At 44.5% G+C, this 143,066-nt stretch overlaps 6 protein-coding genes across 24 annotated transcripts in view; 4 read left to right on the top strand and 2 right to left on the bottom strand.

Annotated features, from left to right (window-relative positions):
* Positions 1-53,724, top strand: part of sema4d (sema domain, immunoglobulin domain (Ig), transmembrane domain (TM) and short cytoplasmic domain, (semaphorin) 4D) — a 74,976-nt gene extending 21,252 nt beyond the window's left edge. For 4 of the 16 annotated variants that reach the window (XM_036936870.2, XM_036936873.2, XM_036936872.2 and 1 more), the window contains exons 3-21: positions 11,512-11,583; positions 27,183-27,319; positions 31,677-31,822; positions 31,913-31,975; positions 32,123-32,221; positions 32,623-32,716; positions 32,943-33,059; positions 34,857-35,008; positions 36,416-36,591; positions 38,074-38,230; positions 38,387-38,609; positions 38,842-38,957; positions 43,913-44,085; positions 44,243-44,289; positions 44,550-44,933; positions 48,577-48,774; positions 50,218-50,442; positions 51,082-51,173; positions 52,667-53,724. In XM_036936870.2, coding sequence (XP_036792765.2) covers positions 27,223-27,319; positions 31,677-31,822; positions 31,913-31,975; positions 32,123-32,221; positions 32,623-32,716; positions 32,943-33,059; positions 34,857-35,008; positions 36,416-36,591; positions 38,074-38,230; positions 38,387-38,609; positions 38,842-38,957; positions 43,913-44,085; positions 44,243-44,289; positions 44,550-44,933; positions 48,577-48,774; positions 50,218-50,442; positions 51,082-51,173; positions 52,667-52,696 — 2,589 coding nt within the window. In that variant the 5' untranslated portion in view covers positions 11,512-11,583; positions 27,183-27,222 and the 3' untranslated portion in view covers positions 52,697-53,724. Of the gene's footprint in view, positions 1-11,511; positions 11,584-27,182; positions 27,320-31,676; positions 31,823-31,912; positions 31,976-32,122; positions 32,222-32,622; positions 32,717-32,942; positions 33,060-34,856; positions 35,009-36,415; positions 36,592-38,073; positions 38,231-38,386; positions 38,610-38,841; positions 38,958-43,912; positions 44,086-44,242; positions 44,290-44,549; positions 45,898-48,576; positions 48,775-50,217; positions 50,443-51,081; positions 51,174-52,666 lie in introns of those variants that run through there. The other 12 variants (XM_090191448.1, XM_090191450.1, XM_090191451.1 and 9 more) reach the window with 5 other exon arrangements.
* Positions 53,725-55,182: 1,458 nt separating this feature from the next.
* Positions 55,183-57,728, top strand: rad1 (RAD1 homolog (S. pombe)). Of its 2 annotated transcripts, none has more exons than XM_090191443.1 (6): positions 55,183-55,302; positions 55,710-55,911; positions 56,008-56,116; positions 56,354-56,612; positions 56,872-56,970; positions 57,204-57,728. In XM_090191443.1, exons 2-6 carry the CDS (start codon positions 55,717-55,719, stop codon positions 57,379-57,381), a joined length of 840 nt encoding a protein of 279 aa, XP_090047569.1. In that variant the 5' UTR covers positions 55,183-55,302; positions 55,710-55,716; the 3' UTR covers positions 57,382-57,728. The 2 variants fall into 2 exon arrangements, with proteins under 2 accessions (XP_090047569.1, XP_021478292.1); XM_021622617.3 differs by lacking the exon at positions 55,183-55,302 and adding an exon at positions 55,426-55,519.
* A 144-nt stretch (positions 57,729-57,872) lies between these two features.
* brix1 (biogenesis of ribosomes BRX1) lies at positions 57,873-62,919 on the top strand. The gene is made up of 9 exons (XM_021622614.3): positions 57,873-58,122; positions 58,290-58,401; positions 60,040-60,154; positions 60,544-60,593; positions 60,937-61,010; positions 61,237-61,287; positions 61,423-61,524; positions 61,709-61,837; positions 62,138-62,919. Exons 1-9 carry the CDS (start codon positions 57,979-57,981, stop codon positions 62,378-62,380), a joined length of 1,020 nt encoding a protein of 339 aa, XP_021478289.1. The 5' UTR covers positions 57,873-57,978; the 3' UTR covers positions 62,381-62,919.
* A 6,895-nt stretch (positions 62,920-69,814) lies between these two features.
* Positions 69,815-81,352, top strand: dnajc21 (DnaJ heat shock protein family (Hsp40) member C21). The gene is made up of 12 exons (XM_036936861.2): positions 69,815-70,405; positions 70,706-70,799; positions 71,190-71,313; positions 71,679-71,807; positions 72,607-72,735; positions 73,128-73,300; positions 73,814-73,950; positions 74,240-74,333; positions 74,542-74,688; positions 79,177-79,497; positions 79,732-79,822; positions 80,174-81,352. Exons 1-12 carry the CDS (start codon positions 70,309-70,311, stop codon positions 80,330-80,332), a joined length of 1,695 nt encoding a protein of 564 aa, XP_036792756.2. The 5' UTR covers positions 69,815-70,308; the 3' UTR covers positions 80,333-81,352.
* Positions 81,353-81,597: 245 nt separating this feature from the next.
* Positions 81,598-125,209, bottom strand: agxt2 (alanine--glyoxylate aminotransferase 2). 3 transcript variants are annotated; one of them, XM_090191440.1, is made up of 14 exons: positions 124,905-125,209; positions 118,363-118,451; positions 117,359-117,549; positions 117,051-117,174; positions 116,723-116,817; positions 116,378-116,471; positions 114,578-114,671; positions 112,606-112,706; positions 111,767-111,859; positions 111,415-111,547; positions 87,171-87,259; positions 85,482-85,631; positions 84,725-84,823; positions 81,598-82,466 (listed from the first exon to the last, which is right to left on the bottom strand). In XM_090191440.1, the coding sequence occupies exons 1-14, from the start codon at positions 125,002-125,004 to the stop codon at positions 82,362-82,364; spliced, it is 1,557 nt and encodes a 518-aa protein (XP_090047566.1). In that variant the 5' UTR covers positions 125,005-125,209; the 3' UTR covers positions 81,598-82,361. The 3 variants fall into 3 exon arrangements, with proteins under 3 accessions (XP_090047566.1, XP_090047568.1, XP_090047567.1); XM_090191442.1 differs by having other exon boundaries at positions 82,121-82,466; positions 84,705-84,823; XM_090191441.1 differs by lacking the exons at positions 81,598-82,466; positions 84,725-84,823; positions 85,482-85,631; positions 87,171-87,259 and adding an exon at positions 89,594-89,893.
* Positions 125,210-131,428: 6,219 nt separating this feature from the next.
* prlra (prolactin receptor a) lies at positions 131,429-140,532 on the bottom strand (the record flags this gene model as incomplete). Its single annotated transcript, NM_001124599.1, is given in 9 exon segments — positions 131,429-132,500; positions 132,598-132,667; positions 132,790-132,886; positions 133,137-133,278; positions 134,710-134,876; positions 137,385-137,554; positions 139,237-139,369; positions 140,435-140,503; positions 140,505-140,532. Coding segments are annotated over 8 exon segments (1,919 nt in total), but the record flags the coding sequence as incomplete, so codon positions are not given.
* Between the last annotated feature and the right edge of the window lie 2,534 nt (positions 140,533-143,066).

Below are 143,066 nucleotides of genomic sequence, written 5' to 3'. Positions count from 1 at the left end.
GTCTCCTGTAGTCCACGATCAGGGCCTTCATTTTGTTGATGTTGAAGGAGTGGTGATTTACCTGGCAACACTCCACCAGGGCCCTCACCTCCTCCCTGTAGGCTGTCTCAGCATGGTTGGTAATCAGGCCTACCACTGTTGTGTCGTCAGCAAACTTGAAACAGGGACTTCACCCATGACTACTTCAAAATGACAGAAGTGAGTGCTATGGGGCGATTTTTAGTAATTTAGTTCAGTTACCTATTCTTTCTTAGGTACAGGAACAAGGGTGGACATCTTGAAGCAAGTGGGAACTGGGATAGGGAGAGAATGAATATGCGGCTTGTTTCAAGAAGCTAGGCATCTGTCGCACGTCACTACTTCACAGGAGAGGCATTTTAACATTTTTTTAATGTGTTGTGGGGCAGAAATGCCTTCTGGAACTTTCATTTGCCGTAATAACAAATGTGTGTGCTGTCTGTAAATGCAAATAAAATGTAAAGTTTCTGGTTGGTTTAGGTACGGAAAATGTCAGGAACCTTCCTGCTCTAGGCATGATTAGCTGAGATAATGGATGGGCTTGTTATGCTGAGAGATGAGTTTCGGCTTGGTCTGCCATATAGCACGCTTCTGTCTATAACATGAACTGCTCAGTATGTGTAGATAATCCTGGCTATTGCAACCTTTTTGAGAGATACAACGTAAGTACATCACTGGGGCCAAGCTTCCTGACATCCAGGACCTATATACTAGGAGGTGGTGTCAGAGGAAGGTCCAAAACATGGTCAAAGACTCCAGTCACCCTAGTCAGACCGCTCTCTCTGCTATCGCACTGCCAGTGGTACCGGAGTGCCAAGTGTAGGTCCAAAAGGCTTCTGAACCTCTTCTACCCCCAAGCCATAAGACTGCTGAACAATTAATCAAATGGCCACTGGACCATTTAAATGGACCCCCCCCCTTGTTTTTACACTGTTGCAACTCGCTGTTTATTATCTAGACTAACCTGTACCCTGCTCATTGATTTGGTACCGGTACCCCCTGTATATAGCCTAGTTATTATGTCATTTTACTTTATATAGTAAATTATTTTCTTAACTCTATTTCTTGAACTGCATTGTTGGTTAAGGGCTTGTAAGCATTTCACGGGAAAGTCTACTGCGCCTGTTGTATTCGGAGAGTGTGAGAAATACAATTTGATTTGAGGCCATGGAGAATCGAAAAATTGTTGATACTGCTCCCAACAACATTTCTGCCCTGAATTTAATTGTCGACAAAGATCAGTGGGGAAAAGTTGTAATGCACTACTTTCTGCACACAGCCAGTGTGACCCGGAGTGACTTGACACAACTGGCCAAACAAGCTGTAGCTGCACTACATGACCAAAATAATATGGACACCTGCTCGTCAACCATCTAATTCCAGAATCATGGGTGTCAATATGGCGTTGGTCCCCCCCCCCCCCCCCAAATCATCCACTCTTCTAGGATGGCTTTCCCACTAGATGTTGGAACATTGCTGTGGGAACTTGCTTCCGTTCAGCCACAAGCGCATTAGTGAGATCCAAGCACTGATGTCGAGTGACTAGGCCTGGCTCACAGTCAGCGTTCCAATTCATCCCAAAGGTGTTTGAGGTCAGGGCAGGCCTGTTAAGTTCTTCCACACCGATCTTGGACCCCGCTATGTGCTCGAGAATTGTCATGCCGAAACAGGAAAGGGCCTTCCCCAAACTGTTACCACAAAATTGGAAGCACAGAGTTGTCAATGTTATTGTATGCTGTAGTGTTAAGATTTCCCTTCACTGGAGCTAAGGGGCCTAGCCCGAACATGGAAAAACAGCCCCAGACCATTATTCTTCCTCAACCAAACATTACAGTTGGCCCTATGCATTGGGCCAGGTTGCGTTCTCCTGGCATCAGCCGAACCCAGAGACCGTCGGAATGCCATATGGTGAAAAGTGATTCGGAATCCACTAATTTGAAGAGATCCACATACACATACACAAAAGTATCTATAGTGTAGCTACAAACCAAACGGAAAAGACGCTGCCGTGAAGCGTTCGTCCATGTGTAAGAATCTATCTACTTATTCAGTAGCTTGACCGGGTCTGTTGGCACCACTGTCAAAAATCCAGATTGAGATAAATTGCCTGCATTGATGCCATACAGGTAAATAGTGCGGTAAGTTTTACTTTACTGGAGCAATGCAGTGTGCACAGAGTCAGCGATGCCGTTCTCAATGGTTACAGCTGTGATCAGCACACACACACACACACACACACACACACACACACACACACACACACTCACGCAGCACCCCGACAGAAAGAAGTTAACCCCTTCAAGGCTAGGGTATGTAGAGTTGGACTGGTTTCATCCACAGGCCCTAGATTGATACCATTCCTCTGCATCAGTGGTAGGCTTACAGCACACAGTTTAATTTTGAAAGTTTGAATACATGTAGAATCATAGAAAATATTGCTGAAAACCAACAGATCATTTTGGTACTGAGGCAGATCCTTAAAAAAAAAAAAACTAGCTAAGCCTTTACCAGCCTGTTTTTGTATAACAATTTAAGACTGCCTGTATTTCTACATGTGTGCAGAATGAAAACTTTGGTTTTGAGTTCAGTAAGTAAGTGATGAGTTTGTTGACAAGCTGTCCAACAGATCAAAGGTTTCTTAGCAACCAGCGTTGGGGGTGACGGAGGCCCCAGATTTAGTAGTTCATTGTTCTGCCTGTGCTGGTCAGTGTTGTAGCACAATTGTTCGTTTGGAAGAATGATAAATGTTCCTGCCAAAAGGAAGGGAAAAGAAAAGTGGGAGAGTGTCCCCCGTCAGTGGTCTGGGAACAAAGACCCCCTCAACATGGGACTACTTAAGATTCATGCAGCTCTGATCAGCGCTGTTGCTGCTGAACCCCCCCCCCCCCCCCCCCATCCCAACACATCCCATCTCATTTTTATCTGGCATGCTTTCCAGCAGCAAACAATTACATCAGCTGACATCCCAGTAAGTATGTGAAATCTGATGGAAGGCAACTCCCCAACTATTAACAGTCCAGTAGCTAGAGGCCTTTGTAGGAAGATGGAGCGTCTTGATTAGTTTGTCTTGAGGAAACTAAATTCTATTACTTCCAGCATGACAGTCATTTTTTTGTTCTAATAAAATGTGAATCTTGTATAAATATATGACTCTACCACAGTATTAGAATAACCTTGAGTTCCAAGTAAACAACCTACCCCATTTGGAAAAATTCCATGTGCACATTGTTAGTCGAGAGATTAGTCACATCTTAAACTGGTTGTGGAAGCTGTTTTTTAAAACGATCTGCTTCAAGTATTCCCAGATTGTAAATAAAGCCTTGCTGTTATGCACCATTCCCTCTGTTGTGATGTTTCTAAAGCTAGATTTGGCTTGTAGACAGGGATTATTTCTGTTGAAACCCAAACCTTTGTAATCCACCCCAGTGCACAGTGCAGATCAGAAACCAATAGTCCTCTGGGTACACCTCTTTGCTGATTGTGAGCAGTGGGATTTCACCCAGTAATTTTGTTTTGTTGTTTTACTCAAGTGTTGGTTGGCTGCATTGCACCGATGGGGACAGAATCTAGGACAGAAACGCTTACGTAGATTACTCCAAATGTAGTTTACACAGCAAGGACTAGCTAGTTGCATGCGAGTACACATATTTAAAACCTGATGGACCAGTCCTCTACCCAGCAAGGCCTAATCACCAAACAGTCAGATAAAAAACATCTGCTGATCCAAAGTTGAACTCCTAAACTAGTCTGTATTACATTGGGACAAAGCCTTTTCAATCTCTGTGAGCAAGGTTATCCAGCTCTTCGAAGCTGCCAAGAGCAGAGGCATCTGATGGGAGGAGAGTGGGAACTCAGTCGGTTTACTCTTTAAAGCCTCAGACACACCAAGAATTTTGACTGCTGTGGTTTGCGCTTTCAGTTTCACGCGAATGCTGCCATCATTCCATGGTTTCTGGTTTGGGAATGTTTTAATAGTTGCTATGGGAACGACATCATCAATGCACTTTCTAATGAACTCGCTCACCGACTCAGCGTATTCGTCAATGTTGTTGTTGGACGCAATGCGGAACATATCCCAATCCACGTGATCGAAGCAGTCCACGCTTCAAGACTGCTTCGATCCACGTGGTTTGGGATATGTTCCGCATTGCGTCCAACAACAGTTCGTACATTTGAAGTCGGAAGTTTACATACACCTGAGCCAAATACATTTAAACTCAGTTTTTCACAATTCCTGACATTTAATCCTAGTAACACAATTCCCTGTCTTAGGTCAGTTACGATCACCACTTTATTTTAAGAATGTGAAAGGTCAGAATAATAGTAGTATTTTATTTCTTTCGTCACATTCCCAGTGGGTCAGAAGTTTACATACACTCAATTAGTATTTGGTAGCATTGCCTTTAAATGGTTTCACTTGGGTCAAATGTTTCGGGTAGTCTTCCACAAGCTTCACACAATAAGTTGAGTCAGGTTTGTAGGCCTCCTTGCTCGCACATGCTTTTTCAGTTCTGCCCACAAATGTTCTATCAGATTGAGGTCAGGGCTTTGTGATGGCCACTCCAATACCTTGACTTTGTTGTCCTTAACCTCTTGAACCTCTGGGGGCAGTATTTCATTTTTGACTCGCTGTGAGCGTTGGCTCAGGAAGTCCAACAGCCACAAAACCAGCCCCCCAATGCTCACAGAGAGTCAAAATAGGCTTGTGGAGGTCTACAATTTATTTTGAGGTCTTGGCTGATTTCTTTAGATTTTTCCCATGATGTCAAGCAAAGGGGCACTGAATTTGAAGGTAGGCCTTGAAATACTTCCACAGGTACACCACCAATTGACTCAAATTATGTCAATTAGCCTATCAGAAGCTTCTAAAGCTTCTAAATGACATCATTTTCTGGAATTTTCCAAGCTGTATAAAGGCACAGTCAAAGGCACAGTCAACTTGTATGTACTTAGTGTATGACCCACTGGCAAGGGGCACTGAATTTGAAGGTAGGCCTTGAAATACTTCCACAAGTAGTGAATTACAAGTGAAATCATCTGTCTGTAAACAATTGTTGGAAAAATTACTTGTCGCGCACAAAGTAGATTTGCCAAAACTGTATTTTAACACGAAATTTGTTTGAAAAATGAGTTTTAATGACTTCAACCATGTTGACAGGGCTGTCAGGGGAGTGTGGATGGCCCTGGCCAAAAGTAGTAGGGTGCCATTTGGGACTGAACCTTAAGCATGAGAGCACAGATGAGAATGTGGAGCAGGCCGGGGTGGGGGGGGGGGGGGGGTATTGGTGGTATCTTTACTGGAAAGGCCACATGGCCAGGTGGCGTTCCCCACCTCTACGACTTTTGTGTTTGGAAAGGGTGTTTTCAGCTATAGCTGAAGTCTGTGCCCCATTTTGTTGATTGAGAATATGAACAGGTTTCAGGTGTTGCAATTAAGTGTTTACTGTCATTCAACGAGAGAGGAGAGCAGCTAGGGCTGCAGTTTTATTTATTAGGCAAGTCAGTTAAGAACAAATTCTTATTTTCAATGACTGCCTAGTCACCTAGTGGGTTAACTGCCTGTTCAGGGGCAGAACGACAGATTTGTACCATGTCAGCTCGGGGGTTTGAACTTGCAACCTTTCGGTTACTAGTCCAACGCTCTAACCACTAGGCTACCCTGCCGCCCCAGTGCATTAGTATTAGCATTGGTTCATGCACTTTTTTCACTTTAAGTACTGCACCAAACATCTTAGCTCGAGTGCGCAACTAAGACCTTCTTGATTTACCTTAGATTAATTCAGACTATTTTGAGGAAATGTTACTGGCTATGTTGCTCTAAGGACAAACAGTAATATTGTTGTTTTTTTACTCGTTTTTCAGCCGAAGTCCTTTTGCTTCGCCTAGCCGAGTTCTGCTAGGAGTAAACCTATGAGGACGCCAACTCGCCCACAGCCTCTCTCTCTCCCCACCCCCCCCCCCCTTTCCTCTTCTCTATCAATCCCCATTCTCTCTCCGTGGCTTGTACCCGCCCCTCTTTTCTCTTTCTCCCCTCCCCCACTCTTCAGCATGTTGACAGGGCTGTCAGGGGAGTGTGGATGTTGGTAGGATGTGTCCCAAATGGCCCTGGTCAAAAGTAGTAGGGAATAGGGTGCCATTTGGGACTGAACCTTAAGCATGAGAGCACAGATGAGAATGTGGAGCAGGCCGGGGTGGGGGGGGGGGTATTGGTGATATCTTTACTGGAAAGGCCACATGGCCAGGGAATGTGTGGCGTTCCCCAGTCGGTCTCAGCTAGTCCACCATGCGTGTGAAGTGTATTCATATCAGTGTCAGGGGAAAGTCAGATATAGAGAAAGAAGCCAAGGCTCAGGAGTTGGGCACCAGCCTGCTGCTGTCTGAGATGCTTCGTGGTTTGTCTGAGTGTGACTGGTAGTTAATATGCCCATGTGTTCCACCTGCTTCCTCTCTCTCTCTCTCTTATAGGGCAGGCTCAGAGATTCATCAAGGCATAGACTGACTATATCTGCAGACTATATCCATCAGACTACCTACAGAAGATCTGAACTTTACTTCCCTATTTATTTAACCTTTTATTTAACTAGGCAAGTCAGTTAATAGGGCTGCAATCCCATTAATGGGATGATATGACAACAGCCAGTGAAAGTGCAGGGGAAATCTCATAATTTAAAATTCCTCAAACACACATGTACCTTATACCGTTTTAGAGGTAATCTTGTTGTTAATCTCACCACAGTGTCCGATTTCAAATAGGCTTTACAGCGAAAGCACCACAAGCGATTGTGTATGGCCACCACCAACTCACAGAAAAATTCAGCAATTTTTCCAGACAAAGAGAGGAGTCACAAAAAGCACACATAGAGAGAAAATGAATCACTAACCTTTGATGATCTTCATCAGATGACACTCATGGGACTTCATGTTACACAATACATGTATGTTTTGTTTGATAAAGTTGATATTTATATACATTAGCGTGTTACGTTCACTAGATCCAAAAACATCCGGTGATATTGCAGAGAGCCACATCATTTTACAGAAATACTCATTATAAATGTCAATAAATACAATTGTTAGACATGGAAATATGGATATACCTCTCCTTAATGCAACCGCTGTGTCAGATTTCAAAACAATTTACGGAAAAAGCATACCATGCAATAATCTGAGACATCGCCCAGAAAATAAATACAATTATCCGCCATGTTGGAGTCAACAGAAATCACATGATAAATATTCCCTTACCTCTGACGATCTTCATCAGAATGCACTCCCAGGAATCCTAGTTCCACAATAAATGCTTGATTTGTTCGATAATGTCCATTTTATTTATGTCCAAGTAGCTACTTTTGTTAGTGCGTTTAGTACACAAATCCAAACGCTCGTGCTGGTCCATCCGAACGTCGGACGAAAACTTCAAAACGTTATATTACAGGTTGAAGAAATTTGTCAAACTAAGTATAGAATCGATCTTTAGGATGTTATCATAAATCTTCAATAAAGTTCCAACCGGAGAATTCCTATGTCTGTAGAGAAGCCATAGAACGCAGTTCGCTATCATGTGAAATGCGCGTGACCAGGACCTGGCTCTCTGCCAGAACACTGACTCAAAGAGCTCCCATCCGGCTCCACAACACAGTAGAAGCCTCATTCAAGTTTCTAGACGGTTGACATCTAGTGGAAGCTCTAGGAAGTGCAACTTCATCCGTATCCCACTGTGTATTCAATAGGGGCGGGGTTGAAAACCGACAAACCTCAGATTTCCCACTTCCTGTTTGGATTTCTTCTCAGGTTTCTGCCTGCCATATGAGTTATGTTATACTCACAGACATCATTCAAACAGTTTTAGAAACTCCAGAGTGTTTTCTATCCAATACTAATAATATGCATATATTAGCAACTGGGACTGAGGAGCAGGCCGTTGACTCTGGGCACCTTTCATCCAAGCTACTCAATACTGCCCCTGCAGCCATAAGAAGTTAACACATTTTTATTTACAATGCCGGCCTACCAAAAGGCCTCCTGCAGGGACGTGGGCTGGGATTAAAAATAAAAAAGAATCTAAAAATATAGGACAGAACACGCATCACGACAAGACACCGACACTACATAAAGAGAGACCTAAGACAACATAGCATGGCAGCATCATATGACAACATGGTAGCAACACAACATGACGACAACATGGTAGCAATAAAACATGGTAGAAGCACAAAACATGGTACAAAGATTATTGGGCACATACAACAGCACAAAGGCCAAGAAGGTAGAGACAACAATACCTCACACAAAGCAGCCACAACTGTCAGTGTCCGTGATTTGAGTCTTTGAGTGAAGAGATGGAGATAAAACTGTCCAGTTCGAGTGTTTGTTGCAGCTCGTTCCAGTCGCTAGCTGCAGCAAACTGAAAAGACGAGCGACCCAGAGATGTGGGTGTGCTTTGAGTACCTTTAACAGAATGTGACTGGCAGAACGGGTGTTGTATGTGGAGGGTGAGGGCTGCAGTAGATATCTCAGATGGGGAGCGAGGCCTAAGAGATTTTTATAAATACGCATCAACCAGTGGGTCTTGCGACGGCTATACAGAGATGACCAGTTTACAAAGGAGTATAGAGTGCAGTGATGTGTCCTATAAGGAGCGTTCGACTTGAAATCAGGTGTCACGGCCCAGTGATTTCTATCACATTTCTATCACTGTTTGCCATACGTTTGTTGTGAAGTAGGCCATTTGTTAAAAGTGAAATGGCGCCTCTTATTCAGCATCACTCATCAATTAGAGATGTGGACCCCGTGACACCCTGACTTCCTCTGTGACACCAGGGCGGGGCAGGGGTCTATGTGTCCGTGGCACTGGTCAGTCAACGCTCAATTGAGATGTTTGGAGCCGGTGCCACGTTTTGCGGGAGTCAAGTGAAGCTTGTTTCCTCAGTATGTAGAGGGGGATGTGACCCCTAACCTATAGCTCATCAATTTGGTGCCATGTCATCTCCTCACAAACTATCAATGATGTGATCATGGGGTTGAGGGAGTGGGACACAGTACAGGGCGATACCTTATTTGGGGTGTTGCTGTCTTTGTTGTGACGGTTTGCTAAGGCCACAGGAAGGAAGGAAGGAAGGAAGGAAGGAAGGATATTCAAGGTATTGGTGTAAATAACCCAAATAAGTCACAACGCTCTTGAAACCAAGATAATGTGTAAGTGATGACTGTTTTAACTGAGACTTGAGTTTAGATTTAAAAACATTGTCAAAGTTCAGTGGCGGATGCATACTCTACGCGAATTTGAATATACACTGACAGAACTTTGAATCGCAAAGGAATTCCCCAGTAGCCTCTCTGCAATGCATTGTGTGCAATATAGGCTATTTGAAATGGACAGGACATTGTCCATTGTCCTCCATTTTTAAAGCCATAAAAATTGTATGTTTTTATTATATACATTTTATTCTATTGTTTTTATGCGCCCAATTCTCTGCATGACTTGATACATTGTCCTTTTTGTTTTGTACAGTAACTCATCCAACAAAGGCTAATTAATTCAATGTTTGGGTTCAATTCTGTGACCTGATTTCAATTGTCTGGAAGATTGTATCTTATCATGGGATAATGATCCCGGTTGCATTGCCAGGGGGCTGAGGGTCATGCAGTACAATGGAAACCCTTCTTCTTTGAGTTTCATCTCATCATATTTCTTTTATATAGACCTTTAAAAAAACTGGCATTACCATTTAAATCTTTTTTTTATTTTTTATTTTACCTTTACTTAACTAGGCAAGTCAGTTAAGAACAAATTCTTATTTTCAATGACGGCCTAGTGGGTTAACTGCCTGTTCAGGGGCAGAACGACAGATTTGTACCTTGTCAGCTCGGGGGTTTGAACTTACAACCTTCCGGCTACTAGTCCAACGCTACCCTGCCGCCCCAAGTTTCCTTGTCATTTTTTAAATATATTTTTCTATTCATGAGATTAACACCCACTTGCCAAAATATATGAATGTGTTCAGAGTGTGAGGTCCAAAGAGGGTAATCTAATGTGGCTGTGTCTAGCTTCATGTCTAGCTTCATGTTTACACCTGAGCATTTTGTGCTTTAGAATCTAAACCATCAAAGGTTAAATCAATAGGCGAGCCCATATTTTTTTTTTTTTTTTTTGTGAGACAGGTTTTAATGATATATTTTGAGTTGAGTGCAGCGAGGCAGGGCTTAGCTCCTGTTCTCTTGAAAGGGGGGGAAAATGCATTCACTCTTTTGAAGTGCTTTAATTTTGCGTATAGGGGATTGGGAAGCATACACAGGGAAAGTGTTGTGAGTGGAGGTTTCACCATCTGTCTGTAGAAATGAGTTCTACGTTCTTTCGTCTTCTTTTATTAATTCTGCTTCAATTGCAGCCAGAAAGAAACATTTTTAAGATGTTGTGTGAATTATTTATTTGTTTGCACCTATTTCAGAGAATACATTTTTATTCATCAAACTATTGTAGAACTTTCTTTGAAGCACATTCAGAATATTCTTTGTTTTCAAAATGGTAATGCATGCCACTGACATTGCTGTGCCATGGGAAAATATTTACATCACATCTGTGATTTGATTTGACAAACTAATGGCTGTAATATGTTAAAGCATCAAACTTTCCCAGGAGATGTATATCTTTTTTTATTGTTTATTATTTTAGTACTGTTTATGTTCTTCGAGCGTTATAATATGTTCTCCTACACAACCAATTAGGTAGCCATAAGAGACTATACCATTAAAGATGCTGTCATGGGGGTTAGAGGGATCTCAGTATATTCTCAGGCTCTGAATAGAGCTTCCCCTGGCTGCTAATCACACAAAGCCTACAGCTGGTGGGAGTTGTAGGAAGAGATGCACACTGATTGACATTTTCCCCTCAGACTCTTGTAAGGGTGGATAATGTTATTACTCTAATGTAAAGATTCAGAACTGACAGGCCAAGTCCGTCCTTTCTAGTCTGTAGTGTTCTGTCCGTCCTATCCTATCCTATACAAAGATGATCTTTATTTCGTATGGTTATTAGCTTGGTTCCAGATCTGTTTTGTACGGTCTTTCCAATGCCTATAGTCTGTCATGCCAAACACAAACTGATCTGGGACCAGGCTATATGATTTATATATTTAGTAATGAAAAGTCATTAAAACTACATACACAGCAGGCAACCAACATGTAATTTCACAGAAGTATTATATGTTTCCCTGAATCCTCTCAATGTCGTACAGTCTGTTACTGTGTTTTGAGTTAATGATCAAACTACTCTGCAGTGTATTGTGTTATGGATTGTTTTTTTTTTCCATATGCTGTCTGTTATTGTGTGTGTGTGTGTGTGTGTGTGGTATATTTATTACTCTACATGTTCTGGGGTGACAGTGGATGTATTGTACAGTCTTCCCATCTCTTCTATCCTGACAGGCTTCTTCACATCACTTGGAGATATCTACAGTACCGCATCATCATAACTGTCTTCTCTCTCTCCTATAGCTTGAGAATTGTGTAATTCTCTCAAAGAAGGAGCCTCTCGTCTAGTAGAGCCGACTCGTTGAGGAGCCACAGGTCAGGACAAAAACCTTGTGTGGGCTTGCATGCTGCAACACCAAATGCTGCATGCTTCTCAAGCCTCCAAATGCTGCACAGCTTCTCTCTTATGGTCCGCATGATCTGAAAAACACCTGGGTGATTTTTATAGCTCCTCCCCTTTTTACTTTGGAATTGCTTATTTTTGTTATTCTATTTTATCTATCCTCATAATCAAGTTATTGTTTCTTTATCTTTTGTCCCAATGAGTTAATTAAGATGTATTTCCTCCCAAACCGCCTCTAAAGCTTTGACCCCCTCTTCCTTGGGAGCTTCCATGGGACCCCCCCCCCCCCCCCCCCTCCTTTATGTTGCTTGAAATGGGCTTGATGTGTCTGTCCGCTCTCCTGTGGTGTAACTTGTGTTTATCACCTGTTGATTTCTGACTTGTTTTCTCTTGATTTCGATTATTTTCACATGTGACGTTTCTGCAATGGTGTGTTTTTTTTTCTTCAGCGTTTTGTGTTTTTAAAGTATTTGGCTCAATTGGACCCTGACCTCCATAAGCAGGACTACGCCGCCTACCTAGAAAGTGGCTGATGTAACAGGGGACTCGGAGACCTAAAGATGTTTGCTTAGCTTAGCAGTAGCCCTTTCCACTTGAAAATGGCAGATTGTGTCATTGATAAGCAAACAATGAATAGTTTGGCCATCCTGGAGCCTGATCTTCCTGCACCTTTGTCACTGGGGGTGCCTGTGTCTGCGGCAGCGGTGCCCACTACTACGATTTCGACCTCGGCAACCTTCCGTTCCTGTTCTGGATCAATCGGGGCTTCTCCATCTGTCGGGAGCAACGTGCTCAAGTTATCCTGCCTCTTGCCTGTCAAAAGAGGGTTCTCCGAAGCGTGGGAATAGGCAGATTTCCTCATCCTTCTCGCTAGCTGAGATTTTGGGCGGCTCCATGGTAAGAAATGTGACCGTTCTTGGTGCAAAAATGTCCTGTCCCGGAGCTGGAGTAAATGACATTACTAAGCTGCTCCCGAATGTACTACACCAGGACATGGACATCAATGCTATCGTAGTCCATGTGGGTTTTAATGACATTATAAAGGGCAGCTCTGAACAGTTGAAACTCGATTTTTAAAGAGCTGATTGACTCTCTGCTAGACACTAATAAAATACCCATAATATCTGGTCCTTGTGCCCTCTCTGAATCGTGTCATTGAACACTTTAGCAGGATTTTTTTTTCTCTTCACAACTGGCTACGTGAATTTTGCAGCTCAATGGGTGTAACTTTTTGTTGACTATTTCGATACCTTTTTTTTCTCGATACCTTTTTTGAAACAAAACATGTTTTATAAGGAGGATGGGATCCACCCAAATCACTTGGTTTCCTGGATCCTTTCACTGCATTATAAGGCTGCGTTGAGAAAATGACTTATCAATGACCCAAGCCCAGCTCAGCTCAGTTAATCCCTACCATTGTGTTGCTGAGTCATCATAATGCTTCAGAATATGTATATTACACCAGGGGCGTTGGTAGACACAATGTAAGTAACCCAATTTACGTCCCTCTATCTGCCCTGAATGCCTCTGCTGATCCTACAGCCATTGTATGCATTAGTCATGTGCCAATGAAGCAAATGTACACTGTTAGCACTGATGCGGTGTGCCCTGGTAGGAAGTCCACTGTGTGCAGCTCACCCTGTACTAACATAAATAACATGAGCATATCTACTTCTGCGAAGCTTCCCAGTAAAGCAATGAAAACAAGTAAGCATCCCAGAAGAAAAGTGCCCAAAATAGCCCACGTTAACATATGTTACTGAAGAAACAAAGTTCATGAAATCTAGTAACAAATGACATGCTAATGGTGGTGTTGCTGTTTTATATTCAGAACCACAGATCTCATGTTAAATACTGTTGAAGTAATATGGCTACAGGTTCATCTGCCCCACCTAAAACCCATTCTGGTGGGAAGCTGCTATAGACCACCAACTGCTAAGTCCGCACAACCGATTGGCAAACATATTGCAAATTGAGAAATATGCCTAAAAAATTGGAAACCACAATATGAAACAAACCTGAATGATAGTAATAGGCTTTGGAGCACCTTAAATTACATTTTTTTGGGGGGAAAAAAGGCAAACTCCATTGAATCAGATGGCTCATTCATCACGAAACAAACTGATATTACCAGCTACTTCATTGGGAAGATTAGCAAACTTAAGCATTACATGCCAGCAACAAACACTGACACAGCACATCCAAGTATATCTGACTTAATTATGAAAGATGCACATTGTAATTTTAAATTCATAAAGTGAGTGTGGAAGAGGTGAAAAAATTGTCTATCAGCAATGACAAGCCACTGGGGTCAGACAACTTGGATGTAAAAATTACTGAGGATATTAGGGGACGAAATTGCCACTCCCTATTTGCCATATTTTCAATGTAATACTTCTAGAAAGTTATGCCCCTGAATGTAGGGTTTAACTGCCTTCCTCAAGGGCAGCCTAGCCAGCACACGACAGTTACAATATAGCTAGTGTAACCGATGTGAAATGGCTAGCTAGTTAGCGGTGGTGCGCGCTAATAGTGTTTCAATCGGTGACGTCACTCGCTTTGAGACCTTGAAGTAGTGGTTCCCTTTGCTCTGCAAGGGCCGCGGCTTTTGTGGAGCGACGGGTAACAATGCTTCGAGGGTGACTGTTGACGTGTGCAGAGCGTCCCTGGTTCGCGCCCAGGTCGGGGCGAGGGGACGGACGTAAAGTTACACTAGCAGCCTACCCAGCACGCTACAGTTGTAGTATAGCTAACAGCCTAGCCAGCACACTACAGTTACACTATAGCTAGCAGCCTAGCCAGCATGCTACAGTTGCACTATAGCTAGCAGCCTAGCCAGCATGCTACAGTTACACTATAGCTAGCAGCCTAGTCAGCACGCTACAGTTGCAGTATAGCTAGCAGCCTAGCCAGCACGCTACAGTTGCAGTATAGCTAGCAGCCTACCCAGCACGCTACAGTTGCAGTATAGCTAGCAGCCTACCCAGCATGCTACAGTTACACTATAGCTAACAGCCTAGCCAGCACGCTACAGTTGTAGTATAGCTAGCAGCCTACCCAGCATGCTACAGTTACACTATAGCTAACAGCCAAGCCAGCATGCTACAGTTACACTATAGCTAACAGCCAAGCCAGCATGCTACAGTTGCAGTATAGCTAGCGGCCTAGCCAGCATGCTACAGTTGCAGTATAGCTAGCAGCCTACCCAGCACGCTACAGTTGTAGTATAGCTAGCAGCCTACCCAGCACGCTACAGTTGCAGTATAGCTAGCAGCCTACCCAGCATGCTACAGTTACACTATAGCTAACAGCCTAGCCAGCACGCTACAGTTGTAGTATAGCTAGCAGCCTAGCCAGCATGCTACAGTTGCAGTATAGCTAACAGCCTAGCCAGCATGCTACAGTTGCAGTATAGCTACCCAGCACACTACAGTTGCAGTATAGCTAGCAGCCTAGCCAGCACACTACAGTTACAGTATTCTTTGAGCGTTCCTCAGTACACCATAGATTGCCAAGTTAGATTGGCAGTGTGAGTCGGAGGAATGTTTTTGTTTTATTTGTCTTCCTTGAAAGTGGGGAAATTAGTATTTCCCCCCCATGTGAGCCAAGTTCAGGAGGACAGGCTGGAAGTGTTCTGAGAGCAGTGGGTGCTGGTAGTTTCACAGCAGAGGACTCCTAAGGAGGTTTTGTCTCTGGGAAACTAAATCAGACCATGAAATCAGTTGCTAAAGATGAGGAAAAGAGGGTGTTAAAGAGCCTGGACCCAGTGGTGCAGCTCAGTGAGGGGGACACTAGGCCTTAAGGGTTTTAACCAGGGCCATTTTTAGTGACATTACATGTTAAATATGGCGAAAATGGTGACACAGGTGAAGATGCTATAGAAAGAGGCTCCTTTTTTTTATTTAAATTGTTTTTTAACTAGGCAAGTAGGTTAAGAACAAATTCTTGTTTTCAATGACTGCCTAGTGGGTTAACTGCCTTGTTCAGGGGCAGAACGACAGATTTGAACCTTGTCAGCGCGGGGATTCGATCTTGCAACCTTTTTGGTTACTAGTCCAACGATCTAACCACTAGGATACCTGCCACTCCTTGGGCATCCACAGGTAAACAATGAGTAATTTAAAAGGTGGAATAATATGTAGTTAGCTGAAATCTACAGTGCAGGCAATATCATTTTCACAATAGGCATCAAAACAGCCAATATTGTTCTAATTCTGATGTGATCTATTTTTGTATATTAGCCAACAGTACTTGGGCATTTCTGCATTCTGGTGTTAGAGAAAGTCAGATGTGGAATTATTCAATGACTAGCTATTAACGTGTCTCAACCTCCTAATAGCAACACATCCTGCAGTGTGTGATTTATCTATGAACCAGACGGGGGAGATCTGATGAAGACCGTCTCCAAGACACACAGTACACGTGGCGAGCAGTGGGAGTGAGGACAGTGCCTGGTTCTGCCTGGGATCTGAAAGCAATGTTGTCCACCAAGGTTACCGCAGATCCCCCTCTCTCCCGAGTGACGCAGCGGTCTAAAGCGCTGTATCTCAGTGCTAGAAGCATTTGATGCCAGGCTGTATCACAACCGGCCGTGTTTGGGAGTCCCATAGGGCAGGGCGCACATTTGGCCCAGCGTCACCCGGGTTAGGGTTAGGCCGTGGTCGGCCGTCACTGTAAATAGGAATTTGTTCTTAACTGACTTGCACAGTTAAATAACTCTCCCTGCCTCTCCCCTGCTCCCTTCCTTTACCCTCTCTTCCTCTCCCCACCCTCCTTCCCTGGCCCTCCTTCCTCTCTCCCTCCTTCCCTGGCCCTCCTTCCTCTCTCCCTCCTTCCCTGGCCCTCCTTCCTCTCTCCCTCCTTCCCTGGCCCTCCTTCCTCTCTCCCTCCTTCCCTGGCCCTCCTTCCTCTCTCCCTCCTTCCCTGGCCCTCCTTCCTCTCTCCCTCCTTCCCTGGCCCTCCTTCCTCTCTCCCTCCTTCCCTGGCTTCGGCCCACACTCTCTGGACACCTGCCCTTAGCTATCACAACCAGGAGCAGCACAAGGTCTCAGGGCTGCCTCTGCTCTTTCACAGCTCCTAAAATAGTCCCTGGTCCCGGACAGAGTATGCCCTGAGCTCTGTTACAGATTACATTAGTCTCTAAGAAAATACACCTAGGACTAGCCAATGGGGTATTCTATGAATGCTAGCTAGTGACCTACCGATAATTACTCAAGCACCAACTAATACTGTTTTTGCCTCCTTTTTTTAAAATTATTTTTTGGGGGGATTTCTCCTCTCTGAATCGCACTCCGGTCTCAGTTCAATAAGAGACCATGCATTAGTGGTGCTGTTAAGGGGCTTTTCTGAGGTACCATTTTTAAAGCCCATTTTAGATTTTCGCTGTGGTGAAGTGCCAGGCGGTACTGCACAGGAAGTAAGAACTTTAGCTGAGTGGAACACTGAGTCAAACTGCAGGCCGAGATCTACCGCTCAGATACTTTTTACTTGACTTAAAAATAAAAAAACACAGGCCTATGCGGCATTAACCAATTAACAGTTCTGTAGCAACGAGGTGTGTGCAGTAAACTATAGGGCCAATTACATTCACTGCATATTGGCTATGCTTGAATTACCCTGCCAATGTTCTTGACCATTTTGAAATTATATTTATTTAAGAAAAATGGATATAGGATCACACTAGTAATAGATCATTTGTTGTTGTCTTGAGGGACAGTTGAGTGAGCATGCACCAATTCGTTGCTACTTCCATGATCAACGAAAGTGAAATATTCCTTGACTAAAAGTTTAATTTTTTTTATTTGTTTTTAAAGACAACGCAAATAATATTGTGCTTATTAAAACACTTTGCTACTCATTCACTGCAGCTGCAGTGCTGGTTGTAGAATGAGTGGAAGTAGGGATAACGCACATATTATGGCTTATAAAATTGTTGAACAAGGCTGAATAACTTAAATGTGAATTTAGTCATAATAGCAACTTATTTGCTGTATTCGTTGTCTCTCGAGTCATGGTTTTGAAATCTTAGTATCAACCTTGATGTGCGTTGGAGACTTCTTTTTGCAGCCTATGGTACGAGGAAACTGCAGACACGGTGAGCTGTCTGATTGACCAGCGGTAGGCCTATAAGTGCATTTGATTTTCTCTCTGGGCCTGCCGGGTCGGAAGAGTTCCACCTTTATACACATGAAGTGGTTCAAAATGGGTACAATTTGCCTTCCCCGTGCTAGCACAATTTTTAAAAAATTATATAAATAAAAATAGGAACCCAAGGCTTTTTTTTTTTTGCTTTACAGAAATGTTGGTGATCGACTAGGAATGCCATTGACCACTGCTTTATTTTTACATTTTTATTTAATCTTTATTTATACAGGGTTTTTTCTCATTGAGATAATCTCTTTTCCAAGAGTGACCAGGTCCAATAGCAGCAGGGGGAACTAAGTTTCAAATTGTGCACTAGCTACCACTCTTTTCTTATTGGTACCTCTGAGGTTGTGAAGAACCCTGTGAAAGCACCCTGTGAAGGACAGACCAGTCGTTGGCGTTAACAGGGATCAGGATGGCGCTCCACGTGGTGGGGAGAATGCTCTGAATAGCAACAGGCGGTCACACTGGGTGTGAACTGTACCATGTTGCTGTGATGGTCATAGACAACACACATCTGTCTCGCTGTAGAAGGTCCCTAGAGCCATAAATACAAGGAAGGGAAATGGAATGGTTACCCCCTCTAAGTTCCTTTTTCTAGGTGACCAACCGTGTTCATACAAACCTTGTCGTTGTAATTTAGCTGTAGCAGATGGTGATATAAAGTTTGTTCTTTTCATCTTTTAAGATGGTGGTACATGGTAATTACATTTTTACAATTTAGCGTTTCTCTCTTGACCGGGAGCCACGGTTAACCAAACTAGCAGGAGCTGCTTTTTTTTTTCTTTACACACACACACCGCTACTTCAACTGTTTGTTTATGGTCTTTGTTTAATCTTCCGACAGCCCATGTGACCTGGTAAAGGGTGTGTTGTTTTGAAAAAGCACTCCATCACCATCTAAATATACCCTTTTACAAGGACTGACCCTTAATTTCCCTTTAGTGTGGTCGCTGTAGGTTGACTAACAGGCTCAGCATGGATCCTGAAGCCAGTTATTATGAGGGATAGTTTTTATGTCCATAGCGTAGCATAGTGTTCTTTTCTGTGCTCAGCGAGCGACTCCCTTCAGTCATATGTGATTTAACTTAAAAGTTCTACTCATTAAATCAAAGTTTATTGATCGCTTACACAGATTTGACGATGTTATCACGGGTGCAGTGAAATGGTTGTTTTCTAGCTCCAACAATGCAGTAATATCTAGCAATACATGATAAATAATATACACAAATGTAAAAAGCTCTCCCTCCGTCCGCTCTCCCCAACCTCTCTTCTTCCCTCTCTCCTTTTCTTTCTGGTCCTGACCCACTCTCTCTGGGCAACTGTCCTTGGCTATCACAACAAGCAATATCAGAATATCAGGCCAGAATATAAACATACTTTCTCTCATGTATTTACCCACTTTACAAGAGTATATACTCTAGTCAAGACTCATGCTATATAACTACTGCTGTACACACCTATTCATATAGGAGGTCGGCTAGTGGTGACAGTTTTAACAGTCTGATGACCTGGAGATAGCTGCTTTTCAGTCTCTCGTGTCCCAGCTTTGATGCACCTGTACAGTCTCCTCCTAGATTGTAGCCGGGTGAACAGGCTGTGTGGAGGCTCGGGTAGCTGAGGTTCTTGATGATCTTCTTGGCCTTCCTGTGACACCGGGTGCTGTAGATTTCCTGGAGGGCTGACAGTTGATATGAGTCAGTTTATAATTGTTATTTTTTTTATTCAAACAATCAATGCTATATTAAATGTCCAAAAGGCTTTCTCATAACACAGGCCTACATTGTCTGGCTAATGACGTTTCATTGAGGGCATCCACATCCAGTCTTAAGTATAATGTCCTGTCACAGTATGGTTGGTCACATCTGTAGCCAAACCGATGCTCAGCCTTATATTTATAGTGGAGGAGACATCTGTCAGGCAGCGTCACAGAAATGCGGTGGTCTCAGTGTTTTTGTTACAGGCCTACATGATGCAGAGAAGGTCGTCACTGCTTTTACAGCTTTGAAATGCAGACGCTGCTGCGACGTTGGAAAGGTTGATCTATCTGGAAACATATGGTGTTTCTCCTTGGCTTGAGGTGTGTTCGTTTCTGTAGGGAATGTCTCGTTCACCCTCCTGGGCAGTCTGGTAAAGCTCATGGATCTGGAGGGCACGTTGGTCCATTTTTGTTAACGAACAGAAAACGACAATGTATTGATTTGATAGTGATGTGCGGTGTACAAAACAGCAGTGGAACTGACATGTCCTGTATCAGCTTGGACAAACTGTTCTTGTCTATAACTCGCAGGACACCCTCACCGCAAACCAGAGTATCTGAAGGACATGAAGTGGATGAACCATCCTGAAAGAAGATACTGAGCCACTCAAGAAGAGGAGGAGAACGAAATAGATTGTTGGGGGCTGTCAATGGGAACTGAACGGCAGGAAGGGCAGCAGATTTTGGCAGGATGGCGCTGGGAGGACCAGGAGAGTGCATCCACATTGATGTTGTCAGATCAATGAGTTATCACAGCAAGTGCCAACAGGCCGGGGTGCTGAGGGCCGGGGGAGAGGAAGGCTGGCAGAGAGAGGGCCTGAAAGGCTGGGAGGCATTGGCAGGCGCTGAATGTCCAGGCTGAGGCAGGCAGACCCATCGACCTGCCAGTTTTCTGTGACCCCGCTAGCACTGCATAGAGCACCAGAGCAGGTGTCAAACTCACTATGTGTCCAAAGAAGCTGAGTTCAGGATAGACAAAGGGCTCCAAGAGACATGGCAGCATGGATACAGTTTTTAAAGAGGCATGCCAGTAGGCCTATGGCTGCAGTTTTAAATATCTCTCTTGTCTGTGTGACTGGTGCAGTGCCAACTTGTTCCCCTCTTCTTGTATTGTAATAGATTAGTACTGAACTACGAATGGTTGACGTGTTAAATCTCCTTCTCTCGGGTTAATCATCTTTAGTTGCCTTTTGGCTGTGTTCTAATAACCCAGGCATTTAGATGGGCAATGCTGGGAAGAGAACTAGGTTAGTGTGGAGTGGTGAACGTGGACATCCTCCACCTTCTGGGGTGTTTTGTGTCCATTCATTGTTCAGTTACTGTATGACGATGACGCACATAGGGAGATTCAGTGCCCTCCCTGTCTTTCGAAAACAATAGGTCTTTCTGTCTTTGACCCCTTTTAATGTCCTAGGCTGTGAGTGACTGGCTAGGGTGGAATTTGGGACTCATTCTGATTCTATGGATTACTTGATTTTAGCGTTCCTAGATGTTATGGTGTGGATCTGTAATTCTCCCCAGGACATGTATTTTCAATGACATCGGATCAATGAGTTTTCCTAGCTGTTGTCGACCTGAAACTGATTTCCAATATGTGTGGTGTTTTTATGATCCCTCCTCGGGCGAACCGCTAATTACTACGTCATCTCTGTAATGGTAGCAGAACTGTGTCAGTAGGTTAGGCCAGGGGTTGGATAGTTAGTTAATTGGTTCCCTTTTCATTGTTTGTTCTGTCACACTTGGTGGCATGTCAAATAACAAAGACTTACTGCGATACTAAAAACTCAAAATGTAAGCTATAGGTTTTGTAAAACTGTGGGGATAGTCTTATTTTCTAATGCCATGCGTTGTCCGAGTCTTTCACTCTACACCTAGAGAAAGCAAAAGCTATTCTACTTCATGATGCCTTCGGATGTCTCCTCCCCCCTTCTTGCTTCAGACTATGGCCTACAATTATATTAAAACATTGCTTATGATGATCACATGCTGAAATTATGGAGTTATTTTGGCAGCAACTGGTATCCATATGGTTCTACTAAGTTGTATTGAATTCCTGCCCAGGCTTCTTCTCCATTGTATTTTTCATCTTGGCACTTCTCCTTTTAGTTAATCAGAAAGCATAACTTTTTCCGTCTGTGAGAAGGAAGCAGGTTTTAAGAATAATTACCACCTTTAGCTTGCTAGGAAATGTGATTAGCATCTATACACCCACATCACATGAACCTGTCCCAGGCCTTCAGCCTACTGGTATTAGGGCAGCTTCTCTTCACCTGGGCCTGCTCAGGCTGGGAAACCAGAATTACCTGCTCTTGAGCTGGTGTCACTTTTCCTTTGTAAAAGGATTGAATGGCTTTTCCCCCATCTCCCTTGTGAGCCCCTGCTTAGAGAATGGCGCTGCAATGGATAGCTGCAGTTCCATTGTTTTCATGGCCCTGATCTGAACTTTTTGGGCATAATGTTTCCGACATTGTTGAAAAGAGCTTCTGGACATCAGAACAGCGATCACTAACCTCAATTTGGATCAAAGTTTTTACTTCAAAAAGTTGTAGGCTCAGGATACTGCTCACGACAGACCAGGCCTCGGAAAAGATTGCAAGACGTGCCAACATGCAGACACCTTGACGAATGTACAGGACCGGTCAAAAGTGTGGACACACCTACTCATTCAAGGTTTTTTCTTTATTTTTACTATTTTCTACATTGTAGAATAATAGTGGAGACATCAAAACTATGAAAAAAAACACATATGGAATCATGTAGTAACCAAGAAAGTGTTAAACAAATCAAAATATATTTGAGATTCTTCAAAGTAGCCACTCTTGGCATTCTCTCCACCAGCTTCATGAGGTAGTCACCTGGAAAACAGGTTGGCTTTGTTAAAAGTTAATTTGTGGAATTTCTTTTCTTGATGCATTTGAGCCAATCAGTAGTGTTGTGACAAGGTAGGGGTGGTATACAGAAGATGGCTGTATTTGGTTAAAAAAACAAAGTCCATATTCTGGCAAGAACAGCTCAAATAAGCAAAGCGAAATGACAGTGCATCATTACTTTAAAACATGAAGATTAGTCAATCAGGAAAAGTGCAGTTGCAAAAATCATCAAGCACTATGATGAAACTGGCTCTCGTGAGTACCGCCCCAGGAAAGGAAGACCCAGGGTCACCCCTGCTGCAGAAGATAACTGCATTAGTGTTAACTGCACCTCAGAAAGTGTAGTGCAAATAAATGCTTGAGTTCATTTAACATACATCTCAACATCAACTGTTCAGAGGAGACTGTATGAATCAGGCCTTCGTGGTCGAACTGCTGCAAAGAAACCACTACTAAAGGACACCAACAATAAGAAGAGACTTGCTTGGGCCAAGAAATACTGGCAATAGACGTTAAACCGGTGGAAATCTGTCCTTTGGTCTGATTGATCCAAGTTTGAGATTTTTTGTTCCAACTGCTGTGTCTTTGTCAGACAGAGTACGTTATTGGATGATCTCCGCATGTGTGGTTCCCATCATGAAGCATGGAGGTGGGATGGTGTGTGGGTGCTTTTTCTGGTGACACTGATTTATTTAGAATTCAAGGCACACTTAACCAGCATTGCTACCATAGCATTCTGCAGTGATAAGCCATCCCATCTGGTTTGAACTTTGTCCCACTGTCATTTAGTTTTTCAAGGGGACAAACACACACCTCCAGGCTGTGTAAGGGCTACTTGACCAAGAAGGAGAGTGATGGAGTGCTGCATCAGATGACCTGGCCTCCACAATCACCCGACCTCAACCCAATTGAGATGGTTTGGGATGAGTTGGACCGCAGTGAAGGAAAAGCAGCCAACAAGTGTTCAGCACTTGGTTACTACATGATTCCATATGTGTTTTCATAGTTTGTCATGTCTTCACTACTATTCTACAATGCAGAAAATTGTAAAAAATAAACGCTTGAGCAGGTGGCAACTTTTTACTGCTACTATAAAGTTGAGACAGACAAGGTACTAAACAATTAGAGCAGGCAGGAATGATTTTCCACTTCTTTTTGAGCCAGAAGCAAGAAGGAAATGCAGAAGCAAGCCCCCCCCCCCCCCCCCCCGTTGGTGCAGGAAATGCAGAAGCAAGCCCCCCGGTGGTGCAGGAGAAGGCAGAGCTACCTGAACTGGAGAAGCCGAGCAGGATCATGCCCCCACTTGTGGAGAATCTGATCTGTTTACATCACACCATTGTGATTGGTGGATTGCTGCTCACCACTGCCAGCACTCGGTCTGCATGGCTAGTGGCTAACGTTAGCCAGCTCGAGCTAGCTAACACAGAGCAGATTCTCCATATGAGGTTGAGAAATGTCGTGTTTTAGCAGATATCCGGAAATAAGTTAATTAAATATGTCTTAAAAACGTTTTAAACTGTTTGTAGTTATAGGCAAACAGATCGTGACGACAACTGTCTTTGACTACACTGCTGTTACTTAGGTGAATAAAAACTCATGCATCCTACCCTTTTAAATCTGAATAACATTTACAAAGGTACAAGCAACTGATTTGAATCTTCCATGCAGCCACATTAGGAATAATTTATTTTGATTTGATAATGTCCTATTACAGTATGTTATTGCCTCCATAGTTTAGGTGCAAACTATTTGACTAAGATAGAGTATTATAATCTTACAACTAGGATAGAATAAGCACATTTAGGTTAGAGATGTATTTTCATATTTCAGTTAGGCTTTAAGGGCTCAAATATTTCACAGGTTTATGAGCTTTTCTCTGGTTTGAGCTGACTCGGTTTGACCTAGAAATAAATAGGCCTACTGTTTTGGGAGAAAAGAAATGTAATTGAAAAGCATCGATGACAAGTCAGACATTGTCGCTGTATCTGACAAATATTTTACATAATGTAACGGGCAACTCAAGCTAGGTTGACACGCATCAACATTTTCTGCATTTAAAAAAAAATAATGCAGTTCCTGGTTTGACCTAATTATCCTTTTGGGGTTTTATGGGTGTTCTAATCCAGTTGGATGATAGACAGAGAACCCTGATTCTGTCAGAGGTGTTTGCCAGTTGCACCATCCAGGGCGTTCCTTCCTCTCTCTGCCTGAGGGATAGTTGGGGAAATAGGAAGGCCTTCCAAAGTCATAGATATATGGGTTGTTGTATGATCTTATTGTCTTTGTCAACATACAAAAAGCTTTGTAATTGGTTTCTTATCAGATCCGTCAGTGGTGGTGTCGGGAAACTGACGTTTAATGGCAGAGTAACATAATGCTGCTGTGAATTAGTGCATAGAAATGACAGTAAAATCGGCTTACATGTTTTATATAATCTGCAATGCTGCTGGGAAGGTTGTCATGTAAAGCCCTTTGGGGAAGAGAAGAGATCCGCCTTTCAAAAAAAAAAAAAAAGGATGAATAAAAGGTTAGTGTGCCCTAATGAACATGACCCAGCCTAAGAGGAGCAGAGCATGGCTGTCATGTTAAATGAAGAGCACATGGTCCCCCTCTCTCTGTCAGACTGAGCGACTCCCATCAAGTTAGTTCAGGGCCCTGTCATCACATGCTCTCCCTCCCGCACCCTACCTGAACTCAACGCCCGCGGTCTTGTACTTTGTATTACACAAACACAGGCTACACAGCTGTTGTCATTAGAGGCTGGTCCTTTGATAGCAGGTCTGTCATTTTACATAGTTGATGTGAGTTGAGAGATGCTGTGAAATGTCTTGGGTTGGCAATGTGAAATAGTGTGAATGTGGTGTTCTGTTTGAGAGGAGTAACAGTTACTTGAGCTATAAGAAAAAGCACATGTATAGTAGCTGTTCTAGTGTGCTCTTGTGACAGTCACACACCCCCTCAGGTCAACAGCACCCCCACTGGCCAACAGCACCCCCTCGGGCCTCGGAGTATTACAATATATTTACTGATGACAAAGTGCCACACTTGGTTGTGATTTTGAGTACATTATACAGGAATCGGTTCCGCTGTCGTCATGTGTACATGCGTAAACAAGTCCAAGGGTTCTCAGAATGTCTGTTTATGTATCTATCCACAGACGCTGAGTGTTGACTGTATCAGTCACAGGGCCACAAACTACAAGGTTATAATGTTTTTTTTTAACGTGCTCTATCATTTGTTTTGTGTGTGGCAGTTTCTTTTGTGCATGTGTCTAGTTAACAAGTGAGCTAAAAAGAGGATGATGCGGTCGTAGAAGCCATCTCTGAAAGGAAGTGGGATTACTGTGTTAACGGCTGTCTCTCTGCTGCTGATTAAAACACTGCTCAAAAAAATAAAGGGAACACTTAAACAACACAAGGTAACTCCAAGTCAATCTCACTTCTGTGAAATCAAACTGTCCACTTAGGAAGCAACACTGATTGACAATAAATTTCACATGCTGTTGTGCAAATGGAATAGACAACAGGTGGAAATTATAGGCATTTAGCAAGACGCCCCCAATAAAGGAGTGGTTCTGCAGGTGGTGACCACAGACCACTTCTCAGTTCCTATGCTTCCTGGCTGATGTTTTGGTCACTTTTGAATGCTGGCGGTGCTTTCACTCTAGTGGTAGCATGAGACGGAGTCTACAACCCACACAAGTGACTCAGGTAGTGCAGCTCATCCAGGATGGCACATCAATGCGAGCTGTGGCAAGAAGGTTTGCTGTGTCTGTCAGCTTAGTGTCCAGAGCATGGAGGCGCTACCAGGAGACAGGCCAGTACATCAGGAGACTTGGAGGAGGCCGTAGCAGGGCAACAACCCAGCAGCAGGACCGCTACCTCCGCCTTTGTGCAAGGAGGAGCACTGCCAGAGCCCTGCAAAATGACCTCCAGCAGGCCACAAATGTGCATGTGTCTGCTCAAACGGTCAGAAACAGACTCCATGAGGGTGGTATGAGGGCCCGACGTCCACAGGTGGGGGTTGTGCTTACAGCCCAACACCGTGCAGGACGTTTGGCATTTGCCAGAGAACACCAAGATTGGCAAGTTCGCCACTGGCACCCTGTGCTCTTCACAGATGAAAGCAGGTTCACACTGAGCACGTGACAGAGTCTGGAGACGCCGTGGAGAACGTTCTGCTGCCTGCAACATCCTCCAGCATGACTGGTTTGGCGGTGGGTCAGTCATGGTGTGGGGTGGCATTTCTTTGGGGGGCCGCACAGCCCTCCATGTGCTTGCCAGAGGTAGCCTGACTGCCATTAGGTACCAAGATGAGATCCTCAGACCCCTTGTGAGACCAAATGCTGTTGCGGTTGGCCCTGGGTTCCTCCTAATGCAAGACAATGCTAGACCTCATGTGGCTGGAGTGTGTCAGCAGTTCCTGCAAGAGGAAGGCATTGATGCTATGGACTGGCCCGACCGTTCCCCAGACCTGAATCCAATTGAGCACATCTGGGACATCATGTCTCGCTCCATCCACCAACGCCACGTTGCACCACAGACTGTCCAGGAGTTGGCGGATGCTTTAGTCCGGGTCTGGGAGGAGAGCCCTCAGGAGACCATCCGCCACCTCATCAATAAGAATATTTCATTCATTCAGATCTAGGATGTGTTATTTTAGTGTTCCCTCTATTTTTTTTGAGCAGTGTATATCTGTGTGTCTGAGCAGAAGATTACCAGTCTTTAGTCTGTTTACCTACCTCCTTTAGAAGAGACCTGTGTATTAAATCAACGTTCTTGTGTTTTGTTGTCATCAGAGGAAACTTCACGGTTCCGAAGCTGCTCCCGGAATCCAACATGGTGTTCGGAGTTCTAGGTGTGTTCTTGGGTCTACTCCTTGAGGTTTCTACACACGGACCCCACAGCATTCCCCGGACCTCCTGGAAACACGAAGGTATGATAAAATGATCAGCACTTTCCCTCACAGACACTCACGCTGCAGCAGACCTGGGTCAAGTATTCTCAAATACTTTAGGACGCTAGATTAAGTTTTCCCGGTACAATAGAACCAATGGACTCCTAGAGAAATGATTTACTGGATAGATGGTGGTAGGTAATTTTCTTCTAAAAGTCTCAAACATTCACCATTTTAAAAACATCAGTCTCCATTGAGTCTCTTCTCAGCCTTTCATGCTGTGTTTCTTGAAGGGGGGAGGAAGTTGAGTAACCGTTTTGTATGCTGCTATTGACATAAATAGCTCCAGTAATCAAATCGCATTTTATTTATCACATGCTTCGTAAACAACTGGAGTAAACTAACCGTGAAATGCTTCCTGACGGGTCCTTTTCCAACAGCGCAGAGTTAAAAATACAAAATAAAATGGTGATACGAGGAATAACAACAACGAGTAAAAATAACGTGGCTATATATACAGGAAGTACCAGGTAATACCATGGCTATATATACAGGAAGTACCAGGTAATACCATGGCTATATACAGGAAGTACCAGGTAATACCATGGCTATATATACAGGAAGTACCAGGTAATACCATGGCTATATATACAGGAAGTACCAGGTAATCACATGGCTATATATACAGGAAGTACCAGGTAATACCATGGCTATATATACAGGAAGTACCAGGTAATACCATGGCTATATATAGGAAGTACCAGGTAATACCATGGCTATATATACAGGAAGTACCAGGTAATGACATGGCTATATATACAGGAAGTACCAGGTAATGACGTGGCTATATACAGGAAGTACCAGGTAATACCATGGCTATATATACAGGAAGTACCAGATAATACCATGGCTATATACAGGAAGTACCAGGTAATGACATGGCTATATATATGCAGGTAATGACGTGGCTATATATATGCAGGTAATGACGTGGCTATATATATGCAGGTAATGACGTGGCTATATATATATGCAGGTAATGACGTGGCTATATATATATATGCAGGTAATGACGTGGCTATATATATATGCAGGTAATGACGTGGCTATATATATATGCAGGTAATGACGTGGCTATATATATATGCAGGTAATGACGTGGCTATATATATATGCAGGTAATGACGTGGCTATATATATATGCAGGTAATGACGTGGCTATATATATATGCAGGTAATGACGTGGCTATATATATATGCAGGTAATGACGTGGCTATATATATATGCAGGTAATGACGTGGCTATATATATATGCAGGTAATGACGTGGCTATATGTATATGCAGGTAATGATGTGGCTATATGTATATGCAGGTAATGACGTGGCTATATGTATATGCAGGTAATGATGTGGCTATATGTATATGCAGGTAATGATGTGGCTATATGTATATGCAGGTAATGACGTGGCTATATGTATATGCAGGTAATTATGTGGCTATATGTATATGCAGGTAATGATGTGGCTATATGTATATGCAGGTAATGATGTGGCTATATGTATATGCAGGTAATGACGTGGCTATATATATATGCAGGTGATGACGTGGCTATATATATATATATATATATATATATATATATATATATATATATATATATATATATATATATATATATGCAGGTAATGACGTGGCTATATATATATATATATATATATATATATATATATACATACATACATACATACATACATACATACATACATACATACATACATACATACATACATACATACATACATACATACATACATACATACATACATACATACATACATACATACATACATACATGTAATGACGTGGCTATATGTACATGTAATGACGTGGCTATATGTACAGGTAATGACGTGGCTATATGTACAGGTAATGACGTGGCTATATGTGCAGGTAATGACGTGGCTATATGTGCAGGTAATGACGTGGCTATATGTACAGGTAATGACGTGGCTATATGTGCAGGTAATGACGTGGCTATATGTACAGGTAATGACGTGGCTATATAATATATGCAGGTAATGACGTGGCTATATAATATATGCAGGTAATGACGTGGCTATATGTGCAGGTAATGACGTGGCTATATGTGCAGGTAATGACGTGGCTATATAATATATGCAGGTAATGACGTGGCTATATAATATATGCAGGTAATGACGTGGCTATATGTGCAGGTAATGACGTGGCTATATAATATATGCAGGTAATGACGTGGCTATATGTGCAGGTAATGACGTGGCTATATAATATATGCAGGTAATGACGTGGCTATATAATATATGCAGGTAATGACGTGGCTATATGTGCAGGTAATGACGTGGCTATATGTGCAGGTAATGACGTGGCTATATGTGCAGGTAATGACGTGGCTATATGTGCAGGTAATGACGTGGCTATATGTGCAGGTAATGACGTGGCTATATGTACAGGTAATGACGTGGCTATATGTACAGGTAATGACGTGGCTATATGTACAGGTAATGACGTGGCTATATGTACAGGTAATGACGTGGCTATATGTACAGGTAATGACGTGGCTATATGTACAGGTAATGACGTGGCTATATGTACAGGTAATGACGTGGCTATATGTACAGGTAATGACGTGGCTATATGTACAGGTAATGACGTGGCTATATGTACAGGTAATGACGTGGCTATATGTACAGGTAATGACGTGGCTATATGTACAGGTAATGACGTGGCTATATGTACAGGTAATGACGTGGCTATATGTACAGGTAATGACGTGGCTATATGTACAGGTAATGACGTGGCTATATGTGCAGGTAATGACGTGGCTATATGTGCAGGTAATGACGTGGCTATATGTGCAGGTAATGACGTGGCTATATGTGCAGGTAATGACGTGGCTATATGTGCAGGTAATGACGTGGCTATATGTGCAGGTAATGACGTGGCTATATGTACAGGTAATGACGTGGCTATATGTACAGGTAATGACGTGGCTATATGTACAGGTAATGACGTGGCTATATGTACAGGTAATGACGTGGCTATATGTACAGGTAATGACGTGGCTATATGTACAGGTAATGACGTGGCTATATGTACAGGTAATGACGTGGCTATATGTACAGGTAATGACGTGGCTATATGTACAGGTAATGACGTGGCTATATGTACAGGTAATGACGTGGCTATATGTACAGGTAATGACGTGGCTATATGTACAGGTAATGACGTGGCTATATGTACAGGTAATGACGTGGCTATATGTGCAGGTAATGACGTGGCTATATGTGCAGGTAATGACGTGGCTATATGTGCAGGTAATGACGTGGCTATATGTGCAGGTAATGACGTGGCTATATGTGCAGGTAATGACGTGGCTATATGTACAGGTAATGACGTGGCTATATGTACAGGTAATGACGTGGCTATATGTACAGGTAATGACGTGGCTATATGTACAGGTAATGACGTGGCTATATGTACAGGTAATGACGTGGCTATATGTGCAGGTAATGACGTGGCTATATGTACAGGTAATGACGTGGCTATATGTACAGGTAATGACGTGGCTATATGTGCAGGTAATGACGTGGCTATATGTGCAGGTAATGACGTGGCTATATATACAGTTGCCGTACCAAGTGGTGATTTAGCCAGTCAAGATGCTCTCGATGATGCAGCTGTATAACATTTTGAGGATCTGAGTGCCCATGATGATACATCTTTTCAGCATCTTCAAGGGGAAGAGGTGCTGTCGTTCCCGCCTTCACTAATGTGTCGGTGTGTTTGGATCATGATAGATCTATAGTGATGTGGACACCGAGGAACTTGAAGCTCTTGAATAACTAATTATGTCATGGGTCAATGCAATAAATTGATACTCACTCCGAACAAAATGGATCCCTTCCCTCCAGCCAGTCAGTGTTGTCTTTCAGCGTCTGAGAGAGGGTTTCTGCCCGGGCAGGTGGCTGGAAACCTGTGCCCTCTCACACCTGTTGTTGGTGCTGCCAGACACTCTACCTAATGCAAACTACTGCCAGCTTCCCCGTCAATCACCACACTCACACAAAGCATTCTGAGTAGCCATAGTGATAGGCACTCGCAGAGATGCACAAAAGGAGACTGGTTTATATCCCCTAAACATATCTAGACTGGACTGGCCCATTATTATGTCTGAGAGGAACACTAGACCTATGCATCCTGCACTGTGGAAATTGTAGATAAGCAATAAGGAAGTCATGAGTTGCTTTTTTTCAGTAACTTTGGGGAAATTGCTTGACTTGACCTTTAACCTGGACTCAGTCATGGGTGTTGGCATTGGACAATGTTTAAAATATGTGTGTCTTGTTTATCAACAGAGCTCAAGTTGGTGGAGTTTTCTGAGCCCGGCATCTTCAACTATTCCACTCTGTTGTTGAGTGAGGATAAGGATGTGCTGTACGTGGGAGCGAGGGAGGCCATCTTTGAACTCCGCATGACCAATGTGTCAATCAAGAACAACAAGGTACAGAAAAGTTGTATCATTTCAAAAGGTCTCAACTTTACAGTTTGCCTTTTTTTTAATAATTGTTCTATTTGAATGGTTCCCCTGTAGGTTCAATGGAAGGTGCCGGAAAGCCACATGACGATGTGCATTGTAAAAGGAAAATCTAAAGAGGTACATCTGCTTATTCCATCAAACGCCTGACTTCAGATCTGTTGTGAAAGGAAGCCATGTCTCGGCTCTCCAGCATCTCCATTTTGTTTTTATTTGGGCTATCTCTGTCAGCCGGGTGTAAATGTGTCTTTGTGATGTGTTTTACAGACAGACTGTCTAAACTACATCCGGGTGTTACAAGTGTTGGACGACAAGCGACTGTATGTCTGTGGGACACATGCCTTTCAGCCTGTCTGTCACTACCTAGTAAGTGGATTACGTTTACGTGGTAGTCATTTAGTTGATACTCTCTTAGCCAGAGCGACTTACAGGAGCAATGCCTTGCTCAAGGGAACATCGATATATATATACGAAAGGTCACTAGTTCAAATCCCCGGATTGACCAGGTGCATATATACATATGCATATGCACCTGGTCAATCCGGGGATTTGAACTAGCGACCTTTCGTCCCAAAGCTCTTAACCGCTAGGCTACCTGCCGCCTCTGGATCACTGGTGACAGTCGCCTCTTTATTTTACATTGTATTTTATTTTGAGGTAAAAATGAAAGGAATTTAATCGATTTTAGTATCTTTTAATGTCCACACCATGTCGAAGTTCAACTTTTACTTCACAGTAAGTAGGAATCATTACTGTGCTCTCATCAGTCCCTAAAGGATTTCAGTCTGGAGGGTCCAGCGGAGGATGGAAGAGGGAAATGTTCCTTTGACCCATCTCAGAGCTTCACAACGGTCATGGTTGGTAAGTAGGCCCAGATTACATCGGTGGTAGGCCCAGATTACATCGGTGGTAGGCCCAGATTACATCAACTGCTTTTTTGGTACACAGCCCTAAATACATCATTATCCTGATTGTACTATTTTGAGGTATTTAGGCCTGAAAAACAACCGAACCTGGTTTAAGAGGGAATAAAAATAAAAAAAATATTTATTATACCTCTTATGTGTTTTCTTTTCTGTCTTTTTAGATGGAGAACTTTACTCTGGAACGTCCTATAACTTCTTAGGAAGTGAGCCGATCATCTCCAGATATTCTCTTTCACAGAGTCTGTTGCGGACAGAGTATTCAACATCTTGGCTGAACGGTAAGATACCTGCTCCTCTCCAAATAAGGAATTGACCGTATCAGTGTTACTACACTTAAACCCTTTACACTCGTACCCGTATATACGGGTTGAAAATGGCAGGTTTGGACACTGATAAGCACCCAAATTGGAACGCAGTGGCTGTACAGTAACATGCAATAAATTAGGTCAGAGTTCAGGCTCTGCACTTCACAGCGCTGTATGGGGTTTTGACTGAAATCCATTCAGCACTGCACGCAACAATAAGTTGCCCTCATTCAGTAATTTTTGCACATTTTTGGTTGTCTGAGTGAGAGAAAAGCTGTAAATGAAGAGGACTCTGTATTTTAGAAAGATGAGACATTGAGGATTATAATAAATACTGCTTTGACGTCATACAAGCAACTCAAACACCTGTAAGTCCAAATGTGCACTTTACATTTCCATGTTAATATACAGTGTCAACGTTTATGATCACTGTTTGATATACAGTTAGAAGATGACATGGCGTCAGACCCTGGGTTGTTCTGAACAGAACGAGCCTCTTTGTTTGTCTATTGTGAAGAACATTGACCGTTGAACACGCACACCTGAATGCACCCGTGACTCGTTTCTATCCACGCCAAAATTACAAATCGGACTCTCTGAATTGCCTCGTTGCCTAAAAGATAGTATTTTATAACTTAGCTAGTCATGTTGGCAATAGAACAAGCTTTCAAATGATGCCCATCTGACCCAGATTTAGATTTATAATGGGTCGTTTTTGGATTGCGTTAAACAACAGTAATTGTGTGAAGGTGGGGACGCGGAGTTGTTCCAAACTACTACATGTGTGCTATTGTCAGTTCCTCGACGGCATAGCTAGGAGAGCAAAAACGTACAGTTGAAGACTCTTCTTTGAGTCTTAAAAGTGCATTGAAAGCACATTTTGGAGAGGTGTGTGTGTGTGTGTGGCCACTTGGAGACACCAGTTAGTCCTCTCACTCAAAACCTTGTCATTTATTTGGTCTTATGTTGCACCTACCCCACATTTTCCAGGAATATTCTGATCATGTTACTGAATGTATCCAGAGTATTTTCAGAGTCTGTTATCCACAAATGCAGCTGAAAGTACAGGAAATGTAAAATGCCCATAAAATCAACATCGTAATGTTTGGATTCAGTCTTGTCAGGTGAACTGTTGTCCTCAACTTTGGTCTAATAATTTTCCCATAATCTCCAAACGGTTCCCTTTTCAATTGCTAACATGGTTATGCATGTGCTTTTCATATTTCTTCTGTAAGAGACATTTCTGTTTAGCCCTGCCCATATAGGCCAATTCCCACCAGTGTAAAGGGTTTTAAGGAGCTTACATCAAAGATCCTCTAAAGTAACAGCTGATCAACCTTCAAGTTTTCCTGACTCACAATATACAGACAAATATACAGACAAATCTGGAGGCGAAAGAAACGAACACCTGTTTAGGAGAGGTGCTGGCTAGTGGAGTAGAACACCTGTTTATGAGAGGTGCTGGCTAGTGGAGTAAAACACCTGTTTAGGAGAGGTGCTGGCTAGTGGAGTAAAACACCTGTTTAGGAGAGGTGCTGGCTAGTGGAGTAAAACACCTGTTTTAGGAGAGGTGCTGGCTAGTGGAGTAAAACACCTGTTTAGGAGAGGTTCTGGCTAGCGGAGTAGAACACCTGTTTAGGAGAGGTGCTGGCTAGGGGAGTAGAACACCTGTTTAGGAGAGGTGCTGGCTAGTGGAGTAGAACACTTTTTCAATATGCAGAGAAACCATTTATTTACCACTGACCATGAATATCTCTCTCGACCCCATAGAACCCAGTTTTGTTTTTGCTGATGTCATCAGAGAGGGGAAGAACAGTGCAGATGGCGAGGACGATAAGATCTACTACTTCTTCACTGAGGTGTCTGTGGAGTACGAGTTCTTTGGCAAGCTGCTCATCCCCAGGATAGCACGCGTCTGTAAGGTCAGGACACGTCAGCGGAACGGCTAACCATCTGCCACTGGCACTACCACGCCGTTCTCTGCCTCATCGCCCTCCCTCTCGCTCCCTCCCTCCCTCTCGCTCCCTCCCTCCTCTCGCTCCCTCTCACCTCTCGCTCCCTTTCCCTCCCCCTCTCTCTCGCCCTTTCCCTCCCCCTCTCTCTCGCCCTTTCCCTCCCCCTCTCTCTCGCCCTTTCCCTCCCCCTCTCTCTCGCCCTTTCCCTCCCCCTCTCTCTCGCCCTTTCCCTCCCCCTCTCTCTCGCCCTTTCCCTCCCCCTCTCTCTCGCCCTTTCCCTCCCCCTCTCTCTCGCCCTTTCCCTCCCCCTCTCTCTCGCCCTTTCCCTCCCCCTCTCTCTCGCCCTTTCCCTCTCACCTCTCGCCCTTTCCCTCTCACCTCTCGCCCTTTCCCTCTCACCTCTCGCCCTTTCCCTCTCACCTCTCGCCCTTTCCCTCTCACCTCTCGCTCCCTCTCACCTCTCGCCCTTTCCCTCTCACCTCTCGCTCCCTCTCACCTCTCGCTCCCTCTCACCTCTCGCTCCCTCTCACCTCTCGCCCTCCCTCTCGCTCTCCCTCTCGCCCTCCCTCTCGCCCTCCCTCGCCCTCCCTCGCCCTCCCTCGCCCTCCCTCGCCCTCCCTCGCCCTCTCCCTCGCCCCCCTCTCCCTCGCCCTCTCTCTCGCCCCCCTCTCGCCCCTCTCTCGCCCCTCTCTCGCCCCTCTCTCGCCCCTCTCTCGCCCCTCTCTCGCCCCTCTCTCGCCCCTCTCTCGCCCCTCTCTCGCCCCTCTCTCGCCCCTCTCTCGCCCCTCTCTCGCCCCTCTCTCGCCCCTCTCTCGCCCCTCTCTCGCCCCTCTCTCGCCCCTCTCTCGCCTTCTCTCGCCTTCTCTCGCCCTTTCTCTCGCCCTTTCCCTCGCCCTTTTTCTCCCTTTCTCTCGCCCTTTTTCTCCCTTTCTCTCGCCCTTTTTCTCCCTTTCTCTCGCCCTTTTTCTCCCTTTCTCTCGCCCTTTTTCTCCCTTTCTCTCGCCCTTTTTCTCCCTTTCTCTCGCCCTTTTTCTCCCTTTCTCTCGCCCTTTTTCTCCCTTTCTCTCGCCCTTTTTCTCCCTTTCTCTCGCCCTTTTTCTCCCTTTCCCTCGCCCTTTCCCTCGCCCTTTCCCTCGCCCTTTCTCTCGCCCTTTCTCTCGCCCCTCTCGCCCTTTCTCTCCCCCCTCTCTCTCTTTCCTACTCTTTTGCTTCTTCCTACCACAGTACAGTTTGTTCACTGAGTCCGGTTTCAACTGCCTGTGGGTTCAATTCCTGCAGGGATCAATTATACATACATTTTATTTGGATGAATGTGTCTGCTAAGTGTCATGTTGTTGTTATTATTATATATAAATGTGCCTCATCTCTCTGCAGGGTGATCTGGGGGGCCAACGGACGCTACAGAAGAAATGGACCAGTTTCCTGAAGGCCAAGCTGGTGTGTTCCATGCCAGAGCTCAACTTCGTGTTCAACGTGGTTAATGACGTGTTCATACTGAAGACTGCTGACTGGAGAGAGACTGTCATCTACGGAGTGTTCACATCCCAGTGGTGAGTTGGGATTCTCAGTCAGGACAGTGTAATAACTCAAACTCCATTTTATTCACATGCTACATTTACTTCAGAAAGTTTTCACCTCTAGACTTATTCTAATTTTTTTGTGTTGCAGCCTTGAATTCAAAATGGATTCAAAAACGATCTCAAATCAACTACACACAACACCCTATAATGACGAAATGAAATGTTTTTTTTTATAATTTATTGATAATGAAATGCTGAAACATCTCATTTGCATAAGTATTCAAACCCCTGAGTCAATACTTTGTAGAAGCTAAGAGCTTTCCATACCTGGATTGTGCAACATTTGCTCATTTTTTGTTGTTGCTCATTGCTAGACAACCACGTTCAGGTGTTGTCATAGATTTTCCAGATTTAAGTCAAAACTGTAACTCGGCCACTCAGGAACATTCACTGTCTTATTGGGAAGTCACTCCAGTGTAGATTTGGTCTTGTGATTTAGGTTATTGTCCTGCTGAATTGTGAATTCCTCTCCCAGTGTCTGTTGGAAAGCAGACTGAACCAGGTTTTCCTTTAGGATTTTGCATGTGCTTAGCTCTATTCAGTCTATTTTTATCCTGAAAAACTCCCCAGTCTTTAACAATTACAAGCTTACCCCTAACATGATACAGCCACCACTATGCTTGAAAATATGGAGATTGATACTCAGTAATGTGTTGGATTTGCCCCAAACATAACACTTTGTATTCAGGACAAATAGTTAATTTCTTTGCCACATTTTTTGCAGTATTACTTTAGTGCCTTGTTGTAAACAGGATGCATGTTTTGGGAATATTTTTTATTCTGTACAGGCTTCCTTTTCACTCTGTCAATTAGTTACAACAATTAATGGCTGTGATAGGAGAAAACAGGATGGATCAACAACAGTGTAGTTCCTCAACAAAACTAACCTGTTTAAAAGTCATGATTGGAATCATGGTGACATTTCCTGAGTGGTTTCATTCCTCTCCGGCAACAGTTAGGAACGGCTGTCCCCGACCGACTAAAAAAAAATATATATAATAATCTTGGTAGATCAAGAGGAGTAGTCAGTTCTTTCGAACAATCGATTGATCTAAATTTATTAACCTGTATTTTTCCATATATAATATTATTATTATTATTATTGTTATTGTTATATATTATTATTATTACTATTATACTTATTTACTAAAGGAATTTCAGATGTTCATTTTAATTAGTTTGAAAACATTATTTTTTTTACATTCCACTAACATTATGGGGTATTGTATGTAGGCCAGTGACAACATATTATTATTATAAATCCATTTTAAATTCAGGCAGTAACACAACAAAATGGGGAAAAAGTCAAGGGGTGTGAATACCTTCTGAAGGCTCTGTCATTTTACCACGGTGTTAATAGGTATCGGAGCGACCACATCTCACCATGGCAGTGGTGACACCCACTTGTGGAAGGGTGTTCTGTGACATTGTCTTTGTCTCTTTCTTGTCCAGGGGAAACGTAGGCCTGTCTGCAGTGTGTGCCTACGACATGTTGTCAGTAGAAAATGTGTTCTCCAAGGGGAAATACATGCAGAAAGCCACAGTGGAACAGTCTCACACCAAGTGGGTGAGGTACAACGGGATCACCCCCACCCCTCGCCCAGGAGCTGTAAGTGTTGCTTGCTGAAATCACCTTCTAAACATGTCTACATCTTATTTTGTAGTTGTGTTTAATCATACCTTGGATTGAATTGTCACATTTGGACCGGATTAGAGTGTTGTATCCTTCATAGCATCATCCCCTCTCACTCCTATCCATCTGTAGTGCATCAACAACCGCCACCGTCTCCAGAACATCAGCAGCTCTCTCCACCTGCCTGACAAGACCCTGCAGTTTGTTAAGGACCATCCCTTACTGGAAGACCCTGTCCTTCCCATCGGCAACGGGCCCAAACTCATCACCAAGGACGTCAGCTACACCCAGATCGCTGTGGAGAGGGTGCAGGCGTTGGACAACAACGTATATGACGTCATATTTACTGGGACCGGTAGGCGCCAACGGTTCTCAGGGGAGCTGGCTGAGGTTCAGAGGACAGTGTTGTGTGGGAGTTATAGGGTCAATTCCATTTTAATTTGGTTAATAATTAAAATGTTCCTCGTTGTTGTGAAAGGTGTTTGTATTTGGTGGGATTATGATCAACTCTCAGCTCCTGATTAAGACAAAAGGGGCGTCTTTCGGTCCTTGATATGGCGTTGACGTTTCCCCCTCTAACCCTTTAGATAAAGGACTTCTGCATAAATCGGTGGTGTATGACGGGCTGGTCCATACAGTGGAAGAGATTCAGCTTCTCCACAAATCTGAGCCTATCAAGACCTTGCTTCTGTCATCACAAGGGGTAAGTCAAAGAGAAATATGGAAGGAGACTCTCACATCCGTGTCTCACGGAAAGTGAGTTCTCCTCTCCTGTGATGACACTTAAACTGAGGAAGACATCGAAACGTCAGTCGCCAGTTCGCATCATGTACAATGGAGCAAAAAGGAGCAATAATAAATACGTCTCTTTCAAGTTCCTTTTCAACGTTTTTCTTGTTCAGCCATTTCCAATAAAACTAAAGATATTGAATACCCAAAGACAAGCTAAGCTTTATTTCTCAATTTGAGAAGTCTACCTACCCACTAACTTTGGCCCTCGATTTGGATTTCATGTCCGTGTAAAACTGTTCAACTCGAGAGTAGAGAAATGGGGAAGTTACCGACCAGAGACGACAAGTCTGCGCCGATGTTAAAACCACAACTTCTCTGTGAAAGAATAATGAGCATTGTTTGCTCTCTACGGGCCAGACTTACACGGCATTTAAGCATTTTTACAGACACTGTAAAAAATAAATAAATGTGTTGACTTTCTTTAGTGTGTCTGTAACGTCTTGGAATTTGAGGTTACTGTAGTTGGCGCGTATCAGACTCAAAAGAAACACGTGGCTTTTCTCTGCAACTTCACTACCGTTACACACTTCTCTATTATCAGTAGCATTTCATTCTTATTATTCAAGTTATTACCTATAAATATTAGTCTAGTATACAAATGAAGACTTGTAAGATTGGAGAGGAATTCTGAAAGAATACAGATTTTAAACTATTCACACCAAGTCCGTTTGTTTTTGCCCCCACTTTTCCTAACAATTCACATAACTTCCCCAACACTGCTTTAAACAAATAAATATAATAATATTTAACCTTTTTATTTAACTAAGGCAGTCAGTTAAGAACAAATTATTATTTACAATGATAAGGCATAAGGCCTCCTGTGCAGACCCCCCCCATCTAAATACAATATAAATAGTCACTGGATATTAGCGGGAACTGGAACACGCTGTCGTACAAGTCAATCCAGAGCATCCCAAAAAATGTTTCTTTTTTTATATTTTTATTGAACTAGGCAAGTCAGTTAAGAACAAATTCTTATTTTCAATGACGGCCTAGGAACAGTGGGTTAACTGCCTGTTCAGGGGCAGAATGACAGATGTCACCTTGTCAGGGTTTGAACTTGCAACCTTCCGGTTACTAGTCGAACGCTCTAACCACTAGGCTACCCTGCCGTCCCATGCTCAATGGGGGACATGTCTGGTGAATATGCCGGCCATGGAAGAACTGTGACATCTCCAGCTTCCAGGAATTGTGTACAAATCCTTGTTCATTATCATGCTGAAGCATGAGGTGATGGCGACGGATGAATGGCACGACAGTGGGCCTCAGGATCTCGTCACGGTATCTCTGTGCATTCAAATTGCCATCGTGTTCATTGTCCTTAGCTAATGCCTGCCCCATACCATAACCCTACTGCCACCATGGGGCACTCTGTTCACAACGTTGATGTCAGCAAACCACTCGCCCACACGACACCATACACGTGGTCTGAAGTTGAGAGGCCGGTTGGCCGTACTGCCAAATTCTCTAAAACGACGTTGGAGACGGCTTATGGTAGAGAAATGAACATTCAGTTCTCTGGCAACAGCTCTGTTGGACATTCCTGCAGTCAGCATGCCAATTGCACGCTCCCTCAACTTGAGACATCTGTGGCGTTGTGTGACAGAACTGCACATTTTAGAGTGGCCTTTTATTGTCCCCGGCACAAGGTGCACCTGTGTAATTATCATGCTGTTGAATCAGCTTCTTGATATGCCACACCTGTCAGGTGGATGGATTATCTTGGCGAAGGAGAAATGCTTGCTAACAGGGATGTAAACAACATTTGAGAGAAATAAGATTTTTACGCATATGGAACATTTCTGGGGTCTTTTTATTTCAGCTCATGAAACACGGGACCAACACTTTACGTGTTGTGTTTCTATTTTTGTTCAGTGTATAGAGTTTAAAACGAATAGGCCTAGGTCTATTCAAGGAGAGAAGCATCGATCGATCCTCTTGCTTGCTGAATGGCTACAAAATAGGCGACAGTACAAGGTTGGCAATGAACTGGCATAGGGGGTTTGAATGGCGAGAGTGACGTGTAGCCTAGCTCTGGTGTGATGTGTTTACATTGGCTAAATTGATACCTTGCTGCACTGATGCATTGCAAACGTAAAAAAACTGACATTAATTCACACAAGGTGAATTGTGCAGCCTGTCAGTGGCAGTGTCCCAGATAACAATTCAATTGGTCAACAGCTTATTATCGAATGAAAGAAATATGTAACGAAAAAATAATGAAGTGTGTGGCAGGACGATATTTTGCAACTGGTGTGAACAGACGTGCTCGTATAGATTATTTTTTTTTTTACTAATTATTCGATTTGAAAATGACAGACTTTGTGAGAAAGGGCCTTTAACTGAAATGTGTCATTTAAAAATCATGACGGGAGCGTTTGATTTGTATTAGAGAGATTGAGTCCAGACAGGCTACTTTAGGAAACTTTCTGAGTGGACATAAGCCTATAGAGAGAATCAGAGAACTCTCTCACACACACACACACACACACACACGTAAAAGCACCCATCAATCAAAGCCACCAGCGTATGTCAGACTCAAGCAAATATCATTTTTTTCATGAAAACGTTTTCAAAAATCTAGGCCTACTTTAAGCTTTCTGAAAGTAGTATATAAGATAATGAATTGACGAGGAAAGGATGAAGGTGAGAGAGACCACAATGCAATAGTATGAAGTTGAACTGTAACAATATTAAAATGGAAACAAATAAAGGCAACATGTTCATAGACTAATCAACACTGATAAATAGGCTATGTGGAAAAAAAAGATTCCTTGTCGAATTATTCCATGCCAGGTTGGAGATGATTGACACATTATAGGCCTCAGAGCCAGAACAACCATGTTGACTGCTGTTGAATAGTTAATGAATAGTCGCACTATATTGTATTTACTAGCAAGCAATGAAAATGTGCCTTGTATAAAAGGAAGTACACGTATATACAGTGCCTTACTAAAGTATTCGGCCCCCTTGAACTTTGCGACCTTTTGCCACATTTCAGGCTTCAAACATAAAGATATAAAACAATTTTTTTGTGAAGAATCAACAACAAGTGGGACACAATCATGAAGTGGAACGACTTTTATTGGATATTTCAAACTTTTTTAACAACTCAAAAACTGAAAAATTGGGCGTGCAAAATTATTCAGCTCCTTTACTTTCAGTGCAGCAAACTCTCTCCAGAAGTTCAGTGAGGATCTCTGAATGATCCAATGTTGACCTAAATGACTAATGATGATAAATACAATCCACCTGTGTGTAATCAAGTCTCTGTATAAATGCACCTGCACTGTGATAGTCTCAGAGGTCCGTTAAAAGCGCAGAGAGCATCATGAAGAACAAGGAACACACCAGGCAGGTCCGAGATACTGTTGTGAAGAAGTTTAAAGCCGGATTTGGATACAAAAAGATTTCCCAAGCTTTAAACATCCCAAGGAGCACTATGCAAGCGATAATATGGAAATGGAAGGCGTATCAGACCACTGCAAATCTACCAAGACCTGGCCGTCCCTCTAAACTTTCAGCTCATACAAGGAGAAGACTGATCAGAGATGCAGCCAAGAGGCCCATGATCACTCTGGATGAACTGCAGAGATCTACAGCTGAGGTGGAAGACTCTGTCCATAGGACAACAATCAGTCGTATATTGCACAAATCTGGCCTTTATGGAAGAGTGGCAAGAAGAAAGACATTTCTTAAAGATATCCATAAAAAGTGTTGTTTAAAGTTTGCCACAAGCCACCTGGGAGACACACCAAACATGTGGAAGAAGGTGCTCTGGTCAGATGAAACCAAAATTGAACTTTTTGGCAACAATGCAAAACGTTATGTTTGGCGTAAAAGCAACACAGCTCATCACCCTGAACACACCATGCCCACTGTCAAACATGGTGGTGGCAGCATCATGGTTTGGGCCTGCTTTTCTTCAGCAGGGACAGGGAAGATGGTTAAAATTGATGGGAAGATGGATGGAGCCAAATACAGGACCATTCTGGAAGAAAACCTGATGGAGTCTGCAAAAGACCTGAGACTGGGACGGAGATTTGTCTTCCAATAAGACAATGATCCAAAACATAAAGCAAAGTCTACAATGGAATGGTTCAAAAATAAACATATCCAGGTGTTAGAATGGCCAAGTCAAAGTCCAGACCTGAATCCAATCGAGAATCTGTGGAAAGAACTGAAAACTGCTGTTCACAAATGCTCTCCATCCAACCTCACTGAGCTCGAGCTGTTTTGCAAGGAGGAATGGGAAAAAATGTCAGTCTCTCGATGTGCAAAACTGATAGACATACCCCAAGCGACTTACAGCTGTAATCGCAGCAAAAGGTGGCGCTACAAAGTATTAACTTAAGGGGGCTGAATAATTTTGCACACCCAATTTTTCAGTTTTTGATTTGTTAAAAAAGTTTGAAATATCCAATAAATGTCGTTCCACTTCATGATTGTGTCCCACTTGTTGTTGATTCTTCACAAAAAAATACAGTTTTATATCTTTATGTTTGAAGCCTGAAATGTGCCAAAAGGTCGCAAAATTCAAGGAGGCCGAATACTTTCGCAACGCACTGTAATAAAAAGAATGTACTGAAGTGCCATAGCCTATAGGCCAGCGCTTAGACAGCCCCCGCTCAACTAGCGGATTAGCTGCTGGACTAAGTTATAATCATTAGTAAACACTCCCGCTATTAGGTGAAGTTTATCAACATGAAAATGCAGTTAATTATTAAATAAGTACCCCAAAATGAATGTAGGCCTATTTTAAATGTATTTGATAGTTATTTTATTTTCATGGCTGTTTTCAGCCATAAGTCAGTTACATGGTATTCAGCTACCATCACAGACCTATGTGTGTGGCTGTGTTCACAGACGAGGTCCCTGTACGCTGGCTCAGACTCGGGCGTGGTGCAGTCTCCTACTGCGTTCTGTGACAAGTACCCATCCTGTTCAGACTGTATCTTGACCCGGGACCCTTACTGTGCCTGGGATCCAGACTCTTCCACCTGTGTCAACATCTTCCACACCCAGGGCCTCACGCACCGGTAACACTCCTTTTTATAGGATTATCAGCACAATGCAAAACCTACGTGTTTCTCCTGCCTCGGTGTAACCCAGTCCATCCTGTTTCTCCAACGACAAGCCTGAAAGTGTCAACCCTGATGTATGTCTACCTAATGTCAGTTCTGTTTTGTTTTTCAGGAACTTGATCCAGAGCCTTAACGGTGATGCAGACAAGTGTCCCTCAGGTCTGTAACCTCTGCATTTTAACGTGACCCAAGTCTCTGCATACTGACTAGCTATTGGCAGAGAGACGGGCTGCAGTGCTAACAGTAAACAAATACACTCATTTAGGAATGTCTTTATATCGCTTTAGTTCCGAGTTTAATTGCTATATAAGCATCTTACTTACCAGAGATTTCACATTAAACACAGCAAGGATGTTCAGGACAGATCTAGTAACACCAGCCCTCTCTTCAGAGAGTAAACTCCTCTCCTCTCCTCACAGCGCCAGGGCTCTCCGTGGAGAACTACCAGCGGGTGACAGTTAAACCAGGGAGCTCGGCTGAGCTGCCATGCCTGGTTCAGTCCAACCTGGCCGTGGTGGTCTGGAAGCAGAACAGCAGCACCATGACCGAGGCCTCCAAGTTCCACCTGATGGGTGAGACGGGTCTGCTCATTTACAGCGTGGCCCCAGAGGACCACGGCCTGTACGAGTGCTGGTCACTGGAGTGGGCCCCTGTTGCAGGGAAGAACTTCAGCCGCCTCCTGGCTGGGTATGTCCTAGACCTGGATGTCCCCAGGAGGCCATCACCACGAGGCCACCCCCCTCAGACCGCCAGCACCCTCAGCTCTGCTCACCCCCACCACCAGTCCACCGCTGCCACTGAAGGTAATAACGGTAACACCGTGAGACCCCTCCCACTAACTTCAGCCCCTCCCAGCTCCACCGCCCCCACCTCACCACCACCCACTCACAGCGCCTCGTCATCACTAACCACGCCCCCCAGCAGCAGCAACACCGCCAGGCTCCAGCCCAAGCTCCTTCCCCCCAGCTCCAGCGCCCTCCCGCTCCCAGAGACCCGGGACCCTGCGACAGAGTACCTCCAACACGACAACAGCAGTACTTTCCTCTTCCTCTTCCTCCTGTTCTTCCTCCTCTTCCTGGCTGCCCTGGTCTACAACTGTTACATGCAGTACCTACCGGGGCCGTGTCTTCGTCTTCGTGCGGCTCTGCTGGGAAGCCAGAAGAAGCCCCAACCTGAGTATTTAGCCTGCGAGGCCGGCCTCATGGAGCCCGTCACAGTAGACAAGCTGGACGTAAAGGATCAGATCCGCCTGACTCAGAACGGGGTACAGCTCCGAGCCCTGAGGGACACCGGCTATGAGACCGAGCCAGAGTGTAGCAACGGCAAGGTCCCCTCTCGCAGCTACGGGGGAGAAGACAGTCCTTCTAAAGAGAAGCCCTTTGACGTGGACTGTGACTCTCAGCCTATTGAATATGCAGACGCAGATCAAGAAGCATCACCGTACTAAAAGATGCACATCTCAGCTTCTCTTTTTACTAGTGCAAGAAATATGAAGGCTTGTTATTTATAGGGGTCTTCTCCCTTGCTGGCTCTCTCCACAGTGGGCCTATACATACAAACCTGTGTGTTATACATAAGCTCAGTGGCCACCTCTCTTTCAGAAGGACAGACGGAGGCAGATTACTTCAGTTATTAGGAGGTCAAGTCACACATCCCGCTTGCCTTCAGAGATTCTCTTACTCACTCTGGCTACCCCAAGATCAATCAAATGTAGGGCCTACTAACTAAATATTAAAATCATAGCCTAATCTCTGTGCAAACCAGTAACCATCTCGCTCTGCATTTTTCCAGCAAGAAACGCTGATTTTTATTCCAAATTGGAAACATTGTTTACCAAATTGGTAAGTTAACTTGTTTTCCAAATTGGAGCCTTTGTTAGTTATTTTTTTGTACAATGCGGGGAGCTTCTTCTTCTAAGGCTGTTAAAACATAACATGGGAGCTTCTTCTTCTAAGGCTGTTAAAACATAGCTTGAACTTCTTCTTCTAAGGCTGTTAAAACATAACTTGTTTGTTGTTTTTTTCTGAATATTCAGTGAAATAAGGCTATTTGACGTAGTAGGTCAGCTGCTTTCCATCTCAACTTATAGTACCATCTCCTCTAGAACCTCTAGGACGATCTCCTCTAGAACCTATAGTACCATCTCCTCTAGAACCTCTAGGACAATCTCCTCTAGAACCTCTAGGACGATCTCCTCTAGGACGATCTCCTCTAGAATCTCTAGGACGATCTCCTCTAGAATCTCTAGGACGATCTCCTCTAGAACCTCTAGGGCGATCTCCTCTAGAACCTCTAGGGAGATCTCCTCTAGAACCTATAGGGCGATCTCCTCTAGAACCTATAGTACCATCTCCTCTAGAACCTCTAGGACGATCTCCTCTAGAACCTATAGTACCATCTCCTCTAGAACCTCTATGACGATCTCCTCTAGAACCTATAGTACCATCTCATCTAGAACCTCTAGGACAATCTCCTCTAGAACCTCTAGGACAATCTGTAAATTCTCAGGGACTGTTTGTTAGTTCGCTCTATGCCTTGTTCTCTGGTGGTGGTTAGAAAAAGCTATGTCGATAAACAGACAACCACTGGTGGCCAGTGACTGACTGATAGAAAAGGTGTGGTATGACTGATATGAGATCTATAGATATTTATACAATGGGTGGGTCTAATCCTGGACGATGATTGATTAAAACTACATTCCAACCGGTGTCTATTCCACAAGTTACCACTGGCTAAAGCTATAACGTTGAATTGCCCATTTACTCTGTTCAATCCACTGTTTCATCAGCCCAGCTACTATAAAAAGCATCTCGACATAATCTACCATTTCTTTAAGACTAGCAATTGGTTTTCAGTAGTCTTGTCTCTCTCTGACATTTGCAACACTGTTTCAGTATTGACATTCGATCTTCAGCTGTCCCATAGTAATGAATGTGTCGGGATGAGACAGGCAGGCAGCTTTTCTCAGCCAGTCAAAATCATGAATCCGCGTCATTTTTATGGATTGTATACAAAGAAACGTAAATAGAAAACAGAACTAAATGAAGTGCAGCTAATTTGCAGTCTTTCCAGCTTCAGTTTGAAGTGATTGTGTTAGCTGTGTTGTTGACTAGCTCCTCAGTGTCCTGACGAGAGAGCACATTTCTATGCCAGGTGAAATCGTGCCTCATTAGCTCATTTTTATGGATGTATCCGGATGTATACACAAATGTCACTAGAAAACGGCGTAAGCAAATGCAGCTACTTTGTTGTTATTCTGGCTGCACTCTTTGACGTGACTAAGTTAGCCAGCCAGCCAGCTAGCTAGCTAGCAAGCAAAGGATAAAAACGTTGCCAGCCAGTAGAACATTTACAACGAACGACTGGGTCGCGTCTCTGGCAACCGAAACCAATAGAACAAACGACCAGCCGGCTTGGATAGCAACCCTAGATTTGTGTCGGGACTATATTTTGTGAGAGGATGAAATGGTATGAATAGATTCATCCAAATAATGTTTTTAATAAAAATATGTAAATCATTATTTGAATGTGTTGGTAACCCGTTGTATAAAAGTGATAATGCCCTCAAGCCGGGGATCGGAGGATATATTGGCACAGTTTTCGACTTTGTCTCGGGCCTAACAACACCCGTGCCAATATATCCTCCGAACACCGGTTTGAGGGCATTATCACTTAAATCTAGTCTCATTCCTTACATGTTTGTCAAGGACAATTTTAAAGATTAAGCCTATGAGGCATCATCAGCTGTTTTTATGAAAGGAGGACGTGGTTTTGGTAATCCTGTTTTTATACGGGGAAAATGCTGAAGTGAGTGAACGTGACTCACTAGATGACGACGACGGGAAATGCTGGACACTCAAACCACTGCTGTCTGAAGATCACAGACCTCTCCAGAGCTACACGGCTCTATTCTAACTCTTGTCTCCCGTCATCTCCTGTGAATCCACAATTCCAATGGTACGAAGACACGTGAACTCTGGGGTCATATTTACTAGACATGAGCTTCCTCCATATTAACCTGTGTTGGTTAGTTTTCCCCACTGGTCATGTCAGTATGTACATTAAGCTTCTCTAATGAAGCTTTGTAAAATGAAAAGGTGAAATATTATAAAGCATTTGTTTTCTTTGTCCTTAGAACATTGGCACTGGAAGTAATCAGATGTTTTTTTTTATTGAATGAAGCTTTACGTTTTACTCTTTTAAAGATGATTATTTAGTAATAACTGTCCGACTTGTATGTTCTCATTTTATTTCAGTGTAGTAATGTTGTTTTTGAATTTCTATGGATGTATTGGTTCACAAGGCCTCTTTTAATAGTTAGACCTATAGCCTCCCCTCCTGTGTCTGTCTGTTTCACACATTTATCTTACTGCCTGGCTGTTGTCCTTAGAGAACTCTCCTTTCTCTCCTTCGGCTCTCCCCACCTCCTCCCTCTCTCCCTCACAGCCGCCTCCTCTGCTGTTCCTCCTCTCTCTCCTGTTGACACTTCCTCATCCCTGTCCACCTCGGGAAGTAGTCCCTCTCTCCCTCCTTCCTCCACCTCCTCTGAGGGGTTAGGGGTATGCCTGCTGCCCCCATCCCTCCAAGACCAGGCTTGGGGGGTTCAGGCTCAGGAGGCCTTCCTGCTCTTCTGTCTGGCCTTGGGTGAGTGGTGCCTGTTGTGACCTATGTGTGTGTCTCTCTCTCACTCCACACCTTGCATGTGGCCTTCTCCCTTCAGACACACATCAACCAACCCCCTACATACCTACCTACCTTTCTACCCTAACCTGGGATGTGTTCACATCCTCAAAACAAGTGTGTTCCTTGAGCCATGCGTTATTCTGACCCCTTTTAAATGTTATAGGTGACGGTACAATAATGTGATGAAAAGTTAGATGTTTTTGTGTTAAGGTACAGTAGATCAGCTCACTGAAATATGTATTTGATTGAGCAAGTTGTCTCAAAGGTTTTAGTTCCATTTTTTATATATATATATATAAACTTGCACCATTTTGTATATTGTGTTATTGGGAAATCTGAGACAGATATTTAATTTGAAACGAGGCGAGAGAGGTCTTTATAAGAACAAAAGACTGTTTTTGGTACTTTTTAAGCTCTGTCAATTACTGAGTTTCTAAAACTAGAACTTGTGCCTGTACAGTGTATATATTTGTGTATATATGGAATATACTTTTTGAAGATGTTCGTATATCCATAGGCATTCTGGGGCTACTGTTCGTATGGGGGGTTTTAATACATCCTGATTTCAAATGTTTTGAACATTTAGCCTACTGGTTTAACTGTCATAATGCTAACATGTGCAAACCAAGCTAACTAGGTTACTTTTATACAGACGGACAGGAAATGTAGGAAGACGAGCTTCTGATTTATTAAAAGTTTTAGTCTTTATGACCTTTTTTTGAAAGATTAAAATTGCATACATTGAAAAAACGAATTGACTGAATGTGATCTTTTGAAAACGAATGAAAAGGCCATCGGAGAACATTGCACAAGTCATTCACCTCACCACAAATTACGTTTCCCCTCAATCACGATTGAATGTTTTTAAAATATGCTGACGCACAACAGGAGCACATCTATTTGGACTCAAATCTGCACACTTGATCCTAGGCAGTATTTAGAATGAAGTGGTTCATGCTAATATATGCTACCATATTAGAATCTGAAAACTGTGCAAATTATGTGCAGAATGATAAGTCCTTTCTGTGCTGAGGATCTGTTAGAGTTAGATCTGTCAGGTATTTCTATGATCGTGAACCAAGGAGTTTGTTTGGTGTGAGAGCTTAGAATTGACGTTCCTCGACAGCAATTTTAATGTGCCAAAGCACACACCTGGTTTACGGGAATCAAACCTTCAGTAAAGCAGAATTTAATTGATCTACTTCCTCTCAGTTTGGGCTGAAACACTGTGAATCAGAATAGTATGTCAGTACTATAGCGTTGCTCTTTATTAAGTGGCTAAGGAGCTTAGCTGGAGAAACGGGGACGGTTTCCTGGACAGAGTTGAAGCCCTCGACTAAAAAGCATGTTCACAATAGACGCTCTCCATCCAAAGTCCATATGAAGTCCCATTATGTCCCTCAGGTCCCAGTGATCTCCAAATTCACTGGCAGGTGAACGGGGCCCACCTGGAGACGCCCATCACAGAGTACCGCCACCCCTTGGTCCGGGGGGACCCCCATGGAGAGGTGCTGGTGAGCAGCTGGGTGAGAGAGAGGGCCCTGGTCAAGGACTCCAGCTACCAATGTGTCGCTGCGTCCAGAGCAGGAAATGACACATCTAAAGTGGACCTCAACATCCTCAGTAGAGGTAGTGATCATAGATGGTCGGGATAGCTACACCTTTTATATTGTTCTCTTCTCTCTCCATAAGCTCCTGCCTGCATGTTGAACGAATCCCATGAATGAGTCCTTGTCAAATGATGCAGTAGGTTCTAGAAAATCAATGTCAACGCAAATCTTATTAACAAGGACAGGGGTGTAATCATTAGCTAAACGTTGCATTTTGCAACAAAACAAATTGAGTTTCTATTGGAAAAATTCAGGTAGGTCCCTCCCCCGTTTTCGTTCCATGCGCTTCCGTTTAAGAAATGTTTTGCAACAGAATCTGCGTAATGAATACGCCCCCAGGTAAACACTCTTACATTACCAGGGTTGTGTTCATTAGGGCACACAACGGAAAATGGTTTGCAAGTCCAGGTGTTAATTTTTAACTTTTTCAGTACGTTTTCTTTCGTTTGGTGCCTAATAAGCATGATGACCCAGTTCTCTTGACAGTAGTCAATTGTCAAATACAGTACGTTTTCAACTGATATCACAGTATTGCCTACTGTAATATCAGTTGAATCAAGCGAACTGGGGTCATCATGCTCATTGGGCACAAAACGGAAGAAAACGTACTGAAACAGTAACAGTGTTAAATACAGTAACTTTTGTTTCTGATGACCAGATGAAGACAGTATTCCATCCAGAGATATGAGCCAATGGAGGAGTGCCCTCTCGGAACACAACAAACTGCTAAAGAGGTGGAAAAGAGCATGGGTAGGTTTATATTCACTAAGCACCAAATCATTGGGGAAGTAGTGAACTTAGATTGGGGTGTGTTTTGTGTGTGTCAAACTGCAGTGCAATTTAAAATGAATAACTTTGAGTAACTTTTTCAATAATGTTGAAAACACATTTGATTAAAGTTTCGTAACGCTGCCTGAGTGTGTGCATGGAAGATTACCTAACGCACATGATTTAGAAGCCACCCTGAACTCACACATGCTTTTTCACTTTGCGTACCAACATTTTGATGGCTCTGCGTGTCTGTTTAGGGCCAGGGCCGAGGGGTAGTGGCTTGATGTGCTCTCCTTATCTAATATCTTAGAGCACTGCAGAGGTGATGAATTCCAGTGAATCAAGAAGTGAATGCCCCATACTTCTACACGGTTCAAAAATAGTTAACTATTTAAAACGGCACAAAAATGTGTGTTTCCTGGTTCAACCTGGTACGTGTCTCGGGCAAAGGATCATCAACTAGATTCAGCTGCGGGACAATATTTTTATTGAGTGGGTGTTCAGGGGGTCGGAACATAATTACAGATCATTTGTAGACTGCAAAATTGATCTCAAGAAGCCCAAAACCGATATATTTGTCTAAAACAATCATTACAATGTAAATGTACTTTTATTCTGAATGGCTGCATATTTCAAGACATGGCACATGAGGGTGCAGTGAGATACTCGACTGGTTGGATGATACCTTTGTCGTCAGTCATCTTCAAAAAGTGTATACTTAACTGGAAATCAACCAATCCTCTGTCGTTGGCACAAGGTCAAATGCTTTATCATCTAGATTTTGAAAGTGCGTGGGCGAAGGCAGTTTGAGGCCATGTGGCGGAGAGCGATTGCGGGCGCTGGGGGGGGGGGGGGGGCATGTGGGTCAGGGCAGGTGTGATATCGTTCATGTTTGTGTAATGTCGTTTGTATGTGTATGTTTTGAATTGTTTGCAAAAAATCAAATCTTACAAAAAAATACCCCCAAAAATACAATTTCAAACCTACATTTGTATACGATCACTTTGAAAACACCAGCAAATTGATTGCACCAGCTCCAAGTGATTTTAATTTTGGAAATCTGTTGCAAGGTATTCCCACTCATACGTGATTGTATACAAACGTAGGTTTGAAATGAATGGTATTTTGGGGGGTATTTTTTTTGTAAGATTTCTACTACAGTAAACACTTCTACTACAGTAGACAAAGAGGGAGTTGGGGAACCTTGGTCTAAGGGTTGTGTTCAAAACAATGATTACATTACTACCTGGCTAGGGTTTACTGACCGGGAGTAACATCTAAGTCTAAAACATTTTGAAGTGCTCTTTTGTCTTTCATAATAACTTACCTAAACGTGGGATTCATGACATTTTAAACACTTTATTTTACAGTATCCCTTTTCCTCCACCTGTTGTAGCTTCCTAGGGGCAGAAGGTAATGTGTAAGGTATTACCGATCTGCATTCTCTACAGTATGTATCTCTCCTCCTATAGGAAAGCTGTGAGGGTCAAGGTGCTCTCTGAGGTCACCTGAGCTCCACTGTTATTGGCTCCTAAGACAGGCTTCAGCCCAGGTGACCCTACCTGACCTTGGTCCAAAAATGCCAAGTCATGACGAGACATGGTACTATTCTCGCCGTTCGACGCCTGACGCAAGGCTTCAACCTCTGGCTTCGGTTCTGCAGTGTTCACCTGTTGTGGTGCATCAAAGATATTCTATAATGTTACAGGCCCTTCATACAGGCTTTAGCATAGGCCTTAGTCTCCCCCTTACTGACTGACTGGGGACTGGGCAGATCAGTTGACTTTGCTCTTGGGAGGGTCTACTCTGCATTCCCAGTGAAAGCAGAAGATTCTCTGTGACTGAGTGGCGGCATGCAGTGTCAGATATCTCCACAGTGTCTGATATCTCCACAGTGTCTGATATCGCCACAGTGTCTGATATCGCCACAGTGTCTGATATCGCCACAGTGTCTGATCTTTCCTCAGTGATCGACAGTCTAACTTTGAAGTTTGCACTTTCTTTCTCTACTGTGGTAGCAGTGTCCATCTGTCTTTCACAGTGGGCAGCTGTTACAGATGAGAATGAGATGGGTTTTGTTTTTAGATAAGTTTTAAAGTATGGGAATATAAGGTTTGTTTTGTTTTATTTAGATTATTTTACCGGTATGTCTAGACTAGAATATATCCACATTGATTTCTCAATCAAAATTAGAGTTGAGCTCTTTGTTTTACCATTACAGTACATAATATCATTACCAGTGCTTTGCCAGAGTAACTAGAGATGAGTAAATTGTGTCAGTACAAAGATGTACAGACACAAATGTAACCTCTAAACTCCACTCCATAGTGCCTTTCAATAGGTTCAGATTGCTGAATAAATGCAGTTGTACCCTATTAATGATTCAGATTCCTGTATTTTTGCCGACACATGTATTCTCTGTCATTATGTGGTCAGTTAAACTCTTGTCACTGAAATGTTTAATTCCATGTGTTAATCATATGACAATGTGGGAGAAGAAAATTGTATTAAAGGGAACTTGACAGTGGAACTTGATGTTGCCTTATTGTCTATCATACTGTGTTCTTCATTGGCCACATTTGAGGGCAGTGAAGAACAGTTCAGACATTTGATATTTCAGTGGTTTGAATGCAGTTCAGATATGTCTGTGGTTCATATCAGTGTCAGGTCTTTGTGACATTTAGGCTATAAAGGAGAGCGTCACAGTGAAACTTCACAACAGCTGCGCTCAGACATCCCATTTCGAATCCAAATACTTTCTATCATGATGACATCAAAGCAGCAATACTCCACAGGAACAGATTCTCTGGTTGAATTATTAAGTAGCACCTACTGGTAGGCTAGGCCCCCATGTACTTGTCTGAGTTAGAGGTCTGTCTCCACACTCCAGGTTTACAGCCTGGCATCTGCAATGATATGGCAAAGACAATGTAACAGATGCACAGTCACCTAGTGTGATAATAATTAGAAGGCTAGCTACCCTTTAGGTGAGATTATTGATAGCCAGTTGCCGGTCTGTTTCTGCTCTCTAGCCAACTCAGTATCGTCATGAATTGGCAACAGAGCAGAATCGGACTTTCACCCTAGTCGTGAACACCTGCTACACTCAAAATATCGATCAGCAGTAACACTTGGCCATCTAGTGGCAGATTACGGGAATATCTAGCCAACCCTAAAACTACTCTGACTATGTCAGTGTCGTATTTTGTGTAATGCAAAATTATACTCCGTGGTGGTAAAAGTACCCAATTGTCATACTAGAGTCAACTGTAAAGATACCTTAATAGGGAACTACTCAAGTGAAAGTCACCCAGTAAAATACTACTTGAGTAAAAGTATTTGGTTGTAAATATACTTAAGTATCAAAAGTATAAATGATTTCACATTCCTTATATTAAGAAAACCAGACCGAACGATTGTATTTGTTAATTTCTGAATTACGGGTAGCCAGAGGCACACTCCAACATTTACACAATATTTTACCAACGAAGCATTTGTGTTTAGTGAGTCCGTCAGATTAGGGGCAGTAGGCATGACCAGGAATGTTCTCTTGAAAAGTGCGTAAATTTGACAATTGTCCTGGCCTGCTAAACTTTCGAAATGTAACGAGTAATTTTGGGTGTCATCGAAAATGTATGGAGTAAAAAGTACATTATTTTCTTTAGGACTGTAGTGGAGTAAAAGTTGTCAAAAATATCAATAGTAAAGTATAGATAATTAGTATTTCAAAGAATTATTATCATTATTTTTTTTACTTTTTACCCCTTTTTCTCGCCAATTTAATTTATCTAAATTGGTAGTAACAAGTCTTGTCCCATCTCTTGACACACTGATTGCTTAACCGTCATTGCTAGGAGGTCGTAAATAAGAATTTGTTCTTAACTGACTTGCCTAGTTAAATAAAGGTTAAATAAAATAATAACCCGGAAGCCAGGCGCACCAATGTTTTAGAGGAAACGCTGTACAGTTAGCTTCCCTGCCCGCCACAAGGAGTCGCTAGAGCGCGATGGGACATGGACATCCCAGCCGGCCAAACCCGCTGGGGTCTCCCGGTCGTGGCTGGCTGCGATGTGTTTTTTTGTGTGTAGACACCTCAATAATGGACAAGGTACTGTCTGAAAAACTCAGTTGTTTAAACACCTCCAAACAGAAGGGGCGAAATCGTTCAATTATATTGCACTTGGCTTTGAGACAGGGCATGCACCACCGAAGAAGAACACCCGGAAGTAAAGTATTGTTAAGAAATCTCAGATGGCGCGATTCTTCAAAAACGTCAACAGACTTTGATACATCAAGATTAATCTTCTAAAACGAGTGACAATTGTGTGAGTGTGACACAGCGTTACTAGTTATATAAAGTTAACGCTGGCAGATCAGATTTATCGTAACGTTAGCCGGCTGAAGTGGGTTGACAGCTAGACTGGCTATGTTAACTTTAGCTATTCTTGATCCCAATAATCTAGCTAGCTACTGTAGTTTGGTTTCATCCTTTGTTGTTGATTTTGTTTATTTCAGATCGAAAATGCCCTTGTCTACTCAGTCTCAGACTGAAGGTGACAACTACGTCCTTGTAGCTAGTCTGGACAATGTCCGGAATCTGTCCAACATCTTGAAAGCTATCACCTTCAAAGATCATGCAATTTTCAATGCCACACCAAACGGGTTGAAAGTCACTGTGGAGGACTCTAAATGTCTGCAAGCCAATGCCTTTATTCAGGTTAGTGCAGGAATATCAACATACACTAATTCTGAGTCATTCACCATTAGATGGGCTGTGTTGTCATGTCTTGTTAATGTTGTCATTCTTTTCCAGGCTGAGATCTTCCAGGAGTTTACCATCAAAGAGGACTCAGTGGGGTTTCAGGTCAATCTGACTGTTCTTCTGGACTGTCTCACCATCTTCGGGGGAAGCACAGTACCAGGTAATGAAGAAGACTGTCTTCTTGATATCCTTTCAGATCTCTCCTGGGTGATTTACAAAACAATCTGATGAAGACTTTGCAGGTCAAAACGCCATTATTTTAACCTTAATAAAATCATCAGCGTTTTATTCTAGGAGAGAGTCACAGCCACACCTTTCATTCTAAAATGTGAACCTAAAAACATGATTAAAGCTACTGGGAATAACTAACATGTCTTGTGTCTACTTTTTGTTGAAGGAGTGGCCACTGCCTTGCGGATGTGCTACAACGGATATGGCTACCCCCTGACCCTGTTCCTAGAGGAGGGTGGTGTGGTGACGGTGTGTAAGATCAACACCCAGGAGCCAGAGGAGCCCATAGACTTTGAGTTCTGCAGCACCAATGTGACTAATAAAGTCATCCTGCAGTCAGAGAGTCTGAAGGAGGCCTTCTCTGAGCTGGACATGACCAGTGAGGTCCTGCAGATCACCATGTCTCCCAGTCAGCCATACTTTAGGTGCAATGCTAATACTGTGTTGTGTGTTTTTTAAATGAGGAAATCTCAAAATGGCATTGTATTGTAGCGAATTAAGGACTCTTAACTGTAGTCTCTGTCTGCAGTCCGTCCAAAACCTTTTGGCCATTCCACCAAAAGGTTGGATACTCTTGACAAGTTCGCTGGTTGTACTGAGATCATTACAGCTACAGGATGATGGTCGCAGAGTATAATCTTGCCATTGTTAACCTTTCTTCTCTTTATCTGTTTTCGTGTTTAGGTTGTCTACCTTTGGGAATTCTGGGAATGCCCATTATGATTACCCAAAAGATTCTGACATGATGGAGCTGTTTCAGTGCACAAAGACTCAGACTAACAGGTACATTAATCTTCTATATACTGTATTATCATCATGTATTTGGGAAATGTGGCACTACAGATTCCTGCATTTCCTAGAAATCCCCAAAATGTGCACGTGAACATGGAATTAATTTACTAAATTATGTTTTTGCTGGTTGGCCACTCTTTGAGGGTATGGCTTTCACTGGGATAATTATGGTTTTGAAGAACATGCTAACTGTATTGTCACTTTGCTGATGTTCTTTTTGTCAGGTACAAGATGTCTCTCCTGAAGCCGTCCACCAAGGCCCTGGCTCTATCCTGTAAGGTCTCGGTGAGGACAGACAGCAGAGGGTTCCTGTCTTTGCAGTACTTGGTCAGGAATGATGATGGACAGATCTGCTTCGTTGAATACTACTGCTGTCCGGATGAGGAAGTGGAAGAGGAGTAGGGAGAATAGGAATATTGTTGTACAAGAATACGAGGCTCAAATGTTTTAGATTTTATTCTAAAGCAAAACTTGCCTTTTTTTTCACTTGGCCCCGTTATTTGGATTGTATTCTTTGACTGTGTTATTTGTAAATAGTGTTGGCTCTGGTACATTTTAAAATGAAAATTAGTAATTGCTAATAGTTTTTCTCAATTCGTTTTTTGGTTTGCTTTCTGTGAATTAATGCTGCTCTCCCATTGTTTGGAAGTTTACAAGGAACTTGAAACAATATTTATATAATCAAAATATTCCTTCACTTTTGATAAATATTTGAACATTAGTATTGACAATAAATGGAAAACTGTAAACCTGCCGCTGCCTCTTAAGCTTCCAATGTAAAACTGGCGCTACCACTTTAGCTTCCAATGTAAAACTGGCGCTACCACTTTAGCTTCCAATGTAAAACTGGCGCTACCACTTTCGACTAGCAGCATCTTGTCTGTTCTCGCAATACAACTCCGCGGCGCCAGGTGGCGTCTGTTTTATGTTTGTCCTGCTCTCACGTGTGTTGCCCTCGCTCTGTTCTTACCGTTCTGAGCCTGCGTGTCAGAAATCAAAATGTCGGCGCTCAAGAGAAAACGTGGAGGAAAGGGTCCAGGTGGAAAAGCAAAGAAAGTGAAATTAGTAGAAAATGGAAATAAACCCCAAACTACAGAGATGGAGCAGAACAAAGAAATCACCGTCCCAGCACCCGTGTCAATGGTAAGTTTGTCAAACATGAAATTGCTAGCCACTTCGTTGACTTGGAAAGTTAGCTAATCGTTACATATTTGTCTTGTATAAAAACAGCGACATAACGACATGGACTAATGTTACATGATTGTAGCGATCATCTATGAAACAATGTGTTGATGGATTTTGATTTCCAGGGTAAGTGGAGAAACAAAGAGCGAGTTCTTGTATTCTCTTCAAGGGGCATCAACTTCAGAACACGACATTTGATGCAGGACCTCAGGACAATGATGCCACACTCGAAAGCAGGTTTGTTCCTGTACCAGTATGTGGGCAGAGGAGACGATGAATATCACGAGTCTCTTCTCTAGCCTAGTTTGCTACAATACATTTTTCCCATTAGACATCGCAAGATTTATAATGTCAAAATACGTTCATTACTTACTTACTTATCAAATATGGAGTTTCGCTGAGCAACAAACAAAATGGACTCCGGTAACACATGGTATGTATACTGAACACAAATATAATTCCAATGATTTTACTGAGTTACATTTAATATAAGGAAATCAGTCAATTTAAATACATTAATTAGGCCTTAATCAATGGATTTCACGTGACTGGGAAGGGATGGAACCATTGGTGGGCCTGGGAGGGCATAGGCCCATCTACTTAGGCACAAAAACCACACACTGGGGAGCCATGCTCAGCCAATCAGAATGAGCCCCCCCCCAACAAAAGGCCTTTATTACAGACAGAAATAATCGTCAGTTTCATCAGGTGGCTGGTCTGAGACGATCCCACAGGTGAAGAAGCCGGATGTGGAGGTCCTGGGCTGGTGTGGTTACATGTGGTCTGAGGTTGTGAGGCTGGTTGGACGTACTTCCAAATACTCTAAAACAACATTGGAGGCTGCTTATGGTACAGAAATGAACATTTAATTATCTGACAACACCTCTGGGGGGGGCATTCCTGCAGTCAGCATGCCAATTAATACTTCCTCAACTTGAGACATCTGTGGTGTTGTGTGACAAAACTGCACATTTATATCATTTTTGGTATGACGTTCATCCACTGTTATAGATGATAAAATCAATGATCTTTTGGGACACTGTACTGCTGGATCAGCTGACCTTTGCCTGAGATGTACTCTTAAGGAGTCTACGTTCACACCTTATGGTCCAAGGACCGTCTTTATATAATATCTATATAATATTTTCAGAGGTAGCCTGGCTCTGGCAGCCAAATACTCCATCTAAACGTGAATCCGTTCAAAATTGCGTTACGGTTGTTGAAACACAAAGCCCTTTACTTTCAAATAACAAATCATTTCACAAACGCTAGAAGGCTAAATTAGCACAGGTGGTCCCTTCTGTAGACATGTTCTGTAACATGGCCATATGGATGTGTGGTAACACTAACCCTAGAAAGGTGTGTATTAATGTAATGTTTGTTAATGTTCAGACTGAGCGTCAGGGCTCTTGTACAGAAGACGCTTTTGTTCAATGACTTGTGTGTAATGGAACTGAGTCATGATCAAAGGCTAAGCCAACCTGTGTGTGATTTTATTGGAGGTGCCGACGAGGTGGATTTGGTCAAAAACGCTAGATTCTATCCAGACAAATGTTTTCTTGTACTTTTTATTATTATTAAGACCTATTTAGGAATTTGCATACCGGGGCATGACGACAGTTGCTCTGCCAGACTCCGTATTTGGTGAGTAAAGAGCATATTTTGTCATGATGCTTGCAGAGCTGTTTAATGGGGAAATGAATGGTAGCTAACTGGGCTACAGAATACTTCATATATTAATCTCCTCCTCTGCCCAAATACTGGTTCAGTTTGTTCCCTTTTACATTTTTGTATTTTCTTATTTCAGTGATTTGGTGATATTGATCAATGTATGTAGTTGGGTATAACCCAGGAGACTTGACCTTACTCTTACAGACACAAAAATGGACAGAAAGGACAAACTCTTCGTCATAAACGAGGTGTGTGAAATCAAGAACTGCAACAAATGCTTATTCTTTGAAGCAAAGAAGAAGCAGGATCTCTATATGTGGTGAGTGTCAAAGTTAACATCAAGTCCTCTCTGCCAAACACACAAGTATTCTGTTCCTGTCCCCTGACATGGCTTCCTGTCCCCTGACATGGCTTCCTGTCCCCTGACATGGCTTCCTGTCCCCTGACATGGCTTCCTGTCCCCTGACATGGCTTCCTGTCCCCTGACATGGCTTCCTGTCCCCTGACATGGCGTCCTGTCCCCTGACATGGCTTCCTGTCCCCTGACATGGCTTCCTGTCCCCTGACATGGCTTCCTGTCCCCTGACATGGCTTCCTGTCCCCTGACATGGCTTCCTGTCCCCTGACATGGCGTCCTGTCCCCTGACATGTCTATGAAAATGTCACCTTTTAAAATGTAATGATTTCAGTCACTTTCTTTTTGTATAGGGTTGCAAATGTTCCCCACGGACCATCTGCAAAGTTCTTGGTCCAGAATGGTGAGTGTCATTGCCTGAGTTTGTGTGTGAAATGACATGAATAGACTGCGTTTTTGAATTTGTTAACTGACTTGCCTAGTTAAATAAAGGTAAAATAAAATGAATTGTCTCAATCAAGTAACCGTGGTTAAACAGCTTTTGGTATCAAATAGCAGCAGGTAGCCTAGTGGTTCAGGGTGTTGGGCCAGTAACTGAAATCCCTGAGTTGACCAGATGAAAAATCTCTGTCCTTGAACAAGGCACTTAAACCCTAATTGCTCTGGATAAGAATGACTATGATGGAATAGAATAATGACCACGGGCTACAGCTTCATCATATTTCACTCTTTTACTCTTCCTGTAGTCCACACACTCGCCGAACTCAAAATGACAGGGAACTGTCTGAAGGGATCCAGACCACTGCTGTCGTTTGATCCTGTGAGTATTGTGGTTTCGGTCAACGGCAACACAATTCCCGGGCACAGATTTATGCCTGGTCCTGGATTAAAATGCAAAATACATTGAGAATATCTTAATCGGGGTCTGGGACCCCCATAGTGTAACGGAATACTCTTGAAACTAACTTCATATTGGGCCTCACCATCAAGATGTACGGGGATACTGTTTAATGAATTCATGTTTCTATTTATTTCCAACCCAACAGCAATTTGACACGGAGCCTCATTATGCACTGCTGAAGGAGCTCTTTATCCAGGTTCGTTTCATTATCGCTGCAGCAGAAATATTTGGTCCCAAAAATTACAACGGGAGAACCATTATTAGTTGTTTAGCTTTTCTTGTGCCGTTGTGATCAGTTCAGAAGTGAGTTTTTGTGTTGTTTCTTTTGTAGACTTTTTCAACTCCCCAGTACCACCCCAGGAGCCAGCCCTTTGTGGACCATGTCTTCACGTTCACCATAACAGACAACAGGATATGGTTCAGAAACTATCAGGTGAGTTGAACTAACTTGCTCCCCTTTCCATTATACAGTATGTGCTCAATGTATGTGGAATATAATATATTCTCTGATCATTTCGAACAGCGAGTTGTAACACTCCCTGATTTATAAGTAATGTTCTCGAATGGCCAAAATTATTAATGCCACATGTGTTTTCACTTATTTCTGTGTCCCACAGATCATTGAGGAAGATGCATCAATGGTAGAAATTGGACCTCGCTTCGTCCTGAACCTCATCAAAATATTCCAGGGGAGCTTCGGCGGCCCCACACTCTTTGAGAACCCACACTTCGAGTCTCCGAACGCGGTAATATTTCATTTGATTCCTAGTGGACTCCCCACCGTAGGTATAGAGCAACAATGAACTAAAGCTGTCTCCCCTCCCCAACAGTACTGGTGACTGTGATTACTTAGTTAGACTGTGTGGTGATGGTGCTGGGGCAGTCTTGAATTATTATGGTTAAATTTTTCTAGATCAGATTGGTTCATTGTTGTTCTGTCTCCCCTCCCCACAGCACCGGGCATCTGATCACTTATATTGAGACTAGGAAGACCATAACTAATCACTGTCCCAGAGTAACTCATTGTTGTCTCTATCTCCCCTTAGCACCGGCGTGTGATCCGCATGGCCACCGCCTCCAGGCTGAGGGAGAAACAGATGGTCAAGGAGCTCCAGAAGCTGAAGAGGGTGGAGAACAAGGAGGCGGTGACCAGGGACGTGACCGATGACGTGTTTGCCACGCCGGCTGAGGAGAGGCCAGTCCACATTGAGCTGGAGGCTCCTGCAGCTAAAGTAGTGAAGAAGAACAAACACAAGGCTTTCAAACGACAGAGGAAGCAGACGCGTTAGGCTAGAGACTGGTTGGTTTGTTGGGTCTTCTAGAAGTAATCTGGAAAGGCTAGAGACTGGTTGGTTTGTTGGGTCTTCTAGAAGTCATCTGGAAAGGCTAGAGACTGGTTGGTTTGTTGGGTCTTCTAGAAGTCATCTGGAAAGGCTAGAGACTGGTTGGTTTGTTGGGTCTTCTAGAAGTCATCTGGAAAGGGATTACATTGGTTCTTTGTCAATTTGTCTTTCCTCAATTCCATGTCTTTTTTAATTTTCAAAACTCAAAACGAGAAGTTTGAAGGGAGTGACCTAGAATCTTCTCCAGTGCGTTTTAGAAGGAATCGGGAAAAGACAAATTAGGACATTTGTTTGGCCGTAAACTGTGAGGATTGAGTCGACCATCAAGTCTGCAGCCTGTGAAGGGCCATCTCAGAATACGTTGTTTATGTGTTGAATGTTATGTTTCAGCTGCAAAAAAAAAAAGTACTAAAGCAACTTTGTAACATCTGTTGTGCTCCAGCTTTTCTTACAGTTCTGAAATAAAGTCTCGGTTTTAGTGTTTATTTCTCCTGTTCATTCCTGAAGATTTACAGGTTTGATTTACAGATGACTGGACCTCCTTTGACTTGATACCTGCGTTAGTAACTTGACCAGCCTTGTCAATATCGACCTCCTTTGACTTGATACCTGCGTTAGTAACTTGACCAGCCTTGTCAATATCGACCTCCTTTGACTTGATACCTGCGTTAGTAACTTGACCAGCCTTGTCAATATCGATTGCAAATCTAATATAGTTTTAATATCCATGTCAAAAACACTTAACAGAGATGTTGCCACATCTGTGCGCTTTCGTTCACCAAAGCCTAAATGAGTGTGTCCACAGGTATAGAAGGAAGCTAGTCATTCCACTGCCTAAAAATAGTTAAGCACCCTTTGCTGGCTCAAACAGCCACCCATTCAGTTTGCTGCCTGTTCTTAGTAAACTGGGGGAAAAAATAGACAATACAAGGCTGTTTTTCCAGAGAAGTTAACTGACCTTCAGCATTCATACACAGTAGATAAAGGCACTGAACTTGTACTGCGCTGACTCCGACTTCAGATGATTGGTTAAAAGAAATGCATAATAAGATAGTGGGAGCTGTGTTGTTAGATTTTAGTGCAGCCTTTGAGCATATTTCTTTATTGAAGAAACTCACTTGCTATGGCTTTACATCACCTTAGCCAATATAACCTGGTGTTTTTCAGTGAAAGCTTCTCTAACATCAGATACATACAGTGCGGTGTCCCTCCTGGCGGTTACTTTTCTCGATTTTTACATTTTTACAAATTACTTACACAAAGCTAGAATGAATGTAAAGTGTTTTCAAAGTATTCAGACCCTCATCAATCTACACACAATACCCCATAATTTAGTTTACCTTTATTTTACTAGGCAAGTCAGTTAAGAACAAATTCTTATTTTCAATGACGGCCTAGGAACAGTGGGTTAACTGCCTGTTCAGGGGCAGAACGACAGATTTGTACCTTGTCAGCTCGGGGGTTTGAACTTGCAACCTTCCCGTTACTAGTCCAACACTCTACCCTGCCGCCCCATAATGACAAAGTAAGAACTGAAATATCACATTTACATAAGTATTCAGACCCTTTACTCAGTACTTTGAAGCACCTTTGGCAATGATTACAACCTCAAGTCTTCAGGCTTAGCACACCTGTACTTGGGGAGTTTCTCCCATTCTTCTCTTCAGATCTTCTCAAACCCATTGTTTTGAGTTCCTCAACGGACAAACTGAATTGGTCCACCCACACAGACAGCGTCGTGAAGAAGGCGCGGCAGCGCCTCTTCAACCTCAGGAGACTGAAGAAATTTGGCTTGTCACCAAAAGCACTCACAAACTTCTGTCGGTGTGTGAGTTCATTAGAACGTGCGTTGAAGATGTCGTTCCCATGGCAACGATTAAAACATTCCCTAACCAGAAACCGTGGATTGATGGCAGCATTCGCGTGAAACTGAAAGCGCGAACCACTGCTTTTAATCAGGGCAAGGTGACCGGAAACGTGACCGAATACAAACAGTGTAGCTATTCCCTCCGCAAGGCAATCAAACAAGCTAAGCGTCAGTATAGAGACAAAGTAGAATCTCAATTCAATGGCTCAGACACAAGAGGCATGTGGCAGGGTCTACAGTCAATCACGGACTACAGGAAGAAATCCAGCCCAGTCACGGACCAGGATGTCCTGCTCCCAGGCAGGCTAAATAACTTTTTTGCCCGCTTTGAGGACAATACAGTGCCACTGACACGGAAACATGCGGTCTCTCCTTCACTGCAGCCGAGGTTAGTAAGACATTTAAACGTGTTAACCCTCGCAAGGCTGCAGGCCCAGACGGCATCCCCAGCCGCGCCCTCAGAGCATGCGCAGACCAGCTGGCCGGTGTGTTTACGGACATATTCAATCAATCCCTATACCAGTCTGCTGTTCCCACATGCTTCAAGAGGGCCACCATTGTTCCTGTTCCCAAGAAAGCTAAGGTAACTGAGCTAAACGACTACCGCCCCGTAGCACTCACTTCCGTCATCATGAAGTGCTTTGAGAGACTAGTCAAGGACCATATCACCTCCACCCTACCTGACACCCTAGACCCACTCCAATTTGCTTACCGCCCAAATAGGTCCACAGACGATGCAATCTCAACCACACTGCACACCGCCCTAACCCATCTGGACAAGAGGAATACCTATGTGAGAATGCTGTTCATTGACTACAGCTCGGCATTCAACACCATAGTACCCTCCAAGCTCGTCATCAAGCTCGAGACCCTGGGTCTCGACCCCGCCCTGTGCAACTGGGTACTGGACTTCCTGACGGGCCGCCCCCAGGTGGTGAGGGTAGGCAACAACATCTCCTCCCCGCTGATCCTCAACACTGGGGCCCCACAAGGGTGCGTTCTGAGCCCTCTCCTGTACTCCCTGTTCACCCATGACTGCGTGGCCACGCACGCCTCCAACTCAATCATCAAGTTTGCGGACGACACGACAGTGGTAGGCTTGATTACCAACAACGACGAGACGGCCTACAGGGAGGAGGTGAGGGCCCTCGGAGTGTGGTGTCAGGAAAATAACCTCACACTCAACGTCAACAAAACTAAGGAGATGATTGTGGACTTCAGGAAACAGCAGAGGGAACACCCCCCTATCCACATCGATGGAACAGTAGTGGAGAGGGTAGCAAGTTTTAAGTTCCTCGGCATACACATCACAGACAAACTGAATTGGTCCACTCACACAGACAGCATTGTGAAGAAGGCGCAGCAGCGCCTCTTCAACCTCAGGAGGCTGAAGAAATTCGGCTTGTCACCAAAAGCACTCACAAACTTCTACAGATGCACAATCGAGAGCATCCTGGCGGGCTGTATCACCGCCTGGTACGGCAACTGCTCCGCCCTCAACCGTAAGGCTCTCCAGAGGGTGGTGAGGTCTGCACAACGCATCACCGGGGGCAAACTACCTGCCCTCCAGGACACCTACACCACCCGATGTCACAGGAAGGCCATAAAGATCATCAAGGACATCAACCACCCGAGCCACTGCCTGTTCACCCCGCTATCATCCAGAAGGCGAGGTCAGTACAGGTGCATCAAAGCTGGGACCGAGAGACTGAAAAACAGCTTCTATCTCAAGGCCATCAGACTGTTAAACAGCCACAACTAACATTGAGTGGCTGCTGCCAACACACTGACTCAACTCCAGCCACTTTAATAATGGGAATTGATGGGAAATGATGTAAATATATCACTAGCCACTTTAAACAATGCTACCTTATATAATGTTACTTACCCTACATTATTCATCTCATATGCATACGTATATACTGTACTCTATATCATCGACTGTATCCTTATGTAATACATGTATCACTAGCCACTTTAAACTATGCCACTTTGTTTACATACTCATCTCATTTGTACATACTGTACACGATACCATCTACTGTATCTTGCCTATGCTGCTCTGTACCATCACTCATTCATATATCCTTATGTACATATTCTTTATCCCCTTACACTGTGTACAAGACAGTAGTTTTGGAATTGTTAGTTAGATTACTTGTTGGTTATTACTGCATTGTCGGAACTAGAAGCACAAGAATTTCGCTACACTTGCATTAACATCTGCTATCTGTATGTGACAAATCAAATTTGATTTGATTTGATTTGAGGTGCACAATCGAGAGCATCCTGTCGGGCTGTATCAACGCCTGGTACGGCAACTGCTCCACCCACAACCGTAAAGCTCTCCAGAGGGTGGTGAGGTCTGCACAACGCATCACCGGGGGCAAACTACCTGCCCTCCAGGACCTACACCACCCGATGTCACAGAAAGGCCATAAAGATCAAGGACAACAATCAACCGAGCCACTGCCTGTTCACCCTGCTATCATCCAGAAGGCGAGGTCAGTACAGGTGCATCAAAGCAGGGACCGAGAGACTGAAAAACAGCTTCTATCTCAAGGCCATCAGACTGTTAAACAGCCACCACTAACATTGAGTGGCTGCTGCCAACACACTGACTCAACTCTAGCCACGTTAATAATGGGAATTGATGGAAATTGATGTAAAATATATCACTAGCCACTTTAAACAATGCTACTTAATATAATGTTTATAATACCCTACATTATTCATCTCATATGTATATACTGTACTCTATATCATCTACTGCATCTTTATGTAATACATGTATCACTAGCCACTTTAAACTATGCCACTTAGTTTACATACTCTACATTACTCATCTCATATGTATATACTGTACTCGATACCATCTACTGCATCTTGCCTATGCCGTTCTGTACCATCACTCATTCATATATCTTTATGTACATATTCTTTATCCCTTTACACTTGTGTGTGTAAGGTAGTAGTTTTGGAATTGTTAGGTTAAATTACTCGTTGGTTATTACTGCATTGTCGGAACTAGGAGCACAAGCATTTCGCTACACTCGCATTAACATCTGCTAACCATGTGTATGTGACAAATAAATTAGATTTGATTTGAACTCTTGTCAGGTTGGATGGGGAGAATCGCTGCACAGCTATTTTCAGGTCTCCAGAGATGTTTGATCGGGTTCAAGTCTGGCCTCGGGTTGTGCCACTCAAGGACATTGAGACTCCTGCATTATCTTGGCTGTGTGTTTAGCGCCGTTGTCCTGTTGGAAGGTGAACCTTTCACCCCAGTCTGAGTACCTGAGCGCTCTGGAGCAAGTTTTCATCAAGGATCTCTGTACTTTCTAAACTCATCTTCCCTCGATCCTGACAAGTCTCCCAGGCTCTGCAGCTTAAACACATTGCCACCAGCATGATACACCGTAGTGATGGTGCCAGGTTTCCTCCAGATGTGACGTTTGGCATTCAGACCAAAGCGTTCAATGTTGCTTTTATCAGACCAGAGAATCTTGTTTCTCATGGTCAGAGTCCTTTAGGTGCCTTTGTGGAGTGCTGCAGAGTTGTCCTTCTGAAAGGTTCTCCAATCTCCACAGAGGAACTCTGGAGCTCTGTCAGAGTGACCATCGTGACCAATGTCACCTCCATGACCAATGCCCTTCTCCCCCGATTGCTCAGTTTGGCCGGGCGGCCAGCTCTAGGAAGAGTCTTGGTGGTACCAAACTTCTTCCATTTCAGAATGATTGAGGCCACTGTGTTCTTGGGGACCTTCAATGCTGCACACATTTTTTGGTACCCTTCCCAATATATGTGCCTCGACACAATCATGTCTCGGTGCTCTACGGACAATTTCTTTGACCTCACGGCTTGGTTTTTGCTCTGACGTCGCCTGTCAACTGTGAGACCATGTATAGACAGGTGTGTGCCTTTCCAAATCATGTCTAATCAATTGGATTTACCACAGGTGGACTCCAATCAAGTTGTAGAAACTTCTCAAGGATGATCAATGGAAACGGGATGCATAATGAGCTCAATTTTGAGCCTCATAGCAAAGGATCTGATTTTTTAAAGTAAATAATTATTTTTTAAATGTTTATGAATGTGCAAATATAAAATATATATATATATATATTGTCATTGTGGGATATTGTGTGTAGATTGATGAGAAAAAATATTTTATCAATTTTCAAATGTATTTAAACAGGTATGCCAGTTAAGAACAAATTCTTATTTACAATGACGGTCTAAGAACAGTGTTCAGGGGCAGAACGACAGAATTTTACCTTGTCAGCTCGGGGATTCAATCTAGCAACCTTTCGATTACTGGCCCAACGCTCGAACCGCTAGGCTACCTGCCGCCATGCTGATCCTTAGAATAAGGCTGTAACATAACAAAATGTGGAAAAGGTGAAGGGGTCTGAATACTTTCCGAATGCACTGTATGTGGTTGATTACACACATGTCGGCACCCAAAGCCAGTGACCTCCCTGAAATTCTAAATAAGGAGTACAGTCAGTATCAGAATGGGTGATTCATAATAAACTGGTCTTTAAAACATCTACAACTAAAAGCATAATATTTGGACCTAAACCTCAACTGGAGTTGTGTATAAAGGGTGTGAGTGTTGAGGAAGATAAACTCCTAGATATAACATTGGACGGTCAATTATCATGGTCAAGTCATATTGACAAATTTGTTGTGCAGTTGGGGAGGGGTCTGTCTGTTATTAAAATATTTTCTGTGTTTTTTACAGAAAAATGAACTCTACTAGTTGTTCCGCCTTTGGTCTTGTCCCATCTTGATTACTGTCTAGGCAATATGGTCAAATGCAGCAAAGAAAAACCTAGCAAAGCTGCAGCTGGCTCAGAACAGAGCAGCACGCCTTGGCCTTAATTGCACATAACGAACTAACATCAACAACACACATGCCTGTCTTTCCTAGTTGAGAGTTGACGAGAGATTAATTGCTTCTCTTCTAGTTTTTGAGAAGTATTACTGTAATGAAAATTCCAGATTGTCTGCAGAAACATTCAGCTCAGACACCCAGACATACCTCACAAGATATGCCACCATGGGTCTCTTCACATTCCCCAAGTTCAAAATGAATTCACTGCAACGCCAACATTTCAGTTTGTCTGAGGCGGCAGGTAGTTGGACTAGTAAGAGCATTGGACTAGGAAGCAAAAGGTTGCAAGATTGAATCCCTGAGCTGACTAGGTAACATCTGTTGTTCTGCCCCTGAACAAGACAGTTAACCCACTGTTCCTAGGCTGTCATTGAAATTTGTCATTGAATTGTTCTTAACTAACTTGCCTAGTTAAAAAAAAAGGTTTAAAAAACCCCACACAGTATTATACAGAGCCATGATTACATGCAACTCCCATCTCCAGTTACTCAAGCAAACAGCAAAATGTACTTAATTTTAAGGCTGCGACTGTCTGAGGAGACACACACAAACACACACATGATTTGTGTGACTGTTCTTGTCTATCAGTGTTTTGTTACTTGTCATGTTTTTTGTGGGTCCCAGGAAGAAAAGCTGCTGCCTCTGCAAAAGCTAATGGGTATCCAAATAAGCACACCAAAGTGGATTTAAAATGTCAAATAAGAATTGTTGCTGTCAGTTTCAAACCTATTTTTTTTGTCATATTCACAATCAACAGAAATCAACAGAAATCAAGCTTACAACAATTTTCTTTAGGACCTTTTTCTTTACGAAAAGACTGTCCATGATCAATTACGTCATATTTAAGCGCGTAGTCACCGGCAGAGTCCACGATGTGCGGTGTTTTTCAAGCTGAGATACAAGGACAAACTATGCACTTTTAAGTAGAATAAATATTACATTTATTTGTAGATCTGTCCACTGTTATTCATAACTTTCGGTTACTGTTATACTGAGTTTTCCTGTTTTGAGGACAGAGAAGGCTGTTAGCTTAGCCTTTTAGCTAGCTAACATTAGCAACAGGCCAAATCGTGTGGATTTCAGCTAGCTGAACCAGCTCAACTCAAAATGAAGTGTCATTACGAGGTGTTGGGTGTCAAAAGGGACGCGACTGATGATGATATGAAGAAGGTATATCGGAAATTAGCCCTGAGATGGCATCCAGGTACAGTAAACCCTGTTGCCGTGTATTTAACTTGCTAGCTACATTAGCCAGCTAACGTTAGCTGTTAACTCACTGATCAGAGAGGCCACGGCCAGTGACCTCATTGCTAGCTAAACTGTAATCGGTGTGGGAGACTGACAAGTAGAACAAGATAGCTAGCAGTAACGTTAGTTAACTACCACCAGTTAGTTCGCACTGCTTTTGCACTGGTGTCATAGACGTTCTCTCTTCACCAAAAATGTGATGTTTGTATATCTTCTAAAGGTATTATTTGTTGGAACATCTGAATTCCATTTCTAGATAAGAACTTGGACAATGCAGATGAGGCAGCTGAGCAGTTCAAACTGATCCAGGCAGCCTATGAAGTCCTGAGCGACCCACAGGAGAGAGCCTGGTGTGAAACAACTTCATCCTCATTATCCAAAGTAGTAAAAGTCTTTTGACTGAGATCCATTAAATTGTAAATTGTTTGGAGTATCCAAGATGACCAGTGTGCTGGAATTCCTTCCTATATGAGATCTAACTTTTTAAGGCCAGCACTTCGTATGGAAATAAGTTAATATTATTGACCAGCACAGATCTTTTGTCTTTCCTTGATTCCTTGCATTGTCCCTCCTTGTCTCCTTGTCAAAGATGGTCCAAGGTTCTAGCCCTTGGACCTTCTCCTAAAATGCATTTTAAGGAGGAGAGAATGCCAGGAACTGGGGAAACACTCATTTAGGAAGAGTCAAGAGCTATAGTAATGCTAATACTGTGCTTCCCACCTCTCGACTCCTGTCTCCAGGTATGATAACCACAGAGAGGCTCTCCTTAAAGGTGGGGTCAGCGGGGAGTATGCTGATGAAAGTGTTGACCTTGTTCAGTTCTTCACTGTCACCTGTTACTCTGGTTACGGGGATGAAGAGGAGGTGAGTGTGACAGTCAGGGAGGGCGCATCTCTGTCGGGGGGGGGGAGCAACTGCATCCCCTAGTGAGTTCAGGTTCTTTGTGGACCCCAACCCAACTAGTTGCCCATCCCTGTTACTTTCTACCAGCAGAGGGCTGCAGAGTAGTACTCTGACATTATAATCCACTCTCAGCCTCCCAGGTCACAGCGTGTACTAGCATGTCTCACTGTGTGGATGTAGAAATGTAACAACAACACGTGTATAACAGTAGAACAATGGATGTGTTGGATGTGTTGGCTGTACAGAGGATCCAATCCTTTTAGGTCTCCCTGTTGTTTTCAATGGGACAAGCAGGTAAAAAGTGGTTTCCCCTCTCCTTTTCTCAGGGTTTCTACACAGTGTACAGGAACCTGTTTGAGTCCATAACTACAGAAGAGATGGATCACAGTAAAGAGGAGGACGAGGAGGAAGATGAGTTTCCTTCGTTTGGAGACTCTCAGAGTGACTATGACACGGTAACGTTTGCCCTTGTTAAACAGACAGACAGATTATATATATATATATATATATATATATATATATATATATATATATATATATATATATATATATATATATACACACACACACACATACACACACACACAGAAAGGTGCACAAACTTCATCTACTTTTGTGTTCAGTCTCTGACCAATGCTGATAGTGTTCTGGTGTGAATAGAGTCATGGGCAGTAACTTGCAGTAACAGTGTCTATCTGTGTAACGTCAGTTCGGGCTATGTTTCAGCCTGGTTACTGTATTCCATTCTGTGCTCTTGCTTAATCTCAGAATGGTTCTATAGACAGAGTTGATTTCTGTGAAATAACATTTGTCTGGTCCGTCTCTACCATTTGGACATTTTACACATTGGGATATATCACGACATAAGTCATTGTGTCATCATGATGATGATGATGATAGATACGTTGATTAAATGGATACATCATATCATCCCATAAGGTTTAGCACATGGGTGGGCAAACTTTTAATCATAGACTCCCGTTCATAAAACACTGTGTGTGTCTATAGGTAAACCTTTTGGCTCGAGGTCCACATTGAGATATATCACGACATAAGTCATTGTGTCATGATGATGATAGATACGTTGATACGGAGGGCTGTACAGATGAAATAGAAACCCTTCAAGGGCTGTAGTTTGGCCAATGGTTTAGCAGCTCCACACTAAAGCCTATAACTATCACCTGTACTGTACCTACATCTCTGCTCCCTGAGCTGTAGTCATTGTCTATAGCTCTCTGCTTCCTCCTCTCCCAGGTTCACCTCTTCTACGCCTACTGGCAGAGCTTCTGCACCCGGAAGAAGTTTGCTTGGAAGGAGGACTATGACACGAGACAGGCTTCCAACCGCTGGGAGAAGAGGGCCATGGAGAAGGAGAACAAGAAGGTACTGTTGTGTTTTGTTTTTGGCCTTACAGTGAGGCAGTAGTCTTAGAGAGGTGGACCAGCAGCCAGAAGGTTGCTGGCTCAATCCCTGGGCCCGGACGAAGCAAAAATGGGAATGGAACTGAACACTCAGCTCCTGCCGTTGTGCCCTTGAACATGGCTATTCTATTCTATCTATTCTAAGTGCCTGTGTTCCTATTCAGCCAGTGCAAATGTAGTTCATACGTGTGGTATGAGCCACTGAAGATTGGCGAAGCTAACTGACTGTTTTGTTATGCTCACAAATGTTAGGAAGTGAGACTTCGATTAAATGTGAGCCGTTTGATATAGAACCAAGCGCCGTTCTTTCAACACAACAGATCTGAATGGACCATAAAGTGTTCTTCTTCTAAGGTTCGAGACAAGGCCAGGAAGGAGCGCAGCGAGCTAGTGCGTCAACTGGTGGCGTTTGTGCGTAAGCGCGACAAGAGGGTGCAGGCCCACAAGAAGCTGGTGGAGGAGCAGAACGCTGAGAAGGCCAAGAAAGTGGAGGAGCTACGACGCAAGCAAAAGCTGTCCCAGGCCAAGTGAGTTCACATAGAAATATGATATGTAGAACATATGCCTCTCCAACAAACAGAAGCTTTCACAGGCCAAGCCAGTGTTGCTGACTGCACAGAATCACTGATCTATATACTTGTGTTAAAATAACCTCACCTTAAACTGATCCACTCAGACATGCTAAATGTCAGACTGCTGTCTAGATGTCAGGCCTCTGCCGCTGTCTAGATGTCAGGCCGCTGTCTAGATGTCAGACTGCCGTCACTGTCTAGATGTCAGACTACCGTCACTGTCTAGATGTCAGGCCTCTGTCTAGATGTCAGGCCTCTGTCTAGATGTCAGGCCTCTGTCTAGATGTCAGGCCTCTGTCTAGATGTCAGGCCGCTGTCTAGATGTCAGGCCGCCGTCTAGATGTCAGGCCGCCGTCTAGATGTCAGGCCGCCGTCTAGATGTCAGGCCGCCGTCTAGATGTCAGACTGCCGTCGCTGTCTAGATGTCAGGCCGCCGTCTAGAAGTCAGACCTCTGTCTCCTCTCCTAGACTGGCGGAGGATTACAAGGAGCAGAGCTGGGTAGCCATGTCTGAGATGGAGAAGGAGCTGCAGCAGATGGAGGCTCAGTACGGAAAGGAGTTTGGAGACGTGTCAGAGAGCGAGGAGGAGGACCAGGGAAGAGGGGGTCAGTACAGAGCAGACCTCTCGCATAGTAACTCCGGTCTCAGACTGTGAAAACACCAACTCACTCTTGAGAAGGGCTAGACATTTCTAGCATATCTTAATCTACTGAAACTTCTGCGTGAGTAGTAATGACAAGAATGGATTGTAATTTCTAGCAGTTTGCCATGTCACATTTAACTGTGGGTGCGTTCTTTTACCACCAGATCTCAAACGTTTTACATTGGTTTATGTGGTGGTTGTTCTTCTCATACATGACAACAGTCTCCATGTAACACATCTGTTCTCCACAGATGAACAGAAAGATGAGACCGAGGAACTCCTGGATGACTATTATGATGACCTGTACTGCCCTGCATGTGACAAATCCTTCAAATCAGACAAAGCGTAAGTAGTGAGGTCGTGTTCATTAGGGCACACAATGAGAAAACGTTGCAATGCAGTCTGCATTGGAAAAACGAAATGAACATTTCTTACTGGTCAAATCCAGGTATTCCCAGTCAGTTTTCTTCCTTTTGGTGCAGAATGAACACAACCCGGTTTACCTGAGGGAAGACTGAGTTCAGTTCATCACGTGTTCTTTTTTTTTGCACAGAATGAAGAATCATGAGAAATCAAAGAAACATAGAGAGATGGTGGTATTACTACGGCAACAACTGGAAGAAGAGGATGAGACCCTCGGTCTGAAGGATGAGGATGGGGAAGAGGAGGATGAAGAACTAGAAGAAGCACCAAGACAAAAGTAAGTTCAAAGATATATATTTTTCTCCATCCAAAATATGAGAAACTACTTGGATGTTACTGTTGTCATTGGACAATTTGCCATTTATAAAATAGTCTACAAAACATTAGGAACATGAGTCAATCTAAATAACAGTCAAAAACTGACACATATTGAAGGGGATTTTTAAGATAGATATTTGGTCTGCGTCTCAAGCCGATGTTGCCCCCCGGCATCTAGGGTAGAGCGGTGTTTATCAGACCATGAGCCCCCCGGCATCTAGGGTGGAGCGGTGTTTATCAGACCATGAGCCCCCCGGCATCTAGGGTGGAGCTGTGTTTATCAGACCATGAGCCCCCCGGCATCTAGGGTGGAGCGGTGTTTATCAGACCATGAGCCCCCCGGCATCTAGGGTGGAGCGGTGTTTATCAGACCATGAGCCCCCCGGCATCTAGGGTGGAGCGGTGTTTATCAGACCATGAGTCCCCCGGCATCTAGGGTGGAGCTGTGTTTATCAGACCATGAGTCCCCCGGCATCTAGGGTGGAGCTGTGTTTATCAGACCATGAGCCCCCCGGCATCTAGGGTGGAGCGGTGTTTATCAGACCATGAGCCCCCCGGCATCTAGGGTGGAGCGGTGTTTATCAGACCATGAGCCCCCCGGCATCTAGGGTGGAGCTGTGTTTATCAGACCATGAGCCCCCCGGCATCTAGGGTGGAGCTGTGTTTATCAGACCATGAGCCCCCCGGCATCTAGGGTGGAGCTGTGTTTATCAGACCATGAGCCCCCCGGCATCTAGGGTGGAGCGGTGTTTATGTTTCTCAGACCATGAGTCCCCCGGCATCTAGGGTGGAGCTGTGTTTATCAGACTATGAGCCCCCCGGCATCTAGGGTGGAGCTGTGTTTATCAGACCATGAGCCCCCCGGCATCTAGGGTGGAGCTGTGTTTATCAGACCATGAGCCCCCCGGCATCTAGGGTGGAGCTGTGTTTATCAGACCATGAGCCCCCCGGCATCTAGGGTGGAGCTGTGTTTATCAGACCATGAGCCCCCCGGCATCTAGGGTGGAGCTGTGTTTATCAGACCATGAGCCCCCCGGCATCTAGGGTGGAGCTGTGTTTATCAGACCATGAGCCCCCCGGCATCTAGGGTGGAGCTGTGTTTATCAGACCATGAGCCCCCCGACATCTAGGGTGGAGCTGTGTTTATCAGACCATGAGCCCCCCGGCATCTAGGGTGGAGCGGTGTTTATCAGACCATGAGCCCCCCGGCATCTAGGGTGGAGCGGTGTTTATGTTTCTCAGACCATGAGCCCCCCGGCATCTAGGGTGGAGCGGTGTTTATCAGACCATGAGCCCCCCGGCATCTAGGGTGGAGTGGTGTTTATGTTTATCAGACCATGAGCCCCCCGGCATCTAGGGTGGAGCTGTGTTTATCAGACCATGAGCCCCCCGGCATCTAGGGTGGAGCTGTGTTTATCAGACCATGAGCCCCCCGGCATCTAGGGTGGAGCGGTGTTTATCAGACTATGAGCCCCCCGGCATCTAGGGTGGAGCTGTGTTTATCAGACCATGAGCCCCCCGGCATCTAGGGTGGAGCTGTGTTTATCAGACCATGAGCCCCCCGGCATCTAGGGTGGAGCTGTGTTTATCAGACCATGAGCCCCCCGGCATCTAGGGTGGAGCTGTGTTTATCAGACCATGAGCCCCCCGGCATCTAGGGTGGAGCTGTGTTTATCAGACCATGAGCCCCCCGGCATCTAGGGTGGAGCTGTGTTTATCAGACCATGAGCCCCCCGGCATCTAGGGTGGAGCTGTGTTTATCAGACCATGAGTCCCCCGGCATCTAGGGTGGAGCTGTGTTTATCAGACCATGAGCCCCCCGGCATCTAGGGTGGAGCTGTGTTTATCAGACCATGAGCCCCCCGGCATCTAGGGTGGAGCGGTGTTTATCAGACCATGAGCCTCCTGGCATCTAGGGTGGAGCGGTGTTTATGTTTCTCAGACCATGAGTCCCCCGGCATCTAGGGTGGAGCGGTGTTTATCAGACCATGAGCCCCCCGGCATCTAGGGTGGAGCTGTGTTTATCAGACCATGAGTCCCCCGGCATCTAGGGTGGAGCTGTGTTTATCAGACCATGAGTCCCCCGGCATCTAGGGTGGAGCGGTGTTTATCAGACCATGAGCCCCCCGGCATCTAGGGTGGAGCGGTGTTTATCAGACCATGAGCCCCCCGGCATCTAGGGTGGAGCGGTGTTTATCAGACCATGAGCCCCCCGGCATCTAGGGTGGAGCGGTGTTTATGTTTCTCAGACCATGAGTCCCCCGGCATCTAGGGTGGAGCGGTGTTTATGTTTCTCAGACCATGAGCCCCCCGGCATCTAGGGTGGACTCACAAACACATTAATGTGGGCGTCCTAGAGCAAAATGCCTCTCGAGATTAGTCTGAAACTAGCCGGCCACCAGTTAAAAATGAATGGAAGGAGATATGGAGATAGTTTAGTGTCTAAAATAAGTTTTCCTAATCTTTCTTATCTCTCGGATATAAAACAGATGCTTCAGAACATCCTTCCTTTTTAGATTTTTTTGGGGACCATATTTTTATCCCTGTATGAAGCTCTAATTCAATGAGTTTCTATGAGCTAATATCAGTAAGGTCTAATTCAATGAGTTTCTATGAGCTAATATCAGTAAGGTCTAATTCAATGAGTTTCTATGAGCTAATATCAGTAAGGTCTAATTCAATGAGTTTCTATGAGCTAATATCAGTAAGGTCTAATTCAATGAGTTTCTATGAGCTAATATCAGTAAGGTCTAATTCAATGAGTTTCTATGAGCTAATATCAGTAAGGTCTAATTCAATGAGTTTCTATGAGCTAATATCAGTAAGGTCTAATTCAATGAGTTTCTATGAGCTAATATCAGTAAGGTCTAATTCAATGAGTTTCTATGAGCTAATATCAGTAAGGTCTAATTCAATGAGTTTCTATGAGCTAATATCAGTAAGGTCTAATTCAATGAGTTTCTATGAGCTAATATCAGTAAGGTCTAATTCAATGAGTTTCTATGAGCTAATATCAGTAAGGTCTAATTCAATGAGTTTCTATGAGCTAATATCAGTAAGGTCTAATTCAATGAGTTTCTATGAGCTAATATCAGTAAGGTCTAATTCAATGAGTTTCTATGAGCTAATATCAGTAAGGTCTAATTCAATGAGTTTCTATGAGCTAATATCAGTAAGGTCTAATTCAATGAGTTTCTATGAGCTAATATCAGTAAGGTCTAATTCAATGAGTTTCTATGAGCTAATATCAGTAAGGTCTAATTCAATGAGTTTCTATGAGCTAATATCAGTAAGGTCTAATTCAATGAGTTTCTATGAGCTAATATCAGTAAGGTCTAATTCAATGAGTTTCTATGAGCTAATATCAGTAAGGTCTAATTCAATGAGTTTCTATGAGCTAATATCAGTAAGGTCTAATTCAATGAGTTTCTATGAGCTAATATCAGTAAGGTCTAATTCAATGAGTTTCTATGAGCTAATATCAGTAAGGTCTAATTCAATGAGTTTCTATGAGCTAATATCAGTAAGGTCTAATTCAATGAGTTTCTATGAGCTAATATCAGTAAGGTCTAATTCAATGAGTTTCTATGAGCTAATATCAGTAAGGTCTAATTCAATGAGTTTCTATGAGCTAATATCAGTAAGGTCTAATTCAATGAGTTTCTATGAGCTAATATCAGTAAGGTCTAATTCAATGAGTTTCTATGAGCTAATATCAGTAAGGTCTAATTCAATGAGTTTCTATGAGCTAATATCAGTAAGGTCTAATTCAATGAGTTTCTATGAGCTAATATCAGTAAGGTCTAATTCAATGAGTTTCTATGAGCTAATATCAGTAAGGTCTAATTCAATGAGTTTCTATGAGCTAATATCAGTAAGGTCTAATTCAATGAGTTTCTATGAGCTAATATCAGTAAGGTCTAATTCAATGAGTTTCTATGAGCTAATATCAGTAAGGTCTAATTCAATGAGTTTCTATGAGCTAATATCAGTAAGGTCTAATTCAATGAGTTTCTATGAGCTAATATCAGTAAGGTCTAATTCAATGAGTTTCTATGAGCTAATATCAGTAAGGTCTAATTCAATGAGTTTCTATGAGCTAATATCAGTAAGGTCTAATTCAATGAGTTTCTATGAGCTAATATCAGTAAGGTCTAATTCAATGTTTCCTGCTATTCCTTTTTTTTTTTTGACTTTTTTTTCTTCCAAGGGTTGTAAAATGGCTCAAGGATCCTTGGGTATGACCATCTTAAAACAATTCCATATGTTAGCTTAACCTGTCTCCTCCCCTTCATCTATACTGATTTTAGAAGTGGGTTTAACAAGTGACATCAATAAGGGATCATGGCTTTCACCTGGTCAGTCTGTCATGGAAAGAGCAGGTGTTGTTAATGTTTTGTACACTGTGTAAACAGTGGTAGGTGAATAACGTCATTTTAACGTCCAGGCTGTCTAAAAAGCAGAAGAAGAAAAAGAGACAACAGCAAAATGGGCGGAGCCCCACAGAGGAGGTAGTCGGGAAGGATGCGGCCCCAGAGCCCCCCACCACCCCCACAGAGGAGGTAGTAGGGAAGGATGCGGCCCCAGAGCCCCCCACCACCCCCACAGACAATAGCCCAGAGAGCCCTCTATCAACACAGGCCAGCGGTGAGGCAGAGGACCCCCAGCCTGCCTCAGAGCCCCAGCAGGCAGCTGCGGACAAACCCTGTGAGGACCCAACAGAAGACGGACAGCAGGAGGAAGACCTCACAGCCACAGAACCAAAGAGGTGACCTGACCTGTCACCATCTTCTATCAAAACTAGTGACAGGATGGAATTGACAGTATTTAGGATAAAGCAATGCATCACTAGCCTGGTCCTCGATCAGTTTGTGCTGTCCTGAGTTGGCAAGACGGCAAAACCGACTTGGGACCATGCTAGAGCAGTGCTGATATAATCATTAGCTACTATACAGGTATGTTCATGCATTCTGACTTGTAACTTAAAACACATCTTTATCAGCTCTGGAAAGACTAAGGGGAAGAAGAATGGAGGAAAGGACAGCAAAAAGAATGTCCAACCACAGGGAGGAGTGGAGAAAGGAGGAGCAGAGGTTTGTACCAGCCACAGCTACCGGTCCTTAATTGATTAATCAATCCAGGAGGGGTTTATACTAACCAGAACTTGGTTCCCTTAATTGATTCATCAATCCAGGAGGGGGTTATACTAACCAGAACTTGGTTCCCTTAATTGATTCATCAATCCAGGAGGGGTTTATACTAACCAGAACTTGGTGCCCTTAATTGAAATGTAATACAATGATTTAATTTCCTTGTTTAAGGCTGCTTAAATGCATTTCTCATCGACTTGAGTTAAAATGGCCCGTTTCTAAAAGTATTCACAGGGGTTTTTGTTGTTACACGGTTATGAGTTCATTCATCCACTGTCTTTTAACTCCCCGAAGGAGCTGAACCTGCGCTGTGTGACCTGTCACTATGAGTTCTCTACCAGGAACAAACTGTTTGACCACCTGAAGACAACAGGACACGCTACAGCCGTGGCACACGGTGGCAGTGCACCCGCCACGGTCAAGAGCAAGAAGGAGAAGAGGAAGAATAGATGATGGGGGATACAAGAGGGGCCAAAGACTTAACACCAGCCACTGGGCTGTAGAGATGGACTACTGTCTTACTATATATTATAGGAGGCCACTCATGGTATTGAAGGCCTGGATTTGTTTGTTTTTTAATGTTAAAGATTGTCTGAAAAGGAGTTGAAGACTGTCTGATTGCTGTTTTTAGGTTTTTGCATGTTAGAAAACAATCAATACGTCCAGTCATGGAGGACTGGACGTTGCCTGGTGATCCTGCGTAGCAAACTCTTATGGTCGTTGTCATGCCAAATGACCATAGCAGTTGGCTTTGCAGCACAAAAAAATCTGAGACCTCCGGGCTAGACTAGACAAAGGAGTTGAAGAGGATGTTTTTGTCTGGCCAGTCTCCACACCCTCTGTGTCTGGAGGTCTGTCTCAGAGTTGCCCCCTAGAGATAATGTAAGGAAGTGAGCCAAGTCCAACTGATATCTACTCCACCCTTCCAATATGACCATGTTAGAGGTGCTGCCACTGTACCTGCTCAGAAGTACATGCTGCAGAATTCAGCGTTGTGTCGACGTCCATTTTGTGTCGACTGATCCTTTGACGTTTTGGTCAGAGACATAAAGCAACTGGACGTTAATTCCTGTTTTGAACGGGTACTGTGATGCTGCTGCTCACTCAACTCTATATTTATTCAAATAACAATCTGACTCTGTGTTAAAGCTTCCACTTTCTTATATAAAAAAAAAAAGATACTGCATAAACACTGACACGTTTAATTGAATTTGCCCTCACACTGTTAAAGCTCTCAATTCAACACTTTATTGACAACGTTTCCATCCCAAACGGATCTTTGTCAGGTTATTTACCTTCTGTGACGAAGACATGTTTTGGATAGAAACAGTCAAAGTGGTGTATTGGGAGCTTTAGTGTGTGGGCCTTGTTCTTAATTAGCCCAGAGCCTAAGTTTAAGGATGTGCATATAACTAACTTTTCATTGAATTTGCCACCATGTCTGATGAATAAATGGTTCGTGTTTATGGCTCACTTCAAATCTATTTATGAAGAGTTTCTCAATCTACTTAAAATTACAATTCAAAGAGACTATTTACACGTAAATAAAGGGGAATGTGAGTGGGCAGTAGAAGATGAGAAAAGAGCCAGCGCATATGAATTGTACCATCCTACTCAATGTATTTCATCTATACCTAAGCAAGTAACTCGTCTACCCAAAGTCTCAACATCTATTGGACTTTACATGCACTCAAAAGGTAATGGAATAGACTGACGAGTAAAATACTGGTCGGCTTTATTTCAGATTTTGACCCAAAGTTTGTCCATGGCCCTCTCACTGGCAGTATGTGGGCAGGTGTACCATGGATTTATTGGACTAGTTTCCTTTCCTGAGGTTAAAAGTGAATATATTCACAGTTAAGACTAATCAATAACATTTTTTTTAAATAAACACATTTTAAACCTACAACAAAATTAGTTCCAGTACAGAGACAAACAGGTGTCAGTAAATCTTCACATAAACAGTTTTTCCCTCTAGGTTTTCTACATATGATTACAATCAACTCATTTGTGTGCCTCAAAAGTTACATGTAGTCATTTTGAACATTATAAAACAGGTGAGTCTAATCCTGATTGGTTAAAACTGCATTCCAGCCAGTGTCTACATGTCGTCAATTTGAACAACAGAAAGCATGGTGTCATATCTAAATCTGGTTAAGGCTCATCTCCAGTGGACTGACACCCCAACGCTAGCCTGGTCCCAGATCTGTTGGTGCTGTAAACCCAACTCCTATGATCGTGGTGATGCAAGGCAAAACAGACCTGGGTCCAGGCTACCTCAAACGCCATCTTCGTGCATGTTGTACGTAGGGCTCTTGAGCGTTGATGTCTCGCATCGTGTGGGAGAGATGAGGGTCCTCTAAGCGTCTTTCTTATGCACATGCATGAATGGTGATTGAAGTGCCTGTCTTTTTCTCAATTGCCTAAAATCTGTACTCCTCCTTTGATCTATCTGAAAGAAGTGACCGGGTGAAAGCCAGGCCTAATGATGATCTTCCATGTAGTTGTGTAAAGCCTGGTTAAACACAGCCAAGAAGAAGTCTGCATCGTCCCTGGTGATACACATAGGGGGCTTGATCCGGAACGTCTGTGGGTCAGAGAGAGAGAGCGGGTGTGAGTGGGAAAGAGCTATTAACAGTATGTTCATAGATAACTAACCTCTGTGGGTTAGGAAGTATTTCCTCAAATCCTCAAGCTGTCAAAGTGATCTGTGCATTCTTTACCCAAACCGAATATGCAAATGAACAGAAAATGGCATACTACGACAAAAGCCGAAAACAGCAAGGCGCCCTTTTGTCCTCCCGCCCTACATTCCCAGGACTTATCATTAACTTTAACCTGAATGGACTGATCTGATACTTGGTTTGTTACATTGCTTTGGAGCCATGTCGGTTCACGACAGACCACAAAGCTAAGGCTTACTAGCAGGCAGATCCTGACTGACAGGACAGACGGGGAATTTGAGTGTACCTGTCCATATACTCCTCCTTTCCATTACCTGTCCATATACTCCTCCTTTCCATTACCTGTCCATATACTCCTCCTTTCCATTACCTGTCCATATACTCCTCCCTTCCATTACCTGTCCATATACTCCATTACCTGTCCATATACTCCTCCCTTCCATTACCTGTCCATATACTCCTCCTTTCCATTACCTGTCCATATACTCCATTACCTGTCCATATACTCCTCCTTTCCATTACCTGTCCATATACTCCTCCCTTCCATTACCTGTCCATATACTCCTCCTTTCCATTACCTGTCCATACACTCCTCCTTTCCATTACCTGTCCATATACTCCTCCTTTCCATTACCTGTCCATATACTCCCTTACCTGTCCATATACTCCTCCTTTCCATTACCTGTCCATATACTCCCTTACCTGTCCATATACTCCTCCTTTCCATTACCTGTCCATACACTCCTCCCTTCCATTACCTGTCCATACACTCCATTACCTTTCCATTACCTGTCCATATACTCCTCCTTTCCATTACCTGTCCATATACTCCTCCTTTCCATTACCTGTCCATATACTCCTCCTTTCCATTACCTGTCCATATACTCCATTACCTGGCCATATACTCCTCCTTTCCATTACCTGTCCATATACTCCATTACCTGTCCATATACTCCTCCTTTCCATTACCTGTCCATATACTCCTCCTTTCCATTACCTGTCCATATACTCCTCCCTTCCATTACCTGTCCATATACTCCCTTACCTGTCCATATACTCCTCCTTTCCATTACCTGTCCATATACTCCTCCCTTCCATTACCTGTCCATATACTCCATTACCTGTCCATATACTCCTCCTTTCCATTACCTGGCCATATACTCCTCCTTTCCATTACCTGTCCATATACTCCATTACCTGTCCATATACTCCTCCTTTCCATTACCTGTCCATACACTCCCCCATTCCATTACCTGTCCATATACTCCCTTACCTGTCCATATACTCCATTACCTGGCCATATACTCCTCCTTTCCATTACCTGTCCATATACTCCATTACCTGTCCATGTACTCCTCTTTTCCATTACCTGTCCATATACTCCTCCTTTCCATTACCTGTCCATATACTCCTCCATTCCATTACCTGTCCATACACTCCTCCATTCCATTACCTGTCCATATACTCCATTACCTGTCCATACACTCCTCCATTACATTACCTGTCCATATACTCCATTACCTGTCCATATACTCCATTACCTGTCCATATACTCCTCTTTTCCATTACCTGTCCATATACTCCTCCTTTCCATTACCTGTCCATATACTCCCTTACCTGTCCATACACTCCATTACCTGTCCATATACTCCATTACCTGTCCATATACTCCATTACCTGTCCATATACTCCTCTTTTCCATTACCTGTCCATATACTCCTCTTTTCCATTACCTGTCCATATACTCCTCCTTTCCATTACCTGTCCATATACTCCTCCTTTCCATTACCTGTCCATATACTCCTCCTTTCCATTACCTGTCCATATACTCCATTACCTGTCCATATACTCCTCCTTTCCATTACCTGTCCATATACTCCTCTTTTCCATTACCTGTCCATATACTCCTCCTTTCCATTACCTGTCCATATACTCCCTTACCTGTCCATACACTCCATTACCTGTCCATATACTCCATTACCTGTCCATATACTCCATTACCTGTCCATATACTCCTCTTTTCCATTACCTGTCCATATACTCCTCTTTTCCATTACCTGTCCATATACTCCTCCTTTCCATTACCTGTCCATACACTCCTCCTTTCCATTACCTGTCCATATACTCCTCCTTTCCATTACCTGTCCATATACTCCCTTACCTGTCCATACACTCCTCCCTTCCCAATCAGAACACCCATGTCTTTGGTGTCTTCGAAAATCTCGCTCATGGCTGCTGGTGGGAGAGGTTTGCGGCTCGCCTGAGAGGGAGGGAGAGATAGAGGACAGAGCAAGAGACAGAGAGAGAGTGAGGGAGACTGTGTGGGTTGGAGGGTTAGGACAGTGGTTATGTTCAGGCCTGCTCTGTCGTTATGCAGAACTCTCTACTCGTGATTAATAAGTAACTTGATCTGAACTGAACCATGACCATGTGGGAGGGCACAGAAACTCGTTCAAGTCGCACGCTATATGAGTGATAGTTCTTGGTTAAACAGGATGTTGTATAGACATTGTATATATAGTATAAAACAAGAGAATAATCATTTAACCAATTATGCTAATAATTTCACGAATCTAATTAAGACAAATGATTAATCCATCTGAGAATAAAGAGCATAATATTATGTAAACAAAAAGCGATTAGGTCTCCCCAATTAGCCATTAACTCATGAATTAAAATATTAATTTGCAGGTTCATTAAAATGTTCATTTGCATTGCACTTACTGTACAATGCACCTTATCTTTCACCATAGTGTGGACTAGGACCTCTCACCTTATCTTTCACCATAGTGTGGACTATGACCTCTCACCTTATCTTTCACCATAGTGTGGACTATGACCTCTCACCTTATCTTTCACCATAGTGTGGACTATGACCTCTCACCTTATCTTTCACCAAGTGTGGACTATGACCTCACCTTATCTTTCACCATCTCCACTCCAATCTGCAGTCCCTTCCCTCGGACATCCCCAATGATCTCATACTTGTCCCTCATCTTGGCCAGCTCTGTCAGCAGATAAGTCCCCACGTTGTGGCTGATCTGCTGCGTGCCGTCCTCCTCCATGGTCTGGTGGTGAAATACAATTATAGTAAGCAACTCTATTTCTATGGTGGAACATTAACACATGGAGTTAATGGTGCAATAATAATGGTGGAACATTTAGCAACATTAACACTTGGAGTAATGGTGCAAGAATAATGGTGGAACATTTAGCAACATTAACACATGGAGTATTAGCAAGAATAATGGTGGAACATTTAGCAACATTAACACATGGAGTATTAGCAAGAATAATGGTGGAACATTTAGCAACATTAACACATGGAGTATTAGCAAGAATAATGGTGGCTTGCAACATGGAAGTGCAATTATAGTCATGTTTCTATGGTGTGCAACATGACGGAACATGGTGCATTAGCAATGCCATGAAATGTTTTTAAATTATGTGTACTTCTGTGACATGCAAATTCTAAAGCTGAAATCTACTTTTATGGTACTCTAATATACTCTTAAAATATAGAAAACAATTTAGGGCACATTCTAATAATAAGCATGTGGCATAAAGTAAATTGAAAAGCAGAAGAAAATTATTTATAAACAGTAGCTCAGATCATAGATGGTAGTTTAGTTCAGTGTTTCTCAATATCCAGTCCTCCAGTACCACCAACCCTGGTCCTCCAGTACCACCAACCCTGGTTCTCCAGTACCACCAACCCTGGTCCTCCAGTACCACCAACCCTGGTTCTCCAGTATCCCCAACCCTGGTCCTCCAGTACCACCAACCCTGGTTCTCCAGTATCCCCAACCCTGGTCCTCCAGTACCACCAACCCTGGTCTTCCAGTATCCCCAACCCTGGTCCTCCAGTACCCTCAACCCTGGTCCTCGAGTACCCCCAACCCTGGTCCTCCAGTACCACCAACCCTGGTCCTCCAGTATCCCCAACCCTGGTCCTCCAGTACCCTCAACCCTGGTCCTCGAGTACCACCAACCCTGGTCCTCCAGTACCCCCAACCCTGGCCCTCCAGTACCCCCAACCCTGGTCCTCCAGTACCACCAACCCTGGTCCTCCAGTACCACCAACCCTGGTCCTCCAGCACCACCAACCCTGGTCCTCCAGTACCCCCAACCCTGGTCCTCCAGTACCACCAACCCTGGTCCTCCAGTACCACCAACCCTGGTCCTCCAGCACCACCAACCCTGGTCCTCCAGTACCCCCAACCCTGGTCCTCCAGCACCACCAACCCTGGTCCTCCAGTACCACCAACCCTGGTCCTCCAGTACCACCAACCCTGGTCCTCCAGTACCCCCAACCCTGGTCCTCCAGCACCACCAACCCTGGTCCTCCAGTACCCCCAACCCTGGTCCTCCAGTACCACCAACCCTGGTCCTCCAGTACCACCAACCCTGGTCCTCCAGTACCACCAACAGTACACATTGTTATTGTAGCCTTGGACAAGCACCCCTGATTCAACTAATCATCAAGCCCTCTTGAGTTGAATCATTTGTGTTTTTGTCCAGGCCTACAATCCAAATGTGTGCTGTTGGGGCTACTGGAGGACTGGATGTTGAGAAACCCTGGTTTAGTTGGGTGTGTTTCTGCTTACATCCAGAACAGATGAGGCGATGGCACATGCCACAGGATTACCACCGAACGTGTTGAAGTGAACTCCCTTGGCAAATGAAGCGGCCACCTCTGGAAAACAAGTCACAACAAGAGCTGAGTGGGACAGCTCACTTCACACCTCATCATTCTAGGGAAAAACTCCTTCCATGGAAAGATTCATAGGAGAGATAGAGAGTGTGTGTGTCAGTCAGAGGTGGACAGGCTCATTGTAATGGCTGAAATGGAATGAGGTCAAACATGGTTTCCATATGTTTGATACCTATGTATTTTATACCTATTCTTTCCAGTTATTACCAATAGCCTGTCCTCCTATAGCTCCTCCCACCAGCCTCCTCTGATGTGTGTTTGTGTGTGTGCGGCCCAACTCGAGGGTCACCAGGGGGATGTTGAACCGATTACACCCTGGTCTGATGAACACGTGTGAACTGAACAGAGGTTATCCTGATTGTGTATACAGACCAGGGGTTGAAACCAAAACTATTTTCCAATCGTTTCATTCTGAACAGAACCATTCTTGTTTTTGCAACAAAGTTCTCAGCTGGTTAGACCCAAATCAAGTACATGTTTATATTGTTCCTTTCTGTTCATTTTTAAACCTCTGAAATATATATATTTTTAAACATTTAGCTCAACATTAAATTACTTTACTAATCAGTGCGGATAGAGCAGCTTGCTGTGGAGTGGGCAAGTGATTTAATCTGTAAAGGAAAGTCATGAAGAGCAAATTGTATTTTGCCGCAACAGCCCGGTTTAGTCATACTGAAAGACAAACACAGACACACACTAGGCTACCAGTCACATGATAGGGCTAGAGATGCAACTGACATTTTGAGGGTGAGCAAGCTTGCCTTTAAGCGCAAGGCATCTTGTTATGACATACATGATCTGAATTAGTCCCACAGAATTATACCTAGGAGGAGTGGCTTCTATGGAGGAACTTTGAATGTCTTTGAACTTCTGAGTTGGTTTAACGTGGGACCAGAGCGAACGTTAGCCAGCTAGCTAACAAGCTGTGCAGAGCAACACTAAAATTCAACCACAAAAAGGTGAGGTGTTTTAAGTCCAATGTGAAAATATACACTGAGTGCATAAAACATTAAGGAAACCTTCCTAATATTGAGTTGCAACCCCTTTCGCCCCCAGAACAGCCTCAATTCATTGGGGCATGGATTCTACAAGGTGTCGAAAGGGTTCCCCAGGGATGCTGTTTTCCACAGCTGTGTCAAGTTGGCTGGATGTCGTTTGGGTGATGGACCATTCTCGATACACGCAGGAAACTGTTGCGCGTGAAAAACCCAGCAGAGTTGCAGTTCTTGACACAAACCGGTGTGCCTGGCACCTACTATCATACCCTGCTCAAAGGCACGTTTATATTGTGTCTTGCCCATTCACCCTCTGAATGACACATACACACGATCCATGTCTCAAGGCTTAAAAATCCTTCTTTAGCCTGTATCCTCCCCTTCACCTACACTGTTTTTTAAGTGGATTTAACAAGTGACATCAATAAAGCATCATAGCTTTCACCTGGTCATTCTATGTCATGGAAAGAGCAGGTGTCCTTAATGTTTTGTACACTCAGTCCTTAACTAGCATTGAAAAAGTAAATCCATTCTTCTCTAATTAAACATCGCTCTCTAATTTCTGAATTGCGCTTGTAACGTCATCTGTAGGTAACCTATGCTTCAGAGGGGAGGGGCAAGTAACCTATACACACACCCCCACTGTCAAAGATTTCCAGCTGGCAGACGATGGAATAACTTTATGAGTGAGGGCTTGCATAGGCGCTTTGTTGCGATTTTTGTGGGACTGGGAAAAAAATGCAGTTATTAACCAGTTCACATGTTTTTTAAAATAGGTTCCGGAACAGTATAGATCACTTTCGGTGTGGGTTCTGTTCCTTGAACGGGTTCCAACCCTTTGAAACAGACCACAGGCCACGGACTGAAAAGTGGAGGAATCCAGAACAAGGGAAATGAATTCCACATTACAATAGTAATTATTACTACACTCTGAAACCTGTTGAAAGCTGAGACTGATCCTCGAAGGGTTAGCTGGTTATGTTGCCTCACTCCTCAACACATGCACTGGCACAGACACACAGTCAGAGACAGTGGTGTGTTGACTAATCAGAGACATTGATTGTTAGCACACCATGGTGTGAGAGGTGAACCATCATTGTGGTGTGAGAGGTGAACCATCCTTGTTTCTAGCCTATGGAATCCAGGGATGTGTTGACATGGAAACAAAGCCTTTACAAACAAAGTTGGCATTACACGGTTCTCCAGTCGTAGAACCTACAGCTTGGACACACCTACTCATTCAAGGGTTTTTCTTTATTTTTACGATGTTCTACATTGTAGAGTAATAGATGACAAACTATGAAATAACAAATATGGAATCATGTAGTAACCAATATTTTATTTTTGAGATTCTTCAAAGTAGCCACAGCTTTGCACACTCTTGGCATTCTCTCAACCAGCTTCACCTGGAATGCTTTCTCAACAGTCTTGAAGGAGTTCCTACATATGCTGAGCACTCGTTGGCCGCTTTTCCTTCACTCTGCGGTCCAACTCATTCCAAACCATCTAATTTCGGTTGAGGTCGGGAGATAGTGGAGGCCAAGTCATCATATGCAGCACTCCATCACTCTCCTTGGTCAAATAGCCCTTACACAGCCTGGAGATGTGTTGGATCACTGTCCTGTTGAAAAACAAATGATGGTGGGACTAAGTGCAAACCAGATGGGATGGTGTATCACTGCAGAATGCTGTGGTAGCCATGCTGGTTAAGTGTGTCTTGAATTCTAAATAAATCACAGACAGTGTCACCAGCAAAGCACCATCACACCTCCTCCATGCTTCACAGTGGGAACCACACATGCGGAGATCATCCGCTCACCTACTCTGCATCTCACAAAGACAGCGGTTAGAACCAAAAATCTAAAGTTTGGACTCATCAGACCAAAGGACAGATTTCCACCGGTCTAATGGCCATTGCGCATGTTTCTTGGCCCAAGCAAGTCTCTTCTTCTTATTGGTGTCCTTAAGTAGTGGTTTCTTTGCAGAAATTTTACCATGAAGGACTGATTCACACAGTCTCCTCTGAACAGTTGTTGTGAGATGTGTCTGTTACTTAAACTGTGTGAAGCATTTATTTGTCCTGCAATCTGAGGTGCAGTTAATGTCCGATTTCTGAGGCTGTTAACTCTAATGAACTTATCCTCTGCGGCAGAGGTAACTCTGGGTCTTCCTTTCCTGTGGCGGTCCTCATGAGAGACAGTTTCATCACAGCAGAGGTAACTCTGGGTTTTCCTTTCCTGTGGCGGTCCTCATGAGAGACAGTTTCATCACAGCAGAGGTAACTCTGGGTCTTCCTTTCCTGTGGCAGTCCTCATGAGAGACAGTTTCATCACAGCAGAGGTAACTCTGGGTCTTCCTTTCCTGTGGCAGTCCTCATGAGAGACAGTTTCATCACAGCAGAGGTAACTCTGGGTCTTCCTTTCCTGTGGCGGTCCTCATGAGAGACAGTTTCATCACAGCAGAGGTAACTCTGGGTCTTCCTTTCCTGTGGCGGTCCTCATGAGAGACAGTTTCATCACAGCAGAGGTAACTCTGGGTCTTCCTTTCCTGTGGCGGTCCTCATGAGAGACAGTTTCATCACAGCAGAGGTAACTCTGGGTCTTCCTTTCCTGTGGCAGTCCTCATGAGAGACAGTTTCATCACAGCAGAGGTAACTCTGGGTCTTCCTTTCCTGTGGCGGTCCTCATGAGAGACAGTTTCATCACAGCAGAGGTAACTCTGGGTCTTCCTTTCCTGTGGCGGTCCTCATGAGAGACAGTTTCATCACAGCAGAGGTAACTCTGGGTCTTCCTTTCCTGTGGCGGTCCTCATGAGAGACAGTTTCATCACAGCAGAGGTAACTCTGGGTCTTCCTTTCCTGTGGCGGTCCTCATGAGAGACAGTTTCATCACAGCAGAGGTAACTCTGGGTCTTCCTTTCCTGTGGCGGTCCTCATGAGAGACAGTTTCATCACAGCAGAGGTAACTCTGGGTCTTCCTTTCCTGTGGCGGTCCTCATGAGACCCAGTTTCATCACAGCAGAGGTAACTCTGGGTCTTCCTTTCCTGTGGCGGTCCTCATGAGAGCCAGTTTCATCACAGCAGAGGTAACTCTGGGTCTTCCTTTCCTGTGGCGGTCCTCATGAGAGCCAGTTTCATCACAGCAGAGGTAACTCTGGGTCTTCCTTTCCTGTGGCGGTCCTCATGAGAGCCAGTTTAATCACAGCAGAGGTAACTCTGGGTCTTCCTTTCCTGTGGCGGTCCTCATGAGAGCCAGTTTAATCACAGCAGAGGTAACTCTGGGTCTTCCTTTCCTGTGGCGGTCCTCATGAGAGCCAGTTTCATCACAGCAGAGGTAACTCTGGGTCTTCCTTTCCTGTGGCGGTCCTCATGAGAGCCAGTTTCATCACAGCAGAGGTAACTCTGGGTCTTCCTTTCCTGTGGCGGTCCTCATGAGAGCCAGTTTCATCACATCAGAGGTAACTCTGGGTCTTCCTTTCCTGTGGTGGTCCTCATGAGAGCCAGTTTCATCACAGCAGAGGTAACTCTGGGTCTTCCTTTCCTGTGGTGGTCCTCATGAGAGCCAGTTTCATCACAGCAGAGGTAACTCTGCGTCTCCCTTTCCTGTGGTGGTCCTCATGAGAGCCAGTTTCATCACAGCAGAGGTAACTCTGCGTCTCCCTTTCCTGTGGTGGTCCTCATGAGAGCCAGTTTCATCACAGCAGAGGTAACTCTGCGTCTCCCTTTCCTGTGGTGGTCCTCATGAGAGCCAGTTTCATCACAGCAGAGGTAACTCTGCGTCTCCCTTTCCTGTGGTGGTCCTCATGAGAGCCAGTTTCATCACAGCAGAGGTAACTCTGCGTCTCCCTTTCCTGTGGTGGTCCTCATGAGAGCCAGTTTCATCACAGCAGAGGTAACTCTGCGTCTCCCTTTCCTGTGGTGGTCCTCATGAGAGCCAGTTTCATCACAGCAGAGGTAACTCTGGGTCTTCCTTTCCTGTGGTGGTCCTCATGAGAGACAGTTTCATCACAGCAGAGGTAACTCTGCGTCTCCCTTTCCTGTGGTGGTCCCCATGAGAGCCAGTTTCATCACAGCAGAGGTAACTCTGGGTCTTCCTTTCCTGTGGCGGTCCTCATGAGAGCCAGTTTCATCACAGCAGAGGTAACTCTGGGTCTTCCTTTCCTGTGGCGGTCCTCATGAGAGCCAGTTTCATCACAGCAGAGGTAACTCTGGGTCTTCCTTTCCTGTGGCGGTCCTCATGAGACCCAGTTTCATCACAGCAGAGGTAACTCTGGGTCTTCCTTTCCTGTGGCGGTCCTCATGAGAGCCAGTTTCATCACAGCAGAGGTAACTCTGGGTCTTCCCTTCCTGTGGCGGTCCTCATGAGAGCCAGTTTCATCACAGCAGAGGTAACTCTGGGTCTTCCTTTCCTGTGGCGGTCCTCATGAGAGCCAGTTTCATCACAGCAGAGGTAACTCTGGGTCTTCCTTTCCTGTGGCGGTCCTCATGAGAGCCAGTTTCATCACAGCAGAGGTAACTCTGGGTCTTCCTTTCCTGTGGCGGTCCTCATGAGAGCCAGTTTCATCACAGCAGAGGTAACTCTGGGTCTTCCTTTCCTGTGGCGGTCCTCATGAGACCCAGTTTCATCACAGCAGAGGTAACTCTGGGTCTTCCTTTCCTGTGGCGGTCCTCATGAGAGCCAGTTTCATCACAGCAGAGGTAACTCTGGGTCTTCCTTTCCTGTGGCGGTCCTCATGAGAGACAGTTTCATCACAGCAGAGGTAACTCTGGGTCTTCCTTTCCTGTGGCGGTCCTCATGAGAGACAGTTTCATCACAGCAGAGGTAACTCTGGGTCTTCCTTTCCTGTGGCGGTCCTCATGAGAGCCAGTTTCATCACAGCAGAGGTAACTCTGGGTCTTCCTTTCCTGTGGCAGTCCTCATGAGAGACAGTTTCATCACAGCAGAGGTAACTCTGGGTCTTCCTTTCCTGTGGCAGTCCTCATGAGAGCCAGTTTCATCACAGCAGAGGTAACTCTGGGTCTTCCTTTCCTGTGGCGGTCCTCATGAGAGCCAGTTTCATCACAGCAGAGGTAACTCTGGGTCTTCCTTTCCTGTGGCGGTCCTCATGAGAGACAGTTTCATCACAGCAGAGGTAACTCTGGGTCTTCCTTTCCTGTGGCAGTCCTCATGAGAGACAGTTTCATCACAGCAGAGGTAACTCTGGGTCTTCCTTTCCTGTGGCAGTCCTCATGAGAGCCAGTTTCATCACAGCAGAGGTAACTCTGGGTCTTCCTTTCCTGTGGCGGTCCTCATGAGACCCAGTTTCATCACAGCAGAGGTAACTCTGGGTCTTCCTTTCCTGTGGCGGTCCTCATGAGAGACAGTTTCATCACAGCAGAGGTAACTCTGGGTCTTCCTTTCCTGTGGTGGTCCTCATGAGAGACAGTTTCATCACAGCAGAGGTAACTCTGGGTCTTCCTTTCCTGTGGCAGTCCTCATGAGAGACAGTTTCATCACAGCAGAGGTAACTCTGGGTCTTCCTTTCCTGTGGCAGTCCTCATGAGAGACAGTTTCATCACAGCAGAGGTAACTCTGGGTCTTCCTTTCCTGTGGCAGTCCTCATGAAAGACAGTTTCATCACAGCAGAGGTAACTCTGGGTCTTCCTTTCCTGTGGCAGTCCTCATGAGAGCCAGTTTCATCACAGCAGAGGTAACTCTGGGTCTTCCTTTCCTGTGGCGGTCCTCATTAGACCCAGTTTCATCACAGCAGAGGTAACTCTGGGTCTTCCTTTCCTGTGGCGGTCCTCATGAGAGCCAGTTTCATCACAGCAGAGGTAACTCTGGGTCTTCCTTTCCTGTGGCGGTCCTCATGAGAGCCAGTTTCATCACAGCAGAGGTAACTCTGGGTCTTCCTTTCCTGTGGCGGTCCTCATGAGACCCAGTTTCATCACAGCAGAGGTAACTCTGGGTCTTCCTTTCCTGTGGCGGTCCTCATGAGAGCCAGTTTCATCACAGCAGAGGTAACTCTGGGTCTTCCTTTCCTGTGGCGGTCCTCATGAGAGACAGTTTCATCACAGCAGAGGTAACTCTGGGTCTTCCTTTCCTGTGGTGGTCCTCATGAGAGACAGTTTCATCACAGCAGAGGTAACTCTGGGTCTTCCTTTCCTGTGGCAGTCCTCATGAGAGCCAGTTTCATCACAGCAGAGGTAACTCTGGGTCTTCCTTTCCTGTGGCAGTCCTTATGAGAGACAGTTTCATCACAGCAGAGGTAACTCTGGGTCTTCCTTTCCTGTGGCAGTCCTCATGAGAGCCAGTTTCATCACAGCAGAGGTAACTCTGGGTCTTCCTTTCCTGTGGCAGTCCTCATGAGAGACAGTTTCATCACAGCAGAGGTAACTCTGGGTCTTCCTTTCCTGTGGCGGTCCTCATGAGAGACAGTTTCATCACAGCAGAGGTAACTCTGGGTCTTCCTTTCCTGTGGCAGTCCTCATGAGAGACAGTTTCATCACAGCAGAGGTAACTCTGGGTCTTCCTTTCCTGTGGCGGTCCTCATGAGAGCCAGTTTCATCACAGCAGAGGTAACTCTGGGTCTTCCTTTCCTGTGGCGGTCCTCATGAGACCCAGTTTCATCACAGCAGAGGTAACTCTGGGTCTTCCTTTCCTGTGGCGGTCCTCATGAGACCCAGTTTCATCACAGCAGAGGTAACTCTGGGTCTTCCTTTCCTGTGGCGGTCCTCATGAGAGCCAGTTTCATCACAGCAGAGGTAACTCTGGGTCTTCCTTTCCTGTGGTGGTCCTCATGAGAGCCAGTTTCATCACAGCAGAGGTAACTCTGGGTCTTCCTTTCCTGTGGCGGTCCTCATGAGAGCCAGTTTCATCATAGCAGAGGTAACTCTGGGTCTTCCTTTCCTGTGGCGGTCCTCATGAGACCCAGTTTCATCACAGCAGAGGTAACTCTGGGTCTTCCTTTCCTGTGGCGGTCCTCATGAGAGCCAGTTTCATCACAGCAGAGGTAACTCTGGGTCTTCCTTTCCTGTGGCGGTCCTCATGAGAGCCAGTTTCATCACAGCAGAGGTAACTCTGGGTCTTCCTTTCCTGTGGCGGTCCTCATGAGAGCCAGTTTCATCACAGCAGAGGTAACTCTGCGTCTCCCTTTCCTGTGGTGGTCCTCATGAGAGACAGTTTCATCACAGCAGAGGTAACTCTGGGTCTTCCTTTCCTGTGGTGGTCCTCATGAGAGACAGTTTCATCACAGCAGAGGTAACTCTGCGTCTCCCTTTCCTGTGGTGGTCCTCATGAGAGCCAGTTTCATCACAGCAGAGGTAACTCTGGGTCTTCCTTTCCTGTGGCAGTCCTCATGAGAGCCAGTTTCATCACAGCAGAGGTAACTCTGGGTCTTCCTTTCCTGTGGCAGTCCTCATGAGAGACAGTTTCATCACAGCAGAGGTAACTCTGGGTCTTCCTTTCCTGTGGCAGTCCTCATGAGAGACAGTTTCATCACAGCAGAGGTAACTCTGGGTCTTCCTTTCCTGTGGCAGTCCTCATGAGAGCCAGTTTCATCACAGCAGAGGTAACTCTGGGTCTTCCTTTCCTGTGGCAGTCCTCATGAGAGACAGTTTCATCACAGCAGAGGTAACTCTGGGTCTTCCTTTCCTGTGGTGGTCCTCATGAGAGACAGTTTCATCACAGCAGAGGTAACTCTGGGTCTTCCTTTCCTGTGGCAGTCCTCATGAGAGACAGTTTCATCACAGCAGAGGTAACTCTGGGTCTTCCTTTCCTGTGGCAGTCCTCATGAGAGACAGTTTCATCACAGCAGAGGTAACTCTGGGTCTTCCTTTCCTGTGGCGGTCCTCATGAGAGACAGTTTCATCACAGCAGAGGTAACTCTGGGTCTTCCTTTCCTGTGGCAGTCCTCATGAGAGACAGTTTCATCACAGCAGAGGTAACTCTGGGTCTTCCTTTCCTGTGGCGGTCCTCATGAGAGACAGTTTCATCACAGCAGAGGTAACTCTGGGTCTTCCTTTCCTGTGGCGGTCCTCATGAGACCCAGTTTCATCACAGCAGAGGTAACTCTGGGTCTTCCTTTCCTGTGGCGGTCCTCATGAGAGCCAGTTTCATCACAGCAGAGGTAACTCTGGGTCTTCCTTTCCTGTGGTGGTCCTCATGAGAGCCAGTTTCATCACAGCAGAGGTAACTCTGGGTCTTCCTTTCCTGTGGCGGTCCTCATGAGAGCCAGTTTCATCACAGCAGAGGTAACTCTGGGTCTTCCTTTCCTGTGGTGGTCCTCATGAGAGCCAGTTTCATCACAGCAGAGGTAACTCTGGGTCTTCCTTTCCTGTGGCGGTCCTCATGAGAGCCAGTTTCATCACAGCAGAGGTAACTCTGGGTCTTCCTTTCCTGTGGCGGTCCTCATGAGAGCCAGTTTAATCACAGCAGAGGTAACTCTGGGTCTTCCTTTCCTGTGGCGGTCCTCATGAGAGCCAGTTTCATCACAGCAGAGGTAACTCTGGGTCTTCCTTTCCTGTGGCGGTCCTCATGAGAGCCAGTTTCATCACAGCAGAGGTAACTCTGGGTCTTCCTTTCCTGTGGTGGTCCTCATGAGAGCCAGTTTCATCACAGCAGAGGTAACTCTGGGTCTTCCTTTCCTGTGGTGGTCCTCATGAGAGCCAGTTTCATCACAGCAGAGGTAACTCTGGGTCTTCCTTTCCTGTGGTGGTCCTCATGAGAGCCAGTTTCATCACAGCAGAGGTAACTCTGCGTCTCCCTTTCCTGTGGTGGTCCTCATGAGAGCCAGTTTCATCACAGCAGAGGTAACTCTGCGTCTCCCTTTCCTGTGGTGGTCCTCATGAGAGCCAGTTTCATCACAGCAGAGGTAACTCTGCGTCTCCCTTTCCTGTGGTGGTCCTCATGAGAGCCAGTTTCATCACAGCAGAGGTAACTCTGCGTCTCCCTTTCCTGTGGTGGTCCTCATGAGAGCCAGTTTCATCACAGCAGAGGTAACTCTGCGTCTCCCTTTCCTGTGGTGGTCCTCATGAGAGCCAGTTTCATCACAGCAGAGGTAACTCTGCGTCTCCCTTTCCTGTGGTGGTCCTCATGAGAGCCAGTTTCATCACAGCAGAGGTAACTCTGGGTCTTCCTTTCCTGTGGTGGTCCTCATGAGAGACAGTTTCATCACAGCAGAGGTAACTCTGGGTCTTCCTTTCCTGTGGCGGTCCTCATGAGAGCCAGTTTCATCACAGCAGAGGTAACTCTGGGTCTTCCTTTCCTGTGGCGGTCCTCATGAGAGACAGTTTCATCACAGCAGAGGTAACTCTGGGTCTTCCTTTCCTGTGGTGGTCCTCATGAGAGCCAGTTTCATCACAGCAGAGGTAACTCTGGGTCTTCCTTTCCTGTGGCAGTCCTCATGAGAGACAGTTTCATCACAGCAGAGGTAACTCTGGGTCTTCCTTTCCTGTGGCGGTCCTCATGAGAGCCAGTTTCATCACAGCAGAGGTAACTCTGGGTCTTCCTTTCCTGTGGCGGTCCTCATGAGAGCCAGTTTCATCACAGCAGAGGTAACTCTGGGTCTTCCTTTCCTGTGGTGGTCCTCATGAGAGCCAGTTTCATCACAGCAGAGGTAACTCTGGGTCTTCCTTTCCTGTGGCGGTCCTCATGAGAGCCAGTTTCATCACAGCAGAGGTAACTCTGGGTCTTCCTTTCCTGTGGCGGTCCTCATGAGAGCCAGTTTAATCACAGCAGAGGTAACTCTGGGTCTTCCTTTCCTGTGGCGGTCCTCATGAGAGCCAGTTTAATCACAGCAGAGGTAACTCTGGGTCTTCCTTTCCTGTGGCGGTCCTCATGAGAGCCAGTTTCATCACAGCAGAGGTAACTCTGGGTCTTCCTTTCCTGTGGCGGTCCTCATGAGAGCCAGTTTCATCACAGCAGAGGTAACTCTGGGTCTTCCTTTCCTGTGGTGGTCCTCATGAGAGCCAGTTTCATCACAGCAGAGGTAACTCTGGGTCTTCCTTTCCTGTGGTGGTCCTCATGAGAGCCAGTTTCATCACAGCAGAGGTAACTCTGCGTCTCCCTTTCCTGTGGTGGTCCTCATGAGAGCCAGTTTCATCACAGCAGAGGTAACTCTGCGTCTCCCTTTCCTGTGGTGGTCCTCATGAGAGCCAGTTTCATCACAGCAGAGGTAACTCTGCGTCTCCCTTTCCTGTGGTGGTCCTCATGAGAGCCAGTTTCATCACAGCAGAGGTAACTCTGCGTCTCCCTTTCCTGTGGTGGTCCTCATGAGAGCCAGTTTCATCACAGCAGAGGTAACTCTGCGTCTCCCTTTCCTGTGGTGGTCCTCATGAGAGCCAGTTTCATCACAGCAGAGGTAACTCTGGGTCTTCCTTTCCTGTGGTGGTCCTCATGAGAGACAGTTTCATCACAGCAGAGGTAACTCTGCGTCTCCCTTTCCTGTGGTGGTCCTCATGAGAGCCAGTTTCATCACAGCAGAGGTAACTCTGGGTCTTCCTTTCCTGTGGCGGTCCTCATGAGAGCCAGTTTCATCACAGCAGAGGTAACTCTGGGTATTCCTTTCCTGTGGCGGTCCTCATGAGAGCCAGTTTCATCACAGCAGAGGTAACTCTGGGTCTTCCTTTCCTGTGGCGGTCCTCATGAGAGCCAGTTTCATCACAGCAGAGGTAACTCTGGGTCTTCCTTTCCTGTGGCGGTCCTCATGAGAGCCAGTTTCATCACAGCAGAGGTAACTCTGGGTCTTCCTTTCCTGTGGCGGTCCTCATGAGAGCCAGTTTCATCACAGCAGAGTTAACTCTGGGTCTTCCTTTCCTGTGGCGGTCCTCATGAGAGCCAGTTTCATCACAGCAGAGGTAACTCTGGGTCTTCCTTTCCTGTGGCGGTCCTCATGAGAGCCAGTTTCATCACAGCAGAGGTAACTCTGGGTCTTCCTTTCCTGTGGCGGTCCTCATGAGAACCAGTTTCATCACAGCAGAGGTAACTCTGGGTCTTCCTTTCCTGTGGCGGTCCTCATGAGAGCCAGTTTCATCACAGCAGAGGTAACTCTGGGTCTTCCTTTCCTGTGGCGGTCCTCATGAGAGACAGTTTCATCACAGCAGAGGTAACTCTGGGTCTTCCTTTCCTGTGGCAGTCCTCATGAGAGCCAGTTTCATCACAGCAGAGGTAACTCTGGGTCTTCCTTTCCTGTGGCAGTCCTCATGAGAGACAGTTTCATCACAGCAGAGGTAACTCTGGGTCTTCCTTTCCTGTGGCAGTCCTCATGAGAGCCAGTTTCATCACAGCAGAGGTAACTCTGGGTCTTCCTTTCCTGTGGCGGTCCTCATGAGAGACAGTTTCATCACAGCAGAGGTAACTCTGGGTCTTCCTTTCCTGTGGTGGTCCTCATGAGAGACAGTTTCATCACAGCAGAGGTAACTCTGGGTCTTCCTTTCCTGTGGCAGTCCTCATGAGAGACAGTTTCATCACAGCAGAGGTAACTCTGGGTCTTCCTTTCCTGTGGCAGTCCTCATGAGAGCCAGTTTCATCACAGCAGAGGTAACTCTGGGTCTTCCTTTCCTGTGGCGGTCCTCATGAGACCCAGTTTCATCACAGCAGAGGTAACTCTGGGTCTTCCTTTCCTGTGGCGGTCCTCATGAGAGACAGTTTCATCACAGCAGAGGTAACTCTGGGTCTTCCTTTCCTGTGGTGGTCCTCATGAGAGACAGTTTCATCACAGCAGAGGTAACTCTGGGTCTTCCTTTCCTGTGGCAGTCCTCATGAGAGACAGTTTCATCACAGCAGAGGTAACTCTGGGTCTTCCTTTCCTGTGGCAGTCCTCATGAGAGACAGTTTCATCACAGCAGAGGTAACTCTGGGTCTTCCTTTCCTGTGGCAGTCCTCATGAGAGCCAGTTTCATCACAGCAGAGGTAACTCTGGGTCTTCCTTTCCTGTGGCGGTCCTCATTAGACCCAGTTTCATCACAGCAGAGGTAACTCTGGGTCTTCCTTTCCTGTGGCGGTCCTCATGAGAGCCAGTTTCATCACAGCAGAGGTAACTCTGGGTCTTCCTTTCCTGTGGCGGTCCTCATGAGAGCCAGTTTCATCACAGCAGAGGTAACTCTGGGTCTTCCTTTCCTGTGGCGGTCCTCATGAGAGCCAGTTTCATCACAGCAGAGGTAACTCTGGGTCTTCCTTTCCTGTGGCGGTCCTCATGAGACCCAGTTTCATCACAGCAGAGGTAACTCTGGGTCTTCCTTTCCTGTGGCGGTCCTCATGAGAGCCAGTTTCATCACAGCAGAGGTAACTCTGGGTCTTCCTTTCCTGTGGCGGTCCTCATGAGAGACAGTTTCATCACAGCAGAGGTAACTCTGGGTCTTCCTTTCCTGTGGTGGTCCTCATGAGAGACAGTTTCATCACAGCAGAGGTAACTCTGGGTCTTCCTTTCCTGTGGTGGTCCTCATGAGAGCCAGTTTCATCACAGCAGAGGTAACTCTGCGTCTCCCTTTCCTGTGGTGGTCCTCATGAGAGCCAGTTTCATCACAGCAGAGGTAACTCTGCGTCTCCCTTTCCTGTGGTGGTCCTCATGAGAGCCAGTTTCATCACAGCAGAGGTAACTCTGCGTCTCCCTTTCCTGTGGTGGTCCTCATGAGAGCCAGTTTCATCACAGCAGAGGTAACTCCGCGTCTCCCTTTCCTGTGGTGGTCCTCATGAGAGCCAGTTTCATCACAGCAGAGGTAACTCTGCGTCTCCCTTTCCTGTGGTGGTCCTCATGAGAGCCAGTTTCATCACAGCAGAGGTAACTCTGGGTCTTCCTTTCCTGTGGTGGTCCTCATGAGAGACAGTTTCATCACAGCAGAGGTAACTCTGCGTCTCCCTTTCCTGTGGTGGTCCTCATGAGAGCCAGTTTCATCACAGCAGAGGTAACTCTGGGTCTTCCTTTCCTGTGGCGGTCCTCATGAGAGCCAGTTTCATCACAGCAGAGGTAACTCTGGGTATTCCTTTCCTGTGGCGGTCCTCATGAGAGCCAGTTTCATCACAGCAGAGGTAACTCTGGGTCTTCCTTTCCTGTGGCGGTCCTCATGAGAGCCAGTTTCATCACAGCAGAGGTAACTCTGGGTCTTCCTTTCCTGTGGCGGTCCTCATGAGAGCCAGTTTCATCACAGCAGAGGTAACTCTGGGTCTTCCTTTCCTGTGGCGGTCCTCATGAGAGCCAGTTTCATCACAGCAGAGGTAACTCTGGGTCTTCCTTTCCTGTGGCGGTCCTCATGAGAGCCAGTTTCATCACAGCAGAGGTAACTCTGGGTCTTCCTTTCCTGTGGCGGTCCTCATGAGAGCCAGTTTCATCACAGCAGAGGTAACTCTGGGTCTTCCTTTCCTGTGGCGGTCCTCATGAGAGCCAGTTTCATCACAGCAGAGGTAACTCTGGGTCTTCCTTTCCTGTGGCGGTCCTCATGAGACCCAGTTTCATCACAGCAGAGGTAACTCTGGGTCTTCCTTTCCTGTGGCGGTCCTCATGAGAGCCAGTTTCATCACAGCAGAGGTAACTCTGGGTCTTCCTTTCCTGTGGCGGTCCTCATGAGAGACAGTTTCATCACAGCAGAGGTAACTCTGGGTCTTCCTTTCCTGTGGTGGTCCTCATGAGAGACAGTTTCATCACAGCAGAGGTAACTCTGGGTCTTCCTTTCCTGTGGCAGTCCTCATGAGAGCCAGTTTCATCACAGCAGAGGTAACTCTGGGTCTTCCTTTCCTGTGGCAGTCCTCATGAGAGACAGTTTCATCACAGCAGAGGTAACTCTGGGTCTTCCTTTCCTGTGGCAGTCCTCATGAGAGCCAGTTTCATCACAGCAGAGGTAACTCTGGGTCTTCCTTTCCTGTGGCAGTCCTCATGAGAGACAGTTTCATCACAGCAGAGGTAACTCTGGGTCTTCCTTTCCTGTGGTGGTCCTCATGAGAGACAGTTTCATCACAGCAGAGGTAACTGGGTCTTCCTTTCCTGTGGCAGTCCTCATGAGAGACAGTTTCATCACAGCAGAGGTAACTCTGGGTCTTCCTTTCCTGTGGCGGTCCTCATGAGAGCCAGTTTCATCACAGCAGAGGTAACTCTGGGTCTTCCTTTCCTGTGGCGGTCCTCATGAGACCCAGTTTCATCACAGCAGAGGTAACTCTGGGTCTTCCTTTCCTGTGGTGGTCCTCATGAGAGACAGTTTCATCACAGCAGAGGTAACTCTGGGTCTTCCTTTCCTGTGGCGGTCCTCATGAGAGACAGTTTCATCACAGCAGAGGTAACTCTGGGTCTTCCTTTCCTGTGGCAGTCCTCATGAGAGACAGTTTCATCACAGCAGAGGTAACTCTGGGTCTTCCTTTCCTGTGGCAGTCCTCATGAGAGCCAGTTTCATCACAGCAGAGGTAACTCTGGGTCTTCCTTTCCTGTGGCGGTCCTCATTAGACCCAGTTTCATCACAGCAGAGGTAACTCTGGGTCTTCCTTTCCTGTGGCGGTCCTCATGAGAGCCAGTTTCATCACAGCAGAGGTAACTCTGGGTCTTCCTTTCCTGTGGCGGTCCCCATGAGAGCCAGTTTCATCACAGCAGAGGTAACTCTGGGTCTTCCTTTCCTGTGGCGGTCCTCATGAGAGCCAGTTTCATCACAGCAGAGGTAACTCTGGGTCTTCCTTTCCTGTGGCGGTCCTCATGAGAGACAGTTTCATCACAGCAGAGGTAACTCTGGGTCTTCCTTTCCTGTGGTGGTCCTCATGAGAGACAGTTTCATCACAGCAGAGGTAACTCTGGGTCTTCCTTTCCTGTGGCAGTCCTCATGAGAGCCAGTTTCATCACAGCAGAGGTAACTCTGGGTCTTCCTTTCCTGTGGCAGTCCTCATGAGAGACAGTTTCATCACAGCAGAGGTAACTCTGGGTCTTCCTTTCCTGTGGCAGTCCTCATGAGAGCCAGTTTCATCACAGCAGAGGTAACTCTGGGTCTTCCTTTCCTGTGGCAGTCCTCATGAGAGACAGTTTCATCACAGCAGAGGTAACTCTGGGTCTTCCTTTCCTGTGGCAGTCCTCATGAGAGCCAGTTTCATCACAGCAGAGGTAACTCTGGGTCTTCCTTTCCTGTGGCAGTCCTCATGAGAGCCAGTTTCATCACAGCAGAGGTAACTCTGGGTCTTCCTTTCCTGTGGCGGTCCTCATGAGACCCAGTTTCATCACAGCAGAGGTAACTCTGGGTCTTCCTTTCCTGTGGCGGTCCTCATGAGACCCAGTTTCATCACAGCAGAGGTAACTCTGGGTCTTCCTTTCCTGTGGCGGTCCTCATGAGAGCCAGTTTCATCACAGCAGAGGTAACTCTGGGTCTTCCTTTCCTGTGGCAGTCCTCATGAGAGCCAGTTTCATCACAGCAGAGGTAACTCTGGGTCTTCCTTTCCTGTGGCGGTCCTCATGAGACCCAGTTTCATCACAGCAGAGGTAACTCTGGGTCTTCCTTTCCTGTGGCGGTCCTCATGAGAGCCAGTTTCATCACAGCAGAGGTAACTCTGGGTCTTCCTTTCCTGTGGCGGTCCTCATGAGAGCCAGTTTCATCACAGCAGAGGTAACTCTGGGTCTTCCTTTCCTGTGGTGGTCCTCATGAGAGCCAGTTTCATCACAGCAGAGGTAACTCTGGGTCTTCCTTTCCTGTGGCGGTCCTCATGAGAGCCAGTTTCATCACAGCAGAGGTAACTCTGCGTCTCCCTTTCCTGTGGTGGTCCTCATGAGAGACAGTTTCATCACAGCAGAGGTAACTCTGGGTCTTCCTTTCCTGTGGTGGTCCTCATGAGAGACAGTTTCATCACAGCAGAGGTAACTCTGCGTCTCCCTTTCCTGTGGTGGTCCTCATGAGAGCCAGTTTCATCACAGCAGAGGTAACTCTGGGTCTTCCTTTCCTGTGGCAGTCCTCATGAGAGCCAGTTTCATCACAGCAGAGGTAACTCTGGGTCTTCCTTTCCTGTGGCAGTCCTCATGAGAGACAGTTTCATCACAGCAGAGGTAACTCTGGGTCTTCCTTTCCTGTGGCAGTCCTCATGAGAGCCAGTTTCATCACAGCAGAGGTAACTCTGGGTCTTCCTTTCCTGTGGCAGTCCTCATGAGAGACAGTTTAATCACAGCAGAGGTAACTCTGGGTCTTCCTTTCCTGTGGCAGTCCTCATGAGAGACAGTTTCATCACAGCAGAGGTAACTCTGGGTCTTCCTTTCCTGTGGCAGTCCTCATGAGAGACAGTTTCATCACAGCAGAGGTAACTCTGGGTCTTCCTTTCCTGTGGCGGTCCTCATGAGAGACAGTTTCATCACAGCAGAGGTAACTCTGGGTCTTCCTTTCCTGTGGCAGTCCTCATGAGAGACAGTTTCATCACAGCAGAGGTAACTCTGGGTCTTCCTTTCCTGTGGCAGTCCTCATGAGAGACAGTTTCATCACAGCAGAGGTAACTCTGGGTCTTCCTTTCCTGTGGCAGTCCTCATGAGAGCCAGTTTCATCACAGCAGAGGTAACTCTGGGTCTTCCTTTCCTGTGGCGGTCCTCATGAGACCCAGTTTCATCACAGCAGAGGTAACTCTGGGTCTTCCTTTCCTGTGGCGGTCCTCATGAGAGCCAGTTTCATCACAGCAGAGGTAACTCTGGGTCTTCCTTTCCTGTGGCGGTCCTCATGAGAGCCAGTTTCTTTACAGCAGAGGTAACTCTGGGTCTTCCTTTCCTGTGGCGGTCCTCATGAGAGCCAGTTTCATCACAGCAGAGGTAACTCTGGGTCTTCCTTTCCTGTGGCGGTCCTCATGAGAGCCAGTTTCATCACAGCAGAGGTAACTCTGGGTCTTCCTTTCCTGTGGCGGTCCTCATGAGAGCCAGTTTCATCACAGCAGAGGTAACTCTGGGTCTTCCTTTCCTGTGGCGGTCCTCATGAGAGCCAGTTTCATCACAGCAGAGGTAACTCTGGGTCTTCCTTTCCTGTGGCGGTCCTCATGAGAGACAGTTTCATCACAGCAGAGGTAACTCTGGGTCTCCCTTTCCTGTGGTGGTCCTCATGAGAGCCAGTTTCATCACAGCAGAGGTAACTCTGGGTCTTCCTTTCCTGTGGCGGTCCTCATGAGACCCAGTTTCATCACAGCAGAGGTAACTCTGGGTCTTCCTTTCCTGTGGCGGTCCTCATGAGAGCCAGTTTCATCATAGCAGAGGTAACTCTGGGTCTTCCTTTCCTGTGGCGGTCCTCATGAGACCCAGTTTCATCACAGCAGAGGTAACTCTGGGTCTTCCTTTCCTGTGGCGGTCCTCATGAGAGCCAGTTTCATCACAGCAGAGGTAACTCTGGGTCTTCCTTTCCTGTGGTGGTCCTCATGAGAGCCAGTTTCATCACAGCAGAGGTAACTCTGGGTCTTCCTTTCCTGTGGCGGTCCTCATGAGAGCCAGTTTCATCACAGCAGAGGTAACTCTGCGTCTCCCTTTCCTGTGGTGGTCCTCATGAGAGACAGTTTCATCACAGCAGAGGTAACTCTGGGTCTTCCTTTCCTGTGGTGGTCCTCATGAGAGACAGTTTCATCACAGCAGAGGTAACTCTGCGTCTCCCTTTCCTGTGGTGGTCCTCATGAGAGCCAGTTTCATCACAGCAGAGGTAACTCTGGGTCTTCCTTTCCTGTGGCAGTCCTCATGAGAGCCAGTTTCATCACAGCAGAGGTAACTCTGGGTCTTCCTTTCCTGTGGCAGTCCTCATGAGAGACAGTTTCATCACAGCAGAGGTAACTCTGGGTCTTCCTTTCCTGTGGCAGTCCTCATGAGAGCCAGTTTCATCACAGCAGAGGTAACTCTGGGTCTTCCTTTCCTGTGGCAGTCCTCATGAGAGACAGTTTCATCACAGCAGAGGTGACTCTGGGTCTTCCTTTCCTGTGGTGGTCCTCATGAGAGACAGTTTCATCACAGCAGAGGTAACTCTGGGTCTTCCTTTCCTGTGGCAGTCCTCATGAGAGACAGTTTCATCACAGCAGAGGTAACTCTGGGTCTTCCTTTCCTGTGGCGGTCCTCATGAGAGACAGTTTCATCACAGCAGAGGTAACTCTGGGTCTTCCTTTCCTGTGGCAGTCCTCATGAGAGACAGTTTCATCACAGCAGAGGTAACTCTGGGTCTTCCTTTCCTGTGGCAGTCCTCATGAGAGACAGTTTCATCACAGCAGAGGTAACTCTGGGTCTTCCTTTCCTGTGGCAGTCCTCATGAGAGACAGTTTCATCACAGCAGAGGTAACTCTGGGTCTTCCTTTCCTGTGGCAGTCCTCATGAGAGACAGTTTCATCACAGCAGAGGTAACTCTGGGTCTTCCTTTCCTGTGGCGGTCCTCATGAGAGCCAGTTTCATCACAGCAGAGGTAACTCTGGGTCTTCCTTTCCTGTGGCGGTCCTCATGAGACCCAGTTTCATCACAGCAGAGGTAACTCTGGGTCTTCCTTTCCTGTGGCGGTCCTCATGAGAGCCAGTTTCATCACAGCAGAGGTAACTCTGGGTCTTCCTTTCCTGTGGTGGTCCTCATGAGAGCCAGTTTCATCACAGCAGAGGTAACTCTGGGTCTTCCTTTCCTGTGGCAGTCCTCATGAGAGCCAGTTTCATCACAGCAGAGGTAACTCTGGGTCTTCCTTTCCTGTGGCGGTCCTCATGAGAGACAGTTTCATCACAGCAGAGGTAACTCTGGGTCTCCCTTTCCTGTGGTGGTCCTCATGAGAGCCAGTTTCATCACAGCAGAGGTAACTCTGGGTCTTCCTTTCCTGTGGCGGTCCTCATGAGACCCAGTTTCATCACAGCAGAGGTAACTCTGGGTCTTCCTTTCCTGTGGCGGTCCTCATGAGAGCCAGTTTCATCATAGCAGAGGTAACTCTGGGTCTTCCTTTCCTGTGGCGGTCCTCATGAGACCCAGTTTCATCACAGCAGAGGTAACTCTGGGTCTTCCTTTCCTGTGGCGGTCCTCATGAGAGCCAGTTTCATCACAGCAGAGGTAACTCTGCGTCTCCCTTTCCTGTGGCGGTCCTCATGAGAGCCAGTTTCATCACAGCAGAGGTAACTCTGGGTCTTCCTTTCCTGTGGTGGTCCTCATGAGAGCCAGTTTCATCACAGCAGAGGTAACTCTGGGTCTTCCTTTCCTGTGGCGGTCCTCATGAGAGCCAGTTTCATCACAGCAGAGGTAACTCTGGGTCTTCCTTTCCTGTGGCGGTCCTCATGAGAGCCAGTTTCATCACAGCAGAGGTAACTCTGGGTCTTCCTTTCCTGTGGCGGTCCTCATGAGAGACAGTTTCATCACAGCAGAGGTAACTCTGGGTCTTCCTTTCCTGTGGCGGTCCTCATGAGACCCAGTTTCATCACAGCAGAGGTAACTCTGGGTCTTCCTTTCCTGTGGCGGTCCTCATGAGAGACAGTTTCATCACAGCAGAGGTAACTCTGGGTCTCCCTTTCCTGTGGCGGTCCTCATGAGAGACAGTTTCATCACAGCAGAGGTAACTCTGGGTCTTCCTTTCCTGTGGCGGTCCTCATGAGAGCCAGTTTCATCACAGCAGAGGTAACTCTGGGTCTTCCTTTCCTGTGGTGGTCCTCATGAGAGACAGTTTCATCACAGCAGAGGTAACTCTGGGTCTTCCATTCCTGTGGCGGTCCTCATGAGAGACAGTTTCATCACAGCAGAGGTAACTCTGGGTCTTCCATTCCTGTGGCGGTCCTCATGAGAGACAGTTTCATCACAGCAGAGGTAACTCTGGGTCTTCCTTTCCTGTGGCGGTCCTCATGAGAGACAGTTTCATCACAGCGCTGGATGGTTTTTGCGACTGTGTCTGCACAAAGTTCATCAAATTTTCTGGATTGACTGACCTTCATGTCTTGAAGTAATGATGAACTGTCATTTCTCTTTGCTTATTTGAGCTGTTCTTGCCATAATATGGACTTGGTCTAATACCAAATAGGGCTATCTTCTCTACACCAACCATACCTTGTCACAACATAACTGATGGGCTCAAATGCATTAAGGAAAGAAATTCCACAAATTAACTTTTAACAAGGCACACCTTTTAATTGAAATGCATTCCAGGTGAAATACTTCATGAAGCTGGTTAAGATAATGCCAAGAGTGTGCAAAGCTGTCATCAAGGCAAAGGGTGGCTACTTTGAAGAATCTCAAATATAAAATATATTTTGATATATTTAACACTTTTTTGGTTACTACATGATTCCATGTGTTATTTCATAGTTTTGATGTCTTCACTATTATTCTACAATGTAGAAAATAGTAAAAATAAAGAAAAAACCTTGAATGAGTAGGTGTCCACTTTTGACTGGTACTGTACATCACGGCTCTCACTTTTAGAACCAGTATCACATTTCTCAGTTACTGAACCTGTATCATTGTCTTTACAGAACCTGTATCACTGTCTTTACAGAACCTGTATCACTGTCTTTACAGAACCTGTATCACTGTCTTTACAGAACCTGTATCAGTGTCTTATCAGAACCTGTATCACTGTCTTTACAGAACCTGTATCACTGTCTATACAGAACCTGTATCAGTGTCGTCTTTACTTTACAGCACCTGTATCACTGTCATCTTTACTTTACATAACCTGTATCACTGTCTTTACAGAACCTGTATCACTGTCTTTACAGAACCTGTATCACTGTCTTTACAGAACCCGTATCACTGTCTTATCAGAACCCGTATCGCTGTCTATACAGAACCTGTATCAGTGTCGTCTTTACTTTAGAGCACCTGTATCAATGTCGTCTTTACTTTACAGAACCTGTATCACTGTCTATACAGAACCTGTATCAGTGTCGTCTTTACTTTACAGCACCTGTATCACTGTCGTCTTTACTTTACAGAACCTGTATCATTGTCTTTACAGAACCTGTATCACTGTCTTTACAGAACCTGTATCACTGTCTTTACAGAACCTGTATCACTGTCTTTACAGAACCTGTATCACTGTCTTTACAGAACCCGTATCACTGTCTTATCAGAACCCGTATCACTGTCTATACAGAACCTGTATCAGTGTCGTCTTTACTTTACAGCACCTGTATCACTGTCGTCTTTACTTTACAGAACCTGTATCACTGTCTTTACAGAACCTGTATCACTGTCTTTACAGAACCTGTATCACTGTCTTATCAGAACCTGTATCACTGTCTTTACAGAACCTGTATCACTATCCTTACAGAACCTGTATCACTGTCTTTACAGAACCTGTATCACTGTCTATACAGAACCTGTATCACTATCCTTACAGAACCTGTATCACTGCCTTTACAGAACCTGTATCACTGTCTTTACAGAACCTGTATCACTGTCTTTACAGAACCTGTATCACTGTCTTATCAGAACCTGTATCACTGTCTTATCAGAACCTGTATCACTGTCTTTACAGAACCTGTATCACTGTCTATACAGAACCTGTATCAGTGTCGTCTTTACTTTACAGCACCTGTATCACTGTCGTCTTTACTTTACAGAACCTGTATCACTGTCTATACAGAACCTGTATCACTGTCTTTACAGAACCTGTATCACTGCCTTTACAGAACCTGTATCACTGTCTTTACAGAACCTGTATCACTATCCTTACAGAACCTGTATCACTGTCTTTACATAACCTGTATCACTATCCTTACAGAACCTGTATCACTGCCTTTACAGAACCTGTATCACTGTCTTTACAGAACCTGTATCACTGTCTTTACAGAACCTGTATCACTGTCTTATCAGAACCTGTATCACTGTCTTATCAGAACCTGTATCACTGTCTTTACAGAACCTGTATCACTGTCTATACAGAACCTGTATCAGTGTCGTCTTTACTTTACAGCACCTGTATCACTGTCGTCCTTACTTTACAGAACCTGTATCACTGTCTATACAGAACCTGTATCACTGTCTTTACAGAACCTGTATCACTGTCTTTACAGAACCTGTATCACTGCCTTTACAGAACCTGTATCACTGTCTTTACAGAACCTGTATCACTATCCTTACAGAACCTGTATCACTGTCTTTACAGAACCTGTATCACTATCCTTACAGAACCTGTATCACTGCCTTTACAGAACCTGTATCACTGTCTTTACAGAACCTGTATCACTGTCTTTACAGAACCTGTATCACTGTCTTTACAGAACCTGTATCTCTGTCCTTACAGAACTGGTATCACTGTCCTTACAGAACCTGTATCACTGTCGTCTTTACTTTACAGAACCTGTATAACTGTCGTCTTTACTTTACAGAACCTATATCACTGTCTTTACAGCACCTGCATCACTGTCTACACAGAACCTGTATCACTGTCTTTACAGAACCTGTATCACTGTCTTTACAGAACCCGTATCACTGTCCTTACAGAACCTGTATCACTGTCTAAACAGAACCTGTATCACTGTCTTTACAGAACCCGTATCACTGTCCTTACAGAACCTGTATCACTGTCTATACAGAACCTGTATCACTGTCCTTACAGCACCTGTATCACTGTCTTTACAGAACCGGTATCACTGTCCTTACAGAACCTGTATCACTGTCTTTACAGAACCTGTATCACTGTCTTTACAGAACCCGTATCACTGTCTTTACAGCACCTGTATCACTGTCTATACAGAACCTGTATCACTGTCTTTACAGAACCCGTATCACTGTCTTTACAGCACCTGTATCACTGTCTATACAGAACCTGTATCACTGTCTTTACAGAACCTGTATCACTGTCTATACAGAACCTGTATCACTGTCTTTACAGAACCTGTATTAGGGTTCTCAGTGTTCTCAGAGTTACTTTCCACTGTATAGCATGATGCGATGACTTTTCAATTAGGAGAAATCGAATTAGATTTTCTATTTACATCCTGAATTGACTGAAGGATGATGGCAGTGAGCAAATACGTAATGTAAGTATCAACATCACCCTGGAGTTTCCTTTCCATTCCTAAACCGCCACAATCGCTCTCCATCAAGAGACGCTGCACTGCTGCTGACCCTGTGTGTGTGTGTGTGTGTTGGGGAAGACAGATGATGTTTCTATTCTATTCAGCATGTGTCAGGCAGTCATTGTTTTATTAAACAGTAGCTATGGACATCTGTGTGACAGAGTGTGAAGTGCTATACCTTCTTCCCCTCCACTGAGGTGGTAAATAAATAAAGTGCTTCCTGTCTCACCAGGTGTCGTGACAACCGCTCCCATAGGAAATCCATTAGCGATGCCCTTTGCCATGGTGACCATGTCTGGTATGACATCATGACCTTGGAACCCCCAGAAGTGACTTCCTGTGCGGCCAAACCCTGTCTGGACCTGATGCAGCGAAGACCAGGCACAAACAGGCAACATGATTGACATACAGATCAATATGGACGTAACCCTTTTGACATGTAACATGATTGACCTGCTTATTAATGATTTCTGACGCATCTATATAGTTGTTGTTTGTTATATGGAATTAATGATATATAAACAAATAGGAATATTGAAAATATACATACAAGGATGGGAATATATAAAAAAGTATCCAACCTCATCTGCAATGCAGACCCCACCTCTCTCCCTCACAAGTTTGTAGGTGTCCTTGAGGAAGTTCTTGGGGTATTGGACAGCTCCTCCAACTCCCTGTAGAAATACATGAAGCAATATAAGATAACAATTATATGAAACCACAACTATCCTGTGACAATTGTTTATTTTCAGCAGTAAACACTCAAAGACATGACAAATCTGTAATGCAACATCTCCACAACGAGTCACGTTTATATTGGACCTAGAAGATAAATAATTCAATGTAAATTTAATTGCCTGTACTTGTCAGATTATATGGAGCTAGAAATAACCATTTATTTAACCTTTATTTAACTAGGCAAGTCTGTTAACTGTTTACAATGACTGCCTACCCAGGCCAAACCCTAACCCGGATGATGCTGGGCCAATTGTGCGCCGCCCTATGGGCCGCCCTATGGGACTCCCAATCATGGCCGGTTGTGAAACAGCCTGGAATTGAACCAGGGTCTGTAGTGACGCCTCTAGCACTGAGATACAGTGCCTTAGACTTCTGCACCACTCGGGTGCAACAATGCTAAAGCATAACCACTAGAACCAGTAGTCTGTAGCCTATGTAGTTATAAATATATTTAAGCCCCCCCTATGAAGATAATTAGCCTTTGTTAGCTGAGCTGGAAAGATAGCCAATTAAGAGTTGGCTTCTTCAGCTTGTGATTTGTTCCCCATAGCAATCTGCTACATTGTTCTTACTGTATGTGTTTTTAGTCACAGCTTCTAGTTTAGAGCCATATCATTTGCCTTATCCCTACTTTTTGTAGCTATGGATGTTGGAATGATAACTGAACAATAAAAAGCTGTACCATGATAGGTTCAGCGAAGAACGCAGCGATACGACTGGGAACGCTGGTGGCAAAGACCTCGTTCAGCTGCCCAATGTATTTGTCATTCGCGGTACACGATCCTGTAATGGAAGAACGAAAGTAAATTAGGAGGAAAATTCCAACACAAAATTCTCTTTTTGGTATTTGTTTCATTAATCCATTGTCGACATAGTCCCAAAATTATTTTGCATGTCAGCAATCAAGGGTAACAATGTGTTTCAACACCAACAACCCAAAACAGCATCAATGCTGTTACACATTATCACCCTTACTTAAAACTTCCTCTTTCAAGGTAGTGTAAACACGGGATCATGCAACTTGTTTGACAGATTCCCAGGTGTATCAGTGTGACTAGCTGACAGACAGGGAGTCATAAAGTGAACAAGTTGAAGAGTTTTCTAGGAAACGGTAAATGTTTGATAAAAAAAAAAATAGGACTTTTGAACTGGACTGTAAAAAAGTATTCTTGGCTTTAGATCGATTTTCAGGTTTGCTGCGTAACCTTCACCCTTATTCAACTGAGCGGAATAACATAGTACTGGACTTTTACAACCAGATACAGGTTTTGATTGAATATGACTAAAATTCCCTCTCTGTCTATAGTCTGCGACATACTTTAGCACAGACAAAACAGGATTTAGCACAAAACAGCATTTACAGTTGATGTTGGAAAATACATCAAGACTTTCTATAGATAAAATATCACCGTAGCATTATGTATTATAATGTACAAAATAGGCAGTGTAGTAATAGGCCTGGTCACATGACATAATAAAGCCCTGGCTACAGATGTAGAATGTTAGCCTAATTTGATTACTGTTTTGTTGCTGATACATTTTCCTGCACAGCACAAACTGCTAACTTGTGTACTTAAGGTTTAAAAAGGCTTCTAAAAAGTTTAGAATTTCCACTTTAAAAAAAAGTAATGTCACACTTGATTTGCCCACAAAAACAATTGATCAACCTCAACAATTAAAAAAAAATCCAAATAGTAATTCATATTTCCTGTTGCTGCAGGATTATTATTCTGCTGTAGCAAACTGGCTCAAATTATCCTCCTAGATCAGTATGATTTATGTAAACACTCCTAATGATATAAACCCCATCTCACCCTGTGCTCAGTGTGTTCAAGGATATATCCGTCTCTAAGCTGCAGTGGGTTGAAGGTTGAACCAACCAGAAGGCAGGATACAGTCTAAGCCTAATGCTGAGTTTCAGTGTTTGGGTGGGGGGGTGGGGTTGTGTCTGTGTTTGGGTGGGGGGGTGGGCGGGTTGTGTCTGTGTTTGGGTGGGGGGGTGGGTGGGGTTGTGTCTGTGTTTGGGTGGGTGGGGGAGTTGTGTCTGTGTTTGGGTGGGGGGTTGGGGGGGTTGTGTCTGTGTTTGGGTGAGTGGGGTTGTGTCTGTGTTTGGGTGGGTGGGGTTGTGTCTGTGTTTGGGTGGGGTTGTGTCTGTTTGGGTGGGGTTGTGTCTGTGTTTGGGTGGGTGGGTGGGAGGGTTGTGTCTGTGTTTGGGTGGGGTTGTGTCTGTTTGGGTGGGGTTGTGTCTGTGTTTGGGTGGGGGGGTTGTGTCTGTGTTTGGGTGGGGTTGTGTCTGTGTCTGTGTTTGGGTGGGGGGGTTGTGTCTGTGTTTGGGTGGTGGGGTTGTGTCTGTGTTTGGGTGGTGGGGTTGTGTCTGTGTTTGGGTGGGGGGGTTGTGTCTGTGTTTGGGTGGGGGGGTTGTGTCTGTGTTTGGGTGGGGGGGTTGTGTCTGTGTTTGGGTGGGGGGGTTGTGTCTGTTTGGGTGGGGGGGTTGTGTCTGTGTTTGGGTGTGGGGGTTGTGTCTGTGTTTGGGTGGGGGGGTTATGTCTGTGTTTGTGCACGTGTGTGTGTAATTTGGAGACTCATAAGACCTCCCTGGTGGTTCATAGATGACTACACCCGGTGTGTGTGTGTGTATATGTGTTTTACTATACCTTGAGGACAGCTACAGTCCCTAATGGTCTGGATTGGGGAGTCTCTACAGTTGCTTCCTCCCCATGGGCCAGCAAATACATCAGGACACATGGTCTGGGAGGAGAAGAGACAAATTGAGGTTAAACCTGTCTCATACTCACTGCGGCATAGCTTCAAATAGCTTCATAGGTTTCAAAACCTAGATTGCTGTAATAGATCGGCCATTGTAGTTTAGAATGTAAGAATGTAAGAAATAAAGTGTCATGGGTGGAAAATGACTATTCTGTCATTCATCAAACTCCGGTTCTGGGACCCTAAAACTTCATTAATACATAGTAACCGACAGGGCTGGTCCTGGCCATTCTGCTGCCCTAGGCGAGACCACACAATTGCAACCCCTACTAGAATAGTCCCAGTAAGCAAAATAATGTTGAAAAGACGTCTAATATATGTATCTTTCCAGACATTGAAGCAGTAGCGTGGGTAAAATCACAGGAGAAGCACCCCCCCCCCCCCCCCAAAAAGCCATAGTACAACCTATGTGTTGTGATAATTGTGTTGTTTGCTCTATAACCTGTTAGTTCATATGCCTTGCGACCGTGATATATAGGCCTGAGGCCGAGAAAATAAGAAGACACAGTGGCAGAATAAATTCAACCACACCTTTGTTTCATCACAAAACCGGAGAGCAACATCTGTGCTGTGAAGTCCACAAAGCATATTGCATGTAACAAACTGTTACATGACTCACAGCAGCGGTTCCCAAACTGTTTTGGTTACTGTACCACCAACTGAATTTTGCTCTGTCCTTAGTACCCCTGAAGTACTAATGTGCATTCAGGAATAGAAAAGTCTACACCCCATCATACTTCCTGGGGTGTAGCCTACCATTGTTGGCCCTCAACAGAATATCATGAATGCCCATCCATGTGGTAGGCACACCATTTGTACAACAGGCTGTTGCATTGGCTTGATTAGTCCTGATTCCTGTGACTAATCAATTTGGCTATTTAAGCTCTGAATATTAGCTACCCGACTTTATCAGGAACTTTCCTGCACCTATTTGCAATGTGTTTGCACAGCGGGAAATGCAGAATAAGTATTTTATTTTTTTCGCTATGATCAGCTCGTAAAAATATTGACAGATACAAACTTGAAACCACTGATCATGACAATTTAGCCCATGGGATGAAACTCTTGGACGGCAATTTTGAGTAGCCTGATTTCTCATTCCATATTGTCCATTTAACTTTGACCAGACTTGTTTTTAGGGTATATTGTTGGTTTAACATGTCAGATCATTTGTTTTGTTGATTGGGCGGCATTTAGGTTAGGCTTTTTCATTGGAGAAACCTGCATGATGTAAACAGTGTCCGTCTCATTACATCGTCATCCATGTTATCTACAGTCTGTAGGCTACAGAAAAGGCCACATACTCTTTCTAACATATCCTGTATCTGCTACATGATTTATGCCAGATAGTTTTTTTTTTTGGACAAAACGTTGGTGGAGCTGCATCTCTCCAACAGCACCCTAGAGAGGCATGCTGGGAATGGACAAGATTATTATTTTGCATCCTTGCCTTTGACAAAGTGGGCACTGCTTATCACAGGGCGGCGTCAGCGCTCACCTAAAAAGCCCACATGCCACCGGTTGAGAGAAACGGTCATTGTTTTGGAGCATAATTACGTGAGGTTTTATGTGTTGATGGAGGTGCGTCTTGGTCAGTTTAGCTCAGAAAAAGCTGCCCTCATAGGCGGCTGCCTAATAAGCGGGCCGGCCCTGGTGACAGACAGTAGTGATCGCCATCTCATACTTACATTGTGGCAGCCTAACCCAGAGGCAACAGGATACTTATAGGCTGCATTGGAGGTGAGACCCATAGTATGTGGACTACCACCATGGTAGGACCCCCTGCAACAGACAGGCGACCAGAGTTAATTCACAGTTTAGTTTATGATCAGACTGTTCTCCCTGTTTTGAGTGAGGAAGCAGGTGAAACTTCTCCTGTGAGGTAACACGAGAGTAAAAGGTACTACCAACACACACTGTTATCCATACGTCTGTTCACACACTGCATAGAACAGAGACAAAACAACCACTTATTATCACAGTTGAACATTCATTCAGTAAACCAATAAAAACCAAACCGTAGCCAGGGTTACCTCAGTGTGATGACGTCAAAGTTTCCTGTGTGTAGCCTAGCCATGAGCATAGCCAGGTCGTTGGCCTCAGAGCCACTGTTTGTCAGGTAGATAACCTAGCAGGAAACACAGGTACAAGACAGGATATTCATGTTTGCAATTATGGCGCTTTGTCTCAATAGAAATCCATACAATAGATGCCCATGGGTTTGGTCATCCGGGAACATGTGGAACTGCGGAACCGTACCAATATTGCAGATAAAGTTGTGCGTTGTGCGGTGGTGAAACGTCACAGTAAATCATACGTAGAAATAAACAAAACAAACAAAGCGGACATATGGTACTGTGCCTTCAGCGGGTCTGGCAGGGTGGCAGCTAGCTTCTCGGTGTACTCATGCAGAGGGGAATACACGTAGATGTTAGTCGTGTGCCACAGCTTTCTCAGCTGCTTCTCTGCCGCCGACGTTACCTTTCTACAGAGACACAACATCAGAAACAACGTAGAAATGTTCAGAGGATCCTTGGATCTTCAATTAAATACAGTAGCCTGGTCCCAGATGTTTTTGTGCTCTTTCCAACTACATCGTCAAGCCATATAGTGTAGACGGGTACTCAGGCTAGGTGGATAGTGATGGGTATATGAAAGATTTTTTTTACGGGTGGCAGTGCCCCACGCTGACAGTGGCAACGCCAGCGAACAGGTCCAGGTAGCGCCTCCCGTCCACGTCCCACAGCCACTGCATGTGTCCCTGGTGGATGTACACTGGCTTCTTGTAGTAGGTCACTTTCATGGTCATTGGGTTGCAGTTCTGCCTCCGAATCTCCATCATACGCTCTTTGGACATGTCCTAGAATAAAGATCCCATGTTCAATATGAATGTCCTGGGTAGATTTTATTATAAAAAGGCAAGAAATTATACACACTATACTAAGATGACAAGACTGTTACTGAAACTTCGCAACAAGGTTGGGGGTCAATTCAGGAAGTAAAGTGAAATTCAAAATTTCTGCATTATAATTATAATTTTCTGTTTAGGAATTTTGAATTTTAGTTTACTTCCTGAATTGACTGTATTAAAATGGAATTGACTCAAACCCGGCACTGTTCTAAATTTGACAACTTTGTTCACGTAAACCCTGCCTTCTTACTGTAACTTGTATTCCTCTGGATTAAAGCTACATTCTTACTGTAACTTGTATTCCTCTGGATTAAAGCTACATTCTTACTGTACCTTGTATTCCTCTGGATTAAAGCTACATTCTTACTGTACCTTGTATTCCTCTGGATTAAAGCTACATTCTTACTGTACCTTGTATTCCTCTGGATTAAAGCTACATTCTTACTGTACCTTGTATTCCTCTGGATTAAAGCTACATTCTTACTGTACCTTGTATTCCTCTGGATTAAAGCTACATTCTTACTGTAACTTGTATTCCTCTGGATTAAAGCTACATTCTTACTGTACCTTGTATTCCTCTGGATTAAACCTACATTCTTACTGTACCTTGTATTCCTCTGGATTAAAGCTACATTCTTACTGTATCTTGTATTCCTCTGGATTAAAGCTACATTCTTACTGTACCTTGTATTCCTCTGGATTACAGCTACATTCTTACTGTACCTTGTATTCCTCTGGATTAAAGCTACATTCTTACTGTACCTTGTATTCTTCTGGATTAAAGCTACATGGGGGCATCTCAGGGAGGTCAGGGGGTGGGTGTTTCACTGCAGACTTTTTAAATAATGCACCTGGAAGAGGAAAGGATTGGAAAGAAAATGAAGGGCCCCATTCCATCCGTAGCGCTGAAGAGCTGCGCTGCAGCGCAATAGAAATTTAAAGGCAATGTTCCCACGTTAGTGGAAAGTGCCTTCATGTTAAATATGTCGGCTCCATCGGAAATTACCTTTACATTTCAATCACGCTATAGCACTGAATTTCAGCGATACGGATTGAATCCAGCTCTATGTCTGCATCCAAAATTCCACCCTATACACTAGTTTCAACCAGAGCCCTGTGAACTCTGGTCAAAAGTGTTCCTCCACAAAGGGTATAGGGTGTCATTTCAGACGTAGCTTTGGTCAAAAATAGATGTGTTGACAGTTGCAATGCAGTGAGACGTGCGAGAGAGATTTCATGAGCATGTTACTATTATTAACACCAAAGACCTGTGGTGAGACCGAGTTCCCTCCAGACCTGTTACTGTAAACCAGCCAGGTAGTTCCCTCCAGACCTGTTACTGTAAACCAGCCAGGTAGTTCCCTCCAGACCTGTTACTGTAAACCAGCCAGGTAGTTACATCCAGACCTGTTACTGTAAACCAGCCAGGTAGTTACCTCCAGACCTGTTACTGTAAACCAGCCAGGTAGTTACATCCAGACCTGTTACTGTAAACCAGCCAGGTAGTTCCCTCCAGACCTGTTACTGTAAACCAGCCAGGTAGTTCCCTCCAGACCTGTTACTGTAAACCAGCCAGGTAATTACATCCAGACCTGTTACTGTAAACCAGCCAGGTAGTTACCTCCAGACCTGTTACTGTAAACCAGCCAGGTAGTTACCTCCAGACCTGTTACTGTAAACCAGCCAGGTAGTTACCTCCAGACCTGTTACTGTAAACCAGCCAGGTAGTTCCCTCCAGACCTGTTACTGTAAACCAGCCAGGTAGTTCCCTCCAGACCTGTTACTGTAAACCAGCCAGGTAGTTCCCTCCAGACCTGTTACTGTAAACCAGCCAGGTAGTTACCTCCAGACCTGTTACTGTAAACCAGCCAGGTAGTTCCCTCCAGACCTGTTACTGTAAACCAGCCAGGTAGTTCCCTCCAGACCTGTTACTGTAAACCAGCCAGGTAGTTCCCTCCAGACCTGTTACTGTAAACCAGCCAGGTAGTTACATCCAGACCTGTTACTGTAAACCAGCCAGGTAGTTCCCTCCAGACCTGTTACTGTAAACCAGCCAGGTAGTTACATCCAGACCTGTTACTGTAAACCAGCCAGGTAGTTACATCCAGACCTGTTATTGTAAACCAGCCAGGTAGTTCCCTCCAGACCTGTTATTGTAAACCATCCAGGTAGATACCTCCAGACCTGTTACTGTAAACCAGCCAGGTAGTTACCTCCAGACCTGTTACTGTACTGTAAACCAGCCAGGTAGCCACAGGAAAAGTACTTATATTGTGTCCGAAATGGCACCCTATTCCCTATATAGCGTATTACATTTAAACAGGGCTCATAGGGCTCAGGTCAAAAGCAGTGCACTATATAGTGAACAGGTTGCAATTTCAGGCTTAGACTTAGTATTTAGAGGCTGTAAGCCGAGGTATAACTGGTTCCTGACCATTTGGCCCTTGGTCAAGGTACTGTACTGTGACAGGTACAGTTAAAATGTACTTATGCCTTCTTACATGTACTTAGGCTTTCCTACACTTTAATTAAGTTAGCTGAGACAGGCTTTCTGAACACCCTGGCCCTAGGTCAAAAAGGCAAGGTGTGCCAGTGTGTCCAAGTTGAGCAGTCTACTTGCCAGCAGCATACCACCCTGCATACTGCTGCTGGCTTGCTTCTGAAGCTAAGCAGGGTTGGTCCTGTTCAGTTCCTGGATGGGAGACCAGATGCTGCTGGAAGTGGTGTTGGAGGGCCAGTAGGAGGCACTCTTTCCTCTGGTCTAAAGAATATCCCAATGCCCCAGGGCAGTGATTGACACTGCCCTGTGTAGGGTGCTGTCTTTCGGATGGGACGTTAAACGGGTGTCCTGACTCTCTGAGGTCATTAAAGATCCCATGGCACTTATCGTAAGAGAGGTGGTGTTAACCCCGGTGTCCTGGCTAAATTCCCAATCTGGCCCTCAAACCATCATGGTCACCTAATAATCCCCAGTTTACAATTGGCTCATTAATCCCCCTCTTCTCCCCTGTAACTATTCCCCAGGTCGTTGCTGCAAATGAGAATGTGTTCTCAGTCAACTTACCTGGTAAAATAAACACTTGTATATGTGCGTAATGTATAGGTCAACTCAGGATACAAAGATTTACAACTATGGATGAGAGAGCAGACATTTTTTGTTTGTGTTTTTTTTGTTTGTATTTATTAAGGATCCCCATTAGTTCCTGCCAAGGCAGCGGCTACTCTTCCTGGGGTTTATTAGGGATCTCCATTAGTTCCTGCAAAGGCAGCGGCTACTCTTCCTGGGGTTTATTAGGGATCTCCATTAGTTCCTGCCAAGGCAGCGGCTACTCTTCCTGGGGTTTATTAAGGATCCCCATTAGTTCCTGCCAAGGCAGCAGCTACTCTTCCTGGGGTTTATTATGGATCCCCATTAGTTCATGCCAAGGCAGCAGCTACTCTTCCTGGGGTTTACTAAGGATCCCCATTAGTTCCTGCCAAGGCAGCGGCTACTCTTCCTGGGGTTTATTAAGGATCCCCATTAGTTCCTGCCAAGGCAGCGGCTACTCTTCCTGGGGTTTATTAAGGATCCCCATTAGTTCCTGCCAAGGCAGCGGCTACTCTTCCTGGAGTTTATTAAGGATCCCCATTAGTTCCTGCCAAGGCAGCGGCTACTCTTCCTGGGGTTTATTAAGGATCCCCATTAGTTCCTGCCAAGGCAGCGGCTACTCTTCCTGGGGTTTATTAAGGATCCCCATTAGTTCCTGCCAAGGCAGCGGCTAATCTTCCTGGGGTTTATTAAGGATCCCCATTAGTTCCTGCCAAGGCAGCAGCTACTCTTCCTGGGGTTTATTATAGCTCCCAATTAGTTCCTGCCAAGGCTGCAGCTACTCTTCCTGGGATTTGTTATGGATCCCCATTAGTTCCTGCCAAGGCAGCAGCTACTCTTCCTGGGGTTTATTATAGATCCCCCCTGCCAAGGCAGCAGCTACTCTTCCTGGGGTTTATTATGGATCCCCATTAGTTCCTGCCAAGGCTGCAGCTACTCTTCCTGGGGTTTATTATGGATCCCCATTAGTTCCTACCAAGGCAGCAGCTACTCTTCCTGGGGTTTATTATAGCTCCCAATTAGTTCCTGCCAAGGCAGCAGCTACTCTTCCTGTGGTTTGTTATAGCTCCCCATTAGTTCCTGTCAAGGCAGCAGCTACTCTTCCTGGGGTTTATTATGGATCTCCATTAGTTCCTGCCAAGGCAGAAGCTACTCTTCCTGGGGTTTATTATGGATTTCCATTAGTTCCTGCCAAGGCAGCAGCTACTCTTCCTGGGGTTTATTATGGATCTCCATTAGTTCTTACCAAGGCAGCAGCTACTCTTCCTGGGGTTTATTATGGATCCCCATTAGTTCCTGCCAAGGCAGCAGCAACTCTTCCTGGGGTTTATTATGGATCCCCATTATTTCCTGACAAGGCTGCAGCTACTCTTCCTGGGGTTTATTATAGCTCCCCATTAGTTCCTGCCAAGGCAGCAGCTACTCTTCCTGGGGTTTATTATGGATCCCCCCCTGCCTAGGCAGCAGCTACTCTTCCTGGGGTTTATTATGGATCCCCATTAGTTCCTGCCAAGGCAGCAGCTACTCTTCCTGTGGTTTATTATGGATCCCCATTAGTTCTTACCAAGGCAGCAGCTACTCTTCCTGGGGTTTATTATGGATCCCCATTCGTTCCTGCCAAGGCAGCAGCTACTCTTCCTGGGGTTTATTATAGCTCCCCATTAGTTCTTACCAAGGCAGCAGCTACTCTTCCTGGGGTTTATTATGGATCCCTATTAGTTCCTGCCAAGACAGCAGCTACTCTTCCTGGGGTTTATTATGGATCCCCATTAGTTCTTACCAAGGCAGCAGCTACTCTTCCTGGGGTTTATTATGGATCCCTATTAGTTCCTGCCAAGGCAGCAGCTACTCTTCCTGGGGTTTATTATGGATCCCCCCCTGCCAAGGCAGCAGCTACTCTTCCTGGGGTTTATTATGGATCCCTATTAGTTCCTGCCAAGGCAGCAGCTACTCTTCCTGGGGTTTATTATGGATCCCCCCCTGCCAAGGCTGCAGCTACTCTTCTTGGGGTCCAAACAAGTTAAGGCAAAAACAAGAATAAAAATGGTACATATAACATTATTTCACCACTACATATCTAAAATACAACATGTATAGCACCATACATACGTGTGTGTAGAGTGCCTCTGCTGGCGTGTGTGCGTATGCATGCGTGTGCTCTCTTGTGTGTGTCTCTTCACAGTCCGCATCGTTCCATAAGGTGTAGTTTAATCTGTGTTTTAAATCTGACTTTACTGATTGCATGATGTGGAATAGAGTTACTGTACATGTAGTCAATGGCTGTATGATTTCCAGAGTCCGTTCTGGACTTGGGTACTATGAAGAGACCCCTGGTGGCATCAACCAATCGAATGTATTTATAAAGCCCTTCTTACATCAGCTGATGTCACAAAGTGCTGTACAGAAACCCAGCCTAAAACCCCAAACAGCAAGCAATGCATGTGTAGAAGCACGGTGGCTAGGAAAAACTCCCTAGAAAGGCCAGAACCTAGGAAGAAACCTAGAGAGGACCCAGGCTATGAGGGGTGGCCAGTACTCTTTTGGCTGTGCATAGTGGAGATTATAATAGAACATGGCCAAGATGTTCAAATGTTTATAGATGACCAGCAGGGTCAAATAACAATAATGACAGTGGTTGTCGAGGGTGCAACAGGTCAGCACCTCAGGAGTAAATGTCAGTTGGCTTTTCATAGCCGATCATTCAGAGTATCTCTACCGCTCCTGCTGTCTCTAGAGAGTTGAAAACAGCAGGTCTGGGACAGGTAGCACGTCCTGTGAACAGGTCAGTGTTCTTGTGGAGTATGCATGGGTGTCTGAGTTGTGTACTAGTCGTTTGAACAGACAGCTCAGGGCTTTACACGGTACAATCAATTCTACCAGCTATTTTAGATGGGGAGGAGGACAACGTGAAGACAGTGTGCCAACGTTATTTGAATTCCTCAAAAAGGAGAAGTATAACCTCCCAGGGTTTATCAATGAATAATAAAATGTACTTAAGGTCACCAAGGAAACGGATAACCTTATCATATCTCATGAAGCCAGGTTGCTTGTTAGGGCATCTCAGAAAACTGATACTGTATCTGGTAGAACAGATGTTACTTTGGGAAGGTAGGTGAGATGAAAGGACAAACTTTTCAAATCCTCATGCACAAAATGATACACATCGGTTATAATAATAAAAAAATAATATGATCATATCAAATAAGCAATAAACAAATGGTACACCTAATTAATGTGCTCAAACATTTACAATGACTCGGCTTGTATCCAAAAAGCATGCTCATTGCTCAGTCCTCTATAATAGACTTAACAAATGTATAGGTTGTTGATTATCAATAAGGCTTTTAGGTGAATAAATAGATCAGTGAACTGAACTTCAACCACAAAATGATCTCTACAAACAATTTGCACATACTGAAAATAAAGAATAAAGCCCCATGTCTTTTTTTCCTGTATGCACTGTTTGTGCGTGAAAAACAATCCAAGTAATATAATATTACACTGTCAAAGCTCAAGTTTTACCTAGGCCTAATATAAAGATTACAGAAGGTTATTAATGGAATCGTTGCGCTCATCAAGCACTACTCTACTGCAAATTGAATCGTTGCGCTCATCAAGCACTACTCTACTGCAAATTGAATCGTTGCGCTCATCAAGCACTACTCTACTGCAAATTGAATCGTTGCGCTCATCAAGCACTACTCTACTGCAAGTTGAATCGTTGCGCTCATCAAGCTCTACTCTACTGCAAGTTGAATCGTTGCGCTCATCAAGCACTACTCTACTGCAAGTTGAATCGTTGCGCTCATCAAGCTCTACTCTACTGCAAGTTGAATCGTTGCGCTCATCAAGCTCTACTCTACTGCAAGTTGAATCGTTGCGCTCAACAAGCTCTACTCTGCTGCAAGTTGAATCGTTGCGCTCAACAAGCTCTACTCTGCTGCAAGTTGAATCGTTGCGCTCAACAAGCTCTACTCTGCTGCAAGTTGAATCGTTGCGCTCATCAAGCGCTATTCTACTTTACTGCAATATGAAGTGCAAAGTTCTAATGACCACAACTATATTTTGCCGACTAAAAGGTCCACAAAAGCAATCAAACTAGACCGCAAAACCAAAAAAACGCAGACAGACATTTCGATACATATCATCCAAACAAGAATTTGAGTCTTTTGTGGTCGGTCTCTGTTTACAAGTCGACATCACCAAGGTAACTTACCACTAGGCCGATGGAATTTGGCCAAGCCAGTAAAGGCATTGTAGGAGTATTTTACTCGATCCAAACATGGGCCATTGAATCGGGAGAAAAACTTATGCATGATGTCTACAGCAGGTAAGATGCCGTCCTGTTGGTCGTTCTCGGGAACTGTTACAGTAATGAAATCGACAAATGCAGAAATGACAGGTTTTTTCCTGAAAAGCTGCTGAAAAGGGTGGAGAGCATATTCAGCCAATGAGGGTCCGAGCCCCGACTCTTAAGTAGTAATCATGTCTTGGTGGTGTAATCTGTGACACGCGGGTACTATTATGGGATCAATATCACGCCAAATGTATTGCGAACACACAGCATGCATGTTGTATTCGTGTTTTATGATCTGTACAAATAAGTACCAATCTACAAATGCAAATCACTTTCCACAAATGTAAATCACTTTCCAGAATGCAAATCACTTTCTACAAATGTAAATCACCAATCTACAAATGCAAATCACTTTCCACAAACAAACACCTTTTGATTTGTAAGTCAATATATTGCATTAGAGTTACAGTTCATATAAGGTAATCAGTCAATTTAAATAAATCCATTAGGCTCTAATCTATAGATTTCACATAACTGGGAAAATTAATATGCATCTGTTGGTCAAAGATACAGTACCTTAAAAAAATGGGCCTCCTCACAGTATTTCTGGGCATTCAAATTGTCATCGATTAAAAGCAATTGTGTTCATTGTGTGTAGTTTATACCTGCCCATACCATAACCCCACAGCCACCATAGGGCACTCTGTTTACAACGTTGACATCAGCAAACCTCGCTCTAAACGACGTTGGTGGCGGTTTATGGAAGAGAAAATAACATAAAAATGATCAGGCAACTGCTCTAGTGGACATTCCTGCTGTCAGCATGCCAATTGCATGCTCCCTCAAAACTTGACATCTGTGGCATTGTGTTGTGTGACAAAACTGCACAGTTTAGAGGGGCCTTTTATTGTCTCTAGCACAAGGTGCACCTGTGTAGTGATCATGCTGTTTAATTAGCTTCTTGATAAGCCACACTTGTCAGGTGGATGGATTATCTTGGCAAAGGAGAAATTCTTACTAACAGGGATGTAAATAAATTTGTGCACAACATTAGAGAGAAATACGCTTTTTGTGTGTATGGAACATTTCTGGAATCTTTTATTTCCGTGCATTAAACATGGGACCAATACTTTACATGCTGCATTTATATTTTGGTTCACTGTAGTTGACATCAGTAAGTTTTCTCTGTCTTCTTTCCCAGAACAAAGATGTTTAGAGACCGGGGGAGAAAATACAACAACTAAAAAAAAAACTGGAAAGATTTTCTGTGCAAGATTTCCAAATAACATCAATTTGACCGGTTGTAAGGAAATAGAATGCTGTGAAAACGACCAAGTTCGTCTTGGATGCATATTTTATGATGCTGATAAAGATAGCACCTCTAGAGGTGCTATCTGAGTGTTCACGGTCTCTCAACATGCTGAAAGAAATCCAATTTCTCCACGCCTGTTCTCGATTCAACATTTTTCCTACATTTGGTTTGGTGTATAATTTTTCTGCAATAAATGTTTAATTCTGCAGGAGTTAATATTAAGGCTATGTGAGAGGTTATAGACCTACAGTCAGTGTCCAGATTTCAATTTATATTTAACCCATCTGAACAGTAGCCTACAGTTCCCTGGATCTTCCCTATTTGAAGTCCCCTTTTTGTGATTGTCCAATTTGTAATGAATTTGTAATGAATGCTATTCTTTGACTACAGCTCAGCATTCAACACCATAGTACCCTCAAAGCTCATCACTAAGCTCAGGAACCTGGGGCTAAACACCTCCCTCTGCAACTGGATCCTGGACTTACTGACGGGCCGCCCCCAGGTGGTGAGGGTAGGTAGCAACACATCTGCCACGCTGACCCTCAACACTGGAGCTCCCCAGGGGTGCGTGCTCAGTCCCCTCCTGTACTCCCTGTTCAGCCACGACTGCATGGCCAGGCACGACTCCAACACCATCATTAAGTTTGCAGACGACACAACAGTGGTAGGCCTGATCACCGACAATGACGAGACAGCCTATAGGGAGGAGGTCAGAGACCTGGCCGGGTGGTGCCAGAATAACAACCTATCCCTGAACGGAACCAAGACTAAGGAGATGATTGTGGACTACAGGAAAAGGAGCACCGAGCAAATCCCCATGCTCATCGACAGGGCTGTAGTGGAGCAGGTTGAGAGCTTCAAATTCCTTGGTGTCCACATCAACAACAAACTAGAATGTTCCAAACACACCAAGACAGTCGTAAAGAGGGCACGACAAAGCCTATTCCCCCTCAGGAAAATAAAAAGATTTGGCATGGGTCCTCAGATCCTCAAAAGATTCTACAGCTGCAGCATCACTGCCTCCGACCGCAAGGCACTTCAGAGGGTAGTGCGTACGGCCCAGTACATCATTGGGGCAAAGCTGCCTGCCATCCAGGACCTCTAATCCAGGCGGTGTCAGAGGAAGGCCCTGAAAATTGTCAAAGACCCCAGCCACCCCAGTCATAGACTGTTCTCTCTACTACCGCATGGCAAGCGGTACCAGAGTGCCAAGTCTAGGACAAAAGGGCTTCTCAACAGTTTTTACCCCCAAGCCATTAGACTCCTGAACAGGTAACCAAATGGATTGTGTGCCCCCCCAACCCCTCTTTTTTGCTGCTGCTCCTCTCTGTTTATCTTATATGCATAGTCACTTTAACTTTACATTCATGTACATACTACCTCAATTGGGCCGACCAACCAGTGCTCCCGCACATTGGCTAACCAACCAGGCTATCTGCATTGAGTCCCACCACCCGCCAACCCCTCTTTTTACACTACTGCTACTCTCTGTTCATCATAAGTTGAAAATGAGTGAAGACACTTGCCAGTTGGTCCGCGCATGCTATTTAGTACACGTCCTGGTAATCCGTCTGGCCCAGTGGCTTTGTGAATGTTAACCTGTTTAAAGGCATTGCTCACATCGGCTACCGAGAGCATTATCACATAGTCATCCAGAAAAGCTGGTGCTCTCGTGCATGCTTCAGTGTTGCTTGCCTCGAAACGAGCATAAAAGTCATTTAGCTCATCTGGAAGGCTCTTGTCATTGGGAAGCTCGCGTCTGGGTTTCCATTTGTAGTCCGTACTAGTTTTCAAGCCCTGCCACATCTGACGAGCTTAGAGTCGGTGTAGTAGGATTCAATCTTAATCCTGTATTGACACTTTTCTTGTTTGATGTTTCATCTGAGGGCATAATGAGATTTCTTTTAAGCGTTACTGTCCCGCTCCTTGAAAGCGTCAGCTCTAGCCTCTAGCTCGATGCGGATGTTGCCTGTAATCCATGGCTGCTAGTTGGGATATGTACATACGGTCACTGTGTGGATGACGTTGTCGATGCACTTATTGATGACTGAGGTGGTGTATTCCTCAATGCCATTGGATGAATCCTGGAACATATTCCAGTCTGTGCTAGCAAAACAGTCCTGTAGCGTAGCATCCGCGTCATCTGACCACTCACTGTACCAGTCACTGGTACTTCCTGCTTTAGTTTGTGCTTGTAAGCAGGAATCAGGAGGATAGAATTATGGTCCGATTTGCCAAATGGAGCGCGGGGGAGAGCTTTGTATGCATCTCTGTGTGTGGAGTAAAGATGGTCTAGAGTTTTTTTCCCTCTGGTTGCACACGTGACATGCTGGTAAAAATGAGGTAAAACTGATTTAAGTTTGCCTGCATTAATGTCCCCGGCCACTAGGAGCGCCACTTCTGGATGAGCATTTTGTTGTTTGTTTATGGCCTTATACAGCTCATTGAGTGCAGTCTTAGTGCCAGTACCGGTCTGTGGTGGTAAATAGATGGCTATGAATTATATAGATGAGAACTCTCTTGGTAGATAGTGTGGTCTACAGCTTATCATAAGGTACTCTACCTCAAAAGAGCCATACCTCAAGACGTCTTTAATATTAGACATCGTGCACCAGCTGTTATTGACAAAAAGACACACCCCCACCCCCCCCCTTCTCTATTCTGCCTGTGCATGGAAAATCCCGCCAGCTCTTTATTATCCGTGTCGTCGTTCATCCACGACTCGGTGAAACATAAGATTGTACAGTTTTTAATGTCCCGTTGGTAGGATAATCTTAATTGTAGGTCATCAATTTTATTTTCCAATGATTGCACGTTAGCCAGTAGAATGGATGGCAGTGGGAGTTTACTCGCTCGCCTACAGATTTTCAGAAGGCAGCCCGACCTGCGCCCCTTTTCTTTCGTCTTCTCTTCACCCAAATAACGGGGATTTGGGCCTGTTCCCGGGAAAGCAGTATACCCTTCTCGCCAGATTCGTTAAAGGAAAAAGCTTCTTCCAGTTCGAGGTGAGTAATCGCTGTTCTGATGTCCAGAAGTCATTATGTACAAAATAAGTTAAAAAAAAGAAGTTACAAACAATGCAAAACAACGTACAAAATAGCACAGTTGGTTAGGAGCATGTAAAACGTCAGCTATCCTCTTCGGCGCCATCTTTCCATATTAGTGTGTAGCCCAAATGGTTCAGACGCTACAGACAGTAGTTGGAAGATCGGAAGTCCCGCGGCACATGTGGTGGTCGTAGAGCAATACGGAAAAGACCATTATGTTCATGAGAGTCTCATCTTTCCATAGAGGGGTTTGTAGGACAAACGGTTTGGACGCTACAGGCGTTTTTTCGTGAGAAGACGATTTTCAGGATGTCTCATGGTCTGACAAACACCACTTTTACTTTACTTTTACTTTACTTTTACTTATTTTGCTCTCTCCTGTCACTGCAGATGAGGAAGGATGCAATGGATTGAGACGCAGCCCATGCAAAATAACTGTTGTCTGTTATCTTAAATCTATCTTAAATTGACGGATTATGATGGGGACTTTATTATTTTGATAATTAGATTTCCTCGGGACGCGGACATCAACTCTAGGGGTTAATATAACCTCCCTGTCTATAAAGCCACCAGGCATTGAAGGAAGGCAGCCAGCTAGCTAACTAACGTTACTTGTTATTATTATTATTTATAACTAACCTGGCAAAAGCTAGCTAGCTGGAGCAATGGTCAGGTAATGTCAGAGTCACACAGCTTTTATTTTGAAAACAGTTAGCATACGTATCCTCTTGCAAGCCCCACCTCTCTGTTCATCAATTTTATCTTGTGGACAACATAAGAAAAATGGATTAAGGTCTGAATGCGATTTCACATTGTAGCTTGTTTGTAGTAGTGTTTTGGTACCGGAGTTGTATTTTAATACTGCCCACACTGAAAAGCACCTAGCAATATATTAGAGATGTGAGACAGGATATGTGTTTAACTTCATGCTCCTCTATAGAACATGTCAGATGGTGCATTGAAGACTGATGTGTGTCTGTCTTTTTTATAAAGTCATTGCAGTTATGGTTCTATTGTCTAATAATGACCTCCGAGGCTAATTTAGAAGTCAATTCATGGGAATAATCTAGAAGAAGTAATACATAATACTTGGTTTTGTCTATATTACATCTTTAATGAGCAGCATTTTAATTCACAGAACAAATCATCAATATACTTGATTGAACAAATAATCAATCTAGTAATGAATCTGTATGTACCTACACCAAAATAAACTCTGTATGGAAAAATATCCCTGTGTTTCTTTTTGTTGTGCTTTTCCCTTTGTACTTTTTTTATTTTCTTTAATACAAAATTGTACTTACAGATAATAGAAAAACATTTTCTAAACCAAAAAACTGAATCATCCGCTGGTACAGTATCTCTCTGAGACTAGACACGTTTATCAAAGTCCGAATAATACATTGAGATTCATTTAGAGGTTTCCCCAGTCGTGGTTCTACAAGAATCATTTCACATTACACCCGCATATTATCTGTCCACAGAAAGGTATCCTTTGCAAGTCGGTTGAGGAAATAGTCTGCAGTAGTACCTTTTGGAAATCAGTAGAGTTTCAATTTGCATTACATAGAGAGACAACAGAGCCGAAATAAGATATCATTAGCATACAATTGAATTTACACCATTATGATCAAATACATTCATTATCATGAATAATCATGTCTAATAAAAAAATAAATATATAGCTAGCTATTCAGTCTGTGGATTCTGAAGCATAAAACTGTTTTCCATCGGTTCTTGCATGAAGTACACATATATAGTTGGTTCTTTAACAGTTTGTGAGTGAGCTAAAGGGTTTTGGTTTCGCCTCTGACAGAAACTCTCCTCACTATCTCAAAGTGTTTGTAAGTTTTTGGGAGGTTAGCTTAGCCTTCAAGAGAACCGGTTTTTATTCTCCACAGAACTATCCATCCAGGCATCCTCAATGTACAAAACTCCTGTGCTGAGCTGGAGACTGACAGAAGGGAGAGTCACAATAGCAAACTGTCTAACTGTGTGACGTCACAACCCAGCTCGTGACTACAGGAGGAGCAGGGAGTTTAGCACACAGACTGTCTTTCAGACCCTCATGCAGGGTAGATTAGTCTAGAAGGTGGGCATCGTGGGGACAGTGTCCACATAGCCGCTGGTGGTCAGGCACGTGCTCTCCTGGAGCTGGGTAGCTACAGGTCCGTCTTTGGTCGTCTTGCCCTGCTGCTGTGTGGGATATCTCTCAGCCTCAGCCCCCTCCTTCTCCCGGTAGTCACAGTACTGCCCAGCCTCAGCCATCTCCCTCTGCCTCTGCAGCAAGAGCACGTTGTCATTGTTCACCCCGTTGACTTTACTGTAGTCCACCACGGCCCTGCCGAACTGCACCTGGGAGGGGCCCCGGCCGTGGCTGGAGAGAGGCTTCAGGACCAGCTGGTTCTCCTGGTTCACTTTCTGGACCTCCACGTACTCCATGGACCGGGAGGGGGGCAGCCCAAACCCCGTGGCTTCTTTCTGGCGCTCCAGATTGCGGATGTTGAAGTTGCTGTGGGCCTGGGGGTGGTGCTGGGCCTCCCAGTGGTATAAAACTCCAGTGGATGGGGATCTGCTGTGACGGTACTCGCTGTACTCTCCCAGGCTGTCTCTGTACTCTGGGTGGTGGTGGTGGGGAAAGGAGGTGGATGTGGGGAAGAGATGATCTGGGACGCTGTATGTTATCTCACTTGTGCTGTGCTGCTTGGGCATCTCAAGTGTACCATAGTGGTGGTTGTCGGAGGATCCATGGATCGACGGGGAGAAGACTAATGGCCAGGTCTTAACCCTCGCATCTGATGAATCTGGGGTGTCCACCACCTGGCTGTCTCCCCTCTCCAGCCTCTCCCAAGACCCCGCCTGGCCTTGCAGTAGCTCGGGTTCCTCGTAGCTCGACTCGTCCTTGGATTCCACACCTCCACACTTCTCCATCAGCAAGGTGTGGCTGTCACAGCTGCCCCGGCCCGAGTCGTTGTCCGACTGGCTCTTGGACTTGAGGCAGCCAACATCTCGGAGGTCTTTTCCCTCCGGCATCAGTTCCTGTTTTTCGTTGACGTACACTTCCAGGTATTCCACCAGCAGATCCTCGTAGTCAGTAGACCTCGGAGGGAAACTTTGGACTACCAAGGAGTTGAATACCTCTTCTGGCTTGCCCTTCTGTAGACAGAGCAAAGAGGTTTAGTGGAAAGGACAATTAGACGGTGGAATCACTTAACCCTGAGAGACGTTGAGTGAACTAATAAAATCACTTTACCTTGAGAAGCTGTTGATCAAATCCTTTTATTTTAGGTCCAGGAACGGGAGGTAGGAGACAGTGCTTCACACTAGAGGGAGAGAGAGAGTGACTGAGTGAGTGAGCTGTTCATGAACGGAGAGTACTGTTGCTATGCAAGCAGCTTCTTCATTGATTGATCTCGTGACCGTGACTTCAGAAGGTTCTTTGTACCTGCTTCTGTTCAAGGTGATAATCCATGTGAGAATCAAGAAGATGAAGGCAGAGAAGACGGCTATCAGGATCCACATGGATCGTTCCCGGGGGATGTCTGTCAACACAACAAGGAAATAACATTCGAATACAACTTCTTTTGAAAGATAAATGTTCCTTTTTTTTTTACTACCTGACAGACATCACATACACTCCTCCAAGAGGCTGGAAGCAGCACAGCACATTAGTGACTGGTCCTGAAGCCTCTCTCCAGCCACGGCCGGGGCCCCTCCCAGGTGCAGTTCGGCAGGGCCGTGGTGGACTACAGTAAACTATGACAAGTATAGAGGCGTGGTTGGCAGACTTACAGTCTGGAACTTTGACATAGCTGGCGGTGCTCCACTCGCTCCAGAAGCCGTGGTCTGGCTTACAACGGACCTGCACCATGTAGACACCACCAGAGTGCAGGCTGAAGATGTTGAACATTTTCTGCTGACCTGCGCGGTGCTCCTGTTAGGGAAAAGACACACAAGATAATATTACAGATTGTGAATAACCACAAGGGTATTGATGTGATGCTTTCATTGAGTACTTTAATAAACCTACACTTTTATCCAAAGCAGTGCAATGCATTCATTTCTAGTGTGTGTATGTTACCGCTGTGGGAATTAAACCCTCCACCTTTGCCACACAGGACAGGGGATTGATTTGACTTCCTGCATTAACTTTCTAAGAAACAGACCTGACCCTTTTCTGAGTAATGATATAAGGGTTACACAGTTAATGATAACTTTGATCGTCTGGCTTTAAAACGTTTCCAGGAACTTTCTCTGAACGATCCGTGATGGCTTTGTGTTTTGGTCTAACTGGTTGATTATTCATATAGCTCAGCAATAATGAACAATCTTTAACTAGGGAAGTATATTTAATCATTATTTAACAGGTCCCTTGATAAAGACATTGGCCAGTCTAGCATTGTAGCTGTAGGGCAGATGACTGGTTTGTGCATAGAAAGGCTAACTGCTACCTCAGTGTAGATCAGGGGCTTCCAACCTTTTTCTCCCCCCACTTTTACAACAAAAATGTCCAAAAATGTCCATACATAGTTTAACAACATCTATCAGGTAGGCTATTTACTGACAATAATAATACAAATAATAATAACAACAATATGAATCATGAATATGGAAAACAAATGAACTCAGTGTTGCGTCTTCCTCTGTCATTTTACTGCTTATTTCTAGCCCATAGCATCATGGGATGTATGCGTCATTTTAGATCGGTATAAACAATCTGAAATTGTAAAAATAAACAAAGTTAGGAAAGCCCGGTGTAGATAATTCACCTGGCCACCTGGTCAGCGTGCACTGTGCCCGGCCCGCCACAGGAGTCGCTAGTGCGCGATGAGACAAGGATATCCCTGCCGGCCAAACCCTCCCTAACCCGGACGACGCTGGGCCAATTGTGCTTCGCCCCATGGACTTCCCGGTCGCGGCCGGCTGCGACAGAGCCTGGACTCGAACTCAGAATCTCTGGTGGCACAGCTAGCACTGCCTTAGACCACTGCGCCACCCGGGAGGCCCTGGTGTAGATAATACTTGATGTAGCTTAGAAAACGGTGATCCTCGAGACCTGCAGTATACTCCAGCTCTTTATCCCGGCTGAGCCTTCATCACACTAGCCTCAACAACTTGATTGGCGAGACAAGTGTTCACTGCTGAGCACAAGCTGGTACAGCAGTTCTTTAAGAGCAGGACAGAGGATCACTGGCCTAGAGGTTACCAACTGTCCGCTCCCAAGAAATAATTTCTAACCACATCACTTCCTCTTCTTCAGTGTAGCTGCAAAGGCATCACTTCATGATTGTGGTTGCCATTGTGAACGTTTTGAATGTTCTAGCTTGTGGTTTCTGTGGCAAAAATGCTATTTGTGTTTAAGTACCTCCCACTCCTCCGCCTCCTCCAGTTTGACCCTGAGCTCATAGATGAGGGTGATCCAGCCGGAACGCGTATCGGCCTTACGGGGCGGTTCCCATGACACCCTGAGGAAGGGACCATCTTCGTCCTCCAACACCCCTACCGTCACGTTCTCTGGTGTGTGTGGCTGGACTGAAAAGGGGGGACAGACAGATGCTAATGTCAATGACCATAGAAGAGCAGACACAAGGGCCATATTTTGGGAGTATTTGTCTGCTCAGTGATAACCTGAAGAATAAACATTCATATTAAGGCATGCCATACTTTATATGACCTTTTTTACTACAGTCCAATTACCACTGAACTCTTCCAATGGAGGTGTGTAGCACATTTTCTATACTCTCTCTGTATATCCTCTATACTCTCTGTATATTCTGTATACTCTCTCTGTATATCCTCTATACTCTCTCTGTATATCCTCTATACTCTGTATATTCTGTATACTCTCTCTGTATATCCTCAATACTCTCTCTGTATATCCTCTATACTCTCTGTATATTCTGTATACTCTCTCTGTATATCCTCAATACTCTCTCTGTATATCCTCTATACTCTCTGTATATTCTGTATACTCTCTCTGTATATCCTCAATACTCTCTCTGTATATCCTCTATACTCTCTCTGTATATCCTCTAAACTCTCTGTATATTCTGTATACTCTCTCTGTATATCCTATATACTCTCTCTGTTTATCCTCTATACTCTCTGTATACTCTCTCTGTATATCCTCAATACTCTCTCTGTATATCCTATATACTCTCTCTGTATATCTTCTAAACTCTCTGTATATTCTGTATACTCTCTCTGTATATCCTATATACTCTCTCTGTTTATCCTCTATACTCTCTGTATACTCTCTCTGTATATCCTCAATACTCTCTCTGTATATCCTCTATACTCTCTCTGTATATCCTCTAAACTCTCTGTATATTCTGTATACTCTCTCTGTATATCCTATATACTCTCTCTGTTTATCCTCTATACTCTCTGTATACTCTCTCTGTATATCCTCAATACTCTCTCTGTATATCCTATATACTCTCTCTGTATATCTTCTAAACTCTCTGTATATTCTGTATACTCTCTCTGTATATCCTCTATACTCTCTCTGTATATCTTCTAAACTCTCTGTATATTCTGTATACTCTCTCTGTATATCCTCAATACTCTCTCTGTATATCCTCTATACTCTCTGTATATTCTGTATACTCTCTCTGTATATCCTCAATACTCTCTCTGTATATCCTCTATACTCTCTCTGTATATCCTCTATACTCTCTGTATATTCTGTATACTCTCTCTGTATATCCTCTATACTCTCTCTGTATATCCTATATACTCTCTCTGTATATCCTATATACTCTCTCTGTATATCCTCTATACTCTCTGTATATTCTGTATACTCTCTCTGTATATCCTCAATACTCTCTCTGTATATCCTCTATACTCTCTGTATATTCTGTATACTCTCTCTGTATATTCTGTATACTCTCTCTGTGTATCCTGTATACTCTCTCTGTATATTCTCTATACTCTCTCTGTATATTCTCTATACTCTCTCTGTATATTCTGTATACTATCTCTGTATATCCTCTATACTCTCTGTATATCCTGTATACTCTCTCTGTATATCCTCTATACTCGCTCTGTATATCCTCTATACTCTCTGTATATTCTGTATACTCTCTCTGTATATCCTGTATACTCTCTCTGTATATTCTGTATACTCTCTCTGTATATCCTATATACTCTCTCTGTATATCCTATATACTCTCTCTGTATATCCTATATACTCTGTATATTCTCTATACTCTCTCTGTATATCCTCTATACTCTCTGTATATTCTGTATACTCTCTCTGTATATCCTCAATACTCTCTCTGTATATCCTCTATACTCTCTGTATATTCTGTATACTCTCTCTGTATATCCTGTATACTCTCTCTGTATATCCTCAATACTCTCTCTGTATATCCTCTATACTCTCTGTATATTCTGTATACTCTCTCTGTATATCCTGTATACTCTCTCTGTATATTCTCTATACTCTCTCTGTATATTCTCTATACTCTCTCTGTATATTCTGTATACTATCTCTGTATATCCTCTATACTCTCTGTATATCCTGTATACTCTCTCTGTATATCCTCTATACTCGCTCTGTATATCCTCTATACTCTCTGTATATCCTCTATACTGTCTCTGTATATTATGTATACTCTCTCTGTATATCCTATATACTCTCTCTGTATATCCTATATACTCTCTCTGTATATCCTATATACTCTGTATATTCTCTATACTCTCTCTGTATATCCTCTAAACTCTCTCTGTATATCCTCTATACTCTCTCTATATATCCTCTATACTCTCTGTATATTCTGTATACTCTCTCTGTATATCCTCTATACTCTCTCTGTATACAGACCATGTCTACGTCCACAGGGTCAAGGTTCTTATCTATATAGACCACGTCCATGGGGTCAGGTTTCTTATCTATATAGACCACATCCATGGGGTCAAGGTTCTTATCTATATAGACCACGTCCATGGGGTCAAGGTTCTTATCTATATAGACCACGTCCATGGGGTCAAGGTTCTTATCTATATAGACCACGTCCATGGGGTCAGGTTTCTTACCTATATAGACCACGTCTACATCCACAGGGTCAGAGAAGTTGTTGCCGAGGGCGTTGGTGGCCACTACAGTGATGTTGTAGTTGACCCATATGGATGTTTCATTCTTGTTGAAGAAACAGGAGTTGGCCCCCGCTGTATGGTAGTCTGGACACTCATAGACTGTTTCAGAGCTGGAAAAGGACAGCAAGAGACAGTTCCAGTTAGAGACAGAGAGACAGTTAGTGAGGAAGTCTGGACACTCATAGACTGTTTCAGAGCTGGAGTCTCTCCAGGGACAGAGAGAGAGAGAGACAGACAGAGAGACAGGGACAGAGAAACAGGGACAGAGAGACAGACAGAGAGACAGTTAGTGAGGTAGTCTGAACACTCATAGAACGTGTCAGAGCTGGAGAGACAGGGACTGAGAGAGAGAGACTGGGACAGAGAGAGAGAGAGGGACAGAGAAAGAGAGAGAGACAGAGAGAGAGAGAGAGAGAGGGACAGAGAGAGAGAGAGACAGGGAAAGAGAGAGAGAGAGACAGGGACAGAGAGAGAGAGAGACAGGGACAGAGAGAGAGAGGGACAGAGAGAGAGAGGGACAGAGAGAGAGAGAGACAGGGACAGAGAAACAGAGAGACAGTTAGTGAGGTAGTCTGAACACTCATAGACTGTGTCAGAGCTGGAGAGACAGGGACAGAGAGAGAGAGACCGGGACAGAGAGAGAGAGAGGGACAGAGAGACAGTTAGTGAGGTAGTCTGGACACTCATAGACCGTGTCAGAGCTGGAGAGACAGGGACAGAGAGAGAGAGTTCCAGTTAGAGACAGAGAGACAGTTAGTGAGGTAGTCTGGACACTCATAGATGTGTCAGAGCTGGAGAGACAGGGACAGAGAGACAGACAGAGAGACAGTTAGTGAGGTAGTCTGAACACTCATAGAACGTGTCAGAGCTGGAGAGACAGGGACAGAGAGAGAGAGACCGGGACAGAGAGAGAGAGAGGGACAGAGAAAGAGAGAGAGACAGAGAGAGAGAGAGAGAGAGGGACAGAGAGAGAGAGAGACAGGGACAGAGAGAGAGAGAGACAGGGACAGAGAGAGAGACAGGGACAGAGAGAGAGAGGGACAGAGAGAGAGAGGGACAGAGAGAGAGAGAGACAGGGACAGAGAAACAGAGAGACAGTTAGTGAGGTAGTCTGAACACTCATAGACTGTGTCAGAGCTGGAGAGACAGGGACAGAGAGAGAGAGACCGGGACAGAGAGAGAGAGAGGGACAGAGAGACAGTTAGTGAGGTAGTCTGGACACTCATAGACCGTGTCAGAGCTGGAGAGACAGGGACAGAGAGAGAGAGTTCCAGTTAGAGACAGAGAGACAGTTAGTGAGGTAGTCTGGACACTCCTAGATGTGTCAGAGCTGGAGAGACAGGGACAGAGAGAGAGAGAGAGACAGAGAGAGAGAGAGACAGACAGATAGGAAAATAGTCTGGACACATAGACCGTGTCAGAGCTGGACAAGGAGCGTTGACACAGAGATGACAATGTGATATTAGTGAGGAACACCATGTCCGGACAGGAGTCAGAATAACAAGTGTTCGTGTGGAGGCATTGTTATGATTTTTCAGTCTCGCTATTTACATGACAGGGGGAAAAAACAAGTCAACATCCTTTGCCTTTGTGTTTACATAAACAATTCCTGAAAAACACCAGTGTGTTTGTACCTAAGCCTGTGTGTGAAGGTGTGTCCAAGACAAGTGACCAATGGTTTTTAGGAGGGAGCATGTGATAGGGGGTAATGCAGGCATGGGGGGGTGGTGTTGCTTCGTGGGTGTCCACCTCCTTGCCAGTGGGCATGTCGTATGCCTGTATAACCACTCACTTCTCTTTGTGGTAGAAGAGGGAGTAGGTGGTGGGTCGCCCCCCGTCAGATCCTGCCTCCCACCAGCAGGTGAAGGTCTCCTTATCTGGGGACCTACAGCTGGTCAGCTTGGGCTTTCCTGGGGGGGTGTGGCCTGAAGGATAGACAACCGGTAGAGCAGGTCAGACAACTGATAGACCAGGTCAGACAACTGGTAGACCAGGTCAGACAACTGGTAGACCAGGTCAGACAACTGGTAGACTAGGTCATACAACTGGTAGACCAGGTCAGACAACTGGTAGACCAGGTCAGACAACTGGTAGACCAGGTCAGACAACTGATAACCCAGGACAGACAACAGGCACAGAAGGCAGCACAACACACTATGAGACAACACCTGTGAGACAACACACAATACCTGTGAGACAACACACAATACCTGTGAGACAACACGCAACACCTGTGAGACAACACGCAACACCTGTGAGACAACACCTGTGAGACAACACGCAACACCTGTGAGACAACACGCAACACCTGTGAGGCAACACCTGTGAGACAACACCTGTGAGACAACACCTGTGAGACAACACCAGTGAGACAACACACAATACTTTTCACAGTTAGACCAGCAATTTCCTTATTCATTTGATATTTTATTTGACCTTTATTAGACCCTGTTTTCCCATTGAGGTCAACATATATCTATCTAGAATATATCAATATCTAAAGGGTCCATTTTACTTGTGGCTGTTTAGGGTCCATTAAAAATGCACAAGTTATCTAGATATGGTAGTAGTATGTTTCCAATGTCTACTGGGAGGGGCATAGTACTCAAACTACAGTCATTTTTTTTATTTTTTATTTTTTAATTGAACCTTTATTTAACAAGGCAAGTCAGTTAAAAACAAATTCTTATTTACAATGACGACCTATCCCGGCCAAACCCGGACGATGCTGGGCCAATTGTGCGTCGTCCTATGGGACTCCCAGTCAGGACCGGATGTGATACAGCCTTCAGCCGACACTGTTGATGTGCTCCATGCATAGTCTTAATCATTCTGGACACACTGTCTCCCTTTAATTCAGCCAGTTATATATGGACATTGTAGTCCAAATACAATCAGAGGTTACATGGCCTGGTCTTTGACCACATGCAGATTAGTGGCAGTATCATACACGCACACACGTAACACACACTGTGTGGTCTGTGACTTACGTGCTCCCTGAGCAACCACTGGCAGGATTAGTGACAGTATCAGTGTTACTCCCACGTCTCTCCACATCATGCCGCCTCACTGCCTCGCAAGTCAGGTTGAATTCTGGGAAAACAGAGACAGAAACAGACCAAGCATGAAGCATGACCAGGGATCAACCTATCAGGTGGCTCTGAACACTAGAACACTAGACAGGCAACATCATATAATTGAACCCCTGGTTGTCTTGTGTGATCAGTAGAAACAAGACTTGATGCTAGGGGAAACAACATGGTTACTACCAGTACAGTATATGCCGGCCAAAGTCAGACCGAAGACCACGATGGAAATACGTTTTTTTTTTGTTGCGTAATCCTACTTGATGATTTTAAATGCAGTGTATCAACTTGTGTTATTAGCGGAGTTGTATTTTTTAATTGACCAAACAAATTCTTGCCATCTGACCCGTTACATGATGAAAAAGGTCAATATGTCTCAATGGGTTCTAACTCATTTACTTGTTATATATATATCTTTATTGTTACATAAAGGGGCTGTACCTCCATCCTCAGGAAATAATACAAACTGGAGGTTTGTGTATAGTATAGTATAGTATTAGTATAGTATAGTATAACATAGTATAGTATAGTATTAGTATAGTATAGTATAGTATTAGTATAGTATTAGTATAGTATGGTATTAGCATAGTATTAGCATAGTATTAGTATAGTACAGTATAGTATTAGTATAGTATTAGCGTAAGTATAGTATAGTATTAGTATAGTATTAGTATAGTATTAGTATAGTATTAGTATAGTACTAGTGTAGTATAGTACTAGTATAGTATTAGTATAGTATAGTATTAGTATAGTATTAGTATAGTATTAGTATAAGTATAGTATAGTATTAGTATAGTATAGTATGGTATAGTATAGTATTAGTAGCCTCAACTAGACCAGATTTGGAAAGACAGCCATTCTAGACTGGCGTGTTAGTGAAGGTCAGTGTCAACTTGGTTCAACTGGGCCATCCCACCCTTGGTTCAACTGGGCCATCCCACACTTGGTTCAACTGGGCCATCCCACACTTGGTTCAACTGGGCCATCCCACCCTTGGTTCAACTGGGCCCTCCCACACTTGGTTCAACTGGGCCCTCCCACCCTTGGTTCAACTGGGCCATCCCACCCTTGGTTCAACTGTGCCATTACACCCTTGGTTCAACTGGGCCATCCCACCCTTGGTTCAACTGGGCCATCCCACCCTTGGTTCAACGGGGCCATCCCACCCTTGGTTCAACTGGGCCATCCCACCCTTGGTTCAACGGGGCCATCCCACCCTTGGTTCAACTGGGCCATCCCACCCTTGGTTCAACTGGGCCATCCCACCCTTGGTTCAACGGGGCCATCCCACCCTTGGTTCAACGGGGCCATCCCACCCTTGTCCAGGTGGTTGAGTTCAACTTCTAACCGCAACGTGTGTAGTTTAAATGACATTTTATAATCCATCCATGGCCCCATTGAATTTCCACAGTCATGGAAATTCCCTCGGATTGTGGTGTCAGGAAAATTCCCTCGGATTGTGGCTACCTTTACTAAATGGATTTAGTAAAGGTATAACCAGTCACTTTAAATAACGCCACTTCAATAATGTTTGCATATCCTACATTACTCATCTCATTTGTATATACTGTATTTTATACCATCTATTGCATCTTGCCTATGCCGCACAGCCATCGCGCATCCATATATTTATATGTACATATTCTAGCCCGTTACATTGTGTAAGGTAGTCGTGGTGAATTTGTTAGATTACTTGTTAGGTATTACTGCACTGTCGGAACTAGAAGCACAAGCATTTCGCTACACTCGTATTAACATCTGCTAACCATGTGTATGTGACCATTAACATCTGCTAACCATGTGTATGTGACCAATATTTTTTATATTTTTTATTTGATGCTTATAAAATATGTATTCATGATGTCTTGATGTTTACCACCATTCAGGTGAAAATCAATATAAGATCAGAGTATAATACTGAGGAAAATAGCTGTGATATTTTGATAGAAACTAAGAATAACAGAAACAAAGAATAGCTGGAGAATTCAGCTTTTCTTTTTCAGTATTAAACATGTTTTATTTAATCATACAACTGAAACTGCTGAGGGAAAAATATTCCCTCAGCAACAGAGTTTCCTCCCAGTATCCTCTATAGAGTAGGCCCTCTGCATGCTGACATCCTGTCTAATTGGGTAACTAACGAGGTCAATTAGGCTCTGTTCATAGTGACGAACAGGGTTCTTCTCTACACTGTGATGTAATCTGTGTGCAAGGCGAGCCAGAAAGACGTGTGAATCTCTCTGACAGCTGGAGTGTGCTGTGCATAAGGTCTTATTACTGAGCAATTAATGGGTTCCTCCCAGGTCAGCATTTTATCTTAACACCCTGAGAAAGAGCTGGAATCACAAAGCCTTGCTACTTTGAAGTAGTCATGAGTCAATTTAATTTTTGAAGTACCGTATATAGAATGATTTAAAAATGTATTTAAGGCCTGCAGAGAAGAGTAAACATGACAGAAAAGCTGGAGAAAAAGGATATTGTTTTCCCCCCATGTGTGCAAAGATTAACAAAGCCCCTCCTCTTTCCAGCTGGCATG

The sequence above is a fragment of the Oncorhynchus mykiss genome, chromosome 12 (genome assembly GCF_057628025.1).
Source record: "Oncorhynchus mykiss isolate SJ-2025 chromosome 12, ASM5762802v1, whole genome shotgun sequence".
In the NCBI taxonomy this organism is placed as follows: Eukaryota; Metazoa; Chordata; class Actinopteri; order Salmoniformes; family Salmonidae; genus Oncorhynchus; species Oncorhynchus mykiss.
Note: the sequence above shows the minus strand (reverse complement) of the source record. Positions and strands in the feature narration are given on the sequence as shown.

Excerpts from the sequence above, each read along its gene's own strand:
- agxt2 (XM_090191442.1), bottom strand. The coding sequence starts at position 125,004 with ATGCATAAGTTTTTCTCCCGATTCAATGGCCCATGTTTGGATCGAGTA. Across the intron at positions 85,632-87,170 it reads TCGCCTCATCTGTTCTGGAT|ACCATGGAGGAGGACGGCAC; the intron begins GTAAGCAGAAAC and ends TTTCACCACCAG. Across the intron at positions 84,824-85,481 it reads TGGAGATGGTGAAAGATAAG|GCGAGCCGCAAACCTCTCCC; the intron begins GTGAGGTCATAG and ends CCTCCCTCTCAG.
- rad1 (XM_090191443.1), top strand. The coding sequence starts at position 55,717 with ATGCCCTTGTCTACTCAGTCTCAGACTGAAGGTGACAACTACGTCCTT. Across the intron at positions 56,117-56,353 it reads CGGGGGAAGCACAGTACCAG|GAGTGGCCACTGCCTTGCGG; the intron begins GTAATGAAGAAG and ends TTTTTGTTGAAG. Across the intron at positions 56,971-57,203 it reads ACAAAGACTCAGACTAACAG|GTACAAGATGTCTCTCCTGA; the intron begins GTACATTAATCT and ends TCTTTTTGTCAG.
- brix1 (XM_021622614.3), top strand. The coding sequence starts at position 57,979 with ATGTCGGCGCTCAAGAGAAAACGTGGAGGAAAGGGTCCAGGTGGAAAA. Across the intron at positions 58,402-60,039 it reads GATGCCACACTCGAAAGCAG|ACACAAAAATGGACAGAAAG; the intron begins GTTTGTTCCTGT and ends TTACTCTTACAG. Across the intron at positions 60,594-60,936 it reads AAAGTTCTTGGTCCAGAATG|TCCACACACTCGCCGAACTC; the intron begins GTGAGTGTCATT and ends CTCTTCCTGTAG.
- dnajc21 (XM_036936861.2), top strand. The coding sequence starts at position 70,309 with ATGAAGTGTCATTACGAGGTGTTGGGTGTCAAAAGGGACGCGACTGAT. Across the intron at positions 72,736-73,127 it reads TGGAGAAGGAGAACAAGAAG|GTTCGAGACAAGGCCAGGAA; the intron begins GTACTGTTGTGT and ends TCTTCTTCTAAG. Across the intron at positions 74,334-74,541 it reads TCCTTCAAATCAGACAAAGC|AATGAAGAATCATGAGAAAT; the intron begins GTAAGTAGTGAG and ends TTTTTTGCACAG.